The 105,120-nt window shown below is 40.9% G+C and overlaps 5 protein-coding genes across 8 annotated transcripts; 4 read left to right on the top strand and 1 right to left on the bottom strand.

Annotated features, from left to right (window-relative positions):
- Window positions 1–21,067: 21,067 nt before the first annotated feature.
- frya (furry homolog a (Drosophila)) lies at window positions 21,068–62,322 on the top strand. The gene is made up of 63 exons (XM_030744566.1): window positions 21,068–21,284; window positions 29,979–30,178; window positions 32,645–32,698; window positions 33,549–33,688; window positions 33,807–33,897; window positions 34,033–34,112; window positions 34,207–34,287; window positions 35,089–35,257; window positions 35,422–35,514; window positions 35,839–35,937; window positions 36,565–36,666; window positions 36,960–37,063; window positions 37,554–37,662; window positions 37,780–37,866; window positions 37,976–38,147; window positions 38,284–38,416; window positions 38,629–38,736; window positions 39,414–39,666; window positions 39,841–40,023; window positions 40,104–40,190; window positions 40,909–41,168; window positions 41,376–41,565; window positions 41,821–41,945; window positions 42,378–42,435; window positions 42,590–42,681; window positions 42,993–43,165; window positions 43,631–43,791; window positions 43,962–44,072; window positions 44,413–44,567; window positions 45,386–45,488; window positions 45,567–45,738; window positions 46,077–46,333; window positions 46,434–46,580; window positions 46,673–46,841; window positions 46,961–47,051; window positions 47,140–47,222; window positions 47,740–47,890; window positions 48,045–48,148; window positions 48,542–48,730; window positions 49,520–49,718; window positions 50,052–50,173; window positions 50,288–50,475; window positions 50,621–50,715; window positions 50,809–51,389; window positions 51,544–51,641; window positions 51,750–51,920; window positions 52,020–52,160; window positions 52,542–52,721; window positions 53,487–53,651; window positions 53,950–54,024; window positions 54,133–54,303; window positions 54,487–54,495; window positions 56,551–56,751; window positions 57,202–57,345; window positions 58,138–58,286; window positions 58,369–58,576; window positions 58,914–59,063; window positions 59,158–59,256; window positions 59,345–59,428; window positions 60,206–60,223; window positions 60,430–60,540; window positions 60,626–60,831; window positions 60,927–62,322. The coding sequence occupies exons 1-63, from the start codon at window positions 21,068–21,070 to the stop codon at window positions 61,183–61,185; spliced, it is 9,177 nt and encodes a 3,058-aa protein (XP_030600426.1). The 3' UTR covers window positions 61,186–62,322.
- A 283-nt stretch (window positions 62,323–62,605) lies between these two features.
- brca2 (BRCA2 DNA repair associated) lies at window positions 62,606–76,044 on the top strand. Of its 2 annotated transcripts, XM_030744563.1 has the most exons (27): window positions 62,606–62,739; window positions 63,027–63,115; window positions 63,336–63,569; window positions 63,754–63,817; window positions 64,080–64,132; window positions 64,234–64,262; window positions 64,371–64,473; window positions 64,556–64,611; window positions 64,822–64,912; window positions 65,020–65,613; window positions 65,719–70,677; window positions 70,843–70,941; window positions 71,028–71,097; window positions 71,177–71,637; window positions 71,722–71,912; window positions 72,028–72,215; window positions 72,321–72,491; window positions 72,833–73,205; window positions 73,292–73,447; window positions 73,534–73,681; window positions 73,757–73,869; window positions 73,953–74,148; window positions 74,236–74,402; window positions 74,519–74,657; window positions 74,738–74,994; window positions 75,246–75,389; window positions 75,488–76,044. In XM_030744563.1, exons 2-27 carry the CDS (start codon window positions 63,061–63,063, stop codon window positions 75,839–75,841), a joined length of 9,465 nt encoding a protein of 3,154 aa, XP_030600423.1. In that variant the 5' UTR covers window positions 62,606–62,739; window positions 63,027–63,060; the 3' UTR covers window positions 75,842–76,044. The 2 variants fall into 2 exon arrangements, 1 of the variants encoding a protein (XP_030600423.1); XR_004020800.1 differs by lacking the exons at window positions 73,757–73,869; window positions 73,953–74,148; window positions 74,236–74,402; ... (2 more) ...; window positions 75,246–75,389; window positions 75,488–76,044 and having other exon boundaries at window positions 73,306–73,447; window positions 73,534–73,674.
- Window positions 76,045–77,117: 1,073 nt separating this feature from the next.
- On the top strand, window positions 77,118–80,198 carry n4bp2l2 (NEDD4 binding protein 2-like 2). The gene is made up of 6 exons (XM_030744591.1): window positions 77,118–77,213; window positions 77,608–78,647; window positions 78,747–78,871; window positions 79,589–79,677; window positions 79,776–79,852; window positions 79,951–80,198. Exons 2-6 carry the CDS (start codon window positions 77,608–77,610, stop codon window positions 80,117–80,119), a joined length of 1,500 nt encoding a protein of 499 aa, XP_030600451.1. The 5' UTR covers window positions 77,118–77,213; the 3' UTR covers window positions 80,120–80,198.
- Window positions 80,199–86,621: 6,423 nt separating this feature from the next.
- On the top strand, window positions 86,622–93,338 carry trmt9b (tRNA methyltransferase 9B). The gene is made up of 4 exons (XM_030744593.1): window positions 86,622–86,833; window positions 90,480–90,679; window positions 90,783–90,956; window positions 91,307–93,338. The coding sequence occupies exons 2-4, from the start codon at window positions 90,523–90,525 to the stop codon at window positions 92,227–92,229; spliced, it is 1,254 nt and encodes a 417-aa protein (XP_030600453.1). The 5' UTR covers window positions 86,622–86,833; window positions 90,480–90,522; the 3' UTR covers window positions 92,230–93,338.
- Window positions 93,339–93,461: 123 nt separating this feature from the next.
- hdac12 (histone deacetylase 12) lies at window positions 93,462–95,785 on the bottom strand. 3 transcript variants are annotated; one of them, XM_030744596.1, is made up of 8 exons: window positions 95,619–95,760; window positions 95,342–95,485; window positions 94,886–95,045; window positions 94,612–94,808; window positions 94,375–94,525; window positions 94,103–94,219; window positions 93,890–94,000; window positions 93,462–93,809 (listed from the first exon to the last, which is right to left on the bottom strand). In XM_030744596.1, the coding sequence occupies exons 2-8, from the start codon at window positions 95,402–95,404 to the stop codon at window positions 93,622–93,624; spliced, it is 987 nt and encodes a 328-aa protein (XP_030600456.1). In that variant the 5' UTR covers window positions 95,405–95,485; window positions 95,619–95,760; the 3' UTR covers window positions 93,462–93,621. The 3 variants fall into 3 exon arrangements, with proteins under 3 accessions (XP_030600456.1, XP_030600454.1, XP_030600455.1); XM_030744594.1 differs by having other exon boundaries at window positions 93,468–93,809; window positions 95,600–95,782; XM_030744595.1 differs by having other exon boundaries at window positions 93,660–93,809; window positions 93,890–94,032; window positions 95,600–95,785.
- Window positions 95,786–105,120: the final 9,335 nt, after the last annotated feature.

The raw sequence follows: 105,120 nt of genomic DNA, 5'->3' as shown, positions 1-105,120 counted from the left end.
CCAGTGGTGTCTCTGGGTCTCCTAAACACTGACACACAGCTCTCCTCTCTGCTGCTACATTCTGCCATGGTGGCTAGACAAAGAAACCTGCACACCTGATTCAGGAGGGTTAAATCACGTCCTCATCTGCCTAGGCCTGAGGCCTGCAAGCTCATACCAGCCATTCATTCAATTTCAAACCATAAATATAACATAAATATAATATGGATAAGTAGCAGTTTCCTTTTAAATACAACTCAACAGACATTAAAGATATGTGTTTAAAAATAACCTTTCAAAATTAACTAAAGCTATTGAAAGAATGTGGAGGAACTACTATTATGATTTTATGTGCAAAAATCTATATATTGTGTTGAGGCTATGTCAGCTGAAGCTGAACTAGAGCTGAGCTGTTCTTATCATGTGGTATCTTAACCCAAGATGGTGTATTTAAGCATGTAAGCTATCAAGAACACACTATTATTCACAGCAACAGCCTGCAAAAGGCAAAGCCTGCTGATAAAACGGGAGTACCTAAAAAGAAATATCAAAAGTTAAACGGATGTCGCAAGATACCAACTCTTAAAGTGCTGCCCCCCGGTGGTGAAGGTTTTGGTCTAAGTTTGCAGATAATAACAAAAAGTATGTTAAATGTTACCTTTACATACATCCACCCATTCATGTCCTGGCAAAAGAATAATAATAATTCTAAAATGATAGCATTGATACTGTAAGTGACCCATTAACAACAGAAAGGAACATTCCTAGCCATCAAAACCATTTCCAGTCACCCCACAGAACTGCAATACATCATAACAGTAGTAGTGATAGTCATAATAATGGCAATTATTATAATTATTTTTCATCAGGCACTGATTATTTCTCATGGTGTGTGGTTGCCTGTTGTAGCGCCGCAATTTATTTTTTAATTTATAATTTTATATCAATATATTTAGGGGGGAGTGGAAGCATCTTGAGCACATTTGAATATTGAGGGAATATGTGACAGGACGTGTAATATATATATAATAACTATGGCCTTGATTTTACACTCTCTTTTTGCAGCTATTTATGTTTATATCTCCCTTTTAAGCCATTTATTGAACAGGAAGTTCAGCTTGTCACAAAATTCACTGTCTTCTCATATCTTTGTAAAGACACATGGCCAGATTATTCATAAAGCTTTATTTGAATAAAAGCTTTTATGAACCATAAAGGGTTCCGGTTTTGAGAGCAGCTGGAGGGTGTTGAATTTTCTGCCTGGGATTCACTGTGCCCATCAGGGCCACCAAAGTGGAGCGGATGAAAGAGCTGCCGCAGTTACATCTCATCTCATATCTTTGTCATAGTCATGTCTGCTGAGGCTTTTATCATCACTCACTTTTCTCATTTGTTGTCGGTCTGTTTTCCATCCCTCCAGAAGAACAACAGTGCCTGCAGTGATTTCTCTTTCTCACTTTCAAGACTTGAACAAGACTAGATTTTTTTTTCTAAAGTTGCAGTTAGTTCAAATGAAGCCTTGGCAGCCGTGTGCTCATAAACATAATGCACATATTTAAGTTGTCACATTGTAGCCTGTTGGCCTACATGATCTGTCGGCCTACAACTACATTCATAACAAACATCTAAATACTTTTTACACTTTCAGATTTTGTCTGAAAGGATAAATCCTTTTAACATAGCTGCGCACTAAGATACTGCTGAGCTAAGATGGAGAGTTGGTAAGCATTAAAGGCAATAGAATAGAATAGAATGCCTTTATTGTCATTATACAGTATGTACAATGAGATTGTAGACTAAATATCCACTAAATATTAGTTGGTAACCTGTTAGTTGATAGAAACTGCTAACTGTTAGTTTTCTATGGCAGCAATTATAACAATTATAACATTAATAAAGTTTAATCTACTCTAATCTAATGACACTGAAGCTGGGAAATATTTTTTTTATCTAGCTTTGTATTAGTTTAAATCCATAATAAATGATTTTTGGTAAAATTGTGCCTAAATAGAAAGCAAAGTTTCTTTCAAACTAATCTGAAATTACAAAGTATCTAAGTATAGTTTTTTATTTCTATAAAAACTTACTACAATGTTAATGTGCTGTCCTTTTATCGTGATTTACTAATTGACCCCTCTTTTATAATGATTTACAGGGTGACTTGCAAGTAATTTATGCTTGCAGGTCATCCAGTGAATCACATTAAAGACATAAATGTAAAATGTGCCAAACTGAATCTTTTAACACAATTACAGCCGGCTAAAAGGTCAGGCTGGGAGGGCAAGGAGATTTATTAATATAGTAACTCATGATTTTTTAATGTTTTCTCTTTAAAGTGAGACCACTTACATCTCTCTCTCTCTTTCAGACACACACAACCTGAAATTAATTTTATATGTTACAAGGTCTGGAATTCATATATGCGGACACAGATGCATCATAAATGTCTTATTTATCCTTTACTGAAAAAGGAATCATAATTAATTTGATTATATACTGATTATGGTGCATTCAAAAAATGTTCCTTAGCAGGCGTCATCTGTTTGCTTGTCCATTTAGAATAAGACAATCAAAAATAATAATTGATTGTTGCCATGCCTGGCAAATCAATTATTTTCAGGTATATGTATAATTCAGCAGTGCACTGTAAGGGTAATATGATTGAGCCTGGGCAATTTCTCAGAATAAATTCAGTGTCAAATTGCAGTACTGAGCCTGAGATGGGCCTCTTGAAAAAGAGCGAGTGGATCATAAAAGGAGATGTTCAACTTGTGCAGATGTGCCGGGAAATGTGCAGGTGCAGTGAAAGCTGAGCTAAGGACAAGCGTTGAAAGTCAAAATCCTACCAGCTCTTAACCATTAGTTATGCAAGACTGGTTTTATAGCCAGCCCAATAGTAAAATAAATAGTATGCTGTCATGTGATAGCTATTAAAATATTTCTGAATGCTTACCGTCCGCCTGCTGCCTTAAGAAGATTAGATTATATCAAGTAAACTTTATTGTCCTTGCAGGGAAATTTATCTTAGACAGAAGATGGATGGAAGTCATAGCAGCAAGGACACAAAAACAGTAAAGTAAAATAATTGCAAGCAACAATGCAGAACAGGAGAACAATATATCACACAAAAAATGCAATTAATGGCATACGAAATGGGGAAAAAAAATGACCAATTACAGTAAATAACAAGTCATCATAAAAAACAAAAAATAGAAAGAAGGGAAAGAGACAAAGGAATAGGAATGCCATACACGTGTGTTTGTGCAGTGGAGACCGAGACTATCATTCTGAGTTAATCAGTTTTATTGGCAGGGGAACAAAACACCCGCTGCCTGTTCAGGCTGCAGTGTGGGACACCGTGTCGTCTGCATTATTGGGGGAGATGCCCAACAGGTAAATGGAGTGTATGAAGTGTGCAGGTGTTTTTGAGTGTATGTATCTACAATTGCAACATAGTATATATATCCTTAATGCTGAATAGATTCACGTGGAACAAACAGCTTACGTACAAAAATATATATATGATCCAAAATGCTGCCTAGGATAGCCCAATAACATCCAAGTAGCTCAATACAGTGTAATATGTACTGGATCCTATATGATTTATATTGAAATCCCCCTATAATATTACAAACTAGTCACTATGAACCACAACTCTGGGCTTCCACCTGCTATAATGGTTCTGTTTCACACAGGTTTTCCTACTCTTGGCTCTGCACAATGTCATCTCAGGGACAGAGCCCTAGCTGTGAGCCTGGCAGCCCCACCCACCTGCTGTCCAGGTTTTTTGTTTGCGAGAGGCTGCCAATCAAAAGTAGCTGAGGTAAAATGGTTTGTTTCAGACAGAGGATTAACTGAGGGGCTCCCCAAAGGCCCTGTCTAAGGTAAATAAAAAGATTATTTTGAACTGTGAATCGTGCAAAGCAACAAAGCAAAGCAGAGACTGGTCCTGCAGTCGTGTGAAAAACAAAGTACACCCTTAATTCCTCCAATAGGAATTAAGAGGGTCAGCAGCAGCCAGGTGCTGCTTATCAAATGCATGTGATAAACTGATTGTCAGCAAGTGTGAGCAGCTCTGTAAAAGCAGAAGTTTCTGGCGTTTCAGGATCCATTCAGCATTCAGGTGAGTGTTCACACAAGGAGGAAAGACATCAGCAATGATCTCAGAGAAGTGATTGTTGCTGCCCATCAATCTGCAAAGGGTTAGAGGGCCGTTCCCTATCAATGTGAGGTCCATCATTCTAAACTGAGAAAGATTATTCACAAACAAAAATTATTCAAGACAGTTGCCAATCTTCCCGGGAGTCAGCGTCCCAGCAAATTCACCTCAAGGTCAGACAGTGCAATTCTCAGGGAAATTGCAAAAAAGCCCAATAGCTACATCTCACGCTCTGCAGACCTCAGTTAGAATTTTAATGTTAAAGTTCATGACAGTCCAATTAGAAGAAGACTGAACAGCTATGGCACGTTATAAAAAAATTGTCAGGGGAAAACAACATGGCCGTCCAGCTTTGGTTTGCAAAGCATCTGAACAAAACACGAGACTTCTGGAAAAATGTCCTGTGGACAGACCAGACCTGAGTAGAGATGTCTGGCCATAATTCACAGGCTCACATTTAGCAAAAACCAAACACAAAGCATATCAGCACAAATGCCTCATACCAGCTATCGAGCACGGCGGTGGAGGGCTGATGATTTGGGCTTGTTTTGCAGTCGTAAGGCTTTGCAACCACTCTGTATACAAATGTATTCTAGGTACAAATAATTTTTCAATTCAATTCAATTCAATTTTATTTATATAGCGCCAAATCACAACAAACAGTCGCCTCAAGGTGCTTTGTATTGTAGGTAAAGACCCTACAATAATACAGAGAAAACCCAACAGTCAAACCGACCCCCTATGAGCAGCACTTGGCAACAGTGGGAAGGAAAAACTCCCTTTTAACAGGAAGAAACCTCCAGCAGAACCAGGCTCAGGGAGGGGCAGTCATCTGCTGTGACTGGCTGGGCTGAGGGGAGAGGCCATGTGTCTGACGTGACTGCACCACATAATATTATACTGTAAGTTTCATGTCCCATATTTAAAGTCTCAGGCAGCTCAAAACCAGACCAGATTATAGCTCAAAATTTTACCCTCGTATAGAAGAAATTGTGTTATGGATGGAGCCACTTTCTTCATAGCTTTTTGTTCGCGCCTTATCTATGTTCTCTAACTTTTCTCAGAGAAGAAATGGTCAACACTTATGAGTAGTTAGCCAGGCATACAGTATAGACCAAAGTTTTAATGACATGGATGATCAGAGTGCTGGTTTTTTGCATGCATTTGTTAAAAAGTAACAAGGATGTAAGAAAGACTGGCAGCAGCTCTGCTCATAGTCACAGATTTGACAACAGTGTTAACTTTAAGAAGCTTATTTTTGTTAAGCAAAATAAGAGTGGGAGTATTTGATTATATGAGGTTCCAGAAACTGTATGAGCATCACACACCGTACGGGGGTGTGACATGCCTGCAGGATTAGTGAGAAAGGTGCAAACCTGTGAGCCAGACTATGATATATTTGTACACTGCGCTTGAATCAATAAATGTGACCTGTGATTTCATTGGTACTTCATATACACTTAGTGTATATGTCCTTAGACTAATTTTGTCTTAAAAACTTTCCATCCTAACAGTGGAAAGTTATACTGCTGCACCTATAAAGCAACTCCAATTCCAAGGACAGTGACCCTGCCTGAGTTACTTTAAATTCAGGCAGTGTGTTATAATATCACTGCTCAACATTGGCCTGCTCTGAAATGGTGCAAGCGTAGCTATTCATGAAATAAAATGTGCAAAGTGTCTCCATGTGCAGGTGCTTAGGTACCGCAACTGCTCATGAAACATGGTGTAATGAACTAGTCAGATTTCCTCCCACATGCGTTAACCCTCGTTTATCTCTCAGGCACAGAATGTAGAGAAAAATGGCCACCTGTTCACTTTCATCTCTGCATGAAATGTAACCATTTTGTGAGGTGTGGGTAAGTCGGAGTGGCATAGCTCAGTGGATATATAGTCTTTAATAAGAGAAGAAAAGTCTGGAAATACTGCACTGCTAACACACATAAATCTGAGTATAGACACCCCCCCGCCCCCGTAGCCCTCCCTTCTCTGGCCTATACACCTTCCATCATGTCTGCTGAAAGGTCAATACTGACTTTTGGCTTCACACAGTATTCAACTTTGCTCTTCTATGTAAAAGTCCTCTGCTTAACCCACCATACCAACTCAGAATATCTCTCACATGGACCGTTTTTTTCTCTTTATCCTGCTTTATTCTGCTGACCTGTTCTGGTTTGAACAGAGTGCCAAAAGTCTTCTGTCACAGGCTAGATTTTCTAAAGCCCCAAAAGAGAGGCTAGAGGAGGTGCAGGAGATCATCTCAAGCCACTTGAATATAAAATATGCTGAGAGGATATTAGAGGTTTTTTTTTTCTTGTCCAATAACAACAAAAACATGTTGACTACTCAATCTTTAGTGTCATACTTTGTGTTCCATAATTCACAAATGCACGAACTGGTTGTTGGTAAAATAAGAGAAAGCAAAATGATTGTTGTCTTCAGCTAGTTTATCTACTCAAAAGCATGAACAATGCAGCCGGTCATTCATAGACACAGCCTATGTTTAGTAATGGCATTTATTGAATATCACTGCTATTGTGCAAAAACCCATTCCTGACATTATTTTTTTCCCTAGTGGAAAATCACAGTGTCATTCTTTACATCATAGATCTCCTATTGATCCAAAATCCAAATAAGAATGTAAACATTCTTTCTGAACAGTGCATAATGGTTACTTAATTACATCTGTGTACTGGTTTTGTCATAGTGGTGGACCAGATGAATAACAATACCTTGAACTTGTGACCTGAAGCCCTTTAGCAAGAATAATGCGGTGTGGTGCCAGAGGGGAGAGCTGTTTTGAAGCAGGGTGCAAAGTGCATTTTTAAAAAAGGAGCTAATTTAAACAGGAATGATTCCAAATATAAATCTGCAAGCAGACGTGCCACCAGGCACGACAGGCAACCCCCCCCCCCCAAAGGGCAGGCAAGAAGTAAGTTGCAGCAGTGGAAATGTGCAAAGTTTGCAATGACAGTAGGAGAGACCTGACCTCTCCGAGGGGGCCCCCACCTGACTCCACTCACCCCATTTTCAAGTGGCATATATGATTCTGTTTAAATAAACCTACTGCCACTCAACGAAAATAAGAGGAGAAAAAACCTGCGGTAAATGGAGGGGATAGTATTGCTTAAATATGATGCTAAAGAACTAAATGCTGCTATTTAGCCTCAACTGTTGAGGTGAGACACTTGAATAACGTAACGTCCACTGGCATCATTTGTTTTTACTTGTGACCTAAGATTAGTTAACTTAGCAAACAACTTAGCCTAGTGTGTCCCGCTCTGGTGGCAACAACATGACCGAGTTCAATGTGGAATATTTATTGGTGTGTGATTTTTTTTTTTTCAAACATAATGGTGATGAATACTTATTGGAGGGCCCCCTGTGAATTTTAGGGCTCCAACACACTCTGCCTGCAGGCTGGGCTTGGCTCTAACTAGCAACTATTATTGGTATGTTGATACTAACTCTGAGTTAATGACAGCTTTTCTTTAAGCACGGCAGGCTACTCGTAAGCTGGTGTGCTTTTATGAACATGCACTGTGATGCCGGCTTCATACAAAGAAAGCAAACCACATGAACCCTCTTTCTCTGAATGTTGACAGTTATTGGCAAATAAGACACAGCATGGTAGCTAGAACCTGCACTAGACCTCCTGGTGCATTGCCTGGTCCTTATTAATATTCCAATGTGGGTATCGTCTTCTTTTGGCTTGTGTGTTTTAAGATTCTATTATAGTCTACATTTTATGATAATACATCAATTGTTAGATATGTTTTTAATATATGCACCTTCATGGGCATTTTCACCCATTATACTAATGTTTGTAAACCCTTTGTAGCTCGTACTACCAGCGTCCTGCTGCTCTTAGCCTGGTGAGTCTATCTACTCAAACCAAGAATACTACTGTATAAAAGCCTTCTGATTTTCTAATACTATGTAAAATAAGCAGCTGCTAGATCATTATTTTTTGAAAAGGAGGACACAGTTTTATATTTCATTTGGGTCACTTTGTAGCCTCTTTGTATTTTGACTGATTGCGATGTTCACATACTAATTAACTGTACAAGTCTGTGACGGAGACAAGTGGTTCAAATTGTTTGTAGTGAAAACATTATTTCCCTTGAGTGTTTGCATCTTCAGCTTCACTATGTGATAAATGTGAAAGAATAATTATGGTGAATCCTCGAGTGTGTTTGAAATTTTAATCGGAGCAATAAAACTGTCGGTGGTAAAAAAATTAAAAAAAAACAAAAATGGTTAACAGACACACTCTGAAAAAACTGAAATAACTCAGGATGTACAAGGATACATTTATTGTCATTCCATTTAAATGTACTCATCAGTGCAGTATTTCTGTGGTAAAATGTTCCAATCACCATTAATATGACTTAAATTGCCAGTAGTGCTAACATATTATCTTAATCTTCTCCATTATTATTGCTCTGGTCGCTGGAAAATCAGACCTTGTGTAAATTCATCCAGCAGTGATAAAACCAGAGTGCAGAAAGTTTCAAGAGATCAGTTCAGAAGAAGGAAAACCTAATCAAGCGTGACATTTAAAACAGAATGAAGCTGTTGATTCATTTGTCCTTTTCATGCAGGGACTTTGAAGGCACAGACACAGATGGACTCCACTTTTGTTTTATGTAGTTATCTCTCTGTGCTTAATAATCTGTCTCAGTTCAATTTGCTGCTTCAACTCAAAGATGTGTTAGTGTATGATTCCAGGTACTTTGGAATGCTCTGCAGCCAGCAGCGCTGTCAGACCATAATTAAGTTCAGCAGTGCTTTGTACAGTAATGTCATCAGCATAATAATACATTCACAGCGTTAGCGTTAACGTGTTGATGTTTTTTTGTCTACTATTTTACTTACAATAGTCTTCCATTTGAATAATATAACTAATTTGAATACTGCACATTTTGTCAGGGGCAGTGTAATTTCCAAAGGTAAAAATTTGACCTTTTCAGGTCAAATTTGCTAGCTGATCACCAAAGATGTGCACTAACAATCTTCAAACATGAATGTCTGAACCAAAGTGTTACGATGACCCTTCCAGTACCGGGACCAAAACAGTGGACCTAACACTTTGATGACACCCAAGGACACTTTACAGGAGAGAAAACAAGACAAACCACAAAAAGCACAAACAAGAAACTAAAATGACCAAAAGCACTAAAGCCAGCATGCAATTTGACCTATACCCTCATTGGCCACTTTATTAGGTACACTGCTCACACTGAGGCAACAACTCAGTGAATTTAGGCATGTGATTGTGATAAGCCAACAGTAACTCATTACAACCACAGTATTCAGAAGAGCATCTCTGAACACACACACGCTACAGCAGCAGAAGACCACACTGGGTGCCCCTCGCATCAATGAGGCTGCAGTTCACACAGGCTCACCAAAAATGGACAACAGAAAATTGGAAAAACATTTCCTGATCTGATGAGTCTCGACTTTTTCTGCAACATTCAGATGGGGTCAGAATTTGGTTCAGGCTAGTGGTGGTGCTGTAATGATGTGGAGGGATATTTTCTTTGTATAGTACCAACTGAGCGTTGTTTAATGCCACAGCCTGTCTGACTGTTGTTGCTGAACATGTCCAATCCTTTATTACCACGGTGTACCACCCTCTGATGGCTGCTTCCAGCAGGATTATGCGCCATGTCACAAAGCTCAAATGGCAGTGAGTTAACTGTATTCAAATGGCCTCTACAGTCACCAGATCTCTAACCCAGTACTAGAAAGGTGTACCTAATGAACTGGCTGTGAGTGTGTATGGTGGTCCAAAGCCTGGTAAATGTCCCAGATTAAAAGTCAGAGAAACATCAAAGCTAGATGGACATAATATAGAAAATCTCATAGCATTTCATTTACTAAGTTATGGAAACATTTAACACACATATTATAACCATAATCTGGTGACAAAGTAAAGGTCAAAGTATCAGTGGGATTAGTAGGATTTATTAGTAGCATTTATCCCGTTGGTATCAAAGTTTATCCAGTCTCTGTAGCAAAGTTCATGACAGTCTTGTCAGTAGTTGGTCTGGCTGTTGATCAGGTGATGGACTCAAGCCTGAAAATCTTAAAATTTTCTTGATTGAACACTGACTTTGTGGTGATACTCACAGAACGGTGAAAGCAAAACAAAGTTCAGATGCAAGTAAGCATGTCCTTATTGCTTGTGTTAACCTCTTCACCTGAACATGATTGCTTTGCCAAAGTTGTAATGGATTTTTATTGTACTGCAGCCAGCTCAGGGCTGAATGGCTCTGTGGTCTGTTCGGTGTTTACGCCGCTTCTCTTGAGAATTAAAAAAGAAGAAGAAGAAAAGGATCAGCCATAATTAGCAGTGCATTTCATTGTGTTAATAGGAGATGATATTGCAATGTCAGAAGTATGGCAGAACTAAAATATATAAAAACTGAAGTAAGATAGTTTTATTTGGTTTATTAAATTGACTCATGTTCTCATGAGTAATAGCAGTATTATAAGCACTGTGAGAGCATTAAAGTTAAATTGTACATACATGATATGATGTCATTTGTCTGCATTAGCGTTCTTATAAATGTGCCCGGGGTAGATTAAAGTCTCTCTTAATAGCTTTAGTTTTCATTCAGCTTGGCATCTCTCAGAGATGTACAGTCACCGATAGAAGCTCTGAACAATCCGGTTATGTGAGGTAAATTGGTGTGAAACACAAGACGGTGATGCAGAAATTCCTGCAGACATTATTTGATATTGCTCTTCTTCATCCTTTAGATCCGTACACACTAATCAAATTAGGAGACATCCAGAGGACAAATCCCACGGTTTACATGCAGACAGCTCACTTGCAGCCAAGCACATACCCGCTGAGACAGATGTTTATGTGCTTTCTGTAGCCTGTCAATCAATGCGGTGACAAGTAAGATCAGGGTTTAAATATTATCAGCAACATCACTATAACGCTCTATGACTGTTAATGTCGTTTAAGAAAACATTCATCATTCTCTGATGTTTGTTGGGTTTGAAAGGTGTATACATACATGTATCCGGGCAGATTTGATCACTGGTTTGAAACTTCAGCCTCAGTTATTGTAAGCTACATGACGCACAAGAAAAACCTAATACCAAAATTGATTTGAGAAGATCTTGTATTTCTCAAAGTTATATATATATCACAGCAGCCTCATAACTTGAAGCTGTGCTCTTGTGCTGGCTACATTTCCAGAGGAGCAGGTTTTTGATAAAATGAGAGATTAACAAGCGGCCTTTCTGTGTGCTTTTGTGCCTGGGCTTGCTATCCTCCAGGGGGAGATTAGCAGGTAGAGGACAGATTGAAACCAGACAGAAAGGGCATGATGAATTGGAGCATCAGTTGCAGGAAAATGATACACACCTCACTTCTGCTTTCCCATAGAGTCCTAACAGTGAGACTGATGCTGTCCATTCTGTTCACAGATGTTCCAGCTTCTGTCCAGCTTCCACATCCGCATCTATTCTCTCTATAAAGTCGTATTAATTTAGCATAATTTAATCTTGCTTCCTGCCTTCTACAGTCAACAAGGAATCCCAGAGCCATCACGGCAACAACAAAAAAGAGATCCCATCATGCCGTAATCATAGATTGTACTAATGAAGCCAGAACTGGTCATTACATTTATCAGAAGCAGCCTAATGAAATGACCCCAGCAGGAGTGAAGCAGCAACGGTTCATCGTTTTTGAGGTTTAGAGTAAAACGATGTCCATAGTCAGAATGAACGGGGTTTGTAATCACTCATCCACCTCATGACATGATGTTAACAGCTGGCATGTCTGCCAAATGCACTTCATGAACAAATTTCAAAGTAGTCACCAGTGGGGAAAAACGTATGTAGGAAAGCTCAAAGTAATGTATGCATTACTATAAGGTTACTCAGAGGCATTCCCTCTTTGTAAAACATAGTGGCCACTGGCACAATTCCTATTATTAGTAGCAATGCTGCTGTAAAATCACCTGAAGTTATTACTTACATTTCTTGTTAAGTCTTCACCACAACTTCACATCAGGTAATCACTGGCTACAGTTTGTTTGTTTCTTTGTTCGTTTTACAAGACAGCTCAAGTGTCTGAAAAGCTGACCGTGCACCCAAATGAGACAGGTGTGATTCCAGTGATGTCCTGACCAGGGAGTGACAGTAAGTTTTGTTGCTAAACCCAAAGTGGAAAGAAAAACCCATTAAAGTGCTCTTAGCTGTGCAGAGCATCGGGGCTGCAGCACGCCGTGCGCAGTGTGCCAAGTGGCCAGCTGTGCATAAAAAGAAATCATTGCTGTGGCTGAAGCTGCCAGCTCCCGATTTAAACCTAAGTCCTCTGTAAGTCTTTATTTAAATAGCAGGATATATTACCTTTTAATTAAATATCATCCATTGTTCCTCTTTGGTTCTTCCTACATAAATTCAGGCCCTTTGAAGAAGGAGAATTTTTCCTGTTAATGTGTGAGAGAGAATTGCTACTTTGAGTGTCAAGTTAGGTTGCATCTTAGATTTTCATTTACAGAATGTATTATCCTCATATTATTATTATTTATTTTTTTTTTGCATTGACCACTTATGTTTAAATGCATTCATTTGCGCATCCACATTAAATGTGTCTTTTAGTATAGCGGCTTTGAAATCAGCAACGAAGGTGACAGAGTAGCTTTAAAACTGAATGAAACAAGGTACTAATGGAAACATACACCTGCTTTAGCCGTCTAGATCAAACAGCTTTATAATGATTAGATCGTTTAGCCTCCTTTCCCTTTGGTCTTCGCTGGCTAAACACGAGTGTAAGGTTCAGTTTACTGATGATATGTCACGTCTGGCTGTCGACAGTTGCCGCCTTTTGGAGCTGACAGCTTGCCAAGGGAGACTTTGGATAAGGTTCAAAAGACATGGATTGAAAGACTTGCTTTAGTATTTAGCCCTGAAGATGATGGTGTAAAAACATATGGCGGCGTCTTTAAAGCTCTCCCGAACCTGTATGCAAATTGTAAAGGTCCTCCTGTGTTTTCCATCTGTCTGAAAGCTATTAGCTGCGTCGCTCAACTGTTTGTCAAATTACGCCCAAACATAAATCTCAAGCCTTTCCAAGTAGGCTTTTTGATTGTTCTTTTTATACGTATCCACTCTTGTATTACGCATTTCCCTTCATTCCAGTAACAAGATCACCTGCTGTTTTCTAGCTTCTCTCAAAGAAACCATTAATAATGCCAAAGCTTCTCATGGGTAGGAATTACAAATACCTCAGTCAGCTCTAATTAGCCAAACAGCATTAATTACACCTTTTGTTGCTCACTCTGGTAATTCAAATTATAAGACTAGGCTTTATTCTGCTGCTGGTTGAATTCTTAAAATTGAGCCAAACTTGATGGAGAATCTAGCTAATCTAACAATATACAGACGTGGCAGGTGTGCAGCAGCAAAATGTCGTTTTGTGTCTTTGTTCAAACACTTAGCGGAGCTCGCTGACGCTGAGACAGCTCGTCTGCGGCTCCATCAGTACTGTTTGTGGAATTGTGAGGCACAGCCCAAAACTACACAGTCAAAGCATCCCTGCACAACATTAAAGTTTTGATCCACACTCCTGACCTCGTGCTTCAGTGCCTTCTCCCTCTGCAGCACCTCTCTGTAGGGGACAAACCAGTTGTGCTGTAACTCAAAGGCTTCAAAAGCAGACCTGGATTCTCCATGAAAAGAGCCAAGGCATGAATCAAGGGTCATTCTGCCAAGGGCTTTCAGCTGTGGGGCAAGTTCCAAACAGAAAGCTTTCATATTACAGAAAGAAATCTCCCAGCGTAGAGTTTCTGCAGCCGTATCAACAACCACAGAATACCCCTGAAAAATGTCAAGAGAATTTTGAACCAACAACAATCAAGTACAAAGTGAAGCATGACTTACTTTAAAGATGCTGCTAATGTGATTATATGCATGTCTGTGTGGGGTCACGGCTTTCACGACTGCTTTATGGAGTGTCTTTCTAATTGGTTGGCACACTTTCATCTGAGCTGCAAACTACCTGCATGTGCATCAAAGTACTGCGATGCGACAGTCATCCACATCCGCCTTTATCCCGCATTTCTCTATTCCTCGAAGAAACCAGAAAAGGAGCACTCGGATCAGGTCGGAGCTGCGCTGCTGAGTTATGCAACTGCTTTGAATTTTGTCTTTCTTTTGTGCTGTGGCACTGATGTGTTATTTCATTGTTTGGTAGCTTAACAGAATTATCACCTCAGCCAAGATGTTGCAGCCTCAAAAACCTGTCTCCCTTCAGGAACAAAAAAAAAAAGAAAAAGAAAATGCAGGAAACATATTCCAAAGCATAATCATAAATTTGATTGCACTGCATCTGTGCTGCATCCATACAACTCAAACTCAAGCTGGTTTAATCAGAACAGCACTGCTATTTCTGCTATTGTGGACTAGTCTGTTTATCTGAAATGATTTAAAAAAAAAAAAGAATTCATTTTTTAAATGATTTTCTCTGTCCTGTCTTGCAGGAGCACCTGCTCCTCTATAGCTCACTTGCACTTGCTGCATGAAGCTCTGCTGTCATCATAACTAGCCCTGTGTTGTGTATACAGTTGACAAAGCAATTGTGTTATTCTCCTATGCACAGGGCTCTTGGGCATGCTATCATGTCGAATCAGGAACACACACTCACCCTGAGTGCTAAAACAGTGACGTCTGAGAGGTTGATGGCCACCCACTGAACCCTATCCATCCTTGTCAATGTGCTCAAATCAACAGCTATAGCCTCAAAGCTTTGAGTTTACACATCTTTTGCAAAAATCAGCACAGACAATGAATTTTAATTCCATTCAGATCTGTTAGTAGGATGGTACTTTAAAAAAATGTGTGTGTAGCTTAATTTTAAACTAAAGAAAACATCAAGTCCTGTCAAACTCTGATATATGCTCATATCTTTGGTTATCTCTGAAATGAATTCCCTTCTCCACCTGACTTTTTGTTTCTTTTCCAAACGTTTTCCACTCTTATTGTGTTCTTTGACGCCATCTGCTGGATTCTCACCAAACTCCTGCTTTGCACAGCTCACGCTGTATCCCTGTTTTTGTTGGTCCCATAAAACAAACGTGTTTAAGCGGGTGTGTGGAGCGGAATTTGTAGACACGTCTATGAACCAGGAGCTCATCATGTCTGTTGGCCAAAATGTAAGTGCACACCCATTTATGTGCACACTAGGCCTGCTGTTATAATATGTGCAGTGTTATAGAGCTGAGTGTGCACAATATTTTCACAAAATTTTCTTTTTTTAAAAGGTTTTAATCCTAGATCTATTCGATATTATTTTATTGCGTTTTTCCTGATGCTTCATTTAAGTGTTTTAACCGTTTTTTAATCCCTCATGACACTCTGTGGCCCTTTGGGAGACAGCCTATAGTTGATCTCCACAGTGAAACGTGTTATATTTGAACCCAGCGTAGAGTAAAAATCTGTAATATTGTGTCAGGCTATTTAAAAGCTGGCCAGAAGGCAGCAGGCGTGTTTCATAGCGGATAGCCCTGAGACAGCCTCATCATGCAGATTGAGGAGTGTTTTTCATTATTCAGGAGGACATGAGCATGGTGGCTGCCGGGGGGGCGGGGGGGGGGGGCGGAGTCTCTGTGCGAGCTGATGGAGGGAGAAGGTGAGAGCAAGTGCATCGGAACAAGGGGAGCTCCTGGAGGGATTTCAGGGCTAAAACTTGGGCCAACTTCCCAAGTGGAGATGGAGTAAGCGAAACAACCGACTCCCGTTTCAGTCAAAGGTATTTATCGTCTTTTAATGTGTTGATTGAAGTTTGAGGAGTTCATATTTACTGCGCTCCCGTTTGTAAAAGAGAAGATAGTATTTTTCCCTCTGTGATGTTTCAGAGACTTGAAGCCTTTCGTGACTTGAGACTGTCTCGATATAAACTGCTCATATAAACAGCAGTAGCTGTAAAAAAAAAAAAAAAAAAATCCTGTCGAATCGAAACTAATTAATTGGTTTATTGGAAATAGACTTCATGAGCTTCGCCAAACATTTGTTTTATGTATTTGTTTAAAGGAAAATCTGATTTTATTTAATGTCATCAAATAGCTCCGAAGTCCATTCGTGCGACAAATGCGGGAAGAAAATGAAAGTTACAGAGAGGTTAATCTTTAAACACAACTCTGTGTAGGAGTGTCTTTTAGCCCGGCTCTAATCACCCACAGAACAAAAAAAAAATCCAAATGAAAGTTTTTTGTGATTTCTATGTGACACACAGTCGTTGCAGATATATATAAATACCCGTTTCCATGCGTCTCCTGCGGGGTCAAAGTGCTTAAGTGCAAAAAAACAAGTGCAGCTGTATAGTTAGGAAGAAGAAGTACACATTTACTACATGTTGCTCAAGCTGAGCAGATTTCCAAAAAAGCAGAAGTGCTTCCCTGGGGAAGCCAATGTGGCTGCGTTGCCAACACTGTCTGTGTCCACAGGAAACCTTGTTTTTTTCTGCATTTTTGTATTCAAACCTGTCCTGTTACAGAATATCAGCCTGCTTAACTCAAGGACAAAGTTAACACTTGTGAGCTTTGATGAACTTTTCTTATTTCTGACACATTGTAATACTTTTGATACGTTGGATTTGTGAAGCTTCCAGCAGAAGTGCTCATCAGTGCTTTGAAACTACATATTAAACCTCGAGGAAGAAACTCTAGGTTTAGGCGGCCCATTCTCTCCTTCCCAATGAAATAACAATAGAATGACAAAACAATCATAAAATCAAGCAACACCCTAACTTGCCTGCATTGCATACAAATGTTGAAGAACTCTGTCTTTTTGGATATCTCTACTGATCTGTCGTGACGAGATGTCACTTTTTATTTTCGTGGAGAGACTCAAACTGCATGTAAATGAGGATTTTCTAACTTCATGTTTCTCGCAGATTTACTTGTTTTAGTTTGGTTCCTTCTCTGTGAAACAAACAGAACAAACTTGTCGGAGCAGGAGCGGCTCAATAAATGTGATCGACTTGAACTCACTGTCAGTGCATTATTGTTACTGAGGGAAACTCAACTTCTGCAACCTTTAAGTAACACAATTTTGATATCAATAGTAGTTTAAAAATGGGAATTTTCTAATATGCACTAGTCATACAGATTTACCAGAAGCAGAGTTTTCATTTAAACCGCATCTTCAGCAGAGAGGAGCACTGAGTACTTGTGAAGATTTCCAACCCTCCCTCACGAGAGAGTCTGTTTGCCTGTAGGCAATGAATATAATGAAGGCTTTAACAACACAACTTAACATATTTTTCCTCTTTTGACATGTACAGTGCTTATGATTTACTCAGATAAACCCCCAGGCAGTCCACATGGCACAAAAAGACTGAATCAATAATGAACACATACTTTTAAGTAAGTCTGCATCGTGCACTGTGCTGATACTGTCTCCAGCATCCATTAGAAGCTATCAATAAGAGAAGCAAACCTGCACTGTTGATGCACAGTGTATAAGAACATAATCACCTCACTGTAACTGGATCTGGTCTCCTTTTTTTCAGAGGACACAGTGGCTGCGTGTGTTCAGTATGAAACCCTCCCTCGTCAGGCTGATAATAGGCATGCAGAGCAGGGAACAGGTGCTGTTTGTCGACTTGTTTGCAGCCCTTGAATAGTCCTTTTGTGTGCTGACCCATCCCCGATCCAAAGCGGTGTAAAGAATAGGTGACCCATTGAATAATTACTCTCTGTGGATGCTGGCTTTTTGTTTTTTTGTTTGGGGTTTTTTTTTTTGTAGCTGTTTATGTAAAATGTGCAGATGAGTCATGCAGCCAAAATCAGGAGACTGTGGAATGCCTGACATGTTAAAGTTATAAAAGGCTTTAACAGCTGTAAAAATCTGACAGCCTCGATCCCATGTGGCTCTAAATTGTCATTATGCAAAGTCTCTCCATTTAACATTCAGGAAGTTTGTAAATGTTTAAACAGACCAGCAGATTAATGTTGCTTCTTCTCTGGCAGTGGTGGCGCGTTCATAAACACTAATAACTTATCACGTTTTACATCGCAGCCATTTGCATCAGGCTCCATTCCCGCAGTCCGCTGTGTGTGTTTTTGTACTTGTCGCATATGTGGCCTGTTCAAGAGTCCGCGAGCATATCTGGAATTAACCTTCAGCAGGCTTGTGCTAACATTAGGTCCTGATATCTATCAATTATTCATCGTGTTCTGCTCTGCCTGTTCAATCTAAATGTGTCTCACCATGGAAACAGCGTTGTAGTTTCACCAGAGGGTGTTGGTTTCAGCAGGCCGTGCAGGCTCCAGCCTGTTTCCTCATCCTCAGCATTGGCATACATGAAACAAACTCAGTAAATCCATCCAATCATCTGTTTTCTTATCTCTGTTTTTCTCTTGAGCCTGTCCCAACTGATTTTGAGCGAGAGGCAAACTCCGTACATTTGAACATTATTTTTGGATTACTTGTTCAGTCTGGACATGAGCCCAGTTTTGGTTCATATAAAAATAAAAATTATGTGAAAGTTGATTAAAGCTCAAATTTCTGGAGCCTATCCCAGGCTGTCACAGGGCAAGAGGCAGGGTGCTAACACAGAGAGACAGACAACCATTCACACCTGTGGGCAATTTAGAATCACCTATTAACCTTTAACCTTGAGGCAACAGTGCTAACCTGCACACCACCATGCTGCCTAGCTCTTAAGTTACTATAATGAATTTAGGCCCATAATAATAAAGTAGACACAAGTAATGTGCTGGTTTAGTAAAATGTAAGCATTTTACTAAATAATTGCCTTAATGTCGTGCTGACAGTGTAGAAAAGTAATATAGCTTTTAAATGTTTAAACACTTAAACTCTACAGACACTGGTTGCTGTTGTTGATGTCTCCCTGAGCTGAACATGTCTGAATATTGCAGGGCAGTTCTCCAGATTGAGCGTCTGCGGTCAGTAAACTGAATAAACCGTTTAAGGTGAAGACAGTTACACGTGCATGTGCTTCCTGCTCCCGCTGTGTTATCAAAGTGGTCATATTTGTGGATGATTGTAGTTTGAACTGTGTTCATACAGTGGCTCAGCAAGCAGATATTTTTTTTTATTCCTTTTTTTGTCACATGTTGTTAAAAAAATGCAGCATGTGCTGCTGAGAGTCAACTATCACTGGCTGGAGAAGTCAGCTGAAATTATGTTATTACGTGTCTATATGCTTTTGACACTAGAGGGCGCTCTATTACTATCACATCCTTTCCCAGCTAAATTCGTTTACAGTAGCTCCACAGTATAATACAGTCGCCTCTGTCTCAGAAGCCTTTGAACTTTTCTCTCTCTGAAGCCTTTTGTATTGCTGCAAATACTTTTTTTATCGAGTGCTCAAAAATACTCTTGATAATAAAACTATGAATCAAACCTTACCCTAAAATATTTGCACGCTTAAAGCTGCACATGCTCATTAGAGATTAGAATAAAAGGGTCTATTTAAAGAATATGGATTTTTTGTGTTTCTGTGCATAGATATTTTTAGATATTAGTATATACATAGATATTAGTGTCACTTTCTTTTCTTGCCTTTGATGGCATGAGTCAAAATTATTCCTTAAAAGGACGCACGTCTTCAGATGTTGTGAAGATATGACTTTGCTCCTCTTGTTGTTTACTCTGACAACACCATGGTGTTTTTACAGTAAGTAGGTCAGGAGGATCAGGCTCATAGGTGCATGTAAATGAGACTCTGCAGGAGAAGCATAATCCTGATGAATATACATGCTGCTGAAAAATATCTCACCTTTCTTCCTTTTGGCTAATGTTTTCTTTGACAGGTGACACGACTGCTGGACTCATTACTTTGGGGAAAGACTTGTTGCCGGAGGCTCCGTGTTGTTCAGTTATTCTCTTTGACTGAATCCAACCCTGCGTGTCAGCAGACCATGGAGATAGTTATGTCTGGGTGGGATGTTTGGCATTTTAATTGTGGACACACTTCTTTGTTCACTGAAAAAAAAACATACAAATGGTACAGAAAGCATAGGCTGGCTCTTCTGTTGTTTCTTCCTAAAACAGAAAACGCCTTTATGTCACGCACATACACAGGGCGTTTGTCTTACTGATGTAGGTCAGACTAGGAAAAACTGGTTCATGTGATAGGTGTGTCCAATTAGTGTTCACTCCAGTCCTTGAAAAAGGCAGACTAGAACGTAAGCTGCAAGCTATATGAATGTTTCTCTGGATTTATATGTTTACTACTTGGTGGCTGTTTCAGAGGTTTCTTATTTTTCTCAGTGATGCTATCCATGAAGGAAAAACACAGTAGAAAGTCGGCTCGAGACCCAACACAGATTCACATATTTTGTGCTGAACTAATGCAACCTGGGAGATCTATTTGACTGTCGAACACAGAACAAACAGAGACGTTGCCATACAACCTTTAGATATTGTCACATTTTTCAACATTCTCATAAGAATTTGTGATCATTTAAGGAATGAGTTTCTATTGAATTCTCACTGCCAGGGGCAAGACATGTCTGTTTAGACAAATACAGGATATTTATTCAGCACTGCCTCATGGGCATACAGTAGGCAGGGATGTTGCTGCTGTCAGAGCAGCCTCTCTATTCCCTCCCGCCCTCTTTGCTTATGATTTTGCCCCTGTCTTGCCTTTTTTGCTGAATAGAGGAGGGGCTGTCTAAGTAATCCAATACCTGCCCTATTCATGAGTGTTACTGTAAGTTGCTGAACTGCCCTGACAAGTACCGTGGTTCCAGCACATTACTGAACTGAAGCTGACAGCACTGGAAGCATCTGTGCACAGCAGAAATTTTCTGTCCAGCAAGGACAAAGAGCCAAGTTTTTAACGACAGAAAAGGAAGAGAGGAAATAAAAAAATTGTACTTGAAACAGCGTGGAAAACCTGGCATTGCTTCAAATGCCTCCTTTAGAAGAATGAAAGAAGTAGTGTTGGGCTTCCTGCCATCCAGCATGTCTTTAGTGGAGAGCGCCGTGAGAGAAATGGCCAAAATTGAGACAGATTGTTCTGAGGGGCTGGATGAGGTTGCTCTGGGGCACATTGCCAGCTTACCTCTGGATCCATTCCCACCCAAGGACTTCAGGGGGAAGTTTAAAAAGATGCGCCATAAGAAGAGGCCCACTATTCTTGAAAGTAGGTGCTGCTTTGACTCTGTGAAGCTGTAGTAGTCTGTGTAAAATTTGATTTTGTTAGTATTTGCTGCACAACCAACAGCAGTGTTTCAGCCACTCGTGTGAAATTCCTCACCTCCTTGTTGTATTTCTCACAGTTACACAGAAATCCAACAGCTTGTTGATAATGGACTCAGAGAGTGTGCGTCACATCATTTTTGATATTATGCAGGAAAGCTCATTGATGAATTAGCTGCACTTTTCAGAGTTTTATACCTTATTTCTTAAATTTTTAACAGGTATATAGACATGACTTCAAATAAAGGACATTAAAGAGTATTTGAAAGGAAAAAGAAGATGGAGAAACAAAGGGCACTGGGGCCACAGCGTAGGAGGGAATAAAGGGTTTCACGTTGATAACCACAAAAATGGCTGAACTAGACAGACATATTTCACATTCCTGAGCTTCATTAGAGCTTGATAATGTCTATAATAAGTGTTTAATGTGTTCGAGACTCTGCCCACTTTATTCAAGGAAAGATGTTTGGGGTCATTTTTAGAACCAATGTATTTCTGGTGTAGTCGTCTTCAGTTTAATGAATGATTCGTGGAGAAGATGCCAGCAAACAACTGAAAATATGGCAATTATGAGAGTTTTACTGAGGCAGGTTTCCTTCTTGAGAAGTGTCGCTGATCCGAGCCAGTATCCGAGCAAACGGCTGCTGCTTTATGTCCACATGTTTGGCAGCAGTTACCCCCAGTTATCCACACACACACTGTTATTCCATAAACACGGCATTAGTTTCTTCAGAGTAACATCAGGTCTTTTCATGATGGTTGTGCCTGGATGATGTGATGCAAAAACAGCAAGTTTTTTTCCCCTCTGGCATATTCATTTTATACTATGTACACTTATCAGCCACTTCATTAGGCACATATTTAATCGGAATCGCATGGCAGCAATTCAGTGCAATTCCGCACATAGACATCGTCAAGACAGCCAGCTGAAGTTTAAACTGAGCATCAGAACAGAGAAGAAAGGTGAATTAAGTGACTTTGAACATAGCATAGTGATTGTGTCAGACAGGCTGGTCTGAGTGCGTCAGAAACTGCTGATCTATGGTGATTTTTAGACAGTCATCTCTGGGGTTTACAGAGAATGGTCTAAAAAAGAGAAAGTATCCTGTGAGCGGCAGCTCGCTAGGTGAAAATGCCTTGTTGATGTCAGAGGTTGGAGGAGAATTAACAGACTGCTTTAGACTGATAGGAAAGAAAGCGCAGAAGAGCATCTCTTCTGCTCTTCTGCACATCAAACCTTGAAGCAGATAAGCTACAGCAGCAGAAGACCAGACCGGGTGCTAAGAGCAAGAAACTGAGGCTACAATTTGTACGGCTCACCAAAATCAGACAATAGAAAACTGGAGAAACATTTCCCAGCCAATCACCATTTCAGGATATTGGTGGCGGTGTAATGGTATTTTCTCAGCATGCTTTGAGCCCCTTACTACCAACTGAGCAGTGTTTAGACACCACAGCCTACCCGAGTATTGTTGCTGATCATGTCCATCCCTTGATGACCACAGTGTGCGTATTTTCTGATGGCTGCTTCCAGCAGAATAATTTACAATTTCACAAAGCCCAGATTTTATAAGTATAACAATGAGTTCACTGAACTCAAATGGTCTCCACAGTCACCAGATCTCAGTCCAATAGAGCACCTTTGGGATGTGGTGGAAGGAGAGATTCACATCATGGATTTGCAGCTGATAAATGTGCATCAACTGTGTGATGCTATTAATACAACCAAAAATCTCTGAGCAATCTTTCCTTGTTGAATTAAAGTAGTTCTGAAGGTTTAAAGGCCTCTGAAACAAATCCTTGCAACGTCACTGTTTTTGAGCAGCGTTTTTGTATCAAGTAAGAAAATTTTGTATAACTTTTTTTTTTTTTTTTACTGTATCCAGGACCTTAAAAGATATCAAGTTTACCCCAAAATGTTTAATCTAGGCCTGAAAGTAAATAGATGCAGCTGTGTGCTGGTATTTCCTGTGTTTCCTTTTTTAAATTCCTTTAATGTAAATTCTGAGATTTCTCCATTAGTCTGCCTTTACTTTGACTTCTCAGTGTTCAGCAGCCTCGTCAGAAAATCAGGGAATTGAATAAATCTTTTCACTTCGGAGAATCCCGGCAGATCGACCAACTGGATCTGTTCATTGTAGATTATCACTCTGTTAAACTTTTGTGACTAAATACGTGTAAAGAAACATAACAATACACCCCTCATAAATGATAGCTTAAATCCTACTTTTGTGGGAGGGAGGGATTGCACATTAACACTATGTGTATTGTGCTAGAGCGCACTATCCAACCATACACTACTGCATGGTGTATATTCAGGACACCTGAGCCTCTGAATTGTACGTTGACCAAACACTGCCACAGCCACTGGTGGCTTCTCCATCACAGAGTGCATTATGTAATCAAGTGCAAGTGGCTGTCGCTTGATGGACAGACAGAGTTCTGATAGGCTTATCCTAAGAGTACTGAGGGGCAGGGGGGGGGGGGGTTGGAGGATGTGTTTATTGTCCACAGGGTTAACCCACAGGCAGCATGCCAAACTAATGTGAAAAAAGCAGATAAAACTTCGTTTGCATTTTATTGTAGTTTGACTTTGTTAAAAAAAAAAAAAAGCATTATTGACGTCTATAAAAAACAAAAAATTGTACTTCTGCTTTTATTTTTTGGGTGGGGTCTTTTTTTTCCTTTGCTCCTCAATTTTCAGCTCTGACAGCAAAAAGAATCTTTATTTATATATTTTTAGTAATGCCAATATCAGCAAAGATGAGTCCACTGCATGCATTAAATATAGTGTCAATAGTGCTGAAACTATTACTTGATTAATTTATTAATTACTGTAAAATGAATGTACAATACATTTACTGAATATTTTATTATTTAATAAGAGTTTCTTTTAAGCCAAAATGACAAACATCTGCATCTTGTCTCTTTTATATAATTTATATAATTTATAATTATATAATTATATAATTATAATTAATTATATAATTTTATATAATTGTTTAAGGTTTGTGGACTGTTGGTGGGACAAATAAAGAAGTTGTAAGGTGTTACATTGGACTATGTAAACATGTGACAGAGCTCTTTATTCATTTTTGGATTATGTGGAAAAAAGAGGATGTACAATATGCGACCGATGATTTGATTTTGGTGCTGTGAAGAAGTAAATGTTCTAAAAACTAAAGCTCCTCTTCTCTTTTGCATCGAGTTGATTCTGTCAGCTGGTTGATCACTTCAGAGTCTTCTGCTTTTCACTCACCCAGATGTAACGTGTCATACTTCTTGCGTTCTCATTTCCTCTGTCAGCGGTCGTGACCGAACAGATTCTCTCAGTCATCCTGAAAGACGCACATGCCCAGTGCTCTCATCATTATCAGGCCCTGCACGCAGACAAACAGTAGTTATTATTAACTGCTCTCTCCTAAGAGGATTGCTTCCTGCACTCTCAGCCTCCACGCAGTTATTTAAAGGGAGCTTGCACGGCCGCCCACTGCCTGCCACAGCTTTAGAGAGAGAGAGAGAGTGTAGAGGGAGGGAGGGAGAGAAGGCTGATAGCCAAGGACAGGACACAAGAGGAGGGGTATAGCAGTGCTAGTGTGTTTTCTCAGGGTCTTGTCAGCACAGCATTGTGTGCGTCACAGAAAGGTGACAGCAGGCAGTACCTGCTGGTCCCAGCCTAACTGCTGCTGCTGCTGCTGCTGGAGGGAAACCACCAGTAGAGAAAGGGACAGCAAGCTACAGCCATGACCAGCCAGCAAGACTCAGGCTTCTTTGAAATCAGCATCAAGTCTCTGCTGAAGTCATGGAGTGGAAGTGAGTAGCAGTTTGTTGTTGGTGTAGTGCTCACCTGACAGAGCTGAATGACTGACGGTAACACGAATTTATTCTCTGCTTCTGCTTCTTGCTGAGGATAATTTTATAGTGCTGTATGATAGAAGTTGCAAACTTAATGTACTTGCAGTAACAGTGCACCACACTTGAAGCAGCTTTTTAGTTGTCTCTTAGCAACAGCCAGATATCAGCTAAGAAATTGGTCATTTCACAGTTTTGTTGCTGGTGATTCTGCATCTGATTATCTTTAAATTGTGGCCATATTTGACTTCTAAACAGAGCCAGAATAGCTCTTATTAAGTGCAAGGGCACAGTAATAGGATTAGTGGAGGTTCAGCTTGGTTGCATCTTCTGTCCAGAGCTCACAGCTTCACTGCCTACCAGTCGACCCATCAGAGTGGCATGAAATGCCTTCCGGCTTCAGATCATGGCATTATTCTGTTTTATGTGAGGTGTGAGAGGTGGCCTACAGGGTGGATGCAAAACTAGTGAAAAAGCCCAAATCAGGCACCTCAGCAGTTTTTGCATATGTGTTGTATATGTAGATTTCACACTAAAGTGAGAAATTTTTCCAAGCTTGCTGCACATCACAAGCAGTGTGCATTAGCGATTTCATCTGCATGTAAAGAGAAACCATAAAACAAGCTGTCCCTGTCTACACACTGGACATTGAGCCATGATGTTGCATAATCCTCGCAGTGGGTCACTTTGTTAAAGTGATAAAGTGATAAAGGCACAGGCAGTCATTGCACCGTATCAGCGTTTAACATTTTCATTAAATTTGCGCTCTGCCCTAATCTCATCTTTCTACTTCCATTCTCACAAGCTGTTATATAATGTATCACAAGATGGCAACAGAGACAGTGTAGCTAATAAAGATTCATACGAGAACACTTTTTTTTTTTGGCTGCTAATATTGAATTTGAGGAAATATTTATTTATTTATTTAATATACAGAAAGGTACATTTTGGATTTGTGCCTGGAACCATCTGTATGTGTATCAGCTACTGTGTGTGTGTGTGTGTGTGTGTGTGTGTGTGTGTGTGTGCGTGTGTGTGTGAGCACATTTTTGTATACCAGGCTTTAATAATTCAGTGTGTCCAACTCTAATAAAACAGTAAGAAATGGCAGCACAGGACTGTCGTTGTGCAGCAGCGGCATCAGATTTGTCGTTCAGTGGGCCTGAAGGCCAGTCCTCCATCAGCCAATCAGAGCAGGAGATGAGTTGCTGGGATTTGGGCACCCCTCTGATAAGCAGTCAAACATGTTGTTCGGTTACAGTTAATTTTCTCTTCTGTCATTTTTTTTTTAGTCACTGTTCCGTTTTTATTTCACAGTTTCTCTTAAATCCTCGAATCATTCTTCTTCCTCTCTTTTTTTTTAGCTGTGCGTACCAGAATGCCATAAAATTTTACTAAAGCTAAAAGTGTTACAAAGTAACAACCAAAATGATGCACAGAGGAATCCATTACGTTCACTTGAAAGTGACAGATGTGGGCTTTTTAACCAGGACTTACATAATTGGCCTGAAACGCTCTCTCACAGCAGGCGGCAGTTTCCTGCATGATGTCAGTGTGCTAAACCGGGGCCGATGGTCAATAGTTTGTGACCATCATTTTAAGCTGCTTTTCAGAGGTCTGTAATAACTCTCTCACTCTCTCCATTTTTTGAAGCACTAAAGCAGTGAACTAATAAAAATATATTATTGTAATTCTGATGTCCACTTGTCTCTCTAACTTTTTCTTCAAGTCCAGAAAGATTTGAAATAATTATTGTAGAAATGTCACAGTTTTGTAGGCATCCATGGAATATTTTAACAAATTTAATGAAATGCTCTTTCCTAATTTAAATTTAATACAGAAATATACTCAGTGTGGCACATCTGGCTAGCTAGTAGTTTCTCCAGATCCTTTGATTTAAAACTTTATGGCCTATTCTAGGCAACAATTTGTCACTTCATTATTACCTCTTCCTTTTAGTTGAGTTATTATGAATGTTGCCCCAGCCTGGGGCAGGATAGGACACTGTATACATAAGGCTAATACTTTGGGAGCTCCCTTTTCTCATTGCTAATGCGTAAAACTGCAATGTCAGTGCTACAGAAGTTGAACGTTTTCCAGAGGGCTATATTGATACTGGAATTTCTGGTCCAGTTTCAGAGGTCAGCGGCATCTCAATATCCAGCAACTCTGTTCACAAACTGCTGCTAAAGACATTGTTTACTTTGCGGGGATGTCCCTGTGAACTGCATGATTTGTGTGTGTGTGTATGTGTGTGTGTGTGTGTATGTGTGTGTGTGTGTGTGTGTGTGTGTGTGTGTGTGTGTGTGTGTGTATGTGTGTGCTCCAGAGAGACATTTGTTGGCCTGTTTGCATTGTCCTCCAGGGAGCACCACCATGCTCAGGGTGTTTCCAGTATGGTGATGATGTAATGCACACTGTGCCTGAGCTCCTTGTTTGCAGAGTCACATGTCGCGTCTCAGACTTCGTACAGTGCCCAGAGCAACAGAAACAGGCTTGACATGCACACTGGCTCCTTTCTTTACCTCTCACCTCCAGTTTAATATTTCAGTATGGGAGAATTTAGATATAAATGTAGGGTCTTTACCCTACAGTATAAAGCGCCTTGGGGCAACTGTTGTTGTGATTTGGTGCTGCATAAATGAATTGTTTTAGAAATCTGGTGTGTTAAACCACAGACTGTCTGTTGCTGGAAGGTTGCCTAAAATGCCTTAATGACTTTAGTTCTTCTTTAAATTAGGAGTTGTCAGACTTTAAGGGAAGTGTAGTGAAGCAGTGAATGGTGTTTACACTCTGGTTGTCTGTACCTCGTGGTTTTGCATCACAGATACGGGGGGGGGGGGGGGGGGGGGGTGTGGCTCTGTCAGTATAGTGTTTACTCTTGGATAAATATAGTCACCAGACTATGCCACCATAGCATGTTAGACCTCATCACTGTGCGGTGCCTCAGCTAAAAATTCCTGCCTGACCTTCACTGTTGGAAGGCACCGGGCGGTCACAAGGCTGGAGGAAGCCATAGCAGAAGCCGCTCACAGACAGAAAGAGAGAGAGGGAGATCTAGAGATTGTGTGGTCTCCATACCAAACACTACTCCCACTTTTTAAAACACACCCGCTGTTGGCTCTGTGCACCATGGAAACTATAACCAGAAGGACAGAGCCAGCTGACACACAAGACATGAAAGTTGGTGGATTTTACTAGCGACCATTTGTCTTAATTCGGGACAAACCTGGATACCATATCCTCCTTCCCCACTATGGACGGGACAGCTGTGTGCTGGAGTAAGGCCAGCGTCATTAGCTTCATCAAGGGTCTGGGTAGGTGCTGAGTGAATTGCCACAAGTGAGGGAAGCATGTTCTGAAAGCCATAAAAGGCTGTTACACGTGCTGGGCATTCTTTGAGAGATACCCGAATGCTTCATGTCCTGAAAAGACCTGGAGAAGAAAACCTGTTTACTGGCACCAGCTTCTCCAACTTCTCTTATGCAAGTTGTCAGTGTTGCATAATTTGTGGTGCCTCGAAAAATGCTCATTATGCGTTTACTCGTCTCCTCTCTTTGTTTTGCGTGCAACATGTGCAAATGTGCAAAATCTCAATTCCCGTTTCATTTGTGGCTGTTTATTTGTAAAAAGGTAGTAGATTTTAGCAGTTCAAAAACATTTTTAAGGCTCTTACGAACTTTTATATGCAGGAAAATCTTTCTGTTTTGGCTCTCTCATTTGGCATGCAATAAAATTAAATCTTTGAATTATATTGCTAGCTGTCTTTCTTGAACTTTTTGTCCTGTCATGATCCTACTGGACCAAATTATGACATTTTAAGACTTTTCTATAGGCTCATAGGAAACATAAAACATGGTAATTCTGCATCTATTAGGAGAAAAGGATAAAGAGAATTGAGAATTATACATTGGAAAAAATGAATACAGCACTGCATATAGCAATCTCAGGGAAATCTCTCAATATGACAACCTAACTTTGGATAAATATGCCAGAAAGCAGATAGAAGAAGAAAAATCTGACTACCTGTGCTGCTAAATGGTTCAGGCTGGCCTTTACTGTTGCTAATTTCTGAGATTTCAGTCCAGACATATTTATTGCATGGATGTGCGCATGCTCACAGTCTCAGAAACTGCAGAAAATGTGGTTCTCGTTGTAAGTCAGTAGCTCTATTCTGTCCTCTGAGCATTTTACACCAAATCCAGGCGGATTGTGAGGCTGGTGTGTGGTTAAAAGTTGCAGAGTTCTGGGCTAAATGAAAATTTCACACTTCTAATGAGATGTTTGTGTTTCTTGACTGTATTTAGCACGTTTGTGTCTGGAGGCAGAAGTGTCCAACAGAGAGGTTAAATTATTAACTTGTGAGTAGGTTCCTGCATATAAGTGGTTGAAGGCAAGCTATCTGTTATTAAAGGTGGGCCATATCATAACACAGGCTGAAGGATGGTCCTTTGTTTGTCTCAAAGGACAATCACAACTTTGGTACAAAAACCCAAAACACCAGCTGCCAGCCATTGTGTTTTCATTTCCATATGTGCGCTGTTCGCTGTAGCAGGAGGAAAGAAACAGCAGAATCAGGGCAAGACGGTGCCCTTTGGACAGTCTTACTGAGGAATGCTCAACATGTTGGGAACTTTTTGTCCATGTTTGGAAACTTCTCAGCAATACCCTGTTTGGTGAACTCTTTCCCTCTCGTGGCTGATGCTGTCCCGCTCGTACTTGATTTGGCAGTGTTTTACTTAAAGAAATTGTTTCCCATCTTGTGCTTTTTGTGTCTTATCCGCAGCCTCACCCGTGGGGAACGGATACAGTAAACCTCCCATCCCTCCAGTCTGCTGTCCTCAGGGAGAGAAAGGTCCTCCTGCCATGATGCCCATCACCATTGACCCGGAGAGCAAGCCAGGCGAGTACGTCCTCAAGAGCCTGTTTGCCAACTTCACCACAATGTCGGAGCGCAAGATCCGGATAATCATGGCTGAACCACTGGTGAGTGGGCAGAGGGTTACTGCTCTTGGTCCTGTGGTGATTGGTTGATGTTCTGTTTATTTTACGGCCCAGTGAAACTAGTAAGCTGATACTCTGAAGGCAAGGGGTGAGTACTGTCACCCCGAATCCTCTCTCCCTTCTGGCCCTGACTGTGTACAGAGGGCGAGATCATCGAGCTTTACATCTGCCACTTTGCTACACAGTTTAGTCCAGGCTTTTTGTTCTTGAAGCTCAGAGACCCAAACCAACAGATTAAAACAAGAAAACAAGAATAAAACATTTTCATAAACTGTTTATCAGAGGAAAGTATGATTTTTAGGACATTTTATATGTTAGTTAGTTTTATGTTAGTTTATAAACAGCTGTTGTTGATTAAGTGGTTTTTAGTACCTTAGTAGTACCTAACTATTATCTTATGCTACAGTCACACTAGCGAATAGTGGTTGCAGATGGCTGCACGACCAAAATGACTGTGACCATGCGTGATGAATTTGCAGTCTTCTTGCGTTTGAAGTCAGGGACGAGGTCTGCAACCACTTAGCAGTCAGTTGCAGTCCCCAAAGCAACTTTGGTGTATCCAGACAACGATAAAATGGCAACAAGATGAAGTCAGTTTGCTACGAATGGTGTCAAGTTGACAATTACATGTAGTCCTTTGTGGTGATATGGTGATTAAGTGTGATAAATTGGTGAAAATCGCAAATCTGTTTCCTTTGTATGAGTAATTACGTTTCTTTCCTAGTATTTAATCATTAATTTAATTTAGGAACTCACCATAAACGATTTTCTAGCTATTTTCTGATTTTGTCTTTATGTTGCAACTAAATATTTCTGGAAAAGCTGGCAATAAAATCTTCAGCAGACTTTTTGTCCAGTGGAGGTTGGAGTCGGTCTGTGGGGCCAGAAACAACGGTCACAAATAATTCTGTAGACAGAAAGTCAGACAGGTGTGTTAATGTGCGCACCTCCTACTCCCAGAACCACATCAGTATCTTATAAGTGCTGCCACTACCATCCACTGGTAATCGCTGTTTAATTCTTTGCCACACATAGTTACTCTTTCATGCGATTGTTAGCCAGTCTGATATAATTTGAGGCATCAGCGAGGCTGCTGTGGACATCCTGTCTCCAGTTTTAGGTGCTGTGATTTATAGGAAGCTGTCAGTCACCAACTTTGGTTTGTAGGAAAGGGTTAATTAGCACAGGGAAAGTGTGGAGCCCCTCGTTTCATTGTGTTACCCTCCAGAGTGCTGCTCTAGTTTTCCCACTGTTGCTGTGAATTTATTTGTCAGAATCCATCGTGGTCATTGATCTGTAGTCACCGTTTGTTAGGGTTAAGCAAGAAAAGGCAGGAAATATATTTATAGATTAAAAAAAAAAAAAAAAGATGTAAATCTGTAAAGTATCAGGCTGCACCAAATGGATGTAAAATCTTTTAAAGCCACGCTGACCGAGAAGCGTGGACTCTTCTGCCATTTCGGTACAGATGGGCTTCTCAGATTCAAGCGTTTGCCTAAAAACTAAAAGGTTCATCAGGCCTCGGAGCTTAGCTGGTGTTCCAGCTGTGAGAGAGAAAGAGAGCATTATGACCAGCCCACGCAATGTCAATGTGACACAGATCACACAGTTAGCTTTTTTCTTTTTTTTCTTTTTTTGGGATTAATCAGCAATTGAAGTGCTGTGATTTGCTGCCTGGCTGATGACACAGACAAAAAAAGAGTTTCTGGAAAAGCAGGGTAGCAAAAAGGCAAAGAAAGTAAATGTTTTAATTGTATAAGGATAAAGGATGGAGGCCCAGAGATGCTGTTGTGTGTTTTATATCTATTTGCCCTTAAATCAGGCCTGTGTGGTGTGATGGAGCGTCCTCTAAAATGGTGTAATTATCGTTTAAAAAGTTAAACCCTGGTAATGTTTTTTTTAATTGCTATCATTTTTTCCAAAACTTTTAAGTAAATGTCTGTGTGTTTTGCACACACATGAAACCAGATAACAATTCCTTTAATAATTAATTTATTTTGCATAATTCTCAAAACTCCAGAAGTGAATGTCAGACAGTTTAACCATCTGTGTTCATTCTTTAAACCCAGTAATAAAAAGGATGTGTGATTGTGAACTGAGGGCTACAGATGTCAAGAAGCCATCAACGGGACTGTCCCTTTGCCAGGAGATGGGTGAAAACTAAATCCCTCTTGAAGGCTTTTATCTCAGATGATAGAAGACTTTAATAATGGGAGCTGTCATAAATGTCCCATCTCTAATATTGTAAGTGACCCTGCATGCTCGTGCCAGGCAGCAGACTGATTGATGGCCCTCTCATTAGCTGGGCTGTGATGAGTCCCTGTTCAGAAATACTCCTCAGTCTTCAGACAGAGTTATACACTTTGGACCACACTTCAGAGAACTTTTTTATCTTTATTACTGAGAAAACAAGGTTGTGAAAAGGTTGTATTTTTTCCTCATTTTCAGGAAAAGCCATTAACAAAGTCACTACAGCGGGGAGAAGATCCTCAGTTTGACCAAGTAAGTGCACAGAAATACGGAGCCCTGCTCACTAGACTACTATTCATTTTACCTGGAACAGATTATATTTTTATTCTACACAAAAATCTACCAAGTGAATATGTAAAAAAAACTAACACAGAGGTAACTGTGTCACTTCTCCCAATTGGAAAATAAGCACATCTTAGATACTGCTCTAGTATGATGCACTGCAGCCTGAAGGAGTTGATGGTTGAAAGCCCAGCTCACATCCCAAAAGGTCTTTCAGATTCAGTCTGGGGCAGGGGGGGGGGGTGTTTACCTTGACAGCTGGCGTTGCCTCAGCACTAGGTGTGTCATGCAGGTCTGTGGCTGTGCAGAGAAGGCCCTTTCACAGCCACAGAGGTGTGTTTGTGCTACTGCGCAAGGCCATTCAGCAGCCACACAGAGCCAGGATTCTTCTCCAGCCTTGTGCTGAATGAAGGGCTTGCTGTGTTCCCCAGTCCCACCAGACTCTCCTCCCTTCCTGTGTGCCCGGCCCATTCCTTCCTTTCGCTCGCCCTCCCCCAGGACTGAGGAAGTCAGCCCCATGGGCACTGTGTCTTTCTGCATAGCCCCAATAAGAACCAGCTCACCCTTCAGCTTCAGTTCTCTTTCTTAATGTTGCTTTTATTTACTTTACTTAAAAGCTGCCTCATTTCACCCTACTCCATTTATTGTTTAAATGTTTGAAACATGATGAAATGCAAATGAATCCTAGTTTGCTGTTGGAATTTATGTTTAAATTGCTGTTCAAATAAACAGAGGAAACACTGATTGCCATCTTTCTCTTTGGTATGTGGACGGCTTAACCCAAACGTGCATTTGCACTGTGTATGTCTTGCTCTCCCAGCTGATAAGCACCATGAGCTCTTTGGCCGAATACAGTCTCCCCTCCATCCTCCGCACGCTGTTTGACTGGTACAAAAGACAAAATGGACTAGAGGAGGAGTTGTACGAGTACCGGCCAAGAGCCAACACCAAGTCCAAAAAGTGAGAAGAACTGAGCCGCTTTCTGCACGCAACCATGAGTCATGTAACAAAACAATGATGAGGCTCAAGTGGGCTGTGTGATTGTAGCAAACCTGTTTTTGTGTTTTCTCTCTAACAGTGATGAGCAGCAGAGGGATTATCTACTTGAAAGGAGGGATTTGGCCATTGATTTCATCTTCTCTCTTGTACTTATAGAACTTTTGAAACAGGTGACTTGACCGAACTCTGGTCTTAGATTATCCTATAATTTGATCAGATTCTTTGATTTATTGCCGCTGACAAAACAAACTTAATATAGCAGGTATTATGAGATGCTCTTTTTTTTCCTATTGATTCTTAACCAGATGCCGCTCTACCCGACCCTCGACAGTTTGGTGAATGAAGTCATTAACTTAGCCTTTAAGCACTTTAGATACAAAGAGGGGTAAGCGCTCATCTGTCCTTACACAGTTTTTCATACTTCCTCTAAAGTTTGATATATATATTTTTTTTATGCATAATATCTTGTTTCCCTGCAGGTATCATGGTCCGAACACTGGCAACATACACACTGTGGCAGACCTCTATGCTGAAGTCATAGGAGTATTAGCCCAGTCCAAGTAAGGCGCAAAAACAGAGTATAATTCAGTGTTACTGGATGTGTCAGTTTAACCTTTGTTGGGGTTTGCTGTCATGCCACATCATATTGGTGTGTTGCCGTTCCTAACGCCTTTGTGCAAAACATTCCCAGGCTCAAGGGACTGGAACGTACTGTAGGGATGAGAGACTTCTGTAGAGAGCCCCTTCACACCAAACTAGGACTGGAAATTGATGTGTCTGTTTATTTGAATTTTTTTAGATCATTGCAGAAAGGAACAAGCCCTTAAAATAGCGATATGCACGGTGGGCATGCAGCATGCAACTCCTTCTGAAGCATCCTGTAATGACAGATAGAAAGATTTTTACTTTTCTTGAGGACAAAGAGGTGAAGAATTTGGCTATAAAGTAAAAGGAATCGTATTGGGATCGTCTTCAAAAAAGAGTTTGACTGTAGAAATAATACACCATTTCTCCTCCCAGCTGTCGGCACTAGCCAACAGGGTCGAGGTTAAGAAATGCTCATATGAGCTCCTGTGATGAATTATCATCTAAATTTAGACCAGCTGAAGAATCTCATCTCTGGTTCAATTTTGGGCAAAGGATCAGGTGCTAGATGAGGAGTTCTTGGGGCACAGACTCACAGTCTGCATATAGAGAGTGAGATGAGGGACTGATATTTTGGGAGGCGTGCACGCTGATCACTGTATTCTTTCTGAGTCACAGCTCTACTTCTTTGTGGAAGTGCTGACTTGGGATTTGTCTGACTGAGCTGAGCAGGCGTGTCTTTATATAGAGCCTCATTTAGCTATTTTTATTCTCAGGTTTCCTGCTGTGAAAAAGAAGTTTATGACTGAGTTAAAGGAGCTGCGGCAGAAAGAGCAGAATCCATATGTGGTCCAGAGCACCATTAGCCTCATCATGGGGGTCAAGTTCTTCCGAATTAAGATGTATCCCGTTGAGGATTTTGAAGCCTCTTTTCAGTTCATGCAGGTATAATAGATTTAGTAACTGAATAACGTTTCTGGCTTAATATAGTATAAACTGAATTGGTTCATGCTCTCGTTCTGTACCCATGTCTTGTCATGCAGTTTACACTCCTATACAGTATATATAGTAGATACGAGTTGCACAATGCTCTTCTCCCTCTTTCACAGGAGTGTGCTCAGTATTTCCTGGAAGTCAAAGACAAGGACATCAAGCACGCGTTGGCCGGACTCTTTGTTGAGATTCTGGTTCCTGTGGCCGCAGTAAGTTTCTTCCTCATCTGCATCATGTGTGCAATGACCAGTATGTTATGTGTATTTCATTGTAGTAGTGTGTCTGTAAGGTGTAGAGAAAATTGTATATCTTGTTAATAAACTATATGTAAACGCCCAAATAGGGACAATAATTGCAAATTAGCAGCAGCTGTAAATTCTCATGGCAGAGCATCAGTTTCAGGCTCTGTATTGGAACTGTGTTAAACTGCATCATCACTATGAAATGAATGTAAATAAAAAGAAAAAAATCCCTAAATAGAAGAAGATCACCGAGGCGGAGAGGACTTTGTGTGATGTGTGATCTCGTCTTAGGCTGTGAAGAACGAGGTGAACGTACCCTGCCTGAGGAACTTTGTGGACAGCTTGTATGACACAACCTTGGACCTGTCCTCCAGGAAGAAGCACTCGCTGGTTAGTTCGAAACAAAGGCACACTGACTGTTGGGCTTGTCTCTTTTGTACACCTTCAGTTACACCCTCAGATTCCCTGAATGTCTGCGAATCCTCAGTCCTCGTGTTTTCCTTTTTCTTTCTTTCTTTTTGCAACCTGACTATCCACACTAGAAATCATTTATGAGGGAAGACAGGCTGCTGTTTTAAAGCATTAACAAAAAACACATTAAAAGCACTGCCGTATGTAGAAGCATATTTAAAGTCCCTTCAGTGTCTTCAATAAAACATTTCACCATGGTAGTTCACATGGATATGCAAAGACAGCAGCCCTTAGACTAGGTATTTTCTCCTGAGATTGCAATTATGGCTGAAAGCTATATTTTATGAATGATGTACCATCAGCAAAAAGCATTAAAAAAAAGGAGGAAACCTCATTATGTCTTGACAAGAAAATTGGTTTAAGATGCACTTATGCAAAAGTAGCTCAGAGATAATGCATTATTCCACAAAATGTCCACTTAAAGGGCATTTTTAAATATAATACAGAGACTATGGGAGTGTTTTATTTGTAAGTCGTTGGTGAATCTGGTATAACAAGGCTGTTTATGCTGAAAAAAAGTCTAAGCACTTTGTGTCTCCTGTTCAGGCATTTTACCCTTTGGTGACGTGCCTGCTGTGTGTCAGCCAGAAACAGTTCTTCCTTAACAGATGGCACGTATTCCTTAACAACTGCCTGTCAAATCTTAAGGTAATGTAACCTGGAAACCAGCAGCTGGAAAGCTGTGTTTGTGTGTTATACTGCAGAGGAGTATTTAGATATATAAAGGTTGTGCATATCAATCAGTAAAAATATTTGTCACAGCTTAAATAGTCAAAAAGAATTGCTTAATCTATATTTTTATTTGATAATGTAAGCATGACCCAGTAATACTACACTGGTTACTTCAGGCAGTAATTAGTTTTGCTGGAAACATTATGACTGGTCACTTTGTATAGAAATGGATGTCACTGACTTCCTCTGATAATCTTATTTCATTACAGAGCAGAGACCCAAAAATGGCTCGTGTTGCACTCGAGTCTCTGTATCGACTGTTGTGGGTTTACATGATCCGAATCAAGTGTGAGAGCAACACTGCGACACAAGGGTAAAAAAACTTTTAGTGCCCTAATGTTTGCATTTGCATTTCTTTAAGTTTTTACTGTTATTCTAAGTGTTGGTAAATAACTGTAACAGTAAAATATGCTATTTAATAATTTATTGCAAAAATAAATTCTGAACACTTTTGTAGATTTAAACGAAGAATACAAACGTTAATTTAAGTCGCAGCTTTGTACCAAACCCTCCTGAAATCAGAAGGCTTTGGGTTTTATCTGCATGGCTCAGGAATGCAGATTTAGGCTCAGACCTACAGAAGTAACTGTGCCCTGCAGGGTTATCAGCTGCTTGCAGACATTATTATGTATGCACTGGAGCCCACCTGAGGAATTCCAGACGGGGGCCAGACAGACTTTTTTTGAGTGTTGATCGGCCCAGAATCGACGTGTCTTAAAACGAATATTTTTGAAGCATCAAAGAAAGCTTTAAACGCTTGTGCGAGGTCTTCTCATAACATGCTCTTTCCTTTGTGTTCCCAGTCGGCTTAACACCATTGTAACAACACTTTTCCCCAAAGGATCCCGCAGCGTGGTACCAAGAGACATGCCCCTCAATATCTTTGTCAAAATCATCCAGTTTATCGCCCAGGTAAACACACTTGTGTGCTGCACTGTTAGCAGCGTGACTGTGAGCAGATGTCATGTTTAATAGAATAATCAGGTAAAATAAAAGTGATTTTGTATTTGTATGTGCATTTTGTTGCAGGAAAGACTGGATTATGCCATGAAAGAGATTATCTTTGACCTTCTCTGTGTTGGGAAACCTGCAAAAGCCTTTAGTCTTAATCCTGAGGTATATATTCATATAGTAGCATGTCAGTTTCATTTTTGAAGGGCCTGCAGGAGTAGTAATGGGATACTGGAAGCTGATAACTAACAGGTGATCCTTCCTTTATGTTCAGAGAATGAATATTGGTCTGAGAGCATTCCTGGTTGTAGCCGATAAACTGCAACAGAAGGACGGTGAGCCTCCCATGCCTAACACTGGTTGCACTTTGCCCTCTGGGAACACACTCCGAGTAAAGAAGACATATCTGAGCAAAACACTAACAGATGAAGAGGCCAAAGTCATCGGTGAGGGAGACAGATGATGGTCAGGAATTCTGAAAATGTCACATGGGAGTGAAATTTAATTAGAGGGGTTAAATTAAAATTATTCAAATGAGTTAAAATTATGTCAATAGTTTTTTTTCCTCTGTCACATTCCCAGGTATGTCCCAGTATTATTTTCATGTCCGGAAGGCTATCGACAACATCCTCAGACACCTGGACAAGGAGGTGGGCCGATGCATGATGATGACCAATGCTCAGATGTTGAACAAAGAGCCCGAGGACATGATCACGTAAGTGTGCGCTCTGCCATCAGAGCAGATTTGGCCTGTGTGAGGTCCCGAATGATTTGACAGAGAAATCTTAAACATGCCATCATCAGCTCATCATTAACTCAATAATTCTGCATATCACTCTTGTTGTCAATACTCAATCAATTTGCACTGAATAGATGAACACACGGAAAACAAGACTTTCTATTATTATTGAAATTTGAACTTTTCAGAGGCGAAAGAAAACCTAAGATTGACTTGTTCAGGACATGCGTTGCTGCCATTCCTCGTATTCTGCCTGACGGGATGTCTAAGCCGGAGCTCATAGACCTGCTGTCTCGGTGAGTAGCTTATCTTGGAGAAATCCTCAGACTGTGTATCCCCCATCACCTATTGCTCTGTAAACCTTGAAGCATTGTAATTTTGATGCTGCCATCTTGTTTTTGGGGGGTCACAAGTGACCAGATTTGTTAAAGCCAGTTAAAGCCAACATTAGCAAGCTGAGTCCATAATGTGTATGGGTGGAACACACAAACACAGACCTGCTAATTAGTGATAATTAATGCTAATTAACATATAAATAAAACAGAAGAATTTCACTGGCCAAGACTGAAATCAGTATAACAGCCAACAGCAAGCCAAAGTCACCAACAGCACAAATGCAGCTGAGAGGTCGAGTTCCATGTAGCAGATGTGAAGCCGGTAGTGTTACCTGTATTGGCATCCACCTGTCAAAGCTGCCATTTTTCATCCTCAGAGGTTGCAGCCTGTTGGAGACCACTTTTATAAGGAAGATCTGTTTTTCTACAACTTGAAGTTTAAATGTAGTTTTCTGTTCTGCTTCTTAAAGTTAAAATATAAAGGAAATTACTATTTCGTGTAATCAACTCTTGAAACAGCTAAAAATGTAACCATTTATCGTATTTTAATCTGCACGTGAACGAGCTCGTATCGGCATTATGTACGTGATGACAGATTTGTGCTTTGTTTTTTGTTTGTATCATTTTGTTTTTGTCAGACTGACAATACACATGGACGATGAGCTTCGACTCATAGCACAGAATTCCTTACAAAGCCTGCTGCTGGATTTCTCCGACTGGCGTGACGATGTCCTGTTTGGTTTTGCCAACTTCCTGTTGCGTGAAGTCCAAGACACCCACCAGGGATTATTAGATACATCCCTTAAATTACTGCTGCAACTCCTCACTCAGTGGAAACTAACCCTGGCTGCATCAGGAAAGAAGTCTGACACCTCTAAAATGCACACTGAGGTATGCAACATTGTGTCAAATAGGACCTATTTTTGTCTTTAATAGAAGGGATTCAATATTTAGACCACCCTTCTATTTTCTAATACTATGCATGTATTTATTGTGCATTTCAAATTGTTTTGTGTTTTTTAATAATACTACTGGGTAAGGAGCTTTTGTTTTATTTTATCACAGCTGCTGCAGACCAGCTCAAATGTCAAGATGCCCACAGAGCGAAGTCCACACTCCACTGTGCTGCATGCTGTGGAGGGACTGGCGATTGTCCTGCTCTGCTCCTGCCAGCTGAGCACCCGCAGACTTGCCGTTGCGATCCTAAAAGAGATCCGAAGTCTGTTTGGGACTATCGGACAGTGTGAGGTAAAACAGAGAAAAAGAAACACTGATATAGGAGAGATGTATAATTACAGGTTAAGAATTTATGCTTTTGGCAACTACAGGATGATGATAAACCAATGATAGAGATCATGGATCAGCTCGGCCCCGGTATATTGGATAGCTTTGTCAACATTGCAGTCTCTGACACGGTAAGTTGTTTGTACCTTCAGTTTTTTTTTTGATGGTTTTATTTTTTATTTTCCTTTCATCATGTGTTCATTTCACATGACTTGACTTACATGGTGGAGGTTTCAGGCACAACCTCACCTACTTACAAGCTGTACTGAGTTTTTTCAGCTCATGGCTGAATGAGGTACCACCCAAGTTTCCCACTGAACACTCTCTGTTGGCAGGGACAATGATTGACAGTAAAACAGGTGGACATAGATCCAGCACGTTCTAGTTGGTGCCTCATTGTCAGATGTGTGAATGTTTAATATTTATTCTTTAAAATGCTCTCTATAATATGTTTTATGATGACCCAGATGAAGGCCACAAACCAAATAACGTCTGCAAGACTTGACTTAAAAATATAAAAAGGACTTTTAACCCCATGTAAAATGTGGTTTACAAAATAATGCTAGTCATGTAAACAGTAAAACAGGAGCCAGGTTGGTTAATTATCATGTAAAAATTGAATGAACAGCTGGGACTGAGCCACCTCTTATTGTAACATATGCAACATAAAATTGCTTTTCTAAGTGTACTATGCATTTATCTGAATGCCCTAGTTACTGCCTTATTTACATTGTAATTAATTAGCCTTACACATTAGAATGAACCCTCAGAAGGAAGTAACACTTCAAGTTCTAATTCAGTCATGATTCTCTGACCTCTGACCCTGTTCTGTCACCTGCTCGTTTGCAGGTCACCCTGCCAGCTGGTCACCACGTGGACCTGCAGTGGCTCGTGGAGTGGAATGCACTGCTCGTCAACAGTCATTATGACATTATGAGCCCCTCACATGTGTGGATCTTTGCTCAGTCTGTGAAGGACCCCTGGGTGCTGTGCATATACAGCCTCCTCCGACAGGACAACCTGCCCAAGCACTGCCCCACAGCTCTCAGCTACGCCTGGCCCTACGCGTTCACACGAATGCAGATGCTCATGCCCCTGGTAGACCCAAAGTAAGTGTCCTTGCAGACTGTAGTGTGGTCAGGAGGGAGCATGAAACACTTCTTCTGTTTTCTATTTTCTTCACATCCTTATTTTGCGTTCCTGTTTCTGGTTCTCCCACCAGATACCAGTTCTTCATTGAGCTTAAACTCAAAATTCCCCCACTAAAACCAGCTCAGATTAAAAAGGATCTAATAATATTTCCTTTTGCTCGCCAGTAATCCAGTGTATGCAAAGAAGACCAGTACCTCTAGCAGTGGGGATAACTATATAACCCTTTGGAGAAACTACCTGATCCTTTGCTTTGGAGTGGCCAAGCCCAGTATCATGAGCCCCGGCCATCTGAGAGCATCGACACCTGAGATCACAGCTCCTACGGCTGACAGCGGAGGCAGCTTCGATAACAAGGTGCCCGCCTCCCCGTCCTCTGTCCTCATTAATTCCCTCTGCGCTTTGTCTCTCCAGGATCGGGTGTTATACCGAGCTTGTTGACATTCACACTCAAAGCATCAAATTACATAACAGCTATTTTACATGAATAGAGCATGAAGCCAATATGTCCTTAAGTGTGCAGACACTTATATCAATGCAGTGCTGAGTAATTAGTGGTGCTGAGGTGTGATGATGGATGTTATGTGTCTGACTGAGCAGCCGGTGTTTCAGGTGATCGGGAGCCCGTCTGTGGCTTGGCTTCTGAAGCAGTTGGTTCCACTGATGAGGACAGAGAGCATCGAGTTGACCGAGTCATTAGTTTTGGGCTTTGGTCGCACCAATTTGCTCGTATTCAGGTAAATCAAAGATCTGTATAACAGGTGCTCGACTCTGAACGCTTACTGCTTCACAAAGACCCAAACAAACTTCTGTTTTTTTCCTGTGATGATTTGTCTGTCATTAATGAAAGATTGCCACTTAAGATCTTCAGTTCTGTTTTTGTCTTTTTGTAATGAGACGGGGCCTGTGAAAAACTCAGGCTGTAATTCATTATTTTTTTTTTCCATAATTAAAGGCAGTGCATTTGTGTGGATTTAAAGTGCGGATGAGCAGGGGATTATAGTTGAGTAATACTTTGATGCCATGCAGAGTTGCTTCTTTCCTAGAAGTCAGATTTAATAGCTCAAATTTTTTTTTCTTGAAAAATGGCATTCTGCAGTTTAATTATAGCATTGTTTTATTAAGTGTTTTACATTTATATCACGTGTTTGCATTTTCACGGCACACAGGGAGCTTGTGGAGGAGTTGCATCCCCTTATGAAAGAGGCATTAGAGAGAAGACCTGAGGTATCTACAGTTCAGTACATGATATAAGCAACATATGTACAGTTAGAATTTGTAACTATATTAGACTATATTGTAGCGTTTACTAAAGAGTTGATATAGTTGTATTTTTACAGGATTTATTCCAATAAAGATGTGTCCTAATAATGTTTTGCAGAACAAGAAGCGGCGTGAACGACGAGACTTGCTGAGACTGCAGCTGCTGAGGATCTTTGAGCTGCTGGCTGATGCTGGTGTCATCAGTGATAGGTGAGTGTGACAGTGTTTTTGTAATTATCTATTTTTATTTCTATATGTATAGTTTTGCACTCGTCATTGGCACTCTCACTTTGATGTTTAGTTACTGTAGATTGTATTTTTTTTGAGTACCTAATTGCAGAGAAGGGTTCTCTGGATTCATGGCACTGAGTTTTGATACATTATGAAACACCTTTTTGTAAATAATTGCTGGAACTGCTACAGCTTAGATTTTAACAGGTATTTGAACAGGAGTTAATACATAATTATTGCATTATACTTGCTTTGTGTAGCATCTCTGTGTTTTCTCACTTATGCCGCAGTACAAACGGAGCACTGGAACGTGACACCCTCGCCCTGGGTGCCCTGTTCCTGGAATATGTGGATCTAACCCGGATGCTTCTGGAAGCTGAGAATGACAAAGAGGCAGAGATCCTTAAGGACATCCGAGCTCACTTCAGCGCCATGGTGGCCAACCTCATCCAATGCGTACCAGGTACTTCTGCAACCAGTCACTGCTCTTTAGGTCCGACTGATAAATTACAGAGCAGAGAAAGTGAAAGTTTTGTATTCCTTTTTATTACTGCCTATTGTAATCCATCTGTCCATTTGTGAATTGTGAATTTTATAATAGGCTTCCATTAGGCTGCAGTTAGAACAGTGCATGGAACACCAGACTCTTGACATTGATCTTGATTTGGATGTAGCCTAAGGGGAGCAGATCCAAGAATAGTATCACTTAAAGACAGTTCAGGAAAGAGCAGGTGATGACTCACGAGTTGCCAAGCATTCACAAGTCCCCACTGAATGGCTAATGGTCTGTCAGGGGGCATCAAGATCCTATTATCACATCGGAAAAATGCACTTTTAAGATGCCTGGATATTTTTGCTGACTCTACACTTTCTTAATAAGCAAACCTATAACAAGCTCTTTTGCCCCCCACCCCACCCCCACCTCCAGTGCATCAGAGGCGCTTCCTGTTTCCACAGCAGAGCCTGCGGCATCACCTCTTCATCCTCTTCAGCCAGTGGGCTGGCCCCTTCAGCATCATGTTCACTCCTCTGGACCGCTACAGTGACAGAAATCATCAGATCACAAGATATCAGTATTGCGCTCTAAAGGTAATCATAAGTAAATGACCCAGCTGCTAAGTCACATATTCAAAATAAGTAAGAAAATTTGTTACAATTTGTTGTTACAATTTGTTGGTGGAAGCGTGGCAGAGTGAATAATGTTGTCTTGGTTGTTTAAACCGTTAGCATGTGAGCATTCTTGGCTGATGTTCTTACAGGCCATGTCTGCTGTGCTGTGCTGCGGGCCTGTGTTTGATAACGTTGGCCTCTCTCCAGATGGATACCTCTACAAGTGGCTGGATAATATCCTAGCCTGCCAGGATCAGCGGGTCTGTAGCCAATACTTTACCACTGCGGTGCATTTAAACAAAGAGCTGACTCAGGAAGCCCATCGGATAGCTTTCTAAAGCCTGTTTTCTAAAAGGCCAATTCTAGTGCTTGCCAACGGCTCAGTGTTATCTTGTAGGAAAAAAGCAGTTTTGTTTCTGAATAAGCTGATTTTGACTTTATTCCCATTTGTGCTACAAGCTAAATCACCTGCACGTTTATTTTTTACACATTCTTCCTTAGAAAAATTCATTACATGCCTTGAGGAGTTGCATTAGCACTAGAATCATGCTGCACTGAGTCCTTAAATCATTTACAATAAACTGTTTGCTCCTGGCTCAGGTCCATCAGCTTGGCTGTGAAGTTGTCATCCTGCTGCTGGAGCTCAATTCTGACCAGGTCAACCTATTCAACTGGGCTGTGGATCGCTGCTACACAGGCTCCAACCAGGTTGCCTCAGGCTGCTTCAAAGCCATCGCTACAGTCTGTGGCATCAGGTGCAAAATCTCAGATGCATTTTTGCAGATGATTTTTGTAGTTGGCCATCATTCATTTCTCTATATATGCTCTTGAGGTGCAGCTACCTAACAATTTCCCTAATTGGGTTTGGCATTGAAATCTCATCATTCAGTTTTCTCGTGTAAATGAGGAAATGGCGAGTAAATCAACCTGAGCTTCAAAGTGTCACCTCAGCTAATAATCTTAAAGGGCTTACTTTTGAAATTTACCTCCCGCTTTATCTCAGAAATCTGACTCAAACAAACGTCAGCAGTCACCAGATCGTCTGCCTCTCCCTTCTTCTGTCACATAACCCTCTGCATGTCCTCCTTTTACGGCAGTTGTGTCCAGTATAAACCCAAAAGTCGGTGTTGAGTTTTTATTTTTCACTTGCAGTTTACTAAGGTCTAAATAGTAAATAAAGTCAGGAGAACAAAACAGTTTGTTTGGGTTTTGGAAAGGACTAAAGTGTGGGTGAAAATTGGCCTGATCATATATCGGTAAGCTTTTTTGGCAAAAACTAATACTAACGCTTGTCCCATCTGGAAGCAAATAATACTGCATGACACACCCACTTTACATAAGTCATTGCACAGCAATACTATTTTTACCATTTATAAGGTAGTATTTAGGTCAAGTATTTGTACTGAGTGTTTTTCCAGTTGATAGTCAGTTGCATTGATGGTCCTGAAGCAATCCTTATATTGTAGGAGCAACACCAGCATGGAGATTTCAGATCTTGCAATATGAAACACTTACTTTCATAATACTGCATAAGTAATTCATACTGTTTTTTTTTCCTCTCTTTCTTCACAAGCAAAACCTACCCAAGTGACATAGTAACGCTGCTAAATCTGGTGCTCTTCAAGGCGTCAGACACCAACAGAGAAATCTATGAGATTTCAATGCAGCTAATGCAGGTGAGAAACCTCTGTTTCATGTGCAGTTTTACGTGGTTCCCAGCCTTAGTGACACATTCTCCCTCTTTCATTTAACAGATTCTTGAAGCTAAGTTGTTTGCGTACTCTAAGAAGATTGCAGAGCAGAAGCCAAACAGTATCCTCTACGGCACACATGGGCCACTGCCACCTTTGTACAGTGTCTCCCTACCGCAGCTCTCCAGCCAGCTGGCCAAAATGTACCCTGAGCTCACACTTCCTCTGTTCTCAGGTAGCTGTTTGTGTTGTATTTGTGACAGTAATGTCGTTTACACAGCTTTTCACAGGCCTCCCATCTTCTCTTAGTTTCCTTCTAAATACTGCTCGCTCATCTCCCAAAGAAGCGTCCTTTTTTATGGACACTTGTGCGAACGACAGAAACACCGAGAGCCTAACTTGACTTAGGGACACCCCCTGTTTAAGTCTAATGCATATGCGAATCAGAATCAAACTGCCAATTATGGTGAAACTGAATGTACAGTATGTCTTTGAGTTTCTTATAATATAAACACCACAGTGACCGCCGATGTTATCCTGATGTCAGCATTGCTTTCCTTCTGCTTGTTCCAGAGGTTAGCCAGAGGTTCCCCACCACTCATACCAATGGGAGGCAGATCATGCTAACCTACCTCCTGCCCTGGCTTGGTAACATAGAGCTGGTTGATAGCGGCCTGCTGCTCCCAGTTTTCTCACCATGTGTCTCAAGTTACGACTCTTGTAGCCAGTTAACCAGCACAGGCTCATCACACCCACTGAAAGGCACTGGTTGGGGCTCCTTACAAGCCACATCTATGGTTCTCAATAACCTCATGTTCATGACCGCCAAGGTAAAGGCATGCTGGGGAAATTTTTCCTCATAAAAGGGGCACAGATAATCTGAATCTGAATGCCAATAACACTGTTGTTTTTTTAATCCTCGCTGCCCAGTATGGAGATGATCTACCTGGACCAGAAATGGAAAATGTGTGGAATGCTTTAGTCAGCAATGAGAAATGGAGCAACAATCTGAGAACCACACTGCAGTTTCTCATCAGCTTATGTGGTGTCAGCAGTGACACCGCCCTTCTCCCATATGTAAGATATCAAGCCCTGCTTGTAAATATTGTGTAGCTATTTTTTTTTAGCCCTAAACTTTCTCACAGAAAGCTGTTGGTGTATTTGTTCAGATCAAGAAGGTGGTGATCTATCTGTGCCGAAATAACACAATGCAAACCATGGAGGAACTGATATTTGAGTTGCAACAAACTGATCCTGTCAATCCTGTGGTGCAACACTGCGATAGCCCTCCTTTCTATCGATTTACTGCTACAAGCAAAGCTTCCGCGGCAGCTTCAGGTACATCTTTTGAAAAAGCTAGATGCACTTTTGTTTTTCATTTGAGATAAATAAACTGCCATTAAATTCCCAACTGGAAAAGATACAAATTGTGCACTTAAACTCTGATTTATTTCTAGGCACCACATCAAGCAGCAATACTGTCGTTGCAGGCCAGGAGACCTTCACTGACACAGACGATATCAAGACTTTAAAGGAGAGTGAGGAGAGGTCAGTGGGCAATGAGTTCTTAAAATCTTGTGATTTGATAAATTACACTGATAGCAAAACCCTTCATCATCGTTTTCTGTGACCTCAGGCTCAGTCACATAATACGAGCACACAACCGTCTGGAATCGCGCTACAGCAACAGTTCAGGAGGATCTTACGATGAAGATAAGAGTGAGTGCTTGTCTGTACCAAGCACCCTGAGAAAAAAATGTGGTTGTGATGGTTTGAGGAGTGTGGAATATACAGACTGGGTTGGAGGGTAAATTGGGAATCGGCTGTGCGCCGTTGATAATTCATGAGCAGTGTAAAGTGGCCTGGGGCTTTTTAAGGGAATCTGTGAGAATTGGCACTAAAATACAAATAGTCAAGCCCGGGGCCTCCGCAGTGCTGCCAGTGACCCAAAAACAGCTTTATTAAACCCTCTTAGGCTGACATTGTCCTGGAGGGTGATGTGACTAAGTATTTTAAGTAATTTAATTTAGGTAGTAATTTAATTTAAGTAATTTAATTAGAGTATTAAAATAATATTGGAAAATCACCATGACAGTTATATCATGATTTTATTATCTAAATGCATCTTCCATCTGCAAAATGTATCCACATCACCCACAGTCAGATGTGGAGAATCTGAAAGTTGCAATTCAGGTTGCAATTGCTGTTGTGAACACTGCACTCTTTAACCATTTAGGTGAACCTTTGCCACCCTATGCTAACTGGCTCATGGCTGTTATTGAGACCAACCAGCCCCATCCTCTGCCCATGCCTCTGAATGGAGGATGTTGGGCTCCACTGGTGGACTTTTTACCAGAGACCATCACTCCCAAGGGACCACTGCACAGGTTAGTTGCTGTAATCCACTGTGACACTCCTAAATGAATTTACTGTAATAGTATTAATCTGTAACCATCTTTAGCATGCTTCAGTTTGATTTATCCATCTTAAGAAACATGCTTCACCGAGAGGGTTAACAGTATGAATATTTACTTTTTATAGGTGTAACATAGCGGTCATCTTCATGACAGAGATGGTGGTGGACCACAGTGTGACAGAGGATTGGACCATGCACCTGCCTTTGCTGCTACATGCCCTGTTTTTGGGTAAATTCACTCTACAATCAGTCTCCCACTTAATAACCATGATATAATGAGTATATATATCAAATGATGCACTGTAGAGTTGAGTGGAAATATATATAACAAATATATAACAATGACTCTTTTAATGCACCATCATATTCTTAAGTACAAACAGCAGTAGGAATCTTAATCTAGTGATAGTCATCAGCACTCAACTTCACCCTCAACCCAATCGATCGAGGCAGATTTCCTCCCCACTGCTGCTGAGTACTTGCTCAGAGGAAATCCCTCATTTTCTCTCTATAACATTTTAAGGTTTTTGAACTTACTGCGTTATTTGGTGCCAGATGACTACAGTTGGCATCACCTTGAAATGAAACGGACTAACATGTCTAATTGTGTCGTTTAATTAAGGAATGGATCACTTTCGTCCGGAGGTGTTTGAGCACAGTAAACGTCTTCTCCTCCACCTGCTCATCACGCTGTCGTGTGACAACAACTTCCAGACCATCGCAGCGGTCTTACTGCAGACACGTGAGATCAATGGCACCAAGACCCTCACGTGCAAACCTTCAAAACTCCAGCTGGAGTACTTGCTTTCAGGTAAACATATCTGCCTATAATATTAGTTTTTCCAGCTATAAATACGTTCGCGCTTCACTAAATGGTTGGAGTGGACCTGGGTGAAGTTGATGGAGCAGCTGGCCCATTGACACACTGCTCATCTCTTTGGCTAACATATGCTTGAACATCAGGAAGGAATGGCTAGCATTCCTTTCAGACAATAGATAAGGTTCTTATCTTGGGAGAAAATATTTGGATGCTGTGCCAAAAGCAATATTGAGCCCACAGGACATCAAAGGTCTTGATTAAAGCATTCCATTCTGCTATTTTTATCCTCTTTCTCAAACTGGGGCCATCTGCTAAGGCTTTAGCTCCCCTCCTCTCCCAGCTGATAAAATGTTTTTGCTAATGTCATCCCATTTCAAAACATTGTGTTTGTTTTTCATTTGAGTGTATTAAAAAAGGTATATACTATAAAAATTATTTTATTAGCAACAAAAAATACGCTATCACAAAAGCACTTACATTGAAATCCAAAGTAAACATGCTTCATAAAACTTTCTTTGAGATGTGTGTTATATTCATATGTAATATGTAATTTCTTGCAGAGAGGGTCGGTTTTTCATTAACAACAATGTGTTTAGCTTTGCAGCAGCATTCACAGCTTCACCACTTAAAATGAATGCAGGCAGTTCAGAAGACTAATTGGATTCACATTCCAGAAAATGTTATAACACGGGTCATGCTGCTCGCTACATGTCTGATTCCATCTGTGGCTGAAAGTTGCCGTTAGGTATATGAAATCAAATGTTCCTCTGTCGTGTTCAGGAGGTTTTGACTTCCTGCGGGAGTGTCAGGCGTCTCCCGTGCCAGACTCGGGTTTGAGTTCTTCCTCTACGTCGTCCAGTTTGAGTTTGGGGGGCAGCAGCAACAACCTGCCGGAGATTTCACAGGAGGTGGAAGAGCTGGTGGCCTCCAGTAAAATGAATGAGAAGACCAACAAGCTCATTGAGTTTTTAACCACAAGGTACTGATGTTAGAATCACTCAGCAACACTTATATTATTATATTTACTTACAGGCTTTGATATTATAGGCTTTGATATGTGCTGAAGTTTTCTCACATTTTCTGGTTGTAGGTTCCCACCTAGTGGTGCTGCAGGATATTGCAATAGAATAAAACTGTCATCTTACAAAAATAATGCAAACAAATGTTTAGGATTGTATTTAATAAAATGACCTCTGCCAGATACAGCACTTGATAGGCAGAAAAGGCTAAACTAGCACCTGACTTTTGACTTTTAATCAGAACAGTTCAGAATATAGTGAATTGTTAGTGACTAAAAATGGTTGTTTTATAGAGCGTATGGACCTCTTTGGTGCCATGAAGACATTTCACCAAAGAACCAGATTTCAAGAAGCACCGGGCAGCTGACGAACTTTCTGCGCCATGTGGTGTCCGTGTTCAAAGAGTCCAAGTCAGGTAACCCTTCAGTGTGTCGTTAACAGTAAATATTAGTTACTTCTTTCTAACTGTTAAACATTATGCGTAACTGATTGATTTTCATTTGCACAGTCATATCTGTGTCCTCATCAGACTTCCATCTGGAGCAGCAGCTCAGTGACATAGCGCTGCAGACAGCCTTGTGCAGCTCATCGCGTCACTACGCTGGCCGCTCCTTCCAGGTGTTTCGAGCCCTTCGCCAGCCCATCTCTGCCCACGCTGTGTCCGACCTGCTGTCGAGGCTGGTGGAAGTTATTGGTGAACACGGAGAAGAAGTGCAGGTCAGTGCGCCGTGCGTGGACTTGAAGGGTGTCAGCGTGTACTCTTGTGTTTATAGTTGTTGTTGACTTTAAAGCTATTTTATTGACATAAAGATACAAGAAAATCCTCTAGAAGTGCATTTGTGTTTGTTTGTTTTTCTTGCAGGGCTATGTAATGGAAGTATTACTCACACTGGAGTCTGTGGTGGATAACTTGGCTGAATGTCTCAAAAACAGCGATCTCATGGCTATCTTGACGAGGTTTATGTCTCTAGAATAATTTATGTTTAAAGAAGGTATTGCTGTTCAAATATATCTTAACTTTTAAATTATTGTTGCATGTTATTGTTGCAGAGCGTCGTCTCCAGAATTCCTCACCAGTTTCAAGCTGCTGTCCAACAGGAAGAGCACGGGGCAGCTCAATCTTAGGAGAGAAGAAAGGAGCAGACATCAGAGGAGCTCTTCTGTTCCCAAGAAGTTTGGAGAGGCAGACAGGTGGTCTGATCCACCCCGCAGTGCCACACTGGACCGTATCCAAGCCTGTGAACAGCAGGTTCTGTTAGCCAAGGTTCACAGCTCATCCTCATCTAGAGACAGTGTCACCGACCCAACGAGCATCAACCACCCCAGCAACCTGCTGGCCACCATATTCTGGGTGGCAGTGTCGCTGATGGACTCAGACTTCGAGTTTGAGTATCAGATGTCTTTACGACTGTTGAATAAGCTGCTGGCCAACATGTCACTGGACAAACAGGAGAACAGAGAGAAGCTGGAGAAACTGCACAGTCAGCTGAAATGGAGCAGCTTCGCGGGGCTCCAGCAGCTACTTTTAAAGGGCTTCACCTCAGTGTCCACAACTGACCTCACGCTCCAGCTCTTATGCCAACTGACACCTGTGTCACGAGTGCCCGTAGTGGACACGTCACAAGCCATAGGTATAATATGGGAGTCAATAAATAAGCAGTTTTAAAAGTAAACAGGAATTTTGATGAGTACACTTTGTATTTGTAGGTTTCCTTTAATTTAAACAAAGGTACATGCTTGGAGACTTTTCCTAAAATGATGCAAGGTGTCTTTTTTGTCTGTTAGGTTTTCCTTTGAATGTTCTCTGCCTGCTCCCTCACCTTGTGCAGAACTTTGATGGCCCAACGCAGTTCTGTCAGGATGTTGCTGAAAGGATAGCGCAGGTTTGGCTTTTTTTTTTTATGCTTCTGTTTTCATTTCACCAATCAACACATTTTAAACCAACACGTTTTTATGTGTGTGTGTGTGTGTGTGTGTGTGTGTGTGTGTAGGTATGCCTTGAGGAGAACAATGCCAAGCTTTCCAACCTCGCTCATGTCATGACTCTGTATAAAACACACTCCTACACGCGAGACTGCTTCTCTTGGGTCAACGTGGTGTGTCGATATCTTCACGAAGCTTTCGCCGATATCACCCTGAGTCTGGTCACTTACATGGCAGAGGTGTGCGCCGCTGCTCTCATGTGCGCTAAGCCACAATATGGTGTACTAAAGGTGCTAATGTACATTTTTTGTTTTTTTTGTATTTCATTGTTGTATCAGCTGTTGGAGAAAGGTCTCCCCAGTATGCAGCAGACCCTTTTACAAATTATCTACAGCCTCCTGAGCCACATGGACTTGTGTGTAATTCAAGCCAAACCCTTCAACATAGAGGTGCTCAAAACAATAGAGAAATTTGTCCAGGTGAGTTGAAATGTTAACATTATGCAGAGTTGATACTTGATGCATGTGATATATGTGATCAGTGGAAATCTTTAGCCAGTGGGGCCTGAGCGAGTGCCTTCTATTCCCTGCTCTTTTTGCTAGTGCTCATGAGGGGGAAAAAAAGGAAAACGCTGTCTTATGTCAGCGCAGTAAATCTGTAGACACACCCAATCTATAAACAGTCTGCCTTTCTGCCACAGGCCAGGCCTCTGCTTATTCTCATATGGAATCCATTTCCCTTTAGTACCGCTGTACCTAAAAATAAAACTATATAAAAGCCGCCTTTTTAAATCATGTGGTCGTGTTGCTCTTTGTCTGCACATACAGGTGAATTTGTGTGTGTTTCTGTGTTGGCTGTAGACTGTTCACTGGAGGGAAGCGCTGAATATCCTGAAGCTGGTGGTTTCTCGATCGGCCAGTTTGGCGCAGCCTTTGTTTCCACAAAGTGACCTCTCCTATGAGGACATCAGCCGTGTCTGGGACCGCTCTTCCAAGGCCTTGCCTGGGAAAACGCTCGATTTCCACTTTGACATATCTCAGGTTAGAGGCCATTTCTCTGACTTTCTTTTCACTGTGTGAAAGTGCTTTTTGTTCTCATTTTAAAGGAAAGGTTAAGGCTTGAAATGTATGCTTGCCCTTGTATAATTTCCTGTATTTTCCAGGGTGTGGTACACGTTGAGGTTGTGTGGACTCTTTTAAAGGGCTTTGGAAAGGAAACATTTCTTCCCCTTCCTTAATGGTGATATGTCTTTTCAACCAAACCCTGTGAGATTAGCTTGAAAGCGTGAAAGGTAAACACAATTAGTCAAGCAGTGCAGAGCTGGAAAGCGATGGAAAAGATACAAGCAGAGTGGTGTATGTGTGGGAACTGAACAGGGAGCTGTTTGTGTAGTTCATGAATGGCAGGAAATGATGTCAGCTCTTTGCTGCCCTCTTTTGTATGTGAGTCAGGGAGTTGTAGTGGATAACCAACAGGGTGGCTTTAAACTTCAGACATACTGGACACACTGCTGATAGTTGCTATAATATTCAGATATTTTTAAAGTGAGGGTAAAACAGAGGAAGTTGATGTTTCTTTTCCTTGAATGCTCCATGCATTCGGAATGTCAAATGGAATAAAAACTGCTGCCACTTGTAATAATAATCAACCTATCTTGAAGTATTGATTGCTTTACAGTCGTCTTGGACTGAAGCAGGAGCCACAGAGGAGCCTGAGTAATGGATTGACTAAGCAGAGAAAGACTTTCTCTTCTTCCTCATTTTGTTTTTGTCTGCACGTTTCTTTCTTTGTGTCCATGCTTTTAGACGCCAGTGATTGGTCGTCGTTTCGATGATCTGCGGCGCGCTCCGGGCCAGGATGTGAAGAGCATGACGACAGCAGTGACCCACAGCACCTCCTCCACCTCCTCTGGATCCACTTCAAACAACGTCCTGGTGCCCATCAGCTGGAAAAGGCCTCAGTCTTCTCAGGTGAAAACATATTCCCGTTCCTTCAGAGAAGTACATTCATAATTTGAAGGATCAGGGGTCAACGTGTGAAACTCTTATGACACCATCACTGGCTGTATTTGATACACAGGCTGTGTTTGATATGCTATCACCCTGTTTATACCGGGCATGTAAAATGCATGTTGATGGTGGGTAAATGCTTGAAAATGTGATCATTCAGACTAAATTTGAAGGTGGCGAGGTACTCAGATCAGATGTACAGGTCACATGTTGATCAAATTAAATTAAATTTGTGCATTTGTTCTCTTTCGCTCTGCAGAAAAGAACACGGGAAAAACTGGTGAACGTGTTGTCTCTGCTTGGACAAGAAGTGGGGCTCACAAAAAATCCTTCAGTAAGAAACACTTTATGTTGGCAGAGCCGTGAATTTCAACACTCTGAACTTAACCTAAAGATCGTTTTTTTAATCATGGGTTTAAAAAATGAAATTTTCTCTGTATAGGTGATCTTCTCAAGCTGCGGGGAGCTGGATCTTATGGAGCACCAGCCCAGCCAGGTATCCTCTGATGACGGGACTCGGGAACCAGATAACACGGACGACACCACCTCAGAGCAGCAGTTCAGAGTCTTTAGAGACTTTGACTTCCTGGATGTTGAGCTTGAGGATGGAGAGGTGAGGTTCAGGATATTGGTGAGGAAAATTGTTTATACTTTTCCTGTTGGATTAGCTGTATAACAACATGGTAAGCTTGAGTAATTTCCTGTGAGAAGCAGCACTGTGTTGGGTCAGGTCTGCCTGCTCTGTGTAACGAGGGTTTCTTTCTCTGCTTTTTTTTTTTCCATCTGTGCTATCTAGGAGCTACAGGTAAGTTTGGTCGTGTTACATTTTTACTTGCTGTGTTCTCTAAATAAGAGTTTGCTTGTGCAGATAATTTAGTCAACTCAAAGAGTAGAAGGCGTGCGTGCATGTTGTTTCATTTACAAAACTGATTCTCCAATGATCCTGTAGCAGAGAGAAGTCAAAGTCCTGGAAGCACAGCATGTTTAGCTTACTTCACCCTTACATCATAGAGGACCAGGCTCATAATCATGGTCTAGTAGTTATTAGTAAAATACAGCACATCTTAAAGCATATTTTAGCAGGGCTGTGTACCACAAAGCAAGTTCAGCAGACCCTGGATATGTTTCTGTTATCTGGATTTATATGACCCTCCATTGGCAATCAGACTAAGGTGGTTCACCTGCTTCAACTCGATGAGTCAAACCAGGGTTTTCCAGTCTAATTATGAGTGTGTTCACATGAAAGCAGTGGTGTTGGCAGCATCTGACCAATCACAACCATGGGCAGGTCTACTGGCAGATAAGCAACTGATCTTACAAAGACTGATATTAGAAAACTATGGAGAAGTTAAACACATGATACAGGCTGAAACAACACAGCTGCTGCAGACAAATTGGTGATGTGAGTGTGAAAGGAAAAGCGCAGTGCAGTAGTTTAGTATTAAAAGCACTGTATGAATGTGTTTTAAGTGTGCTTTAAGTGCTTTGGTCAGTAAGGCTGGGAAAGATTGAATAAAGTCTTACCTATGTGAAGGCAGGAAGGAAAGCTGTCAAAAACGCTGACTGTGTTAGTTAACAGACTTATCAATATTACAGCTCCACCATTAAGAGGCAGGACAGTCTGATGGGTTTTATTTATTATTCCATTAAATTAATGTTTTAGTTTTTATTCTTTCAGCTGCAGCCTCAGTGGTGTTCAGCAGTCTGAGAGGAAGTTAAGAATAAATACAAGAACTGTAAAATTTAAAAAGTGTGGGAATAAAGTTGCATCAATGAATCTGTACTTGTTCCTGATGCTCATCGGGAAAAGACAAAGATTTTAGATACTGTTTAAAAAAAAGACCCTCCTACTATCCGTACACAGAGGTCCGAGTGAGGTCCGAGCTCAGAGTTAACCCTGAAGTCACCTGGACAAAACCAGACCTGTTTTGTAGTACAGTGTAAGCACATACTGTTTGATTATTTTTAATTATGAGCTAGGATGTGTTTGGCATATAATTAATGCATATAATTATAATTTATATACCTGTGTAAATGGTTGTAATACAATTATGATACAAATCTGATCAACATGATGGGATTTTTCTAAAGCAAGCTACAGTTGTTCACATGGAGCGTTAGCCCCATCTAGAGACTCAGTAGAAGAAACTGTGCTCACGCTGAAATCCTGAAATCCTTACCCTTTATTATTTAGTAAGTGGAAGTAACAAAAAGTCCTATTCTTATATAATATAGAACTTGTATTTCTTTTGATTTAGCCTCATTAAAACAACATGAAACTCTATAATGACTAATATGACCAAGAAAAGTGCAGCATAGTCAATTTCAATGAAACTATAACAAGTTAAATGTCTGAGGAATGAGGAAAGAGTCCCAACAACTTTGTAATTGGTGTTTAATATAGTATGATAACCTTTTAATAGAATCTAAAGGCCAAAGTTAAACCATTTGTTTTCCATCAGTAATAGGTTTTAAACTAATCACAACTGGATATCTCTGTTGTTTGGCCTGTTGATGTGGAGCTTTGTTGGAATGCGAGAGTTGGCCAGCATCTCCGGAGTTGTGCCAGCTTGAAAAGGCACTCTGTATTTTTTAAAAAGACCAAAGCAATTAAAGCCTTTTAATATTTGAAGTGTAACCATGTCAAGGAGATCTGAATGGTGTGAAGGGCTCATTGCACTGAGCACCAGTGCTCCTTCCCTTTTTAGCTTTGAAGGGAGGAAAAAGCAAACTGCCCCCTCCCTGAACCTGCACTGCATGGTTGTGTAAATATCGGTGTGAAGTATGCGTGTTTGTGCTGAAGAAAAGATCGTGCTGTACTGCTTGGTACTTGGTATTTCAAAGCTGTTTACTGTTGCAGGGAGAGACTATGGACAACTTCAACTGGGGTGTGCGTAGACGCTCCATAGACAGTCTGGACCGAAATGACCTGCAGCCTCTGGAGGAGAGTCACATGTCCAGCAGCATGCCCAGCCTCACCAAGATCTCTCGAGAAGATTCGGACGAGTCGTCTGAGGAGGATTCCCTCGCCACCAGCCAGACGCTCTCCCACTCACAGCTTGTGAGTTTATTCATTTGTATGGCAATAATTCAAAGTCATAATGAAGGTAAAACCTTAAATATCACTTTCGACCAGTTGTAACAAGCAAAAGGTGCCAAGTTAGTCACCTTTCAATAATAACAATGTTATTATATTATATTACTAGGCTTGAAAACTTGCCATTCTCTCTGGGATTAAGGCTTGGAGCCACATAGTTAAGTCTTCTGTTACATCATTGCTCCATTACCTTTCTGTTATTCCATGGCAGAAAGTGGTCTTCAGCATCAGTGAAAGGTTGCCAAAGTTCTGGTGGGAGTTTGAGACCCATGCATCAACACATCCCCACCTCTTTCTTGTTTCTTACAGGAGCATTGAGGAGCATTTTGCTGTTTTAGTTCAGTTCTCACTGTTGTTTTTTTTTTTTGTTTGTTTTTAAAGATTCTGTTAAATTTGTCTGTGTCTCTTTTCCAGACCGTCAGCCTGTCTCCAACTGCAGAGATCAGTCGCATCGACTCTCCCTCTGCCTTCTGTGATACAGCTTCAGCAGATTCAACTCCTCTGAGCACCAAAAATCCGAGTTTCGAGGTCCAACTGCCCGAGGACTCGAAGCAGCGGGTGAATAAGGGCTTCAGAGTGTCTGAGATTCTGGGAACTACTCATTCCTATCGCAGTTCAATACTGGAGTTCTTTACTAATTTTGCTAAATAGGGGCTATTCTTTTACCTTGTGTCTTGAATTTTAAATGTGCTTTGGATTAAGGCTCTCATAAGTGTTATTTTGTTGCGCTGTGACTTTTCTACATTTCTTTTCTTTAGAGTAGAGCATGAGTGACCTTTTCTTGATATTTCAGTAGTTGCATGCAAAAGGGGAAAATACTAAAATCGGCAAGCAGGCGATCTGTAACGCTTTGGGCTCTGAGCTAGTTTGTGTCTGACTTTAATTGTGGCAGTTTGTCTGGGGATGTGAGGGGTTGTAGCCAGCAGTAGAAACAAACAAAAAAAAAATTCTCTCTTTCTGTATCTGTCTATTTAAGGCAATGTGTATACCTATTGCTTGTGTGTGGGTGGCTCTAAGCAAAACTAAAATCTCTTGGCATGTGGGAGGTCAGGAAAGGTTTACACATTGCCTGTTCCAAACCATGAGTGTGCAGGGCCACAATGCTGGCCAAGTTAAATGATTTTATCCATTTAATTGGCATAATTTTTGCACACTAAATTCACCAAATAAAAGAAAACACCACAAGGAGTGTCCATAGGTCCCATGGCAAGGTTAGTGTTACTGTTTATTAATTAAAAATAACAGAGGGAATACATTTCATGCATGCTGCCTCAGTATTTGGTTAGTAATTTAATACATTTGTGTTACCAGTTGATGAGATCCGTCCTTTTTGCTTTCTTTCAAAATGAGGTGTCACAAGAAGATGATAACACTGATGTCCATGAGGATGACATTTCCCTCTCCATCACTGAACTGCCCCCTGAATATCACAGTTTGACAATGGATATAATTAACAGTGATCACAAAGGAGAATTGGACCTTGCAGGCTGCTTACCAAGGTGCCTATTGTAAAAGTGAACTATAATAGATACAGTGCCATGAAAAATGCATTTCTCCTAAGATGTGGTTATATCCATTCAGTCTTGCTGAGCACGAGCCAGATGACACGCTGGAGTCACGGTCTTCACCTCCACCGTCACCTTTCTTCTCTGCCATCCTTGCGGCTTTCCAGCCAACTGTGTGCGATGATGCAGAAGAGGCTTGGCGAAGCCACATCAACCAGCTTGTGTCCGACTCCGATGGGTCCTGTGCCGTCTACACTTTTCATGTGTTTTCTTCACTTTTTCAGGTATTATAGATTGACCCTGTAGCCAGCTTACTCGTGAAGGACATTAGTGCTACTTGTAGTGTGCAGTGTCAAATTGCATAATAAAGGTTAACAGGATTAGCTATAAGGCTGATTGACCTTTGCTTAATTGCAAATAGAGGTCCCTCTGTAGATGCTTTCAGCTTGAATCTCCTGAGATTCATTAACCGGATGTTGTTCACTTCACTGATCAAAGCTGACAGGGCAACATTTCAGAAAAATTGAAATAATGAAGAATGTACTGTTAGTGCCTTAAATGATGCTGGATGGATTCTGGTGGTTTTACAGACAGCTTGTTTTTTTTGGTTTGGTTTTGCAGAACATCCAGACCAAATTTTGTTCTTTGACCTGTGATGCCGTGAGTTACCTTGGTGATGGCTTGAGAGGACTAGGATCAAAGTTTTTGAGGTCTTCTCAGATGCTGACATCATGCTCAGAGTGCCCAACGCTGTTTATTGATGCAGACACAGTAAGATACCTGACAGTTAGCTTTCCTAACAGTAGCTTTTTATCATATCAGTGATATTTGAACAAATTCAATGACGCAATTTGTATTTTTCCAGATCATGTCTTATGGACTCCTTGAAAAGATGAAATTCAGCGTGCTGGAACTTCAGGAATACCTCGATACTTACAACAACAGAAGGGAGGCAGTTCTCACTGTAGGTGGTTCAAATGTTGTGCTTGTCAGTCTAGATGTCACCTGTATATTGTTGCAGAGTTATTTACGTTGCCCTATGTTACACACAGTGGTTGAGCAACTGTAAAGCCACATTTCCCAAGAGTTCTGGAGGCTCTGTGATAACATGTCAACCACTGGAGCATGAGGAAAAGGTAAAACATTATTATTATTAATATATTTATTTAATTTGAGCATCTCATGTTATCATATCAACAGTGGGATAAAGTTAAACAGGGGTCAGTGTTTACATTTAGCCAGCGTTCAACCAAAATAGCTGTTGATTGTGTACATTTGACTAAATGACTGAACATATTAAGGATTCCATTTCATCTGATCTTTCATACTGTACTTTCTGCATTGCGATTACTGTGTGACACTGTAGCTCTGTGAGTGTTACCTCTAATTCTCTTACACTGTATAAACGTCAAGTTTCTGACAAACTTAAGTTGCTGCACGTCGTATCCAGTGTGCATTGTGATCATTTTCAGTTCTCCTGGGCATGGGAGCAAGCTCTCTTATGTTGCTCTTTAATCAGGCTGTTACGCTGACTTCATGACTGAAGAAGCTCAACAGCAAAATAGAAAGTTTTGCTGTTAAAAGTTATGAGTTTCTCACTTAAGTGAGTGCTGATTAACAGGCAGAATTTGCTTGGCTTTTTTTAAAAACTTTTTTTTAAATAATTCTTGGCAACTATAAACCCCCCACCCCCCCCCCCCCCACCCCACTCCTTTTATTCCTAATTTTCACATACATCTACCCTCATGTTCTTCTTCTGTGCATGTCATTAAAATGACACCAGTTAGATTTGTTCTGTTACTTCTCACCCACTGTATGTTGTAAATAATGAGCATTTGCATGAACGTCCTTCTTTCTCTGTGTTTTCCTTACTACTTACTTCTTTTCTACCCTGTAACATGCCTGCTTGATAGCAAATGGAATTTCTGGCTGTAAGTTGGATAAGGCTTGTGTCTACTTTCCTTTTTTTTAAAAAAAAAAAAAACAGCATTGTATTTGTTGTATTGTCATTTTCGGCAAAAAAAAAAGACTTTAAGTCTTTAATTGTGGCTGTGAAAACATGTATATTCGTATAATTAAAGAGGAGGAAAGAGGAAGTTGAAACATTTTTCTGATAAGTATTTTCTCTTACTTTCAGCAACTGGAGCTCTGTCAAAGACTCTACAAACTCCACTTTCAGTTATTGCTGCTCTTTCAGTCCTACTGCAAGCTGATTGAACAGATCCATGCAATCAGCTCTGTTCCAGAGGTAGGTGTATCCACATTTTCTTCTCTTTTGTTTTTGAAGGCATAACATAAACTTTTTAATCTGTGTCCCTGTTCTCAACTTCTAGCTCACGAGTATGTCCAAAGAGCTTAATGAGTTGAAGAGCAACCTGAGGGTAGCAGCAGCCTCAGTGGCAAATGATGAGATTGCTGTCTGTGAGAGTTCCTGCCCTGAGCATGTTTTTAGCTCCTCCGAGGCTGCAGTGCAGGCCATCCTAGAAGCTCTGAAGAACAATGAGTTTCTAACTGCTGTTCGCTACATTTGCGTGTGCAGGTTAGAAAAGTAAAATGCATATTTTCCTGTTAATTAGAAGTGTATTCCGATAAACATGGAAATTAACAAAACAATTACTTATGGTTTCTTTCCAGAACAACTTGGCCTAATGACATTTTTGGCAGCCACTCTGAAGATGAGGTCCAAACATTGCTGAACATCTACTTCAGACATCAAACTCTGGGTCAGACAGGAACTTTTGCTCTCGTGGGCTCAAAGCAGGACTTGACAGAAATTTCTGTCAAGTTAATGGAACTGAATGGAGAAACTCGGGACATGATCCGAAGAGCCCAGGGCTACCGCGCCATCACAGCTTTTCTCCCAGACTCCAGGGTTTCAGGCTCAACTCTCTGATGGCTTTCTGACACCCAGAACTGCAACACACCCCGCGTCATGCCTAATGTCATCTCTTGTCTGGGGTAGCTGCTATCATCTCAAGGGTTAACTCTCTCCTGGGAATAAACAAAGCCCCATTTCCTCTTCCTGCTTAAAATACATCAGAATGTCATGAAATCAGATCTTCAGACATGCAGCAATACTGTTGTATTTAGACAGATGAGTGACTTTGCTGCTGCAAACACAGTACAGCTTTTATTGCACAAATAATAGAAGTGTCACAAAGCTGCCTCTTTGTACTGAGGCAAATAACTTTCACATTTAAAAAAAGAAAACGAAATTAAATACCAAAGCTGAGTGATTCTCTTTCAGTTATGTTGTTTTAATTGTCAAGGGAAAATGTGCAATTCTTCACTGAAGTGGAAGACATTTACTGTCTCCTGAAAGAATGTATTTGAATATCATAGCATTGGAAAATATGAACACTGTTAGCACAGAAAAAGGGAGGCTTCATTACTTGTTTAAAATAGTGAGTCTTTTGTTGGTGTGTGTTTGTGTGAGGGTGCAGGTGTGTTACGAGTGCGCTTGCGTGTGTGAAGTCAAATCTACCATCATAGATGGAATTATGACAGATTTGTATACTGTAAGTGATTTGTGTTAAAATATTCTGACATGCTGCAGATCTACTGTAATGTTTCCCAAACCTACAAACATCTTACTGTACCTTTTAACTGTGCAGCTTTTAGCAAATAGGTAAATTATTTATATTGTTAACAAGAGAAAAACATGCTTTTATCAGAGTAGATTTATAGAAAAAATATTTTGTTTTATCTGTTGAACCTGCCAAGCGTGCATATTTTATGTAAAATAAAATGTAATAGTGAAGTTAATGAACAAATAGATAAACTATTTTAAATGGAAAAAAATGTACATAGTGAAATGGGGGCGGGCTTTACTGAGACTCATAAGATTGTATTTTTATGAAGTTACAGTTGAGGTGCATGCAGAGTGAGTAGCTACATATACATATTTAAATAAATCTTCCACAAAAGTGGTGTAGCCTCTGGCCTTGTAAATACAACTGCCTTTGCAATGTACTGTACTTTGGTGTTCTGTACACTAATACAACAATAAAATGAAACGTATATTTCTTAACTGTGGTTATAATTTGTTATTGGATTAATTTATTTCTTTTAAATAATCACATAATCCGCGTCCCCCCCGGAAGTGAGCCTTTCGCCGTGGTATCATATAAAGTCAAAAGCTTACTGAATGTTCCTAAATGTTTCAAATATATTAATATTATTATTATTAGTAGTAGTAGTAGTAGTAGTAGAAGTAACATTAGTATTAAGCTTATCCGCAGTTAAAATTCACATGGGCTCTTATTCTGAAGTCGCTTTGGGTTCCGGTGCTCGGCGCGCGAGGTTTGTTTTTGTCGCGTGAACAAACTGGCTAGCAGGCTGATTATTTATCTCACTTTGCGTCGCATTTCGTAGTTTTCTGGTTTACTGACATTATATTAAGAGATTTATCGCGACATGACAGTCCACACTCTTGAACTTCGTCATGGTAAGTGTGAGTGACTGCTCCTGGGTTTTAATATTAGCTTCTCAGTAGAAGTTAGCGGTGTTTTCTTAAAGGTTTTCTACGTTTTTAAAACCAACGTAAGCTAAAGTTACCCACTGTCACATAAATATTTGACGCTGTCATGTTAGCTGTTAGGTAACGTAGTTGATTAGCAGCTACTTTGACTGTAGTGCCTACCTTCATGAAGGGATGCCATCATTTTGCTCTGAAACTAAGACGAACTTAGCGACCTTTCTACTTTTTCATTCAAGTTATTTTAACATTGTCAGGTAAGAAGCTGTAGGCCGCACGCAAGTCCCTGGAATGGCTTTACCCTCACAAAACATGTACGACACATTCAAAGATAAAATCTGGAAAGGTAAGAAACCCTTTGCAACATTAAACAGCTGTGATTTTGGTTATCGGTACTTTTGAATTAGGTGCCTACAAAAAACAGGTCTCTTCTAAACATTATTAGCAGCAGTACGTTCAACAGACTTACCTTCACCTCTATATTCGTTTGCATAACGCAAGGCAATACAAGATCTGTGGCTTGTGGGCTTAATGAGCTATTACCAATTTATAATTTAACATTTTAGCGCTGGGACCACTGGACCCAGACTGGTTTGAAGTACTGACTGCTCAAACGTCAGCAAATGAGGCCAGTGGGTCTGATCAAGATGAGCTATGTGCCAACCAGGAGGGACTTTTTAAAACCCCTTTGTACAAAACTGCAGTGGGCAGTCAGCCGTTTTCTACTCCCAAAGATTTCAGACACAGTCGAATTGTGTCGCCTGAAACTGAGGATGAGCAATCGTTCTCTGCTGCACAAGGTAATATTTCATTCAGATTTGACTATTTGTTAATTTATATTATAATTCTTAAACGCTTTAACTAAACACATGCTTAATAAGAATATGGGTTTCTCTGTTCACTACATTGTTATAAACCAGCTGTTGTGACCTACTTGTGATTAGATTAAACCTAAAAGTGTTGTTTCTCTGTGATGCGTCTTAGAAAAAGATGCATTGCCATGGATGGAAACACAAAGTCCATACTTGTTTCGCATGTCAAAACAGGGGTGAGTACAACAAACAATGAATTATCAGTGTTTAAATTCATAGTTCCTATATAATCACTATGCCATCACTATGAGTGGTGTTTATTTTAATTGATTAAATACAAAGAACACCAATTACTGATTTTAATGACATACAATGAAGAATTGCTTTATAGTGTGGATTTTGTGGTGCTTTTTTTATAATAATTTTGCAAAAACACCTTTGTGTTTTTATGTTTTTCCAGCTGTTGGCTGTTTTGATGTGTCTTTTGATCTTTTTTAGTGCTCCTGGTACAAAATGTGGGGGAATCCAACCTCAGAATCAGCACAGTTTCGGTGAGGAGAAAACTAATCTCAGTCTCATTTACGTGAATTGCATACAAAAGTCAAGACTTAATCATCACTGCTTAATTTGTTTACTTCTGCCATATGTACAGATCTGCTTCATACCCCACATAAATCTCCGGTAAGTACAGCAAATCTAATGGTGATAATATTTTTCTGACAGTATATGAACGTGAAAGCGTGAATAACATTAAATGTACCCGTCTTTATGTTTTTTTTTATGATACAGATCAGCTATGCCTATGAAAGTCTTGGTGTACAGATGAATCCTGATATTTCATGGACCAGTTCTTTGAACACACCACCCGCTGTTCCATCGACACTGATTTTATGTAAGTCAGTAGCAAATTTGGTAATTTTAAAAGGTCAAAAAAGGGGATGTGTTCGATAATTTGTCTCCTTTCGATCTTGCAGCTAAAACTGATGAGAGCCCCTGTCCAGCGAGTGTTCCTGCAGACAAAAATATTGTTGTAAGTACTCAGTCTGGCACAAACACTTAATGTTGACTCTCTGGTCCTGTGAGATGTGCATCCCCTAAGTTAATATTCTGAAAATTGAGCAGTTGTAGCATGATGAAATTGATAACTTGACGTGTTACTAAAAAAAACAATCAGAAGTTGGTGTTATTGCATTATTCTTTTTTGGACACATTTGAGATTTTTTTTTTTCCTCTTTTCTAGTTTGTACGGAAGCTTTTCCCTTCTCTTTCAAATGCTTCCAGAGTTGGGGTAACACCACCCATAAACGATGATATACCTACTGATAACTATGGTACTGATGTTTTCTTTTACAATATTTGCAATATCAAATATTTGTGACATAACTATGCATTCCAACACTTTAGTCTGAAATGCTGATTGCTGCTCTGTCATCAACAGGTTCTGTTTTGGCAGAGCCTGTTTCCCCCCAGACTTCTTTAACCCAGAATGGTGTTCAGCAAAAGATGCTGTTAGATGCTCGTGCAGATGGAGAAGCTTGCAACACTGTAGCTGGTGTTGCTGATGGACCTGGAAATGTTTCATCCACTTTCCTCGCCAACAGCAGTTCATCACTGCGAAAAGTGAAACCTGACAGAGTCAGGCAGAAGCGAATCAAATCAAACGAACATGACTGCAGTGCTACAGATATCAGAACAACAAACAGCTCTAATGAAGAGGGGAAAGCTGATGAAGAACTAGGCACTGTTCCCCCATCTCCACCTGTAAAAACTGGAAGTACTGGAATCAGCCAGTGGTCTCCATTGAGTTTATCTGAAATTCCACCTTATACTGCAGACAGCAGTATTTTAACAGAACTGCAGACCAGTTCTGATTCTAGACAGCTCATCAGGTCACCTCTAAAAATCGCAGACTCTGGATTTATCAGGAAAAAAAGAAAATTTATTTACACTGTTGAGACTTTGAAACCACAAGTTCAAGAAAATGAAACAGACTTTCAGAAGATGGACACATCACCGGGAATTCCAGATTCCGGTAAGACATTTACACATTAAACGTTACATATTTTCTTTTAAAATTAAGTTGTTGTTTTTTTTTTAATACAATGACTGAATTTAATTATTTTAATTGTTCATTTAGGGCCAGAATCGAGTAGTAAGCAATCAGCAGACACCACAGATGAAGCAGACTGCTGTGGTCCTGTAAAGAATGGAAAAGAAAAACAAGAAAATCTTGCTTTGGAAAATCTGTCGCCCTCTGTGCAAGAAAAAGTCCAGGACCTCGATATGTCACAGCTTCACAGAGATTTTGCCCAAGACTTCACTGAAATTTCAGACTCTGGTAAACTGAGTAAAGTAGTAGAAGAAGATCAAAATTACTTCTCACCTTCAGCCTGTCTGTTGGCCATGAAACAAGTTAAGCAAAAAAGACAACAGGCAAACCTTCACCGTGACTGTAACAGCATCAGTAACACAGGACATATGTCTACCACAAGTCAAAATTATTCCATCAGTGAAGGCACCATAAGTGACAGTGGATTCCAGTCCGCTGTTGCAGATAGCACTCACACTGCTTCTTCGTTTATTGTTCCCTGCTTAGAGAACACCGGCTCTAAAACTGATACTCACAGGACTACTCCTTTTCCATCTACACATAAAGGAAATGGAAAATCCCAACTCAAGGAAAGACAGACTCTAAACAGTGAAAGAGAAAGTCAGTTGGACGTGGAGAGCACATTAACACAACTGCCAAGAAGTCCAACAGGAACTGTTGACGGCCTTAACTGTATTCCACTAAATGGTGAGGTTCATGGCAGTCTGCCAGAGAAGCCATCAGTTCCTGTTCCATCCGTCCATGCATCAGGATTCAGAACCGCTTCAAATAAGGGGATACAGATTTCCCTGGCCAACCTGGAGAAGGCCAGGCATCTGCTTGAAGAAAGTGAAAGTGAAAGGACTCTTCGTGATCAGCCCAACAAATGTAACCGTGCTGCTGAACAAAAAAATACCCCGAATAATGGATCCATGAAAAGTACAGTTTCTGTATCAAATCAGCTACCTTCTGTAAGTGAAAGATTTGAGGGCGTCAGCTGCCACTTAACGGCTTCACAAAAAGCTGATGTGAAAGAACTGTGCATTCTACTGGAAGAAGCAGATAGCCAGTTTGAATTTACGCAGTTCAAAACTGCAGAAGTAAAACAGCCTTGCCAAGAAAATGCGTGCACTGTGGAGGGTGCTGACAAAGACCTTGATCCTGATTTTCTTGCAGGCATAGATTTTGATGACAGCTTTAGTTCAGATGCTGAAAAGCAGCTCGCAGTAACTGCAAAGCCTGACAAAATGACCTGTGTGTTAGATGAAAAATCAAAAGGTGGGACATCAGACATCACAAGTAAATCTACTGATGTTTTAATGTCAGGTACAGTTAAACAGGAAAATATCTCTGTCCGGGATGTACTTCCCTCTTCAGAAAACATTCCTGAAAGAAGTACGTGTGTCATGTCAACTAGCAAGATGGAGAAACAAAATCCTTTAATGCTTGATGTGGCCTTTAAGACTGCAGGAGGGAATGCTTTAAGAGTTTCAAAGACATGTCTGAGCAAAGCTAGAGCTTTGTTTGCTGATTTAGAGATTAATGTGTCAGATCTGAGTTCATCAGACAAACAGGGTGCTGAAACTGATGCAAAAGGTGAAAAGATGTGCGGTGAGCAGTCTAAAAGTGCCACGGATGACTTGAAGTTCACCCTCAAAGACGACTGCCGTGTTGAAGAGAAAATTCCAAGTTGTTTTTCCAACACCAAGCAGACCGTCTCTGCATTCAAACAGGTCACAAGCGTGCAAGACAGATACGCTACCGAAGGTTTTGAAAATGGCAAAATGAATGTGATTAACATCTCTGAGGAATGTGCCATTTTACACACGGAGTTTGAAAGTGTAAATACTGCATTAGGTGGGCCTCATCCTGATGCTGTAGAAATGAACAGTTCTGGTGTGCTGGATTTTAAAAATCCAGCTTCTTTTATTGAAACCCCAGTTTCCACTTCAAAGCTATTGCCATGCTCAGCATCAAAGATTATTGATTCCGTTACCATCAATGAATTGAGTAGTGGTGTTGGATTCTGTACAGCCAGTGGGAAGAAAGTATCTGTGTCGGCTGATGCAATGAAAAAAGCTAAACATCTTTTGTGTGACACTTACACACTTGAGGACACGGGCACAAAACCAAATGCTTTAAGAACAGAACAGCTCACTGCTCAAAATAAAGAATCACCACCTAAAACGAGTGGATTACAGAGAGCCATGGGGAAAGGAGTTTCAATTTCATCCACCGCTCACAAGAAAGAATACCTGTTGAGTGAAAGTGATAAAGTAGATGATAAAATCGATGTAAAACCACCACGTTACAAGATTCCAGTTAATGCCCCAGTACCCAGCAACGGGGGATTTCTTTCAGCTAGTGGAAAGAAAATTATGCTTTCCTCCGATGCCCTACAGAAGGCCAAAGCTCGCTTCAGTGACATCAGTTTCAGTGCAGAGATCCCAGTTATTCCACACACAAGGAACAGTGACAATTGTGAAAATGCAGACCAAATGCAGAATGGTTTCACTGCAGAGGGAGGAAAAGTCCACATCTTAGAGAAAAGCATTTTGAAGGGCTTTGAAGATTCTGTTTTATCAAAAGCAATGCAAGAGACAGAAGATTGTGATATGAATGTTAACAATGGCATGTCAGTAAAACTTGAAAGTCTTGAGCCTGTGAGAGGAAGTGGCAGCGAGTTGGAGATTAGACCAGATCGAAGGGCGACTTTAAACATTTCTGTAGCGTCTGCAAACAAACAAGTGAAGCAAAAAGACACTTTGCCGCTACAACGTGGTGGATTTAGCACAGCAAGTGGAAAGAGAGTTTCCATTTCATCTGATGCCCTTAAGAGAGCAAAATCCCTGTTGGGTGAATGTGACAAAGTAGACGATAAAATCAATGTGAATATGTCACATTTGAAGACTCCGGTTTGTGGCCCACTCTCCAAAAGTGGTGGATTTCATGCAGCCAGCGGAAAGCCTGTGGCACTTTCACATGTGTCGCTTCAGAAGGGAAAAGCTTTGTTCAGTGATATCATTCCAGATGCAGAGAGCCCAGATGTTCCATACACAAAGAACAGTGACAAAAACCATGAGAGTGGGGAAAATACAGGGAAAATGCAGTGTGGTTTCAAAACTGCAGGAGGAAAGAAGGTCCATGTGTCACAGAAAAATCTTCTGAAAGCAAAACATTTTTTGAAGGACTGTGATGATTCCACTTTAACAAAAGCAGTGCAAGAGGCAGAGGACTGTGATATGGATGTTAATGGGATGTCAGTAAAAAACAAAAGTGTAGCACCAATGAGTAGAAGATGCAGTGACAGGAAAAACCTCCCAGAAACTAGACCAGAGCAAAAGGCGACTTTAAGCATTTCTGTAGAGAAATGCTTAAAGGGCACAGACAAACAAGTGGAACATAAACAAGATCATTTTCCACCACAAAGTGGTAAATTTCAGACAGCAAGTGGAAAAGGAGTTGCCATTTCATCTGAAGCTCTCAGGAAAGCAAAGTCTCTGTTCGCTGAATGTGATGAAGTGGATGATAAAATTGGTGTAAAGCCATCGTGTTTGAAAATTCCAGTTCATGGCTCACTTCCCAAAAACGGTGGATTTCGTGCAGCCAGTGGGAAGCCTGTGGCGCTTTCATCTGAGGCCCTTCAGAGAGGAAAGGCTCTATTCAGTGATATCACTTTCAGTGCAGACATCCCACACCGAAAGAACAGTGATAAGAAATATGACAGTGGTGAAAATACAAGGAAAATGCAGAGTGGTTTCAAAACTGCAGTGGGAGAACAAGTCCAGGTGCCACAGAAAAATTCTGTGAAGGCAAAACATCTTTTGAAGGAATTTGATGATTTGGTGTCAACAAAAGCAATTCAAGAAGCAGATTGTTTTACCAAAGACTGTGATATGGATGTTAACTGTGGAATTTCTAAAGACTCCAGAAATGAATGCACTGAAGTCACAAATGAACACGGGAGACAAAAAAACACTTTGCCGCAACAAAGAGGTGGATTTCAGACAGCGAGTGGGAAAGAAGTCATTGTTTCATCTGAAGCTCTGAAGAGTGCAAAAACTCTTTTAAGTGAATGTGAAGGAGTTGATAAAGCCAGTTTAATGCCAGCAGCCAGTCGTAAACCTGTTGCACTTTCATCTGCAGCCATGCCGAAGGCTGAAGATCTCCTCAGTGATAGTCTGAGTACATACACCCCAGCTGCTGTGCACACAAGGAAGAATGATAAGAATATTGATGCTCACAATAAAGAGAAAATACATTATGGTTTCACAACTGCAGGGGGAGTTAAAGTCCACGTGTCAGAAAACAGTCTGTTGAAAGCAACCAGTCTTTTCAAAGAATTCGGTGATGCCGAGTGTCATGATTCACTCTTATTTTCAACAAGCCCACAAGACAACCATACGTTAAATCAGTCAAAAGTAAAAGATGTGGAAGGAACTTCAGGTTGTAATTTGGCCGGAGTCTGTGACAAGGACATCCCAGCAAAGGGAAGTGCCTCTCTTGCAGTTAAATCTGTCCCTCCCTTGCGTCTGTCGTCTCCTGACCACGAAAGTGAAACTTTTGAAAACTCAAGTGGACATAGTTGTAGTTCCGTCAATAACAAGGCGCCTAAGGATGCATTCAAGTTTCAGGAAGACACAGTTACTCCATCTGGGGCTGGCACTTTGCATGACTGCCCTGAAGAGGAAATGCCATGCATGTTGGACTATGAAATGAATAAGGTGAGCAGCACCAAAGAATCTAAAGTTTTAAAAGCAGATGAGTGTTCAGTTCTAAACTTTCAGTCCCTTGACCTCACTGGGTGCTCAGAGACCCAGCAGAAGTTTCTTGCACAGGAAGCTCTGGACTGCACTAAAGCTTTGTTAGAAGATGAAGGTCTAGCTGGCCAAAGTCTCTTGATGATTTTAGAAGATGTGCCACTACAACATTACACAAACAGCAACATATCTGAAGGAGGAGAAAAGAGAAGAGGGAAAAGATCACCCGAAGACCCAGAAATGACTGGTAGGTTTCTGCATTGCTACTCAATTTTTTCTAGATTTATTAGAGAAGTTAAATGTTACTTTATGACTCATGGATCATTGTTTTCACATGAATAAACATGCCTGATTATAATTAACTTTAAACCACGGCTCTGTTCTGAGAATTAATACCCTTCTAACTATCTAGGTCAGCCTCCCCTGAAAAGACGGTTACTGGAAGAGTTCGACAGGACCCTTGTTGATCCAAAAGCTCCAGCTCTCCACCCAGTAAAAAGTTGTCCGAATGGTAAATTATTAGCGCTATGGCAAGTTTTCTGAGAACTGTTTATTTTGTGTTATGCCTTAAATAAACATTTCATATTCCCAATTAAGGTTTAATGAAGGACAGGGGAGTTTTTCAATACAGCACTTCTCTTTATCCAAACATCACTTGGCCACATGGGTAAGTTCCTGGTGAAGCATCATGTTGTCACCAGCATTATCAGCTGTTTGTGATTAAATATAGTTTTTATTTTCTGCAGCAATGGAAAAAACTTTGTGGAAACTAGATTCCAAAAGACGCCACAAACGAAGAACTCAAACCCAGGAGACGGCAGATCAGAACGCCGCACGACGTCAGCTTTTGTTCCTCCATTTGTCAGAAATGCAAAGGCAGAAACTCATAAGAATGCAGTGCTCAGGGATAACATGAGAACACCTTCGGCCTTTGTTCCTCCATTCAAAAAACAAAGAACTACTGTTCACGAGAGTTCCTCTAAGCCACAGGAGGGGGAGGACAAACACCAAAGACCATTTGTAATGCTGTGTAACAGCAGCACTTTCGTACCACCCACTAAAAAAACACAAGGCCCTGCAGATGTAACTGACTTGGCTGCAACTCCAACTGACGATATGAATAATCAGAGCTTACCTGCTGAGTGCGGGTCTGTTGGTGCTGTTGAAGAGACATCAGGTGTGGCTGGCATGTGTTCAAGAAACCAAGGTGGAGTAAGCACTTTGAGTTGCATCAGTTTAAAACATTCTTTATGACATTATTAAAAAATAATAATGTGTTGTCTGTTTGCAGACGTATATCAGAATCCTGAGAACATTGAGCTGGCACGGGACATGCAAGACATGAGGATCAGGAAGAAGAAGCGCCAGAACATTCGACCTCTCCCAGGCAGTTTGTTTCTTACAAAAACTTCAGGAGTAACAAGGATCCCACTGAAAGCTGCTGCGAATGGAAAGACCCCAGGAAGATACACCCCCAAACAGGCAAGGCTATAACTGTCACTGCTTTTAAGCATTTCTCATCATATTCAGATTTCTTCGTTTTGGTTATAAATGCAGCCTGTGTTACACAAACATGTTTTTGTTGTTTTGTTTCCAGCTCTATGCCTGTGGAGTCCAGAAACACGTTTCTGATATCACCAGTGACAATGCAGAATCTTTCCGCTTCAATCTGCTGCAGTTCATGAGACGGGAAGCATTTACAGATGGAGGTGGAGTTCAGCTTGCAGACGGAGGATGGCTGGTCCCCAGCAATGATGGGACTGCAGGGAAAGAAGAGTTCTATAGGTATCATTGAATCACACTTTGTGATGAACTGTATTGGAGTAATCAGGTTAAACAACATGCTGCACTTCTAATGGTAAATGTCATCTCGTTCTACAATGCCCACAGAGCATTATGTGACACCCCAGGTGTGGATCCTAAACTGATCAGCGACGCGTGGGTGTACAATCACTACAGATGGATTGTGTGGAAGCAGGCCTCCATGGAAAAATCATTTCCGGAAATAGTGAGCAGCCGGTGTCTCACCCCAGAGCAGGTTCTCCTCCAACTTAAGTACAGGTACATCCAAGTAAAGCTTACAGTACTTCATTATATTTATGTAGTTGTACCTCACGAAATATGTGTTGTTATGCATTTCCAACTTCTTTTTTGTGTAAATTAAAGGTTTAAGCTTTAAAAAAAGGGTGGGACGCCCACTACATTTTCCAGTCTTCTTGTAGCTAACCAACTGTACAAACTCCACAGATATTTCATCTTTAATTATATGAAACAGTTGGGAAAACCAGCAAAGCCTCATGTTAGAGACACTGCAGAGTTGCAATGTAGAAAAAAATTATTGTTAGTTAATCATTGAGTCAGTTAATGTATTCATTGCTTTTCTCTACAACATATTTTGTTAGATATGACGTAGAGGTGGACCACAGCCGCAGGCCAGCTCTGAGAAAGATCATGGAAAAGGATGACACAGCAGTCAAAACCCTGGTGCTCTGTGTTTGCGGGATCATCTCCAGGGGTCAGTCCCCGAAAAGACAGAGTCACGGTGACACCAAAACTCCTCGCAGTGCAGATGTGAAGGTTGAAACTCCAGCTGCACTCATCTGGCTGACAGATGGTTGGTATGCCATTAAAGCCCAGCTGGACGAACCTTTGACTGCCATGGTTCACAAAGGTCGACTGGCAGTCGGGGGCAAGTTGATCATTAACGGGGCTCAGCTGGTGGGATCACAAGATGCTTGCTCCCCTCTGGAGGCACCTGAATCTCTAATGTTAAAGGTATTCTAAAACGAAGGCCACAAGTTCTTCTGTCTCTGCAACACAACCAAATAAGAAGGTGGCTTATTTCTCCTTCATGTGTTTAGATCTGTGCCAACAGCTGCAGACCCGCACGATGGGATGCTAAGCTGGGATTTCACAAGGATCCTCGGCCATTCCTGCTCCCAGTCTCCTGTTTGTATAGCACTGGAGGACCAGTAGGATGTGTTGACATTGTTGTGCTGAGGAGCTACCCCATACAGGTGTGCATTGATATATATAATTATTGTTAGGCACTGAAGTTTGTGTTGTCATCCTTTTTCACGGTATTTGTAATACAATTTTCCAGTGGATGGAGAGGAAGCCAGATGGAGGTGTTGTGTTCCGTTCCTCACGTGCGGAAGAGAAGGAGGCGAGACGATACAGCAGCCAGAAACAAAAAGCAATGGAAATCTTATTTGCTAAGATTCAAGCTGAATTTGAAAATGAGGAAAGGGGTAAGAATCAGGATTTCAACAAGTTAACTACTGCAACCTGAAACTGGACAAGTTTTTACAAGCTGTTATCTTTAGGGGATATCAAACCGCAACGACGAAGAAAAACGATTAGTCATCAAGAAATGGCACGTCTGCAGGATGGAGAAGAGCTGCATGAAGCAGTCGGAGATGACCCAGCTTACCTTGAGGTAGTAAGACATTTGCTTTACAGATTGTTGGCCTAATTTCACCTGTGAAGAGTTTTAGTATATATGTATTTTTCCCCTCCTAGGCTCATTTGAGTGCTCAACAGTTGGAGGCCCTTCACACCTACAGGCGTTCTGTGATGGAGAAGAAGCAGGCTGAACTGCAGGATCGGTATCGCCGCGCTCTAGAAGCAGAGGACAGCGAAATGAGCTGCCCCAAACGAGAGGTTACCCCTGTGTGGAGACTCTGCATTGCTGACTCCACAGAGCAGCCCGGCAGGGGTGTGTCTTCGTTCTTCTTCACATTTGATCTTTTTATAATCACTTTAACTTGCAAATGACTGTTAATTTTTCCTTTCTTGGTTTTAGTTTACCAGCTGAATCTTTGGCGGCCTTCCTCAGATCTGCAGTCTTTATTAAAGGAAGGCTGTCGATACAAAGTGTATAACCTCACAGCTTCAGATGGAAAGAAACACAGCTGTATTGAAGCTGTTCAGCTCACTGGGACAAAGAAAACACAGTTTCAGGAGCTCCAGGTACTGTAGGAAACAAATGCTTTTAGCACACATGGTACACCTGTGGAATTTTGTGTACCTATTATAAATTAGGCGTATGTTGAAAACTTTTTGTAATATGTGATATTATCATTCAGGCATCACAGGAATGGTTGTCGTCATATTTCCATCCAAGAGTCTCTACAGATTTTGTGAGTCTTCAAAACCCAGATTTTCAGTCTCTGTGTGGAGAGGTTGATCTAACAGGATATGTCATCAGTGTTATAGATGGACAGGGTGAGTGTGGTATTTTATTTTCTGGTTTTTCTCACAACTACCTGCATAACGTTTGCTGAAACGTCTTCTTTTGAACACAGGTTCATCTCCTGCGTTTTATTTGGCCGATGAGAAACTGAACTTTGTCAAAGTTCGTTGTTTCAGCAGCTTGTCTCAGTCTGGTCTGGAAAACACGGTAAAACCACACGTCATATTGGCTCTGAGCAACCTGCAGCTGAGAGGTCAGTCATTGCAGCCCACTCCTGTTGTTTTTGCCGGAGATCTGACAAGTTTCTCTACAAATCCCAAAGAGGGTCATCTACAGGAATCCCTCAGCCGGCTTAAAACCCTGGTCCAGGTACAGTGCTAAAATCAAAACCTTCAGAGCAGCTGATATGCTTCAAAAGCTGCTCTCTCAGAGCATTAATCATAATTTAATCAAAGTGCAGGTGTAATTGGAAATGCTAGACAGGAACACTTCTTTTGTTATGCTCACTGAGTTCAGTTTAGTTTCCCTTTTTTTAGCTTCATTTCCAACTTGTTTGAATGCAACAAAATATTAAAATTTATATCACAATCCCCCCCACCCCACCCTCAATGTCTTTTCAGTGTCAGAAGGACTTATTTGTAACTGCTGAGGAGAAGCTTTCACATTTAGTTAAATCAAATGGCCTGAGCTACAGCTCCTCTCCCGCTCTGCAAAGGGAAACACCAGCTTCTACGACAGGCAGAAGACCAGACACGAAGACAATCGTGAGCTTAACTTCATGTTGTGGTATCCTGGACTTTTCAATATGTCTGTTTACAGATCTGTTTTAAACCCATCAACTTGATTATGTCATTTTATGTAGGCGATTTCTCAAAAGCCAGCCAGAAGCCTTGGATCCTTCACGCCTGTCAGCAGAAACCCTCCTGCACCAACATCCTCAGCGGAAAAAGATCCCAAAAGCCTAAAAAGGAGGCGAGCACTGGACTATCTGTCTCGTATCCCGTCTCCGCCGGTTCTTTCCCATCTGGGCTCAGTATCTTCTCCTTCTGTTAACAAGACATTCAATCCGCCTCGGAGGTCCACAACACCAAGCACTTTAAAAGCTGTACAGACGCCATCCCACAAACCCACTGACTCACTGAGAGAGGATGAGTGGGTGAATGATGAGGAGCTGGCTATGATTGATACTCAAGCATTGCGTGTTAATTTAATGTAGATATGTGCCACAGTGTGATGACGAGCACACTACAGTTTTATAAAATGTCCACATGACTGAATGTAAATGTTAATGGCTGTTATAGCACACGTTGTGGTTGTTTTAGTACACTCACTGGCCTCATAAAATGGGGAAAGTACTTGAATACTGAAATCATGTCATTTCATAGTGTTTTATAATCTTCTGCTTGTTTCCTGTAAAGTTCTGTACATTCATTGTTAAATAAATTCAAAATTACAGTTTAACAGTTTTGGTCTTTGGGGCTTTGTTTTTGCTGGTGGCTTCTTGTGAAGATGCAGTCGTGTTTTAAAAAAAAAAAAAAAAGTATCTGCAGGACTGCAGCCCTGTGAAAAACTAAGTGCATCCTTACTGCTTCAGTAGGGAATGAGAAGGTAACTAAGCCAGATGTTGCTAATCAAATACACTTGATTAATTGATAAGCAGCAAGCGTGAGCATCTCTATAAAAGCAGAAAATCGGGCAGTTTTGGAGCCTTCAGGTGTGTGTTCACACAATATCACAGTCTTCCCATCCTGACTGCAATGCTCAGAGAAAATCCCAAGAGCTCCATCTCAGACTCTATGAACCTCAGTTGGGATGTTAAATGTTAAAGTTCATCACAGTATAATTAAAGACTGAACAAGTATGTCCTGTTTGGAATGGTTTCCAGGAGAAAGTCTCTAAAAAAAAACCAAAAACATGGCAGCGCAGTTTAAGTTTGCAAAGTTGCATCTGAACAAACCACAAGATTTCTGGAACAATGTTCTTTGGACAGATCCCATAAAAGTGGAGATGCTTGGGCTTAATGCACAGAGCCACAGCTGGCAAAAGCCAAATGCAGCATGGTGGTGCAAGCGCCTCATACTAACTGCACAGTAGTGGAGAGGTGATGATTTGTGCTTGTTTTGCAGACACAGGACCTGAGTACCTTGCAGTCACTGACTTGACCTTGAACTGCTCTGTACACCAAAGTATTCTAAAGTCAAATCTGAGGCCATCTGTTAGCTAAAGCTTGGCTGAAATTGGTTCAGGACAATGATCCCAAGGAGACCAGCAAATCTACTACAGAATGGCTGAAAAACAAAAGAATCGAAGTGTTGTAATGGCCCAAAGTCCATACCACAACCTGACTGAAATGCTGTGGAGGGACAGAGAGAAGCGAAGAGAGCTATGCATAAACAAACGCCTGCAAACCTCAATGGACCGCTTGTGTCGCTCACGCAGTCAGCGGCCGTGTTGTCTGCCGTTAATAAGAAAATAGAAGAAGAATGATGTCACTTCCGTAAACACAAGGCGAGCGCAATGTTGTATCTGCACGCCGGTGTGTCGTGAATATTGCTTTTGCCTCTATTTACGTATCCCGAATATGTACGGTAAGCATCCGTGAATACCAACAGTTACTCTGTTGTTTTACTTTTACGTAATGAATTATTTTGTTTATTTGTTTATTTATTTATTTTTATTCGGTTCTCTGTATCTCGTACTGTGGCTCATTAGCCAAAGTGTAATGGTTAACTGAAGGCATTATTTTTATTTTAGCTAATTTATGTACAGTGTGCTGCCACGTGCACTTATATGTACACATACTCACACATATACATATGTAGAATACACAATATATCAGCTGATATACTCCTTGAGACTGTATATTGATATAGGGTCAGCAAAAAAGTATAACAAATAAAATAATCATAAGTGTAGCATGTAGTAATCCTTTGTATTTTTGAGGTGTTCCAGTGAAGTGACTTCTCATCTGTCTTCATTCAGATGTCTCACCCTGAATTGTCCTGTACGTCCTCTGATGCCACAGACAAGCCTTGTGTGAATGAAAGTACAGAAGATTGTGAGGCTGACACAAACACTAAGCATGTGGGCACTGATGGCGGTGCTCCAGGCAGCAGTGTGAGGGACCGTGTGTTAAAGGAGGTAGGATTCACCAGCACTGCATTCATTGGTCCAGCGTTTCCTCCACAAACAACCTCAGCTGAGTCTGTCATTGAAGACTCACTGAGTGAGTTTTACAGAGAGCTTGAGAAGATCGATGCCCCTGATGGTGCTAATGGTAACCCGGGGACACAAGATGCAGCTTTTGATCAGCCACTTGTATCTCCTAAATTACCTACCAGCAAAGAAACTCAGGATATACCTGAGGGGAGAATTGTTAACACAAGAGATTTTTCAGAAACAGATGGTTCCCAGAAAAGCAGTGGAAGAAAACAGTCAGCGTGGCCTCACTGGTATCAGAATGAACCGTACAGTCCCATGAGACAGAGGCCTGCCCCAGAGCTGAGCTCTTCTCAGTGGCATTATCCACAACCAAGGGATAGACCACCAAACCTGAGATTTCACAGACCACCATTCCCTCACCAACCACCACCATATGCATTCCCAAATCAACAAAAAACACCACCACATGTGAATCCTACATTTCAACATCCAGGCGTGGCACATCATTATCAAGAGGAGCTGCATTTTCCACCTTTTTCTCGCTTCCCACCTCCAAATGTATGCAGGCAACCCTCTCAGGGCTTTTATGGAGCTCCTCCACATCAGTTTGATAGGGATGAGGGCCGCAGCTATGACGGACACTCAGATAATGTAGATGTCAGGTGGCCTAGAGATAGAAATCACGAGCTCTCTCAGTTCAACGAAGACTACGACAGGCTCCAGAGATACGATTCGGAAAATGAACCTTGGGAGCAACAGCATCACTACCAGCCTCGTGATGATACTCATGCATACCATTCGGCCCTCGTGCTTATCTTGATGAGGGGATTACCAGGATCTGGGAAATCCACACTCGCCAGGTACATCAGTGTGTAATGCCGATTTAATTTCTGTCCATTTATTCTTATCTGACATGAATATCGTAAAAGCAGCACTTAGAGACTGATTATTTTTCACAGGGAGCTGCTCTCCACCGGCCCCAGCGGGATCATTTTGAGCACAGATGATTACTTTGCACACAAAAATTGCTACCACTATGACCCCAGCCTTCTTGGAGCAGCACATGAATGGAATCAGATTAGAGGTATTGACTCATTAAATGCTCATTCATGAGATTCAAGTCATAGAAAAACATTTAACGGTACTGAAGCAACCACAATGGCTCTGCAGTGTAGTGGTTCATGCATTCTGGAGGAGACAAACATCCTTTGGGTTTGTGTCAGGAAGGTCATCTGGTGTATTTAAATTTCTTCAGAGTATTTTAAAGTTAGCCACAACATCAAAACCACTGAAGTGAAGTGAATAAAACCGATAATGTGGTTCCAGTGCAATATTCTGCTGGAAAACTGTGGGTCCTGGCATTCAAGTGGATGTTTCTTTGATATGTGCTGCCCACGTTAACATTGGCAAAGGTACTCTTCAACAACAGGTGCTTCCTGCAGCAAGACAGGCACCCTGACAAACCACACAAACTGCTCAGGAACACAACGAAGAGTCTAAAGCATTTACACGCTGTCCAAATACCCCCAGTCCTTATTTGATTAGCCAAAACAAGCTCAATCCACGCAGACCCTAAGGATTCGCTGCCAACTTAATGGTGCCTGATACCACAGGAGACCCCTGGAGGTCACATGTGTATGCCCTGATTGGTCGGTGTTGTTTTGGCATGGGATGGCCTACACAATTATCAGGCAGGTGGTTTTAATGTTGTGGCTGATGTGTGTGTGTGTAGAAATTTGGTGTGAAGACAGTTTTCATTTTCTTGCCAGAACTTGTGAGAATCTCTGCTTAATCTTCTCAGCTAGAGACGCTCTTCGTGACGGCCTGTCTCCCATTATTATTGATAATACAAACATCCAAGCCTGGGAAATGAAGCCATATGTCCAAATGGTAAATAATTAATACTAACTATTTAATATGTTATTATTAATTATATTTACTTAGTTCATGTTTCATTAATTCTTCTACATTTCCAACTTCTGCACCAGGCCTTGGAGAGAGGATACAAAGTGGATTTTCGTGAACCCGACACCAGATGGAAATTTGATCCTTACGAGCTGGAGAAGTATGATTTTTCAGTTATTATATTAAAATGCTGTTAGACACAATCCAGACTTCACACTCTAACTTCATCTACTGCACTTTTTTTTTTTTCACTTCCAGGAGGAACAAGCACGGCGTTCCTCAGGAGAAGATCACACAGATGATGGATCGCTTTTCCTTTCCCATGTCCGTAGACATCGTCATGAATTCTCAAGAACCGTCTCACGTGAACCAGAGACGTCGACCGGAGCAGCCGCAAATGATGAGGCGAAAACAAAATTTCCATTAATGTCTGACAGAATTTAACAGCCACATAAATCTGCCTCTAAGACCATTTTTAGTGTAAAGATTGTGAATTTTTATTTCTATGGGATTTTTAAAATATTGTTTTGTATATTGTGATTTTTTTTTTTTTTTTTTTTTTTTTTTTTGTAAAAAGAAATATTTTTCTGAAGAAATTCTACATTTTAGCATTTAATGAAGTCTGCATAAAACCAGGAGTTTGTCCGGTCGTCCTCCGTCTGCTTTGTGTTTTAATTTTCTGGTTTGCTCGGTTATGTGTTAGCTGTTAAAATGGTTTTTAGTATCCTCTGTATTCTTCAGAGAAACTCAAACTCTGTCCTGTAAACAATGACTTTTATCAGTGATTTATCCTCTTGGTTACGCCACAATGTTCTTTTCTACTGTTTGCCAGCAACATCTACCAAAGGCCAAATTTTTACTAATCTCTCAGGAAGTACCAAATAGAAGCACTGCTGTGAGTTTTTTTTTTTTCTTGTTTAGTTCATGACCTCACCACTCAGGAGTTTATTGTAAATATTCCATTTCAGTCAAGTTGAGGTCTGGACTTTGATTCTTGATTGATTCTTTTCTTTTTCAGCCAGTCTGTTTGATTTGTTTAGATTTGCTGGTGAAATGAATGAGAAGTACTTTATTTATCCCATATTCAGGAAATCTGTTGTCAGAGCTGTGGAAATGATGAAAATAATAATTTAAAAATCTGATGGGTGTTTCTTTGGCCTTTCGTAGTTTTATGCATTTGACCGGTTTGACCGTGAGGTGAATTTGCTGTGACGTCCACTCCTGGGAAGATTGCGTCAATGCGTTAACGCACACCTTACTGAAGTGCTCACACCTGGCTGCTACTTACCTTCTTACTTCCTATGGAAGCAGTAAGGATGCCCTTAGTTTTTCACAGGGCTGCACAGAGACCTGTTTCACATGACTGTAAACTATACAGTGACTTGATGGAAGTGGTGCATTTCCATTTTCTTTCACTTATCCAGTTTAGGGTCGCAGGGTCACTTGTGCCTGTTGCAGCTGCCATAGGGCGACAGGCAGGGTACACCATGGAGAGGTCACCAGTCTGTCGCAGGTCCTGTTTTTACATCTTCATGGAATTTTTTTTTAAATACTGTATTCAAGGGAAATATTTTATGACCAATATTAGTACAGTCGCAGATTAGCGGTCTAGGAGAAAAGCTCGAGAGCCTGTATTTTAAGTCGTGTGTTCATCCGTGAAAGTGAATGTTCGTAAAGTGTCGCGTCTTTGGAAACACTGAATGTCTCCAGACCGGTTGGCCAAAGCACAATAAGCCATCTACAGCTGCTGCCAATTACTGTGGGGAACATTGGGTAGAGACCCTATTAGTGTAGAAACTCTGATATAGTGTTAAACACTGAGTGTGGAGAGGGCTTTGCCTCATAGCATTCACTGTTCATTACTGTGTCTCACAGGAAATCACACTTCACCCCCCCGCTCCCGCTGGTGCTCGTTAATGCTGCAACGAGGTGATGTTTTGTTGACACCCCCCCATCCCCTCAGTGTTGTGTTTAGAGGCAGAATTTTTTTTTCTGTGGACCACAGACTTTATATACTTAAATGTGTGTCTGCACTCCTGCAGACTGATTGAAAATGTTATGATTTTGAGAAAATGGTGTCCTGTTTTCAGATATTGGGATAGGTTAGTATTTGTCTTTGCAGCTTCACGTGACAGATCTGGGTTAGCTGTCCTGTTGCTCTGCTTGACATTATGCTGCAGCGTTGCATGTTTAAAAATAGCATGCTGATAACTGGATGCACATTAACCCAAATATGGTATATGCAGGTTTGGGTTAGAGAAGATGATCGGTGAAGAAAATACCAATAAAAGGTGGTGGGAAAAGGAGTGCCTCATATTTGTAGCCACCGGGAGGTAATCGCTTGTCACGCTTTTAACCAAATATCACTAAGTTCATAGTAGGAGTCCACATGATTGGTTGACCTCTTTGTCAGTGTGGTTTTCATTCTCATTTCAGCCTGTGTGGGGTTATTTTTCATTTATTTTTCAGACTGCAGCTCCCTGTTTCTACATTAGTTATTATTTTGCATTTCAGAGATTTTTTGGCATTACAAATTTTCCATAAAGTAAAAATGATGGAGGAGGATGTTATACGTGAGATGCAATAATCTTTCTGCTTCAGTGCTCATAGAGCACTTTCAACTATATTTATACAACTCTAATAAGCTTTTTATGCTTTAATCTGACAGCCTGGGGTTATTTGCTTGGGAAAAAAATGAAATCAAACAGTTTTCTAAGATTTAATATCAATTTAGTCTTGCATAAGCAGACTCTGTGTGTGTGTGTGTGTGTGTGTGTGTGTGTGTGTGTGTGTGTGTGTGTGAGAGAGAGAGACTGATTATGATTTTGAAACAGTGTAATGATTAAATGATTGCCTTATTTCTTAAAGGGGTTACACACCCAACAGAGTGTCAGTGGTAAATTGTGAGAAAATAAATGTAGAGAAGAGAACAGATAAATTGGATTTATCTGGTAAATAAAGGCTTATTGAATGTTAAAAATAAAATACAGAGCTGACCCACAGAGCTGTGTGTTTAGTATTTAGAAAAGGCTAAGCTGTGATATAACCTGACCTTGATTCAAGAGAATCAATGTGGAGGTCTTTTAAAGGGGATTTGAAATGGATTTTCTTTCCATCTTTTAATGTCATCTGTTTGCAGTGAAGAGCTGGCAGTTGGTGACCATTTAGCCTGTTAGATTTTCTTGGAAAACTCGGTGCTCAGGCCAGAAAACAAGCTTTAAAAGACTTTAATAAGTAACTCACGTCAAGAACAAAGAAGCGAAACCTTTTTTTTAAATTAAATGTAGTTTTATCTTTTTAAAGACAAATTGCACTCTCCAAAAACGAAAGAAACTTTGATCTTAGAATAATAATAAAAACAAGCTTTAATTAAGCATTAAAAAAGCTTATTCGATATTTATTTAAATAATGTAAAGAAACCAAATAATAGTATGTATGATTATCAGCAAATCAGTATGTATGCAATGTCTCAGTGCATTAAAACCCAGATGCTCTGTCTGTCAGTCAGCATGGGGGAGAGGAGCAGAGGAGAACCCCTGAGAGGTTTCGGCAGGGCTTCATTATATTGCGCTGCATCCCTAACTAGGTCAGTTCCACCCACCAGTTACCTGGAAGAGATGGAAAGACAGCCACAAAGGAAAGCAAGCCCAGCCCTGTGGCCATCACAGTAGTAAAATAAGATCTTTGAACTTTTAAGTCAAAGACACCAGTGTCAACACTGAGCAGGACAAGTGTTGACTTCTCATCTCTAATGTAAAAGCTTTGACCTTTAAAATTCTGGGGCTGTTTAACAAGCAGGACCTCGATAAAGCTCCGTGTCCGTGCATAAGCAGAGGCACTGAATGCAGACAACGGTGATATGGACAGAATTATAAGAAACAGACAATTTCCACAAAAAAACAAGATTGTTCTGGAGGAGGAGAATCTTGTTTTGATTGTTTCAGCAACTGTGCACCTGAAGAGGAGCACCTCTGCACACCTCTGCACAAAGACTGAAGAGGCATGAGTTTCCAGGGAGCTACAGGGCTTTTTTTTATGATTTCTATTGACATTTCTTTTTCAGGGTCCATTTAATGGGGTGGGGGAGCATTTGCACGCTGCACAGTCTGTGTTCATTCTGTGGAGGCAGTCAGTGACCTTCTTCAGGCGTGCTTAGAAAATGATCTTTCTATTAACAGAATAACTTATTATTCTAGGCTGGATTTTAGCAACTCCAACAAACCTTTCTGATGGACATACAGTGGCACTGATGACAAAAAAATAAATAGTATCATTTTACATTACTGCATATTCTGCCGTATACCACTCATGTAACCGCAGTGGCCACGGGGATTTACATCACTCAGAATAAAATACCTAAGAATATACAGTAAATCAACTGTAACACAATTTGCCATCCAACAACAGGAAGTCAGGAAACAGGAAAAGTCATCATCTGTGCAGGAGCTACCAAGCCCACGCTTCCTCCTGGCACCAAAAATCAGTCTCCCTAAAACCTCCGGTCAACCATTTAATGCGTTTAATGTATCTACTGGACTAGTTTATTTGTTGCCAGCTAATAAGCACAGCAGCAAGTGTTGAAAGTTTTGCTTAGGCTGGAGTTTGGTGACTCAGTTTTTCTTAAGTTGTGAGATAACGTCTGTCTCTGGGAAACATTTTCAGAAAAGCACAAATCTCGTAAGAGTCCTTGATAAACAGCCATTATGAAGGATGCTGCCTAACTGGATTCATGATTAAACAGATTTAAGAGTGTTCGGAGAGACTCAGAGTAATTAGAGTTGTTTAACTGCTGCTGAACCTCTGCTGAGGGGACGTCTGTGTTTCTAGTTATTTTCATTAGCCGCCAGTTTAAATGTGTTTGTGCTGTGTACTCCTCGGGTGTGGAGGTGTGTGTGATTTTAATGTGAGAAAGCCTGCAGCTGTGATGAGTGCTCTGTGCGCCCTAAATGGCGGTGATGAACCATAAATACGTTTCTGCTCTTAAGCATCTTAGGAACAAAAAGGGCAGATGAAATCATAGCTGACACCCACACGGGAAGCAGAGGACAACGACAAGTGGATGTGACAGGCTAATGTGCGCTAATAATTACCACAATAGAAACACATTAAGTGGCTTAATGGTGTAGAACTCAAAGCTCTTTATTTTTTTTTATGCAGTTCTTATAACCTCAGTATCATATGTTTGCAAGTAGAAGATCAGGATAAACTTTTCGTATCCTTTGTGCTCTTTGCAAAGCATTAAAAAATGGGTCATTATAACTAATATGAGGCGCTTATAACAGTAATAAATACCCACGTGTAGGTCAAACTAAAAATGCATCATATGAGTTGTTGTCAGCTTCTGTTTTAATTGAATAAATATGTTTTTGTCAGTTTTTCCTCCTGTTGCTGCTCTTGGTTGAAATCGGGGAACTTATAAAAGTTAAAATCCATTTAGCCTAATGGGAAAGCGGTGACGCATAAAATGAAGGACCTCATGTTCTACCTGTCACGATGTTTATTGTGGTCGTCACGTGAGGCTGACAGCCAATGACAGCCCTGCTCTGCAACCGCACAGAGTGTCATCTTTTTTTTTTTTTTTACACACTGAAGACCCATCAGTTCAGTCAAAACAAACACAGCAATACCGGATACTGTCTCGCTTAATCTTCAAAATAAAAGCGCAAGGGTGTGTACCCCCCCCCCCCCCCCCCCCCCCCCCCCCCCCCCCCACACACACACACACACAATGAAAAATGGGCAGTAGGCTGAGCCGCTGTGTAAACAGTACAAATACATCAATATTCAATGACTGGACATGGACTAAGATTTGCTAGATACGTATAATGAAAGTGAAGCAAGATTTCTTTTTTATTTGAAATATGTGAAATTATTTCCACAAGTTGTTATTAGTAAACCTTAAAATCAAATGAAGGAGCAGCTCATCATCTGCAACCACTCAGCCAAAGAGGCACAAAATAAAGCTTCATTTCCATCAAACGGTGGGAAACAGGAACACTTAAACACATGAACTTTTGTTCCCATAATTATTTATTTAATAGTTAAAGAAGCCATGTGGCATCATTTCTGCTATATAGTTACTGACTCTTTGGTTTGGGCATGTGCAGAGGAGGGATAGTGGCCATACTGGACAAAGGATGCTGAATATGGAGTTGCCAGGCAGGAGGAACGGAGGACATGCAGAGGGTTGGTGTGACAGAGGAGGATGCTGGGGATAGGCTGAGATGGAGGCAGATGATCTGCTGTGTCGACCCTTAAAGGGAGCAGCCGAAAGAAGAAGAAGATACTATGATCAAATTGCAACTTTATTAATTTATCATAATAACAGTATTGGTTCACTGAGGCAAGACTGCTGTCACTCACCCTCAGGTTTTGTGTTTTTTTTTAAAAGGCATAGTTTAAGATTTTCTTCTTATATTATTATACTGCATCTAGATGCAATTTTAGCTCCATCACCCTCAACAACCTTTAACCAACCAAATTAGCTCCAACATTATCAGTTTTTCAGACCAAACTACAATATTCTTGCCTAGCTACCTTTCAGAACTCTTTTTTTTTTTCTTTTTTATAATTTTACTTAATTTCTAATTATTTTACAGAATTTAATTTGTAGGTTCTGGTCATTTTACTGGACTACTGTTGATTTTAATAATTATTTCTAATTATTTAAACTCCTTTTATTCGATTTAAATCATTTTAGAGGTGCATCGTTGGTTTCGTAATTATCTTTAAAAAGTTTTGCTTGTTTTTCTTTCTTTCTTTCTTTTTTCTGGTTAGTTTTATGTTCTTAAATCGCACTCCTCACACACAAGCAACTATAGGAAATCCTTTTACTTTGGTTTGCTTTAATTTTGAAACACGTCACCGGAAGTTTTCGCCCTACCTTCCCGCTATCTTGACAGGTGTGGAGCGCCCAGTCCTGTGGATTTGGTGCCTTCCTGCGGCCGGTAGACTACTGGCGGTCACACACCGCACGCCTTTTCTTTGCTTCGTTTACCACGATGTGGTTGTGGATGAGCTCGGTGCCTCCTCGCCGCGCACCTTCCTCTGATCCACATGACAGGTGGATCATATAGATCCAGGGAAGTTTACCTCCGGCGACCCGAGGATAGAGGCGGATAATAGCGCGGCAGGTCCTACGGTAAGTGATTTTGGCAGGAGGGTGTGCAGTTTTTGACACCGGTTATCATAAAGCTATGTATAAATTGCGAACAAGTTGGGGAAAATTGTCTTTATTAATGTAATATATTATTTAAACTTCATTCTGGTTTACGTCAGTTGTTCACAGATCAAAAGAAACTTTGATTTGGACTCAAAGTTGTACCCCACCCATTCATAAATACATAATGTAGAAATGTAACTAATCACGGGGCTCATTTAAAGCCTGAGGGATTCATTGAACTGCAGTTTTCTTCCCATCTGTCTGCCTTTGACTATATTCTCTTTTTATTTACTGCACGTTTACCGGAGAGGAAAGTAAGCCCAGCGGTCTAAACCTCTAGATCTCTCCCCACGTGTTCATTCTGGCATATTTGACGGTTAAACCTGTTCTCTGTGGGCTGCCTGTGCTCAGCCCCGTCTGCTCATCCAGCACTAACATCACCTCAGAGCGCCGCGGAGGTCTGAGCTGTTAACGCGGTCCAGGAACATCTATTCAAAGTCGGATATTCGCAGAATAGTGGGAAAAGCTGTGCATTGTGGATCATTTATGATGAAAATATATTGGGATTAGAGTTATTGATGATTTGTCAAAGAATCCATGCACACACACACGCACAGACCCACAGAAACAGCGGCTGATTTTCCCTTTATCCCCTCGGTGTCCTGCACCTAGGACAGATCTGTGTGTCCTCTGATTTAATTTTAGTTCCCATTGTCAGTCAGAGGCAGTGCTCTGAGCCTCCCCAGCTGCTGGTTACATAATCTCAGCTGAGGACTGCCACAGTTTAGTGAGCAGAGGGGGGAAACTCGGGCAGAATTGAGCTCAGACAGCACCGAATGAGGCCAGATTACAGCGTTACATAAGGGATGTTTTACTTCCACTTGGCTGAGATGATGCAGATGATGGTGGTCCAGAAATAGGTCCGAGCGAAGGATGCTGCGTACGCTATATTGACAAATGGAGGAATGAAGATAAGCCTGTTAATGCACAGTGATTGTCAGGCCATAAAGAGACATATTTGCATTTCGTGCAGTGCACGTTGGGCTTTGTTGCTGATATCCTGTGGTAAGTGTTCACTGTGTGCACACTGAATGGGCACCAGTGGATATTACATTCAAGGACATAACCTGATGCCATCTGAAAGAAGTGGAGACTAAATGTCTGATAGTTTTCCTCCTTTTTAACCTCAACAAAGCACATTGTGGGACTGCACGGTTCAGTGGGTTGTGATGGTCTGCTTTACATTTATTAATGGGAATTTCTTTGCAGACAGACAAACAGAGAGAAATGGATATCAGATGTCTCTAAACATGCATCTGTTGACTGTCCAACTTGAAGTGATCGAGGATTAAGTGGCCTAAAATTAAATATTGTGCAGTGCAACTGCAGATAAGCCTAAGCAGTGGGAAAGTTGCAATATATTTTGTATAATACACACACACACACACACACACACACACATATATATATATATATATATATATATATATATATATATATATATATATATATATATATATTTACAGTGTGTGTTGATTTTACTGCATGTGTTAGCAGTGAACACATGCAGTAAAATGTGTTAGCAGTGAATTTCTGATATGTCAGCGCTGCCAGCTCTCATCTATCACAGTCGCTTGAAAACAACTCTTATCTCCCATCTCCGTGTCACATAGGGCGGAAAATCTGCTGCAACGTACACCGTCAGTGATTTTAAAGCTTTTGCAGCAAAGAGACCAATATTGTGCACTGATAATGCACTCTGTGTGATTTAATGTTCACTTGGTGGTTAATAATAGTGTGGCTACAAGAGATGTTTGAATGCAGATAAAGAAAGAGACAGCTGTCTTCTCTGTCGGCCTTGTCGGGAGTCTGGCAGTTTTTTGCCTCTGAAACTGTATTTTCATTGATGATTGCAGACTTAATGAATCGATTTAGGAGTTCAGCTGTTTATACAAAACATTAGAATTACCATTTCCTGCTGAGGTCAGCTGTATATTAAAAGTGTTAGTGTGCAAAAAAAAAAAAAAATCATGTGATGAATTTATTCAGGGTTTCTGAAAAGCTCATCATTATTACTGTTTAATGAATTTATTCAGCATTACAAGCATTTGATTTGTACATGTGCGCTCCTTGAAGTCAACATGTGATCAGAACTGTGGGTCTGCTTTGCATGAAATTAAATAAAGCACAACACAATAATCACAAAGATCAAATAAGAACTCTGTAGAGCCTTCCTCCCCTCCTGTAACTTAATGGGGTGGACAAACCTTCACAGCTATGAGATCATAAATCAGCACAGTGTACTGTCACCTTAAAGATCACGAAAACAAACGGTGAGAATGCAGAAGCTTTGAAAAAGTCGAATTCGTGCCCGAGTTGTTGTTTTGGATCGCATTTGTTTTTACAGGTGTGCCTAATAAAGTGACCAGCGAGGTTAGTGCTTGAGGGAGCTGCAGCAAGAGCACTGCAGGAGCTGTGGGCTGCATCCTAATAAACTGGGATGACTGCAGTGGGAGCTGTGAATAACACAAACGTCACAATTATACAATCCCTCAAATTTTCAGCTGAGTCTGAAACTCTGCAGAGCGTTACGTACAAAAAAATCACAGAAATGTTGTGAAGATAGTTTCTATGATTTTGGGTTCGTGGGGTTTCTTCTGTTTACTGCATATTATTTATAAAAGTTAATTGATTAACAGATATTTGTTGTATTATTTTTTTAAAAGCGTCCTCACTTATGTTGTAGTTTCAAACCAAAGAAAATATTGTACCCTGCAAGTACAATATTATACACGAGAGTACCCACATCAGCACAAGCTGTAACATGTTGATATTCAGCACTACAGTGCTGTCAGATCACAAGTAATGCAGTCACACTGAAAGCTGAGTCAATCCACATGTATGTGTATATTAGTCCTTAATTTCCAGGGAAATTGAAGGTCTTTCTTGGAATTAATGAAGGTCATATTAGGTAAATGTGAGTCCTCGAATGAGAGCTCATACTGAGGACCTTCCACTGCATGTGACACTGAAAGAAATGTTGCCATTACCTGAACCTCAGCTGCAGCATAACGCTTGCTTGCACAGCGTGAAGGAATCACTGAAAATCGCTCACTCAGACACAACTCATGTTTGTTTTGCGTCTTGTTACCGACACCAAAATGATTTACGTGTTGACCTTTTGCTTCCACGTTACTGTAAAACCAATTTCTCACAGCTGCTGTGGAAATGGACCCGTTGAGCGTTTGGTGTGATGAGCCGTGCTTATTTGCAGTGACTTAGTTAATTTATGTCCCCTAGTCTGTGTTTTTCTGCAGTTACGGACTCAAAATGACAAATTATCTCTGAGTTGTATTCACAGAGCTTACCTCAGTGTGCGCTGATGCAGCTGGTACTTGGAAGTACAAAGCCGAGGGTCTGACATTAAATTACCACCTGACAGGTGTTTGATTGTGTCTGCTGATTACTGTTGTGAGCTGACCTTGTAGGACATTAACAAGCATGCAGGGAGGATCTCCAATGTGCTTTTTCCATTTAGCGAGTCCACAATGGATTTTTTTTTTTTATTATTATTATTCATAGTGAAATGAACTATATAACCAGAAAGACTATCTTGTCCCTGCAGTCATGATGCTGTGAGGCTGCTGCATGAGGCAGCCTGGGCGAACATGATGGAGGAGGCTGCCAGCCAGCTTGAAAGAGACCACGTACACAATGTCTACGACAAGATTGCTCCATATTTTAACGACAGCCGCTATAAAGCCTGGCCGAAGGTACGACAGTTCCTGCTGGACCTGCCGGCTGGGAGCATCGTTGCTGACATTGGTGGGCCTCCAGCAGTAATATGATCTCTTTTTTTTTTTTTTAACCAGAGCACTGTTTTCATAATCACGCTCTTATGTTGTAGCTGACTGTCTTGTATTTCCAGGTTGTGGTAATGGCAAGTATCTCCACATCAACAAGGAGGTGTTCAAGCTGGGGTGTGACGTTTGTCGCCCCCTTGTGGATTTTGCCTGGAGCCAAGGACACGAGGTCCAGATGTGTGATGGGCTGCATTTGCCTTACAGAGACGGCTGCGTCGATGCTGTGCTGTCTATTGCAGGTAACGGGCGCACCTATAAACCTTTATTGAAGATGGGATAAGATGTTGTTGTTGTTGCTCTCAGTATGTAACAAATCACTCCTTTCATATGCATGACGCAACTGTTGCTGCTATCATCGGCCTCAAATTAAATTAAGTCATATAATAAGGTGTACCACAAACTTGCATTGCCATGCCAACAGTGTGAAAAATAATTAATGTGTCCTCCAAAAAAAAAGAAAAAAAGAAAGAGTGCAATTAGGTCCAAATAGGACAGCCACACTATTAATTTATCTTGTGTTCTATACACAATGGTGATGATACCTCATAAATTTATGCTTAATTCTGACAAACTCATGTTTTTGTCACAGTCATCCATCATCTGTCCACCAAAGAGCGTCGTATTCGAGCAATAAAGGAGATGGCTCGCACTCTGCGAGTGGGCGGGCGCATTATGATCTACGTGTGGGCCATGGAGCAGAAACGTCGTAAGTTTGAGAAACAGGACATCTTTGTTCCTTGGAACCCCAATCCTCAATTCCCTCCCGGCTTCAACAAGCCGAGAAGGAGAGCCACAGCACAGAGCGTGAGCGAAGCCATAGACAACACTGAAAAGCACAGGAAGGTTAGAAGCACATCCTCTGTGGCAGATGAAGAAGATCTGGGCCGCACCACGCCGCGGCAGAGGACACACAAACTGTGGTTCTTCTCCAGGTCCCTGGATTCCGTGTTCGACTTCGGAAGCTTGGGGATTTCCCGGTCATCCTCCAGAGATGTGAGCACTTTATCTTCGCCCACAGGGGAAAATGAGGGGAACAAATTCAACCTGAGTGGAAGAGGACGAGGGCTTATCAAGCAAGTCTCAAGCTTCTTTTCCCCTCCGTCTGTGATTGGATCAGAGGAGGATGTCTTTGTCACAGAGCAGCACAAGGGACCGAATGATTCTAGAGGCAACAACTCCACTAATAACAGCAGCTCAGTGTCTTTAGTGCAGGAATGTGGCTCTCTGCCTCTACCAGATCTAGTCTCCTTGCAGGGGGAGGACCTGAAGCAGTCTGGAGATGTAAGAGATGGAGGGCCGCTGGGAGAAGAGCTGCAGGGAAGCACACAGAGTCCTCAGGGGAGCGAAGGGCAAGTGGAAGGCTCCTGCCTGAGGTATTATCACGTCTTCAGGGAGGGAGAGCTGGCAGAGCTGATAGAGAATCACGTCGAAGAGCTTCATGTGAAACACACCTACTTCGATCATGCCAACTGGTGTGTGGTGGCAGAAAAAGTTCAGGTATGGAAAATATGACCCTAACTGGTCATGTTTGAGTTCACTTTGCATCGCCTCTGCCTCAAGTTTTAGCACTGAATTCCACATGTGAGAATAATGGCATTCTTTTAATTTAAATGTGCACATGTAGCCATTGTTGAAGAGATAATTAGCACTGAAATTCCCCAGTGCTGTCGTTCTCTACTGAACTGTTTGAAAATGAGATTATTATCCATAATTTATTTATTTATTTTACGGCTACGTGTCAGATATTTTAGAGAGCACCCACGTTTTTTATGGAAGTGTTCAACAATGGCTGTTACTGTATCAGATGGTTTTGTTTTTTTTAATTTTAATTATTTATTCTTTTTCAATAAATTAAGCCAACAGGCAGTTTCCAAATGTACAGTGTGTGAGCGCTCATGTTTGTCATTCAGTCACAGTGGGCTGCATCACTGCTACTGATTTGTCTTTTAAAAGAACATTTGTTCTCTTTGTGCTTTAAATGTGAGCCAAAGAGAAATGTATGAAACTACAGTATACGCTTCCATCTGCTGTTACCTTTTAATATTTCAGTGGAGGATTCTTGCTTTCTTTGCGTCTCCCTGTTGTAAAATTGCACGCTGCTTATCTCTCATATCAAGGACATGCAGCAGGTGTCCCGCTGTGGACGTCTTGGTGATGCTTTCTGTGAAGCCGCTCGTGTCTCTTTCACTGCACCGTCACACAAGCTTAGAAATGTGCAGAATCTCTTCCAAAGCATTTGTGCCATTTTCTTGTCTTATTCTGTTCCAGAGAACATGTGTGTGTGTGTGTGTGTGTGTGTGTGTGTGCGCGTGCTCTTGATGTTGATATTTCCAATAGTGGCGTAATATCTTGTAACAAGCTGGTATGTCTCAGCAAATCAACTGCCTCATATACTGTGAATAAACATTGCACTCTTATCACGAGTATATCGCTGCTTGATGTCAGAGACGAGACTTGGAAAAATCCTGGTTGTTTGTCCCCACTGTGCCAGAGTGGTGCGTTTCTTTAACTGAACAGTTTGTGTGGACCAAGTGGGTTTGTTTTAAGTGGCAAATAATGTCTTATGTGAGCTGATGTAAATACTTTGAATCTGTTTCTTTATTAAATGGGTTTTTAGTTCATGAGTGTTGTGTTGTTTTTACTGCCATTAAGGAGATTTGTTCATGCACAGTTTAATTTACATTAAGTATTTAGTATTTTTATAATCTTTTCCTCAAAGTCACAAGGTTATAACATTATAACATCGTGATTAGTCAGTTGCAGTGATTATGATGATGATGATGATGATGATGATGATGATGATGATGATGATGATGATATAGGAACAACATCAACAGGAAGAGGTCTGCTGGGCAGCTCCAGTAATAAAGGTTCATACTGCAAAAACTTGTGATCAGGTAACATTTATCTGCTATAATAAATCTGTACTGTGTACAGTAAATAAATATGCAAATGAAGTACTGGTTGTATTATATTACATTTTTGCAACTTTCCCAACGATGAACAACGGCATCGCCTCTCAGGTATCAGTAACCCACCGAGGATCCTCTCGATTAGGGGGATGAGTTTTACACGCCACACTCCCTCCAAACCTGAAACATGAATAACAGAGCTGTAATAGAAAACAATTTTTAAACTGGTCAACCTGTTTAATGAGCTGTGATTCATTTACCTGAGCTGCTGCTCTGTGGACGATAGAGTGTCTGACAGCCAGTCTGTCGATGTCTCTGGAGTATCCTCCACCAATAACAGCAGCGACGGGGACACCTCTGCTCACCAGAGTCTTCAGCACAAACAAATCTCTCTGATAGAGGCCTGAGAAATATTCAAAAAGTCTAGAAGTGATTTGAAGGTAAAGACACGTGTGTAAAAGAGAGTAACTCACCCTGGTCTGTCAGGCGAAGCCTCCCGAGTTCATCCTCCCAGTGAGGATCAACCCCTGCGTCATACAGAACCAGGTCTGGGCGAAAGGTTTCCAGCAGCCAGGGAAGGTGGGTCTGAACTGTTGGGTTCACCATCACACGTCATAGTGAGTTTGTGGAAAAAAAACTTCAATCAAATTAATCTTAATGTACTGAGAAATACATTAAGACAGTTCAAAATCAGCAAAGACATTTCAAAACATGACAGTTATTATAGTGGCCTGCATTTACATGCCTGCAGAGAGGTAATCCTCGTCCTCCAGCCCATCCTCCACGCTGATATCTAGGTCGCTCTGTTGTTTACGGAGGGGGAAGTTTTTCCCACAGTGCACTGAGAACGTAAACACAGATGGCTCCTCTTTAAAGATGAAAGCGGTGCCGTCACCCTGCAGGAAGTTTGACATATGACAAAAAAATGTAGCCTCTCAACAAAGAGAAATGCAAGTCCACAGTAGAGACAAGTATACTCCACCTGATGAACATCTAGATCCACAATGAGAACTTTGCATTTGGTCGGGGAGCTGTCCATCACATATTTGGCTGCGACTGCTAAATCATTGAGGAGACAAAACCCTGAACCATAGCTGGGAAAAGCATGATGGGTTCCTCCTGCAGTGCTGCAAGCCAGACCCCTCTGCAGAGCTACTTCAGCAGCCAGAACAGTCCCACCTGTCAACGAGAGAGAAGGTCAACAGCGCCATAACGGCATCTTTCCAGGTCACACGCATGGCGTGCATTCCTCTCACCCGTTTCATATCGACAGCGCCTCACTATGCCTTCACTCCAGGGGAACCCTGTCCTCCTTTGCTCTTGCTCACTTAGTTTCCCATTTATGAAGTTGTGCAGGTAGTCCTCAGTGTGCACACAGCTCAGTAAGTCCTTAGAGGCAATTTCAGGGACCCACACCTACTGTGAGAAAGGAAATGTACATCAACAGGAAAATGTGCTTTCCAACAGGGGAAAGTGATATTCATCATCAGTTCATCTGCTATTATATTTACTGTCTGTAAATCATTAAAAAGCAGCTCAGCATATAAAGTGTTTTGTCCAACTAAACAGTCGAAAACCAAATAATAAATAAATAAATAAAACTGCTTCCAGTGACACGTATTATCTGTCATTTAATATCAATTAATCGATTATACTCATAGGTAGACATTATAACAACTGCATTTTTATTTGGATACCAATGCCTCGCTCACCTGTTTCTCTGTAATGACCTGATCTTTGAGCAAACAGCGTAAAACCCGGGGGAACTTGCCCATTGGAAACCTGTGATTGGGTGGGAGGTCACACACATATTTGCTGTGATGAACTATTGGAAGTCCGCGAGATTCGTGTCTCACCTGTGAGATGGAAAAGGTGAGTTTAATGCTCGCATTACAGCGTTCAAAAAAAAGAAGAAGAAGAAGAAGAAGCCTTCAGTTAGCTTTATTTACATCAACAGAGAAACTTCTTACTAGTTCAGCATGAAAGCACCTGCAGGAGGTGAGGGCTTCACCTATCATCAACCACCCGACTTTGGAGCGAGGTCTTCTGGAAAACAGTCGCTTTATGCAGGTCATCTCTCTGACGAGAAGCGCCAAATTATAGTCGCTTGCATAAGACGGGAAAATGCTACGTTATATCCAGTTTAATGTTATGAAACGAGACAGGAAGTCCATAAAGTGTCCCGTCTAAACTGTGATGGGATGTTTGGCTGTTGCAGCGCTCAGCTGCTGCCATCTTCTGTTATGGAGTGTAAATGACTGCGCTGGTGTCCCGGGTTCTTATCTCCATCTCCTGCTTTGAGGTGAATCCTGCTGTCGTACAACTAGATGGTGAGTTTTGTTTTTTTTTGTTGTTTGTTTGTTTTAAATCATTTGTAGCCACAGATTTACGCATACAGTGCTGTGCATAAGTATCGAACCACCCCTTAATTCTTTATAATTTGCCGAGAAAATGGGAAAAGGTGCAGCGATTTAACGAAACGTGCAAACAGGTGGTGAAATGCAGTGTATAGGGCAAAATCAGAGTTTGTGCATTTCTGATGGGCTTGAAAGTCAGTATTTGGCAGAGGTAGCAAAAGTACTGACATTCTGTACTTAAGTAGAAGTACAAGTACTTGTGTTAAAAAATACTTTGGTAAAAGTCGAAGTACTGGTTCAAGTTCTTTACTTAAGTAAAAGTAAAAAAGTACAGGCTCTGAAATTTACTCAAAGTAAGAAAGTAAAAGTAGCTCTTTGGAGGACGTTTCTACCTGCTATTTTTGTGTAAAGCTAACTGAACCTTATTATATATTATTGTAATAATATAAAATAATACATGAGAACACAAACATTATTCCAATCTAAATTTTAATTTTAATGAATGCTCTCAGCTTGAATCACAAACTGTGAAAGGGAATTTAAACACAGCTCTGTTCTCTGTGTCCTCCATAGTAGAGGGTGACTGTGCCTCCACCTAAACACAAACATGAGGATACTCAGGGGTTACAGTGGGATTCAGAAGGTGGAGGAACCCTAAGATCAGCTGTAGTGGTTCTGCATGGGGAGAAGAATCACAACTTTCTATTGTGAGCTCCAGTAAATGATGTTGGTGTGCAGGCTGTGATCAGCTGACCTGCTGCTGCTGCTCTGAGGTTTACTGCTCTGTGTGGATGAACTGAACTCATAAAGATGTAACCCAGTATTTCACAGCTCTCTGAGCTGATCTCCATCCCCTACACTGACAGCATACAGGCTGTAGAAATGTTGGATTCAGTGAATGAATCTCAGCATCAGCAGCTTTGATTCAAACTCATCTCTGCTGCACTGATGGAACCTGTAACTCTGACCATGAACACAAAGTGCACCAACACAGAGCTTTACTGTAAATACAGTACAACAAGCTAACCCGTTTATTATGTACTAAACTGCAGTATTTTCATACAATCTTTGAATAACACAAAGTCAGCATACTTCAGTTTGTTTTCCAGTCCTTACCTTTAATTCTAACCTCTCTTCTTCCTCTCCTGTCCTCTTTCTCCATCTCTGAGTGAACTTCTCTCTCTTTGCTCTCCCTGAAATACAGCAGCTCTTCTTTTAGCTAGCAGACACACTGTGTGACAAACTGCACACACTTTGTGTGTTTGCTGATATTTGTTGAGCATTTAAAAATGTTGCATTTACCTGCCACACGTTACTCCCTTCATGCTCGCTCCTCTTCAGTAGCGCTAGCTAAGCTGTTTATGTCCCGCGAGCATAACTTACGGATTCGGTCCGGCCCGCTGTGACCTCTGATTATAGCGCTAAAAATGAGACATTAATTATATGGGTTTGTGTATTTAATCCCTTTGTACCCGATAAGCCCCGGTGATGGAGGATACGCCAGTACGATTGTCTCTTATATGTTAATATTCCTCCGTTTAGGCTCAGATCGCTTGATGACTGACGGCGTACTGACCGGAAACGCAAACTTCTTCTCTGACGTGTTAAAAAGTAACGAGTCTGTTTTGAAAATGTAAGAAGTAGAAAGTACCGATACTTGTGTAAAAATGTAGGGAGTAAAAGTAAAAAGTACTCAGAAAAATAAATACTCAAGTAAAGTACAGATACCTAAAAAATCTACTTAAGTACAGTAACGAAGTATTTGTACTTCGTTACTTCCCACCTCTGGTATTTGGTATTACCACTGTTCAGCACAGCCTGAACACTCTCAGGCAGCTTTCCTGTAATTGAAAGAAGGAATAGTTCTCCATGCTTCTTGAAGGGCATTCAAAGCTGGATGTTAAGCTCCGTTTTTGTTCAGTTCTCTGTCAAGATGATCCCACACTGCGTCAATAATCCCTGGGGCTCTGCGGAGGCCAATCCATGACTGATAGTGTATCACTGTGTTTTTCTATCCTGGTATACTTTTACTGAATGAGCAGTGTGTTTGGGATCATTGTCATGGCTAAAATACAGCCCCAAACCAGGACAGTCTCCACCATGTATGACCATGTTTGCAGACACTGTCATACTTCTCTCCAGACCTTCTCCTACATATCCATCAATCCATCCATCCATTTTCTTCTGATTATCCAGGGCTGGGTTGCGGGGGCAGCAGCCTAAGCAAAGAAGCCTGCTTCTTTCCATGTGGAGGAACAGCAGCTCAACTCTGAGTCACTCCCTATCTCTAAGAGAGAGGCCAGCCACCTTTTGGAGGAAGCTCATTTCTGACACTTGTATCTTGTTCTTTCAGTCACTACACAAAACTTGTGACCATAGGTGCAGGTAGGGATGTAGACTGACCAGTAAATTGGCAGCTTCACTTTCATGCTCAGCTCCCTCAGCACCACGACAGACCGGTGACCTCAGCCAGAGTGGGCACTCCACCCTTTTCCAGCTGAGGACCATGGCCTCAGGCTCAGAGGTTCAAATTCTCACACTCAGCTGCGAACCATTCCACTGTGAGCTCGAGGCCACCGCCTGATAAAGCCAACAGGACCGCATCATCCACAGAAAGCAGAGATGAGATCCTGAGGCCACCAAGAGTGAAGCCTTCTGGCACTTGGACACGCATAGAAAATCAACACCGACAGGAAACAAGTCTGACTTATTGCCGGCAGTATGGACCAAGCTCTCGCTGCAGTTGTACAGGGACCAAAAGGCCTGCAACAACGGGCCAGGCACCCCATACCTCCAACAGGATACCCTGTGGAAGTAAAGTATCAATGTAACATGCATGTTTTTGCATCCTAGTACATCATTTCTATTTAAAATAATTAGTTTGTTTCATGACTGGTTGGAATTTAATGTGTAAAACCTTATTAGTTTGAATACATATTCAGTGCATTCAGATAATACATATTCTTTTGTATCTAAACCCCAAAACTGTCCATTTGAATGAACAGACCAAGAAGACTGTTAGAAATACAGTTTAAATTCTAGTTAATTCAAAATAAAATACTCTTTCATAATTCATATTTTCCAGTTGTTAAAATAATTAACTAATTAATTATAATGTCTTGATACCAATAGTTTAAAAGCTGTAGAGAAAATTAAAAATTTTCCCAGCAGTTTATTTGTTCTCAAATAGATTTATAGTTTTATTTAAAAGATGTTCGTTTATCTATTAAACTCTTGCAAGTCATGAATTGATTAAGTTATTTTAAACAGAAATTATGCACTTGTGTCTTATGTCAGTGACCCGCATATGAAATACTTCCATTTACTTGTTAGATTTTTAGATAATCTTCTTATAGTTTCATATTTAGGTTTTCATTTATTGAAATCATCACTTTTTTCTATTTATCTGTTTAACTGAGCTCCTTATTTTAATATTTTTTTTGCCTTTCTGAGCTGTTTTGTTTTGTTTTCTTGTATTTTATTGAGCTAGGTTATTTTTCATGTTTTCTCTGCTATGGCACGATCATTTTCCAACTTTTGGGATAGATAAAGTATATTTTATCTTATACAATAAATGTCGATACAATAAAATAAACTATTGCTTGTATTGTTTATGGTGTTGGCAAACTAATATGCTTATATGCTAATATGCTTAATCACACTGAGTTAAGTAAAAAAAAAAAATAAATAATGGTGGTGGCAGATGTTTTTATGCAGAAAATTGATCATTTTAGCATGATGCTATGTGGTTGCTGGTCAGTATGATGGCATCATAATATATCATTCATAATTCTATATTTATGGGTATAAATGAGATGTTACTCTTTGTGAAATTAAAACAATGGGACACTTTTATAAGGCGCTATAGGTTAAAAGCTAAACATTGTAATTTTAACCATTGCTAGGTTACTTGGCAGCATGATGATGTCATAATATCTGAAATGGATAAGAACCTTCAGGGGCCTAAGAAGTACCCATGTGCTAAGTTTGGTTGCTCAACTCCTGATGGTCTAGGAGGAGTTTGTGGACAAAGGAACAACCACACTTTCATGTGTTATTGTAAGAATTTTATAATTTTTATTAAATTATCAAGTGATCTTAAAATTAATGCTGCCTGCAGGCCAGGTTCTTAATGAAAGTCAGGCAATTTTATCGTGATTTACTTATTTATTTACTTTTATTTAAGGTGAAGTAATTTCAGTCCTGGGTCTCTCCACCTGGGTCTCTCCACCTGGGTCTCTCCACCATTTGGTTGAGAACTGAAGAAGCCTTTCGGATGAGAGGTGAAACGTCTTCAAGAAACAAAAAGAAGTCCAGTCGCCTTTTTCAAGCTCCAGAGACTACTATGACCTGGATAACTGAGAATCTACACAGACATATTTCAGTCAGTTGCATTTTAACAGCACTTTAAACCTGCATGAAGCATCTGCGGTGCCTCATTAAAACATTTTTCATCTGGATCATCTGGGAATCAGAAAGTATTTTAAAATAAGCAAGAGTTACTGTTTCCTTCCTGCATATTGTGAACTTTTTGGAGGATATGAATTTCTCTTTTTCTACAAAAACAATCAAAACAATGAGCTCATTCTCACTGAAATATACATGTTTACTTTTATTCATTTAAAGGTCCTTAAATTGGGCAGATCACATGTGTTAAGGTCAGTATCGCAGGCCAGTCAAAGCTGAGAGGATGAGCTTTTTGTTTGTTATCGAAGAGGCCATGATGTTGCCATATCTGCCTTGAATCCACATCTTGTTCTCCTGATGCCTCTGATGTTGTAGTTAATTGGTCTTCCAGTGAGCAACATCTGTTAAAGCAAGCTGGTCAGATTCCTGAGTTAGGTCAGAAAACAGAGGGATTGGTTTACTGTAGATCAGTGGTTCTCAAATCCAGGCCTCGTGGCCCAGTGGCCTGCAGGTTTTAGATGTGTCTCTGCTTCCAAACACCTGAGTCAAATATAGAAGTCATTAGCAGGACTCTGGAGAACTTGACTGTATACTGAGGAGGTAATTCAGCCATTTGATTCAGGTGTGTTGGATCAGGGACACATCTAAAACCTGCAGGACACTGGGCCACGAGGCCTGGACTTGAGAACCACTGCTGTAGATAAAGGTGAATACACATTCCTTATTGAACGTGTATTGGCGTGGTCAGAGCTCCTTTTATATTAAACGTTTTCAGCTTTCAGCTCATACGTTGCTCCTCCTTCCAAGTGTATTTCCACGTAACTGCAGGAGTAGTTGTTTTGTTTGCAGTCACTAGACTTCCTCTCCATTGTTTATCTGGACCCTGACCATCTTTAGCCAATCCTCCTCTGTCCTCCTTTGTTCTCATCACTCTCAGCTCCCCTTAACTCAAAGCATGCTGTGGGCTGAGGTGGTTAATCATAGTGACAGAGGGCATTTATGGTGTCACAGTGAAATCATGTCAGAGCCTGAGAGATTTACCGTCTTCACTCCCACACACGTTGCAGATGGATTCTGTGGAAAGTGAAGTAATACAGATGCCAAAATTGTATTTTACAGTGTTTGGATATTTGCATTGTGACAGCTTGCTTTCTTTTTATAGATGTAAAAATACTATAGTGTTCTTGTCACCGTAGTGCCATGGATTTTAGCTGCTTTTGTGTCTGGCTTTAGCTCTCTGGCTGTCTGCTTTATATTGCTGGAAGGCAGCTCAGGGCACTGTCTGGCATACTGCTGGCTCTCCGTGTGTGTGTGTGTGTGTGTGTGTGTGAGACAAGTCTGGCTGATTGGGGTTAGCACAGCCCCCTGAGAGTGGCTACTGTACTCATTGGTAGATAAGAAAAAAAAAGGGGAGCATGTTGGCCCCAGGTGCAGAGGAGAAAGCTCTTCATAATAGGGCGAGGAGATTAGAGAGGTAACATCAATTACTGACTTCATTCCTGTTAACAGGCATTTCAAATAGAGAGAAATGAAGGTGGCTGCTCCTAATTGAAAGTCTCCAGTATGTCTTGACAGAAGGATTGTGCAGGAGATAAAGGTTTTATTAATTCTTTAACGTGGATTTTCTTTTTGCTTGGGTAATTTACTAAATTTCATTTTGTCATTTTAAGGAACCACAGCAATGCATGTGTTCGGTCTTTTATGACAAATCACTTAATACGTGTAGTCAAACATGAGCCCTGAGCAGTGAGTTTGATGACACGCTGCTCAGACCTTACTGCTCTCCTTCTCTGTATTTCTCCACTTTCATTATCTAATCAAAGCAAAAGGAACAAATAGAACTCTTGTGTTCCACTGGTTTCATTTCCATACAGGATAAAAAACCTATTAACATTTTTGTTAAATTTGTTGTAAGGTGATTTTTAGCTTTTTCCATGATTTTTTTCAGTCACATGGTTCCTGGGGGCTTATTGTTTTGTCTTTCTGTTTTAATTGGAGCTTTTTGTGCATGGTACTGGAGTACTGGGGGAGCCCGGTCAGAAGCACCCAGTTCTACCTGTACAGTTTTAATGAGTTCATAATGGCCTCGGGTCCTAATTTAAAGTATCACTCTCAGGAAGCAGAGTAGCTCTGTCAGCCAGTTTGAAGGAGAGTACTTTGAATTATTAATGTGGATTGTGCTGAGATGAAAGCTGCAATTTGTAAAGAAAAGTATATAGTTTGAGCAGCTGGGGCTTTTCTGTGTGGAGTTTGTATGTTCTCCCTGTGGCTCTGGGTTCTCTCCGGGTACTTCAGCTTCCTCCCACAGTCTAGAGATCATGTTAGGTTAACTGGTGATGGATGGATGGATTATATATTTCTATTTCACATAATATGCAAATTAACTGTAGCTTGCGTACAGTAATGTTTTCAAACATCCCTAATATGTAATCACTGATTATATTAATAACCACTGCTAATGTTTCCAGTTGAAATGGGTTAACATTGTGTTAAGATGTTTCCTAGCATTTAGTATTTTGTTTGTGTTAAATATGTTGGTAGGAGATAGTTTACTATAAGGAGGACCAATAAACTGATAAATAATCCCACTTGAGAAACTAGAATCAACAACGATAAATAAATAAGCTGCCAATTATTTTTTTTATTTTTCATTTTCAAGTATATAAATTATTAGTTTCAAAATGTGTACTGTAATCATGCAAAGTGCATAAACATGCAACAATAAAAAAAAAAGTTACAATATTGCAAACTTGGTGTTTACTGTGATTTATTACAAGCCTACAGCAAGTTCAGGATGGCTGAAGATCAGGAAGACTGTAACAGCACTAACAATACATATAAAAATCATAAACTCCATCATAATCATAAAAATCCATCCATCCATAGTTATCATGTTGGAGCGGCGGAGACCTGGTGCCTGTCCCAGCTGTCACAGGGTGAGGGACAGTGAGAGAAAACAGTCTCCACGCTGTGCAGTGTGATATCCATGAGTTGGAGCAAGTGTTGAAGTGTGCGAAAGCGCTTGTGTAGTTCTGTAGTATTTTTCCAGAGTGAAGCAGAAAGCAGAGCTGACAGGCAGCTGTGTGCTGCAGTCTGCTTCAGGCCAGCTGTTTTCAAGGCTTGTAGCTCCTGCATCTCATTGCCGGCAGCAACACAAAGGAGAAGAAGAAGAAGCTGACAACTGCTGAGCTTTGATCTGTTCTTTCTCTCATTAGGCAAAATAAAAGCAGGCTGACTTAAGTCAGGCCTTAGAAGACAGCTCTTATTCATCATTGTGGCATAAATTACAGTTAAATTATTTCTGGGGTCACCACGTTGTTTCCTCGCTTTGAAAGCACCTTTTTGAGGTTATTCAACTTAAAAAAACCCGCAACTTCCCCTTAGCTTTCTCTTACACATTTATCATATACAAATGTGTGATGATTTTAATTCTGCACGCAGTGTGTTTTTAACCAAATAATAACCCTGTCATCTCTGAATAGCCCTGTCATCTTGGCATGTATTTTCATGCTCCTGGAAGGAGCAAACATGTTTGTCGTCCAACCCCAGTAATGGAGTACGTGGTGTAATGTTTGCATCAGACACTGGATTTGAACATACCTGTCAATTACACAACAATCACAACATCGAGCCCACAAACCCCTCTGTACTCTCTCTCCACCCCTCAACTCAGAGCGGAAGGAATTCGTCGATAGATTGCGAGCGCCTGCAGAGCATGTTGCAGCAGGTGAGAACAGGGGTTGTTATTGGAGTGAATTAATTTGTAGCTGCTGTTTCTGTATACTGGCGACGGCCTGCTGCTCGGTCCCTCCGAGGCAATCCCGAAAAAGTATAATGGACCGGCTCCTCATCCATTCCCGCGTTCCTGTAATCACATACATCCAGGTGAGACAGGCTGTGTTTGTGCTGAGGTGTAATTTGCCATCGTTTTTCCCAGTGTTTACATTTCTGCGTTCGTGATCTCCTCTCTATTCTCTAGCATCACTCAGTGTTTGAGAATGTCCTCACAGCTGTTACTGCAGCTAATTCTTGCTGTGTGGCTGTCCTGTGTTAAGCATGCTGCCCACATATGTTGTCAAACCTGTTGTGTGTGAGCCAATGAGCCAAGACTTCGTGAAATGGAGCATAGCCCAAAAATATACACCACACAAATATTTGCCAGCGGGGTCACTGTTAAGGTGTGAATGCCGAAGCTCGTCGGGTTGAGATTTTTGAGCTTGAGGGTGAAAGAATTCATCCGCGCTGCATTCTGCTGGTCACCAAATCTGAATATTAACTAAAGACGTCTGCTGCTGTTTTATCAGCAAAAGAAATCAATAATGAGGATAACATCAATTGATGGCTCTCAGCCATCAGTGAAGGCCCTCGTGGGGGTCCTAATTCAACAGAAAGTGTGTTTTATGGCAGAGGGGTGGCTTTAAGACCCTCAATCTGCTGATCTTATTTAAACAATGATGTCACATTTTAGGATGCATTCACCATTTTTTTTGCGGGAAATGCTCCTCGATGCATGGTGAAATATGAGTTCTACTTTTGGCTGCGCCCTTGTTCACAAAGGATTGCCACAGCAGGTAGCTCTGCATGTATGATTTGGCGGATTCTTTTTATGCTGGATGCATAATGGATTTGTGTGTTCTGCCCGGGAATAAACCAATGATCTTAAACCGTTTTGTGCCCGTGCACATCAGAGTGTTTAAGTAAAGACCTCGCCCATCAGGCTTCATCAT

This window comes from Archocentrus centrarchus, chromosome 13 (genome assembly GCF_007364275.1).
Source record: "Archocentrus centrarchus isolate MPI-CPG fArcCen1 chromosome 13, fArcCen1, whole genome shotgun sequence".
Taxonomy (NCBI): Eukaryota; Metazoa; Chordata; class Actinopteri; order Cichliformes; family Cichlidae; genus Archocentrus; species Archocentrus centrarchus.
Note: the sequence above shows the minus strand (reverse complement) of the source record. Positions and strands in the feature narration are given on the sequence as shown.

Coding starts and splice junctions, on each gene's coding strand:
- brca2 (XM_030744563.1), top strand. CDS start 63,061: ATGGCTTTACCCTCACAAAACATGTACGACACATTCAAAGATAAAATC. Junction 71,913..72,027: donor GAAGATACACCCCCAAACAG/GCAAGGCTATAA, acceptor TTTTGTTTCCAG/CTCTATGCCTGTGGAGTCCA. Junction 73,870..73,952: donor ATGACCCAGCTTACCTTGAG/GTAGTAAGACAT, acceptor TTCCCCTCCTAG/GCTCATTTGAGTGCTCAACA.
- n4bp2l2 (XM_030744591.1), top strand. CDS start 77,608: ATGTCTCACCCTGAATTGTCCTGTACGTCCTCTGATGCCACAGACAAG. Junction 79,678..79,775: donor TGAAGCCATATGTCCAAATG/GTAAATAATTAA, acceptor CTTCTGCACCAG/GCCTTGGAGAGAGGATACAA. Junction 79,853..79,950: donor GATCCTTACGAGCTGGAGAA/GTATGATTTTTC, acceptor TTTCACTTCCAG/GAGGAACAAGCACGGCGTTC.
- frya (XM_030744566.1), top strand. CDS start 21,068: ATGAAAGAAGTAGTGTTGGGCTTCCTGCCATCCAGCATGTCTTTAGTG. Junction 41,566..41,820: donor GAGGCAGCTTCGATAACAAG/GTGCCCGCCTCC, acceptor CCGGTGTTTCAG/GTGATCGGGAGCCCGTCTGT. Junction 46,334..46,433: donor TCATGTTCATGACCGCCAAG/GTAAAGGCATGC, acceptor CTCGCTGCCCAG/TATGGAGATGATCTACCTGG.
- trmt9b (XM_030744593.1), top strand. CDS start 90,523: ATGATGGAGGAGGCTGCCAGCCAGCTTGAAAGAGACCACGTACACAAT. Junction 90,680..90,782: donor GAGCATCGTTGCTGACATTG/GTGGGCCTCCAG, acceptor TTGTATTTCCAG/GTTGTGGTAATGGCAAGTAT. Junction 90,957..91,306: donor TGCTGTGCTGTCTATTGCAG/GTAACGGGCGCA, acceptor TTTTTGTCACAG/TCATCCATCATCTGTCCACC.
- hdac12 (XM_030744594.1), bottom strand. CDS start 95,704: ATGACCTGCATAAAGCGACTGTTTTCCAGAAGACCTCGCTCCAAAGTC. Junction 95,046..95,341: donor AGGTCATTACAGAGAAACAG/GTGAGCGAGGCA, acceptor TTCTCACAGTAG/GTGTGGGTCCCTGAAATTGC. Junction 94,220..94,374: donor CGAGGATTACCTCTCTGCAG/GCATGTAAATGC, acceptor TGAACCCAACAG/TTCAGACCCACCTTCCCTGG.